This window comes from Hevea brasiliensis, chromosome 1, assembly GCF_030052815.1.
Source record: "Hevea brasiliensis isolate MT/VB/25A 57/8 chromosome 1, ASM3005281v1, whole genome shotgun sequence".
Taxonomy (NCBI): domain Eukaryota; kingdom Viridiplantae; phylum Streptophyta; class Magnoliopsida; order Malpighiales; family Euphorbiaceae; genus Hevea; species Hevea brasiliensis.
In genome coordinates this window covers 106937500-107081678 of record NC_079493.1, presented here as the reverse complement: position 1 = coordinate 107081678, position 144179 = coordinate 106937500, and the positions used below count along the sequence as shown (strand labels likewise).

General features: G+C 35.2%; 3 protein-coding genes and 1 non-coding gene across 4 annotated transcripts; 2 read left to right on the top strand and 2 right to left on the bottom strand.

Annotated features, from left to right (window-relative positions):
* The first annotated feature begins 71829 nt into the window (after positions 1-71829).
* LOC110648998 (E3 ubiquitin-protein ligase UPL3) lies at positions 71830-83677 on the top strand. The gene is made up of 17 exons (XM_021803398.2): positions 71830-73030; positions 73243-73353; positions 73463-73579; positions 73667-73837; positions 73918-74079; positions 74383-74631; positions 74713-74834; positions 74921-76349; positions 77376-77486; positions 79026-80597; positions 80687-80911; positions 81003-81107; positions 81813-81893; positions 81983-82051; positions 82150-82278; positions 82915-83037; positions 83154-83677. The coding sequence occupies exons 1-17, from the start codon at positions 72146-72148 to the stop codon at positions 83217-83219; spliced, it is 5727 nt and encodes a 1908-aa protein (XP_021659090.2). The 5' UTR covers positions 71830-72145; the 3' UTR covers positions 83220-83677.
* A 2404-nt stretch (positions 83678-86081) lies between these two features.
* LOC110649008 (beta-galactosidase 11) lies at positions 86082-91191 on the bottom strand. Its single transcript, XM_021803407.2, has 19 exons — positions 90988-91191; positions 90795-90890; positions 90587-90699; positions 90429-90495; positions 90247-90339; positions 90011-90154; positions 89811-89905; positions 89601-89706; positions 89308-89392; positions 89103-89221; positions 88853-89020; positions 88581-88756; positions 88389-88498; positions 87549-87658; positions 87358-87465; positions 87184-87288; positions 86937-87082; positions 86500-86845; positions 86082-86396 (listed from the first exon to the last, which is right to left on the bottom strand). Exons 1-19 carry the CDS (start codon positions 91189-91191, stop codon positions 86271-86273), a joined length of 2517 nt encoding a protein of 838 aa, XP_021659099.2. The 3' UTR covers positions 86082-86270.
* A 13229-nt stretch (positions 91192-104420) lies between these two features.
* On the bottom strand, positions 104421-109216 carry LOC110658859 (beta-galactosidase 13-like). Its single transcript, XM_021816624.2, has 19 exons — positions 108809-109216; positions 108616-108711; positions 108400-108512; positions 108244-108310; positions 108049-108141; positions 107819-107962; positions 107577-107671; positions 107289-107394; positions 107113-107197; positions 106905-107023; positions 106638-106805; positions 106379-106554; positions 106168-106277; positions 105927-106036; positions 105728-105835; positions 105498-105605; positions 105271-105416; positions 104827-105172; positions 104421-104713 (listed from the first exon to the last, which is right to left on the bottom strand). The coding sequence occupies exons 1-19, from the start codon at positions 108986-108988 to the stop codon at positions 104597-104599; spliced, it is 2487 nt and encodes an 828-aa protein (XP_021672316.1). The 5' UTR covers positions 108989-109216; the 3' UTR covers positions 104421-104596.
* Positions 109217-133118: 23902 nt separating this feature from the next.
* LOC131169739 (small nucleolar RNA R71) lies at positions 133119-133225 on the top strand. Its single transcript, XR_009140650.1, has one exon. It is a non-coding gene; the product is annotated as a small nucleolar RNA R71 (small nucleolar RNA).
* Positions 133226-144179: the final 10954 nt, after the last annotated feature.

Here is a 144179-nt window from a genome sequence, read left to right as displayed (position 1 = left end):
TTAAAATAAAAAGAAGCTCAAAATCATGAAGAAAATGATTAATAAAATGTTAGAAAGAGTTAATATCATAAGATGTAATTAGCCTTCAACTAAACAATAAGTTAGTAATTATTTATTTCTTATAAGCACAATAACTAGGAAATTTTTACTTTATTTGCATATTATATTTTTTTTTATTATTGGCACCACTAAGCTTTATGCTTAGCGCGTCACTTTTGCAATGCGTAGGTAATGAAGATTTGGACAGAGAGCCCAGTAGACCACAAACTGGGTGAGGCCATTCATAGTTCTGTATAATATTCGTGTCACCTCACAGACTACAGTGCATTGGTAGGACACTAGGTCCTATTTTAGTATTTTATACTATTTATATTATTTGTAATCAAACTTTTATTTTTTATTTTCTCATGTATAAATTGAAACTTATGTAATATAATTTGGTATGTGTAGGGGGGGCGTGAGGTGAAATATCATCCATTAGAATTATATAAAATATACCAGGTAATGCCCAGGAAAGATGGTGGAGTCACAATGGTCTCACTTAAATACCAGCTCCTTAGACAGCATTTCCTAGACATGCACTTCATACAATCCTAATAGAATTAAAACACTGGTAAGTACCGTCTTCCCATAACACTACCACCGTGCTAAGAATTTATGCGACGAAGGCATAGATAGATAGGAGTCGCCACTCGGGTAAAAACCGGGACATATTCAGTGTTTCTTTCGACGGTCATGGATGGCAACTTACTCCTTGCAGAGTTTCCACAACCGTCATTACCATAGCCCAATGTCTAGGTTCGGGATAGTGGGTACATAAGGGGAAGGTGTTAGGCACCCCTTACACCTGGTATAACCTTATTAATTCGAGTGCCAGTCTTCTACTAATGTTTCTAAAAGTCTTGCTTATTATTCCTTTATTAAACTTTATCCTAAAAAATACAATTCTAATCCTACACAAGAAAGTAATTCACAAAATAGTTGTTGTTTACACACAATTTTAATGCATTAGTAATTCCTATCTATGGGGTTGCTAATTATTTAAATAATATTTATCAAATGACTAAAATTAATTTATTATTGAGAATTTAATTTACAAACAAATTCAATTTCAAATAACCCTACGTTTCTATTTAACCTAGTTAATTAATTTTTACCAAGTTACCCTAAGGATAATTGAACTAAGTTAATTATGTACATGTATAATTTATTCTAATATCACATAAGGCCCAAATAATCACAACCTAATAAAGATTTCTAACATGCAAATTTATTTTACAATTATCAGTATTAAATTAAATTGATTTTACATGCCAATGTTAATTTAATTTACAAATAAGATTAATTTTAATTTACAAAGTATTTATTTAAATTAATTACATGTAAAAGTCGGTTAAATTAAAAACAAAGTTAATTTTAATTTACCAAATAAAAATTCTATTATTACTATAATTTCATGCCAATGGTTATTCGAGGAGTTTAGGACCGCTTACCTATTGGTAAATGTAGTTGCCATTGGGGCAAGCTACCCTTAAAAAAGGGTCTTCTCTTTTAGTATGGCAATGATATCCCTGGCTTACTCCCGTTTAGCTCCACATAAGCTCCATGCAAATGCCTTCTTTGATATTTACCTTAAAGCTACTTACCAATTTTGTTTGTAATAAAAAATAAAGAAACTTTAAGAAATATCGCTAGGAAGAAAGAAGAACTAAAAGAATTTTCGCTATTCTTCTCTTTCATTTTTTTTCCTTTTTTTATATTTTTTTTTGTCTTCTCCTCCACCTCCTTTCCTTTTTCTTTTTTTCCTCCCCCTTTTATTTTTTATCAGTGGGGTATTTATAGGGTTTTGTGAGAGATGTGTGATAGGGTTTGGAGTTCTAAGGTGATAAAGTTCAGAAAACTTAAACAATTAGGATTGCAAAATTTGGGTGAGACTGAGATATGGATGAGATGTTTCAACCAATAGAAAGAGAGGGGAAGGGGAAGGCACCAATAGAAAGTGAGGAAGAGGTGTGGTAGGATTTAAAGTCCTAGTGTGATAAGGTTCAGATAACTTAAACAACTGGGATTGAGGAATTTGGGTGAGACTGGGATATGGGTGAGGTATTCCAACCAATAGGAAGAGAGGGAAAGGGGCTGGCACCAATAGGGAGTGAGGAAGAGAGTGGGGCTAATGGGGGGGAGAGAGTTTGTGTAGGAGAGGGATAGAGAAAAAGATATTTTTTTATTTTAATTTTCAAAAAATAAATTAAATGGGTCCTATTCAAAATTCCTAACTAGGCTTTTTTAGATCTACGGTGCCCAATTAAACTCAATTAGGTTCATTTAAGAACTACTCATATTAAATTTAAACAAAACAAAATTTTATTTAAATTAAATTAATTTCCCAAAAAGCATATTATTATTTTTTTTCAAGATCAGGCAATGGAATTAATAATTCAGTTCCATGCCTTTAATTATATCTTACAGTTATATAATTTTTTATCATTGGATTTCCTACGGCCTCAATGCACATACTCATCATAAAATAAGGGTCTACAGTTTGCCCCCCACTTTGACGAAAGTTGAAATCAATGCGAAAGCATTGCTCAAGTTTCGTCAAAGTGAAACTCAATCTTCTAATATCTATGAAACATTGGCTATACAGATCGAGTACATCTTGCTCGGTCAACATACTCTATGTTATGAGACTAGCTACGGTCTCATAACCGTGATAGTTGTGTCATGTGAAAATTGAGTGCATCTTGCTTTGTCGATACACTCTGTGTTATGAGACTAGCTACGGTCTCATAACAGTGATAATTTTGTCATGTGAAAATCGAATGCATCTTGCTCTGTCGATACACTCTATATCATGAGACTAGCTATGGTCTTATGATAATGGCAACTCTGTGATTTGAAATGTTGTGGATTCGTATTTAGGACCGCAGTCCTAAACTACCTACGTATCCTCCTCACTATCTTGAGGAAGAATCAGACCCACTCATAGTTCGACACTTAAAACTGTGGTGATACATGTTCTTCTACGTTTTACACACCTACAGGTGACATGTTGATACGTGTTCTTTTACGCCTTACATAACCATGCCATGTGCCCTAAACAACGTTTAAGGACTTACCAAAAAACATCTGTCATGAGATGTTGTGGGTTCGTATTTAAGACCGCGATCCTAAACTACCTATGTATCCCCCTCGCTATCCTAAGGAAGAATCAGACCTTCTCGTAGTTCGACACTTGAAACTGTAGTGATGTATGTTCTTCTATGCCTTACACACCTACAGGTGACATGTTGATGCGTGTTCTTCTACGCCTTACACAACTATATCGTGTGCCCTAAACAACGTCTAAGGACTTCCCAAAATAATCTGTCATGAAATGTTGTGGGTTCGTATTTAGGACCGCAGTCCTAAACTACCCACGTATCCCCCTCGCTATCCTGAAGAAGAATCAGACCTCCTCGTAGTTCGATACTTGAAACTGTGGTGATGTATGTTCTTTTACTACTTACACACCTACAGGTAACATGTTGATACATGTTCTTCTACGCTTTACACAACTATGTCGTGTGCCCTAAACAACGTCTAAGGACTTACCAAAAAAATCTGTCATGAAATGTTGTGGGTTCGTATTTAGGACTGCAGTCTTAAACTACCTACGTATCCCCCTTGCTATCCTGAAGAAGAATCAGACCCCCTTGTAGTTCGATACTTGAAACTGTGGTAATGCATATTATTCTATGCCTTACACACCTACAGGTAATATGTTGATGTATGTTTTTCTATGCCTTACACAACTATGTCATGTGCCCTAAACAACGTTTAAGGACTTACCAAAAAAATATCTAATTCATTATTTGAAAAAATTAGGATGACTAGGTCTCAAAATTCTCTTTGATTTTTGTGCTTCCTGTATGTTGTTTTCTATCATGGGAATGTAAATTTTATTGGAGATTCTATAAAAAACATAGTCCTCTGAGGGACCTCTTTTGCAAAAACTTTCTTTTAGCTTCAAAATTTTTTAGGAAAATCGTTCACTAAAAAGACTTTCTTAAGGTCACAATACAATTTCCCTCTGATTTTTCTTTTTCTTCTCTCCCCCATGCTTCATTATTTTATAGCTATTTCAAAACCTTGTTCTGCCTTGACTTCTTTCTCTTCCATAAACTCAATTCTTTGTGCCCTAACTTTTGCCTGAAATGCTCTTTCGAGTTTTTATTTCAGCGGGCTTGCTCTAACTTTTGCCTAAGCGGCCCTTTCAGGTTTTCCAATTAGCAAGCTCTCTTTTTTTCTTTTCTTTTTCTTGTTCTTTTTTCCCTTTTTTTTTTTTTTGAAATTAGACAATCACCAGGGAATTCATATCAAGCACCTATTCTACCATGCTCACAAAACAATAGGTTAAATTAAAACAATGCAGTTCAATTACTTAATATTTTGATGTATCCCTCAAGACACAAACATTCACAATCATAATTAAATAAAACATATTCCTAGTTAATGCAATAAAAGTTTCTTTATTTATTCAGGTACACCATTACTCCCTCTTACATTTAATTTTACCAAATTTTCAACCTTCCAAAGTTAAAAATAAGCTTTATAACCTGCCGAATGGGTTTTTCAGGTTTTCCATCTAGATCTTCTCTCATCTCTCCTTTTGCCTAGACCGCCTTTTATAGGTTTTCAATCTAGCATTTTTTTTTTACCCTTACTTTTGCCTAGACCGCCTTTTATAGGTTTTTAGCCTAGCGGGCCTATCTCACACAAAGTACCGTTTGAGCCTATCTAAGTTGACTGGTTCTTCAAATTCATTCCCATCCAGGTCTGATATTCTTACAACACCTTCTAGCAAGATCTTTTTTACTATGTATAGACCATCCCAGTTTGGCTTAAAACTTTTCTCTTGGATCAAAAGGGATGGGCCGAGTTTGTTTCACAGCCATGTCTCCTTCTTTGATCTTTCTTGGCTTCACCTTCTTATTAAAGGCCCTGGCTATCTTCCTCTGATAAGCCTGCATATGATACAAGGCTCGCATCCTCTTCTCATCAATCAAAAATAATTCTTCATATATTTTCTAGGCCCATTCATTTTCCTGGATCTTAGCTTCTAGTATCACCCTCAAGGATTTGACCTCTTACTAATGGATAACATTGCTTTAGTCCCATCTACTAAAGAGAATGGGTTGCCCCCATGGATGTCCTTGCAGTACTACGATAACCTTAAAGAACATAAGGAATTTTTCAAGCCAATCCTTATATGTTTTGAATATTTTTTTCCCAAGTAGAACCTTTCCATTCATATGGGGATCACACATTCCTGCATGTACTTCTTTCATTATTTGCTCAGCCTATTTTTCTATCACACATAAGAGTTTGTAGAATTGTCCTCCAGCTAAAGTAAGTTGAGTGGCTAATCTATGAATTATTGCTCTATCTCTTTTATTGGCTGATTGCTAGTATTCTTCCATTTTCAGAGACATTCTTATGTCTTCATACCATTTTCTTTCTCCCTCTAGGTCCACATGTGCTACTACTAATCCTTTATAGTATGAAATTTTACTCCTCATTAGGATAACTAGCTAAATCAACTTTTGATCATTCTTTTCCTTTGGGGACACTAGCTTGGCTTGGGAATCGGCCATCTAATTTTAAGCTCGAGGCATGTGCTTCTTGGTACTTCGTTAACAAGGCTATAAATTTATCTCTTTCTTCTTGGGTTAAATCTTCAGCTAACTTAATGTCTTTAGGATTATTTGGTGTGCCCAAATTAATAAAGATCGATTTTGATGCATTAATAGAATCTGATTTTAAATGATTATGAATGCCATGCATATGCCTATTAGAATAAACATCAAATAAGTAAGCAAAAGGACAAGTCATATTAGTAATTTTTGCCTCGAAATCTTCATCAAGTACATCAGAAATAGAAACATCAGTATCACTACTGTGAGCATTACAAAAGACAAATTCAAACTTAGGAGTGTAACTTTAGGTTCTTGGCTTCCATGTAGTCTTTAGATCAATGGTGCTGATTTTCTGCTCTAATTCTTTCACATGTGGTAACCCCTTTCAAGAACTTAGGTGGCTTTAGCTCTTCTTTCTCTTCTGTTGGCTTATAGCCTAAACCATGACTCATAATCTGCCCTTTCATCTCAAGAAAAGTCACCAGACCATCTATACATTCTCCTAGGCCTATGATAAGAAAAAACTTCATCCCTTTCTTCATAGTAGCCATTTTTAGATCCATCTAGTTTTTATAGATCCCAATAACTTGAAAATCAGACACTAGTGGAACTGAACCATCTAGTTGTAATGCAACTACCTCCTCATCAAAATTGGTCCAAACATCTAAAGGACCCTCATCATAGCTAGAATTATGACAAATGTCAACAACCATTATAGACTGAGGTTAATTGGGCTTTTGGATGGGTTGGATAAAGTCAATGATTCTGTTAGGATTTTGGGGTGATGGAGATCATGTAGAGACCTGGTGTAGGTGGAAATTTTGGTTAGGCATGGGGCTAGTGTGGTTTTTTTGGTTAACTTTCTAAGTCAATTATCATTTTGGCATCAATTAGGTCTTAGATATCATGCTTAAGTTGAAAGCATCAGTCGGTGTCATGATTGTGGGCTTGGTAGAACCGACAACATTGGTTAATATCATAGCTAGGTAGGAGTAGATTTGGTAGTGATCTGGGTGCTAAGAGCTGTAGGAGGTCTTAAGCTTTGAGACACTCCAAAACTTCGAATAAGGGTTGGCTGAATTGGAAAAATCTCCTTGGGGTGAGAGACACAATTTGAACCTTAATAACTTTAATGCTACTTAATTGGCCTACCTCGGGGCCTCTTTCTAAAGTTGACCACGATTTTCTCTTCCAGCTCAAACATCTTGGCGTTTAATATTTCATCAAGCATGGCCATAGCTTCTTCCATCTTAAGTAGTGTAGGCAAAATCCTTACTAGTCTCTTCCCTTCCCTAACCCAAGTGACCTGATTGGAAGTCTCTTTGGTGTGTTTTGAGGCTATGTTTGCTCAAAAAAATAGGATTTAAGGGTTAACCTAAGTATGCGATGTACATGAATGCAATGCATGAATGGACCATTTTTTTTCTTTTTTTTTTTTTTTTGCCTTTACTTTTACAAAATCAAAACCGAACCGTACCAATAGAACCAAAACCAGACCATATAAACTGAACTAAAATCAAACCAAAGACTGAATCAAAACAAAAAAAAAAAATCTCTAGAACTGAATCTTCGCCCCCTTATACCTTCAACTCTCACATGCAGGGTAAGAAAAATTCTATCCTAGGCTATGGTACACTGGACACACTAATATGGGGTGGTCCAGGACAATCCTTCCCTCATAAATAAAGGATTTATATCCTTAAAGTTTAACCATATGTAAGCATCCTCTTGCTTAACATGGGTTTTGAAATGGACTTAGACCTATACACACATTGGGTTTATGCATAGACCTAGGTTCATCTCAACTACCACTAGAATTTATGGTTTAAACAGTAAGGTTATAAATCCAGTACAACAAAAATTAACGAGGTACCTAGGGTTGAAATCTATGGCTCATGGGCTTCATTGGGTAGGAAAAGGGTCACTCATGCAAGAGCTTGTCCATTAAGCACAACGGCCGGAGCTATGGCTCTTTTATATACTCAAAGGTATGGGCATGGGGTGCTAGCATTCACCAATTCGTCATAGCTCTAGTAGAACCATGGTCTCCTTGGTTAGTACTAACGGGGCTAAAAGGGTAAGGGTGATCCATGTGATAGTGTAATGCAATGCAAAAAGTTTAACAGAGGAATAATATTAGACTAATAGAAACATGTTGGAGTAACTATCCATTTAGTCCCTAGTGGAGTCGCCAAACTGTACGGAGGGAGGGGGGGCGTGAGGTGAAATATCACCCATTAGAATTATATAAAATACACCAGGTAATGCCCAGGAAAGATGGTGGAGTCACAATGGTTTCATTTAAGTACCACCTCCTTAGACAGCATTTCCTAGACATACACTTCATACAATCCTAATAGAATCAAATCACTGGTAAGTACCGTCTTCCAATAATACTACCACGGTACTAAGGATTTATGCCACGAAGGCATAGATAGACAGGAGTCGCCACCTGGATAATAACCGGGACACATTCAGTGTTTCTTTCGAGGGTCGTGGATGGCAACTTACTCCTTGCAGAGTTTCCACAACCGTCATTACCATAGCCCAATGTCTAGGTTCAGGATAGTGGGTACATAAGGGGAAGGTGTTAGGCACCCCTTACGCCTGGTCTAACCTCATTAATTCGAGTGCCATTCCTCTACTAATGTTTCTAAAAGTCTTGTTTATTATTCCTTTATTAAACTTCATCCTAAAAAATGCAATTCTAATCCTATACACGCAAGTAATTCACAAAAGGGTTGTTGTTTACACACAATTTTCATGCACAGGTAATTCTTCTCTATGGGGTTGCTAATTATTTAAATGATATTTACCATATGACTAAAATTAATTTATTATTGAGAATTTAATTTACAAATAAATTCAATTTCAAATAACCCTATATTTCTATTTAACCTAATTAATTAATTTTTACCAAGTTACCCTAAGGATAATTGAACTAAGTTAATTATGTACATGTATAATTTATTCTAATATCACATAAGGCCTAAACAATCACAACCTAATAAAGATTTCTAACATACAAATTTATTTTACAATTACCAAGTATTAAATTAAATTTATTTTACATGCCAATGTTAGTTTAATTTACAAATAAGATTAATTTTAATTTACAAAGTATTTATTTAAATTAATTACATGTAAAAGTCGGTTAAATTAAAAACAAAGTTAATTTTAATTTACCAAATAAAAATTCTATTATTACTACAATTTCATGCCAATGGTTATTCGAGGAGTTTAGGACTACTTACCTATTGGTAAATGCAATTGTCATTGGGGCAAGCTACCCTTAAAAAAGGGTCTTCTTTTCTAGTATGACAATGATATCCCTGGCTTACTCCCGCTTAGCTCCACATATGCTCCACGCAAATGCCCTCTTTGGTACTTACCTTAGGGCTACTTACCAATTTTATTTGTAATAAAAAATAAAGAAACTTTAAGAAATATCGCTAGGAAGAAAGAAGAACTAAAAGAATTTTGGCTATTCTTCTCTTTAATTTTTTTTCCTTTTTTTATATTTTTTTTTTGTCTTCTCCTCCACCTCCTTTCCTTTTTCTTTTTTTCCTCCCCTTTTTATTTTTTATCAGTGGGGTATTTATAGGGTTTTGGGAGAGAGGTGTGATAGGGTTTGGAGTTTTAAGGTGATAAAGTTCAGATAACGTAAAAAATTAGGATTGCAGAATTTAGGTGAGACTGAGATATGGATGAGGTGCTTCAACCAATAGGAAGACAGGGGAAGGGGAAGACACCAATAGAAAGTGAAGAAGAGGTGTTGTAGAGTTTGAAGTCCTAGTGTGATAAGGTTCAGATAACTTAAACAACTAGGATTGAGGAATTTGGGTGAGACTGAGATATGGGTGAGGTGTTCCAACCAATAGGAAGGGAGGAAAAGGGGGTGGCACCAATAGGGAGTAAGGAAGAGAATGGGGCTAATGGGGGAGAGAGAGTTTGTATAGGAGAGGGATAGAGAAAAAGATATTTTCTTATTTTAATTTTCAAAAAATAAATTAAATGGGTCCTATTTAAAATTCCTAACTAGGCTTGTTTAGACCCATGGCGCCCAATTAAACTCAATTAGGTTCATTTAAGAACTACCCATATTAAATTTAAACAAAACAAAATTTTATTTAAATTAAATTAATTTCCCAAAAAGCATATTATTATTTTTTTTAAGATCATGCAACGGAATTAATAATTCAGTTCCATGCCTTCAATTATATCTTACAATCATACAATTTTTAATCATTGGGTTTCCCAAGGCCTCAATGCACATACTCATCACAAAATAAGGGTTTACATTATGAATGTCAGTATTTGTAAATTTGCGTTTATAAATGAAATGTACATGATTATGATGTTAAATGAATGAATGACAAATGGAAGAATTATTGAGAAATTGTTGAAAATTGATGTGATAATTGGGAGTTGTGGAATAGAATGACTATTGAAAGTGTTTTTCACAGGTTCCGAAGAACTGTTTTCTCCATTTTTAGCCGGTACTCTGCCAGATTTTCTATAAAATTTTTGAAACCTCAAATGAATTTAAAATTTCAATAAATGACTTAAATGAGTTAAATTTCACAAATTGCACTTCATAACCATGAAGAAATAATTAAGGATAAAAATAATTGAGATAATATATGGTATTCCGGTATACTGTGTGGCATATCTTGCTCAGCAACACTATAGACAGGTAAGGAGTGTCACATTTAGTGGTATCAGAGTATGGTTTAGTGCATTTCTGGGTCTAGATAGAGTCCATACTATGCATTGCATTTGTAAGAGTCGAGGTGACACTAATGCAGATTTGTTCGATTTTCTTATTTTGATTAGGATATGGACCCCACGTCACAGAGAGTAATAAATGAGGAAGTGGAGAGTTGTGCTCCACTTGCAGCTGAGACTGGGGGCCAGGGAGAACCTGCTCCAGCAGCACCAGCAGAGCCTGCACAGCCTCCACAAGCCATGTTTCAGAAAATGGCCAAGTTTTTCAGACAAATGGCAGGGGTAATGCCACCACCACCACCACCTCCACAGTAGAAATCCCATCTAGAGAAACTAAGAAAATTTGGAGCAGTGGATTTCTTTGGTAAGAGAGAAGATGATTCTGTTGTAGCTGAGAACTGGTTGGACAGAATAGGAAGAGTTTTAAAACACTCCACTGCACCCCAGAGCAAAACCTAGAAGCTGTTGTATCTCTACTGCAAGACGATGCATATCATTGGTGGGATATAATGTCCAGTGAAGTGCAGTCAGAACAAATAACCTGGGACTTCTTCCTCTCAGAGTTCAGAAAGAAGTGTGTAGGTAGTGTATATTTGGAAGACAGAAGAAAAGAGTTTAGTAACCTAAGGCAGAGGCAGCTATCAGTAGCAGAGTATGAGAAGGAGTTTGTCAGACTAAGCCACTACGGAAGAGAGATAGTCCCTACAGAAGCAGAGAGTTGTAGAAGGTTTGAAGAGGGGCTAAATGACAACATTAAAATAATGATCACTGCCTTGGGGATTACGGACTTCACAAAATTAGTTGAAGCCGCACTGAAAGTGGAAAGGGTTAAAGTAAGTGAACAGAATAGAAAAGATAGGCAGCATAAGAGGGAATTTGGACCAGGGTAGTCAAGTATACCAACTGATAGTAAGAAGTTTAAGGGTTTTGGTTCACAAGATCAGACACAGGGCCAGAGAGGCCAGATTGGGATATCTATAGCTAGCTCCCCAGGCACAGTAACATGGGGATTAGCCCCAGTGCCTGAATGTATGCATTGTGGTAGGAGACACAGAGGGGAGTGTCGACTGCTAACTGGAGAGTGTTTCAAGTGTGGGGCTAAGGATCATTTCATAAGAGATTGCCCTCAGAGGAGTGGTTCAACAGCTCCAATACAAGTTGATAGACCTGCTCCTATAGTTCAAAGGGGTAAAAGATCAGGTAGAGCAGAGACGGCTGACATTTCACAGAAGATTGTTTCTGAGACAGTCAAAAGGCCCGAAGTTAGGGTGGCACCACGGGTATATGCTATGGAAGCTCAGGAGGAACCGAACCTAAACATTGATGAGGCGAAACAAGGAAGTGAAGAAGCAAGGAGGTAGCAACTCCACGATTACTTAAGTCAGATAAATTTCGAGGACGAAATTTAAATTAGAGGGAAAGAGTTTTAACACCCTCACTATAGCAATTTCGTATATTCTAGTGTTCAGGTGACCGGTGTCTATCCGGATAGCTAGAACGTCTGGAAAAACATTTAGACTAAAGTGAGGAATCATAATTAACTCAAATATTAATAAGAAAAATTTTAGAAATAAAATACAACCAAGTTAAACGTGCCAATGTCCTAGCAATGGGTAACCTAGAAGGAAGTTGCAGTCTTCGCAGCTAGAAGCCCTAAACCCAGGAGAAAATTCATAAAATAATTTTTGGGACTCCATAGAAGAGTCATTGAGGTTTTATGGCATTATAATGCCAAGAAAAGGCTTAGAAAAATTTTTCGATCAGTACAGACAATTTTGGCTCAATAAGCCAAATGGAGGGCATTTTGGTTATTTCGTCTTCAGAGATGATTTTTGACCGACTTGTCCAATTAAGTAAATAATTATTATGACATAAAATATGAATAAATATTATTAAAAATTTAATTGAAAATGAGTAGAAGTGAAAAAAAAAAGAAAAATGAAATATAAGTAGAGTAATGACATCATGCAAGAGGTAATTAAAATTGCTAACCAATGGGAAATTGACAAGTCTCTTAAAAGGGATAAAAACTAAATAAAAATGAGACAAAAATGAAAAAATGAAAAAGAAATCTGCTTCATCTTCCCCAATCAGCCGAAACCAAGAGAGAGAGAGAGAGAAAAGAAAATTTCACCATTTTTACACTACTCCAAGTTTTACTTCCCACCTTAAATCACCATAAATCCCTAACTTGACTTCACTAAATTTGATCCTCACACCTTAGAACACCTCTAGGCAGCAAAAAGAAGAGAAGAAAAGGAAAATTTGGAAACTTGGAAGAGTGATCAATTGAGGTTAGTGTCTAATTCCTTTTCTCTTTTCTTCAAATTTCTTGTTAGAATGATAATTTGAGCTAGGATATGTGATATTTCATCAAAAAAAATAAACATGTTAAAGTGTTACCCTATTTTCGGCAGCCATGGATTTGTTATGGTTTTGATGATTTCTTTGGATTAAATGAGTGAATAGGCTGCCCTTGATATGATTGTATCACTTAAAACATTAATTTATGAGTTCAGTGCAAGAATTTGAAACTTTGGAACTTTAGGGCTAGGGTTTGAAACTCAAATATGGGGGTAAATGCAATTGAATACAAAATGATATTGTAATGGTCATCTAGTGACCATTTGGTGTAGTTTGAAAATGGAGTGATTGGTGACATTAACTAATGTAAAGAATTAGACTGCCTTAAGTGTGCATTCTAGACTCTTTGAGTCCAGTGTGCTCTTGGGGTTATAACTCAAGCTAGGTAACTCCAATTGGTGCAAGGCCAAATGGAGGTGAAACTAAATACATAATGCCACAACTTTGGTGAAGAAACCCTACCCAGAAAACCAACCTAAGTGGTCCTAAAAATTGACCTAATCCGGGTGACCAATATGCTATCTCTAGAAAATGACCAAATGAACAGTGTTCATTCATTTGGTCATAACTCAGTGTAGAAAGGTCCAATTGACCTGAATTTTATACCGATAAAAAGCTGAAACATAGCCCTACAACTTTCATGAAGAAAAAAAACCAAATTTAGACCATAACATGTCCAAAAACTCACTGCAATCAATGTATAAAAACTGCCAATATCCAAAAATTGCCCAGAAATTTTGGGTAAAGGCAATCCGACTAGTTATGGTGCAATAGCCATAACTTGAGCTAGAGAACTCCAAATGGGGTGATTCAAAAATTGAAATATAACTAGACACAATAAAGAACAACTTTGATTAATAATACTTGGCCAAATTTTCACTGTAAAATGGCTTAATGGAACAGTGAACTCTAACACCCAAAAACTGAAATTTTTGATTTATTCTCCATTGATTAGAAGCAATGATTGGCAACTAATGCCAACACTTTAGGAAACCAAAATATGGTAAATCTATGTGATTAAAACTCATATAACTATTATATATGAGAAAGTCAATATTTTAACTTAAATGACCAAATGAATAGTAACCTTACATATTAAGTATAAACATTCAAGAAATAACTTTGTAATATGCCCTAGTAGGCCTAATGTGATTGGTTTGGATAGGTTGGCATGCCAATAAGGTTCTGATAGCAGTACTGTGTATGGCTTCATGTCATTCTGTGATATGATAGCCTATGGCTATACTAATTGTGATGTTATACTTAGCTTTATGCCTTATTGCTTTTATGGCTTATTAGCCATTCTATTTGCACACCGAGAGACACATTGTGACTGATGTTGTGACGGCCCAAGGTCCCTGGTACCCAGTGCTAGTTTACCCATTTATCCAGTTCGATCAATTCGTGTAAGTTACTTGGGCATGGAAAAGTATAAATGAAATTAAATTGATTATTAAAGGAAGTAAGGAGATTAAATATTAAGATAGAGAACAAGAATTATTACAATAAAAAGAGGCTCAAAATAATCAAGAAAACGATTAATAAAATGCTAGAAAGAGTTAATATCATAAGATGTAATTAGCCTTCGACTAAACAATAAGTTAGTAATTATTTATTTCTTATAAGCACAATAACTAGGAAATTTTTACTTTTATTTGCATATTATATTTTCTTTTATTATTGGCACCACTAAGTTTTATGCTTAGCGCGTCGCTTTTGCAACGTGTAGGTACTGAAGATTTGGACAGAGAGCCCAGTAGACCAAAGACTGGGTGAGGCCGTTTATAGTTCTGCATAGTGTCTGTGTCACCTTACAGGCTACAGTGCATTGGTAGGACACCAGGTCCCATTTTGATATTTTATACTGTTTGTACTGTTTGTAATCAAACTTTTATTTTTTATTTTCTCATGTATAAATTAAAACCTATGTAATATAATTTGGTATGAATATCAGTGTTTGTAAATTTGTGTTTATAAATGAAATGTACATGATTATGATGTTAAATGAATGAGTGACAAATGGAAGAATTATTGAGAAATTATTGAAAATTGATGTGATAATTGGGAGTTGTGGAATAGAATGACTATTGGAAGTGTTTTTCACAGGTTTCGAAGAACTGTTTTCTCCATTTTTAGCCGGTACTCTGTCGGATTTTTTATAAAATTTTCGAAACCTCAAATAAATTTAAAATTTCAATAAATGAGTTAAATTTCACAAATTGCAATTCATAACCATGAAGAAATAAATTAAGGAAGGATAAAAATAATTGAGATAAAATATGTTGTTCCGGTACACTGTGTGGCATATCTTGCTCAGCTACACTGTAGACGGATAAAGGGTGTCACAAAATCAGTTAAATTGCCTATCGCTTAATATTACTAAAGCTAGATTCCCCGGCAACGGCGTCAAAAACTTGTTTGCTGATTTTTCAACCCTGCAAGTGCACAGATCGCTAACAATAAAGTAGTGAGTGAAGTATCGTCCCACGAGGAATTTAGTTAGCAAGTACCAAGCTACACAACAATTTTGACTGTTTAGGCTACCAGATATGTATGAAGAATGAATTAAATCTATTTTGGGATGCTGAAAATAACTTTAAATAAAACTATCTATTGAAGCAATTCCAAAATTAAGATTTTACACTGTAATCTTATTATGGATTTTAATCTTGTCTATTCATTGGATTGAGGATCGTCACTTTGATGAAAATTAATCCTAAGATATCCTAGGTCCTCTCTTAAGGCACCTAAGGTGTGTTTCGATTAGAGCTAAACCCTATTTTCATTGGTGATTAGTCCTAAAAAAAAAACCCTTTAAGATCTTTGATTAATTATGGAACTCCACAAAGGCCATCAGCCTATCTCTAGGTTAGATTTCCTAGGTTCAAAATCCTGATTTTCTAATATTAATCTTCATCTTTCAGTCCTTCAATTAATATCTATAATCAATACTAAGTGGGTACCAATACATAGTATGCATTAAGATCACAAGAAATTAAACCAAAGAACAAAACTCAGATCCAATAAATAAAACTCAATATTCATTCATAATAATAATTACGAGTGTTACTCTGCCAATCCAGAGTAAAGAAATTACTCACTCATGGTGAGTTTAACAAACATAATAGAAATAAAATAAAAGAACATGAAATATTCGCTTAAAGAAATAGAACAAAAGAACCGAAGAGAATCTGCAACTTTGATCTTGTGAAACTTCAGTTGAGGGTTCCTCCTTGATACTGATGCACTATACTTTTAGACGGTTGTATGAAAATAGTGAAGGTGATATTGTCTAGCCTCTCTTTTCTGCATTCTACTGCTCTTATTTATATACAATGTTTAGGGTTAGGTTTTTCAGAATCCTAGCAACAGTAGAAGTTTCTCTTTTTTGTAAAAAATTAGAGCTGGAGCCAAATCAGGAAACTGGCTGTCGCGTGATACACGGCCCGTGTGCCACTGCACGGCCCAGGGCCGTGTTGTTTACTGGAGCTTGAGTTGTTGCATCTTATATCGGGACAGGACTTTACACGGGCCTGATTACACGGCCTGTGTACTTTTGTACTTCGAGGAAATCTTCAAGACTGGCCCGGCAGAGACTTACACAGGTCTTCATAATTTACACGGGTCTTCATAATTTACATGGGTCATGGTACACGGCCAGTGTACTTTGTTTCTTCCTTGGTTCTTTGGCTTTCTCCTGGCAGTAGGTTACACGGGTCTGTGGCTTTGCCTACATGACCCGTGTAAGGTGTATCAGCAACATTTCTCAATCTTTTGGCCTTTCCAAGCTCTCTACTGTTCTCCTATACCTTGGAACTTCTTCAAAACACCTGGAAACATACAGAAAACATAAAATTCAGAGCCTGGCAATGGAATTTACAAAAGTTGATGAAATTGATGATTATGCATGAGATTACATATCTAAATGCTACGAAATATTATACAAATATACTTAAAAATATCTATATAATACAAGTGTATCATATATATCACTATTTAAAAATTTCTATTTTTTTATTATCATTTAAAGAAATTATTTGAAGGAAATTTTCTGTTAAACCCTAAAATTTTATATGATTAAGGAAAGCTTTCTATTAAATCAAGATGGTCCATTATTATTTTTTAATATTTTAAAATGGTTTGAGGCAAACTTGCTGTTAAATAAAAATTATATATTAATATATTTAATTTTTGAATGGTTTAAGGCAAACTTGTCATTAAACCAAAATCATATTAATATATTTAAATTTTAATTAATTTAAGGCAAACTTGTCATTAAATCCAAAATTATATACTTTAAGTTAAATTAATTAATTTTTTTAATAATTTAAGACAATCTTATTATTAAACAAAAAATTATATATTTTTTAAATTATTAAAAAATTTTAATGATTTAAAACAAACTTGCCATTAAACAAAAAAAAAAAAATTCACTTTTATAAATGTTTTAAGGAAAACTTGTTTTTAAACCTAAAATTGTATATTTTAATTTAATTCTAAAATAGTTTAAGACAAATTTGTCATTGAATAAAAAATTATATGTAATTTTTAAATGGTTGTATATTTTAGGGAAAAGTACACTTTAGCATCCTGTGATTTGCACGTTTTATTAATAGGAGCCTGAGATTTATTTTTTTGCACTTAAAGGCCTGTGTTATTACGCTATTAGCACTTAAAGAAAAAATTACTAAACGATTTCAATATATACTAACGTGACAAGTTTCCCTGTACTTTTAAGTTAGGATGGCAAGTGGGCTCAACCTATTTAGATGTATATACCAGTTTGCTTGCTGGTTTTCTCACAATAGAGGGGTAAATATCAACATATTTTGTTTACTCTCATTCTTTCTGACTTGGCATTGGATGGATAACATGATTATATACAGCTAAATATATGAAATCTACTTGCCATGCTAGCTTAAAAGTATAGGAAGATTTTTCATGTTCGCATATATTGACATCATGTAGCAATTTTGTCCTGAAGTGCTAACAGCGTAATAACACAGGCCCTTAAGTGCAAAAAAATAAACCTCGGGCCCTTATTAATAAAATGCGCAAACCACGGGGTACTAAAGTGTACTTTTTCCTATATTTTAATTTAATTCTAAAATGATTTAAGGCAAATTTGCCATTAAACCAAATTATTCTCATCAACAAGATTCATTAAAGAAACTAAACCATCATCTAATTTAGGAGAGAAGAAAATAAATTGTTATTTCCACGTTAAAAAAAAAAATACTTTACCTTTTTAATCATATCCTTTCAAAATCAAGCAAAATTACAAGAAAAGTACCCATATTGTAACACCCCTATTTGTATAGTCTGGTATATTTTACTATTCCAGTGACCGGTGTCGATCTGAAAAATTAAGAGGATTAGAATCACATCTAAGACAACTAGATAAGCCCTGAAAACAAATAATTAGTGATTGTCAATTAGTTAAGTATAAATAAGAAAAACAGAACACAAAAAGTTAAATGAGCCGAGAGTCACAGCGATGGGTGACCTTCTCGGGAAGGACTGCGAGGTCGATTTAAACTCGAATTTCAAACCGTAAAATGTGACGTCGCGGTCCTTAGGACTATTACGAACACAGTGGAAAAGAGAAAATCATGAAAAATAATTGTTAAGTCGGTCAAATAATTAGGTCAGGGATCCGGAAGAAATATTGAATTATTTGCAAATTGGATTGAACTGGCGAGGGGCAATTTGGTCAATTGACCCCTAGAGCTGACTCCTAACCTAACTGTCAAATAAAATCGAAGAAAAGAAAATTTTGGGATCAAGAATTAAATTAAAGAACTAATGGAAAAATAAATGCAAAAGAAAAAGAAAAAGAAAAAAAAAGGAAAAAGAAAAAGTTAAAAAAGTGAAAAGGTTTATTACAACATGCATGACATTATGCATGTTGCAATAAACTTAACAATTAAAAATTTGAAATTTATTTGGATAATTGTGAATTAAAATAGATTAAAAACACAAAAAAAAAGCAAAAAAACAAAAGTCTTCATCTTCTCTTCTTGTTGCCGTCCCTCATCCCTCTCTCTTCTCTCTCAAAATCCACCATTGAAGCTTGATTTCAAGCTTCATAAACCTTAAAAATCTCCCATAAATTCCCTAATTTTGTTGATTAAACCTTGTTTGGGCAACTAGAAAAGAAGATTGATCAAGAAAATTTGAAAGAAAAGTGAAGGATTTGGGTGGTTGAATTTCAAAGAGAAAGGTTGGTAAGCTAAACTTTGTATTTATAGTTTAATTATGGTGTTTATAGTTGAATAAACTTAGAAATTATGAAAAATGGAAAAGAAAACAATTGTTGGAGGACTATATGTGAATTTCGGCCAGCCTATGTAGGAGAATGATTTGCATGAGTTTGATTGAATTAAACATGTTAGAAAGCTTGAATGAGTTGAGAAAGTATGTTTATATGTTTTGATTTATTAAAATGTAACAAAATTAGTGAGTTAGGGTTTTAGACCTAGGGTTTGGGAGACAAAACTTTGAGAATTGGTCAAATGGTGTATTTGATCTTGTTTAAGCTGAAAAATGGTCATATGTGACCAATTGTGGTATGTTGGAAGTGTTGGAATCAAATGGAGATTCGGATTGGATATGGTCATTATGCAGGCAGCATGACCAAGGTCCCTTTCTAGGACGAAAACTGAAAATTTACCAAACCAATTGGTGTGAGGCCAATTGGGAATGAAACTAGATACAAAATGGCACATTTTTCATTCGGGAATCATGCCCAAAAAGTGACCATAGCATAGTGAACAAATTGGCCAAATTTGGAATTGAGTATTCTGCCCTGTACAAAAATGACCAAATAAACAATATTTGTTCATTTGGCCATATCTTGGGCTAGGCAGGTCCAAATGACCTGAAAGTTTACCAATAGAAAGTTGAGACATAGCCCTACAACTATCATGAAGAACACAAACCCAAATTATACCCTTAACTAAGTCATTTAGCCACCCAAAGTTAGTGACCAAAAACTGCCAGGACCAGTTTTGGTGCCCAGAAAATCTGGGTTAGGCCAATCCAGCCAGCCATGTTCAAATGGCTATAACTTGAGCTACAAAACTCCAAATGGAGTGATTCAAAAAGGGAAATAAAGTAAAGACAATAAGGAACAATTTCTATGAAGAAAACTTAGCCAAATTCTAACAGCAACATGACCAATGGAACAGTAAAAAATATGATACCAAAACTGAAAATTTGCAATTTTGCCTAAAAGACTTAAGTTTTGAGAAAACAACCAAAACCAACAAAATTGGTGTCCAAAATGTGGTATGTGAGTATAGTTGGATTTTCCATACCTTTAAGCATAAGAAAGTCAATATTTTGACTTGAATAGTAACCCCAACATGAAAATTTTTAAGAATGTAAGTTTAAGCATATTGGGGCTAGAATTTAACATATATAAATTAATTATTGGAATTATTGTGAAGAAAAGATACTGAGACACTATAAATTTCGTGTTTCAGCTGAAAAAGACTCAAAAGTTCTAAGGGACTGAGTCAAGGCCTAGAGGCAACTCACATCAGGTTTGTGCACAATAAACCTTATTTAAGCATTTTATCATTGAAAAATTGATTTAGTACGCATTATGAAATTTCTGTGTTAATTATGAGTTTAAGAATTTTTGTGTTGCTACTTTGTGAATGAAAAAGTGACTTTGGAAATTTAGTGTGATTTACATGAAATATTTGAACAAATTGCTTTAAATTGATTTCGGATTCACACTTAGCATGACAATGCCTTATTATTCCTCCTCCATTTATGGGGTTGAGATCGATTATTTTTCTCCCTCTCTGGTTTACCAGTTAAGGTTGTAAATCGGATGAGTACTCATTAGCTAGCTAGCCACCTCCCTCATTGATTTCGATTAGTGGGGTTGTAGATTGCTTCGTCGTGGTGTACAACGTGGCATTGATCGGAAATTTTGTGTCATGGCTTAAGTTGTGTATGAATTGGCAACACTATGTTTATTAAATTGTTTGACCAAAATTATGCTATAATGAGTTTTGATAATTTGCGAAATATTTAAATTGTGATTTATCAATGAATGTTATATATACTGCATTTCAAATTTTTATTGTGCACCACTGAGTATTTTTATACTCAACGATAGCTTATTTTGCTGTCGCAGATAAGGGCAAGGAAAAAGCAGCAGGGTGAGCTGCTGAATTGACAAGGACTTCACTGATTTTTTTGTACGGGTATTTGTTTATACCCTTGTTGTTATTTGATATAAATATTGTAATTTCATATGAATTAATGTAAAGTTGAGCAATTATACAGTAAATTGTAATAATGATATTTTAAATTTTCCTTTTGTAAATTAAGATCTGTATTTATAAATTAAGTATTATATGCAATGTGAATGAGTTTATGAAGTATTTTGAGATGAAAACTTTGGTTGAATTGTGGACTTAAATTGAATTGTGTTGACTTGAGTCCTTTTGGTGGTTGGGAGTTGTGGAAACAATTATTGGAAGTGTTTTTACAGGTTTTTGAAGAATTGTCTTCTCCAAATACAGATGGCACTCTGCCGAAATTTTTCCAAACTTTACGGACAAATAAAAATGGACAAAAAATTTTTACTAGTTTTGAAATTTCAATTAAATGATTTTAATTCCTGCCAAAACACTCACCACTTCCAAAATGTAAGAAAATGGTTTTAAAATCTCTTGTAATATATTTAATGAGTTATTGGTAGGTGAAGTTCAGTAGTTCATTAGGTATTCTACGGGATCATATTATGCTTTACAGAGGGATAAGGTGTGACATATATTTTGAATTAGGACCTCACTAAATCAACCACAACATATTTCCTCAACATATAAAATATCAACATACTCATTCAACAAGCAAAACGCCACCCTTAACATTAGCAGTAACTCAAAATAATAATAATAATAATAATAATAATAATAATAATAATAATAATAATAATAATAATAATAATAATAATAATAATAATAATAATAATAATAATAATAATAATAATAATAATAATAATAATAATAATAATAATAATAATAATTCATTTATATAGATATAACAATTCTATTTAAGGAATAAAAACATGAACCAAAAGCCCCAATTAAGAAATCGATCAAGAAGGGCAGATTTCTAGAAACCCAAACTAGAACAAATGAAATATAGATCATTACTCAAACCCAGCAATCAACAAATCATACAATCTATATTAAATTCATAAATAACAAAGTTATTCCTCCTACTTAAAGAACCAACAATACCCATTTCACCAAATATCATTTTTAATTAGCAAAATCTACAAATAAAAGACATTCAATCCACCAAAAAAAAAAAGCCTAATATTACCTACACTGTCACGAATGGCTAAGACTAAAGTAGAGGTACTGTGTGGGTTCTACAGACATTGAAACTGTTTTTTTTTTTTTTTTTTTTGATATGACCAAATCAATAAAACCTAAAATAATATGTAAGAAATTAATAGAATGAGTAATATGATATGGAATCTCATCATACCATTCTCACAACAAAGCTCAACCATGAAACAAAAGTAAAAGGGCAAGAAATATTATATAACCAAAGAAATATTCAATTACGAAATACAACCAAATACCCAACAACTATAGTAATAAATTTCAATCACATACTTTGCACATTATAACATGACAATCAATGACAGAATGTTGTTTGGATTAACATTAAAGTTCAAAACAAAATTTTACCTATAACAACATTCAAAAGCCTTCTGAGATTTAATCGAGCCTCTATGTGTGAAAGCAGAATAGCATGGATTAATTAGAGTTAGGCATGAACTGAGACGTGGGGGGAGTCGAATGTTGAGCTGCGATTATGACCTGTCATGGAATGAGTGGCGTCTGAGAACCGTTGGCTAAGATGGGTCTATTGTAATATGGTTCTTCTTCCTGTCTGTGATGAATTGCTGACAAAGAGAAAACCTTTAAGTGCACAAAGGCATATAGGGAATAAAATTTGTCCAAATGGTGATACTGTGTGTTTTAGGATATACAAAGATCAATTATATGAATATTATGGAACTGGATATAATGGAAGGACGTGTTGATTTTTAAGAGAGGGAGCTAGGTATAATGGAAGGAAGAGGAAGATGGTGAAACGACAAGCAAGGAATGTCGTTTCCTTCAAAATGTTTTGAGAGAAACTTAAGCAGATGATTTTTTTTTCCTCCCCAAAAAGGTTTCCCTCAATGAATAGTAGCATAGTATATATAGTGGGTTAAAGCTCTAAAAAGAAGGGTTCAAATTTAAGGGGAAAAAAAAGGAAGGTTAAGATTTAATTAGTACAAATTTATTTTTTCTACTTTTAATCTAAGGGTCCAAAATTAAAGAAATAAAAGACTAAGGGCTTAGATCAAATTGAGGACTATTGTCTATTTATTTTGATCCAAGGGTTAAGAATTATTCATTCCAAAATTAAATTAAAGGTTGAGATTAAAAAGTACTAAAATTTTCTTCTTCTTTTTTTTACTTTAAATAATTTTAATCCAAAGGTGGGAATTAAATCTCCAAAAAAAATTAGGGGCCAGGATTAATTGGGATATTTTTGTTTTTATTACTTTTTAATCTTAAGGTCTAGATTTATTCTTACAAAAATAAAGAGCAAGATTAAAAGGTACAAAATACTTTAACTAATTTCTAATCTAATGGTCTAAAATTAAACTTTAATGAAATGGATGGCTTTGATTAAATTGTATAAACTTTTGTCATTGTCGCAAGGTATTTTGCGATCGCCTGGATGAACCCTCACCAAAGTGGGAAAGAGTGAGGAGTCGCCACTTTAATTTTGAGGGAAATTAAAGAAAACCACTCGTGAAAATAAATTAAAATGAAACTACTTCAAAAACAGAGATTCTAGGTTCGGGGTCCGTAAACGGGTGGGGAAGGTGTTAAGCACCCCACCTCGTCCCTCAATGAGGGTGAGCAGATTTAACTTTAAGCTCTTTATAAATTAAAATCGATAGTTAGGAGGTTCGAACGGAGATGTTAATCCTCTTGGTAAAAGTGAATATTTGATTTTTCACCAATTCGGGTTACCCAGATATACAAATAAATGAGACGACCCTTAGTGAGTTACTGTTGCGTATCAGTTTTGTTTAAGGGGTTATTTTGCATATTTGTTAGAATTCGGTTTAAGAATCGGATAAGAACTCTCCTCCGATCTCTTTTTAGATTAAAATTTTGATTGGAGATCGGATAAGAACTCTCCTCCGATCTCTTATAGATATTTATGAGAATTTTTGATTGAGAATCGGATAAGAACTCTCCTCCGATCTCTTTTAAATATTTATTAAAATTTTGATTAAGAATCGGATAAGAACTCTCCTCCGGTCTCTTTTAAATATTTATTAAAATTTTGGTTGAGAATCGGATAAGAACTCTCCTCCGGTCTCTTTTAAATATTTATTAAAATTTTTGGTTGAGAATCGGATAAGAACTCTCCTCCGATCTCTTTTAAATATTTATTAAAATTTTAGTTGAGAATCGGATAAGAACTCTCCCCGGACCTCTTGAAATTTAATTACGATCGTATCGCGCAAGGACCCTACCTTGAGCTAAGGCTTTTGGCATCCGAGGACATTGGGGACCCAGATTAGGCCCTTTTTTAAAACTCATCGGTACCTTGTGACTAGATAGGGAATACCAGACTGAATTTTTACCGATCTCTTATGTGATCGGCCTACCAGCACCCTTAGACAAGCAACATCCGCTCTCTTTTATTTGCTAGTCTGAAATTCAATTTTACTCTGACTCTCCACCTTACCCAGTCATCCTCTAGAGCTAGTCTAGTGGTTTGACTTCATGACTCTCTGATTTATTATCCTAACGTTTATTTAAAAAAAAAAAAAAAAACTCTTAGGTTATGATACTGCTACCAACACTTTATCAAACTACCTATTCGTTACCCGTAACTCGAACACCCGCATTGGGAGATAAATAAAGACCAAGAATAAATAAATGACATGAACTGTTGTATCAAAAGATAAACTCATGAGAATAACCACCTACGTGGGACCTTCTGACACAAGACAAACTTTAACGAAAATTACGAGCATAAATAAAAAGAAAATAAAGACGAACACTGGATAAGGCAACGGTTCAAACACTCACCTAAAGGAAGTTGAACCTATTGAACTAACTATGGAGTCACGAATGTTGCAGAGTTTCGGGCTAACAATCTGGGGACTAATTCTTGCCTTGAAATGACGAATGCCTAGTTAGCATATAATCAAACCGGAATGATAATGAATGAGATTGAACTCAGAAAATAAAAGTGGATATAAAGGTGGTGAAACAGAGCTGAAACTTAAGAAAGGGTATCACAGAGCAATGAACAAACTGAAAATCAGGAGTTCCAGTGTCCAACACTTCTTCAAAGAAAATACTTGAGAAAACTAGTTTCTAAAATCTTTCTAGCTTAAAAATAGCAGAGTAGCGAAATTGAATTAATTTTCAGAGCCTTTCCACTATAATTACCACCCTTTTCTTTGTGTTCCTCCTTTTCAACAGTTTTCATGCAGGTATTTATAGGGAACAAATGTCCCTAATGAAGGGTCAGGATTCCCTTTGAGGGAAATGGAAGGTTTGGATTTTAAAGGACACGATCTAATGGTTGGGAATTTAAGAGAATCAAAACGAACGACCGAAATCCTTTTCTGCATATTTGTCCTTTCTCCTTTCTAATCTGACGGCTCAGAATTTTCTTGTCAAGGGCGATCCGAAGGCTGAGAATAAAGAGAGCCGGTCTTGTCTTCTTGTTCTTTGATCCAAGGGCTCTGGACTTGTCCTTACAAGTAAGATCAACGGTAGAGATTGGGATGTACAGTACTGTCATGACATACTCTGGCACCTGTCAGTAATGTGGGCGATTCTGCAAATGAGGCGCGCGGTGGAGATCTCGTCTGCAACGCTTTAACTATCTCGGCTCTGATTATGACGACAGTTATTGGAAGTTGTCTTATTCTCCTTGCTTTTCGATCTCCTCTTCATTCCGATCTTTCTAATACGATCCTTTTCCGATTTCTCATGCCGAGCCCCCTTCTTCTGATCTCTCCCATTCCAGTCTTCTCCTTTATCTAGTTTGGTTCAGTCAAAGAATTTATTCCTTCGATTTCCAAGACGTCCGCTTCGTTTTCTGCTAGCAATAAATGCTCAGACCTTCTCTATATATACCCCCGACGGGAAATCCTCCCGCATTTCATTTTCCCCTCTTTCCTTTTCACATTTTCCTGTTCTAACCGCTCCGGCAATAATCCCGGCCATGATAATTGCTTTTGATCTTTTTCCGATTGTCCTCTTTATTCCTCGACTGAAAATTTACGATCCCGGTGATCGGAGAATTATGATAACCTCATTTGATGACAGTGAGAGAACTGGACTAATTTGCCGACCTACATCGAGGACCTCGATCGTGTCGATCTCGAATCGTTCGATCGACATAGTCGGCGAACTGATTCCGGGCAAGAAGACTGCTAATATTCCCCTTAATATCGGTGACTGCCCCTTGAAGTTCATTTGGCTCCTCACCACATTAGGTGTCCCGACTACAGCTCAGTTCTGGTTGATGACAGTGGAGATGACTCTCCATCCTCATGAGAGTCATAATCACCCCATCTGAGCTGTACATCTATCCGCTGTCTATGGCCGGACAAATCTTTTGATTCAGCCACGAGACTAGGCTTTGACATAGGCCTTTATTAGATAGGATGTTCCACTGATCTCTAAAGATCACCCCTATGATGTAATCAGATCTTAAATGTAATCCGATCTCTAGAGATCGCCCAAATGATGTAATCTGACTTTTAATGTAATCCGATCTCTAGAGATCACCCAAATGATGTAATCGGACCTTTTCGGAAATAAAATTTTATTTTGACAACTATCATTTTTATTATTATTGCATTGATTATTTTTCGATCTCTGATGTGTTTATCCGATCCGTTCTCGATCAATGTTCTTAACCGATCCGCACTTCCAAACATCCGCCTTAATTCACCGATCTCTAACTAGCCGATCTCTTTTATTATAGAATTTCTGGAATATTCATGAAACGTGTCAGAAAAAGTTGGCGAATCCTGCGAACCGATGCGCCGCTTGGGACACCGTGAGCATTAAATGCTCAGACGGGTATAAATAGGGGACGGGTCAGCCAGTTGCTTCCTTATGTCATTTTCAGCCTCTCACGAGCGATTCCAAAATCATCTCGTTTTTTCAAGTTCTTCCGACACCGATCACACTCCGGTAAAGGTTTTGATCTTTCTTTTAGTTTAAATTTCCTTTTTTCTTTGAAAATGAGCGGCGCTAAGGGTCAGAGAGCGGCAAGCCCCCCTTCCGTTCAGGTCTCGTGGTCGTCAGATGAGGTAGAGGTAGTCAGAACAAGCGGGCGATCTAAACCCCCTAGGACCTCCATTCCAGCCCGCGGTCCAGCAGCATCCTCGAGGCAAACACATTCTTCAGGGAGAGAAAACCTTCCCATGGACGAGCTGCCATCAATCCTTCAAGAAACCGATTTGCAGTCGTTCAGCCAAGAGTATAACATTCAGCCCGATTCATACGAACTTATTAAGTGTCACGGCGATCTTCGAGCCGATCACTTCTTTGAAGAGAATGATATGATCATGGTATACGAAGAGCAACTAAAAGCCGGGCTGTGATTCCCTCTTGATGACTTCTTCAAGGAAGTTCTAAAATTTCACCAAGTGTGCATAGCCCAAGTTCACCCGAACTCATGGCGGATCCTAGTGGCCTTCAGAGGCCTTTGCCGAGCCAAAGGACTCAGTCCAATGACGAAGGTATTCGCTGAGCTACATAGGCTAACTCGCTAAAAGGACGATGAGTACTGGTTCTTTCAGGTGAAGCCACATTGCGGGCTCTTTACCGATCTGCCCTCCTCCCTGAAGAATTGGAAGAATCGCTTCTTTATTCTGAGGAACAAAATTCCGAACGGCTTTGAGGATTTCCCATGTAGCTGGCTACACCAGGGCCCCTTACTTCCGAAGCGCATCACCCTGAATAGGGAAGAGGGCCTAATGGTGATGGAACTAAAAGATCAGGCGGCCAGACAGAAATTCTCTTGTTTAGATACAGTGATAGCCAAACTGCATCATTGGACTATGCAGCTGGTCACCGGCCAAGAACGCGAGCTTCAGCTCTCTGACCTCAGCTTCAGTACTTTCTATATCTCTGATCTTTAGGCCTTAGCGATCTCACTGACCTTTTCTTTGTGCAAGTATGGCGAGCGGCAAGGCTTGCAAGGAGAGCAGGAAGCAGAAAAGAGAGGTCTCCCGGAAAGTGCAGGAGATGAAGCGGGCCGAGCTGCTTCAGACGCCTAGGCATGATCCTGGGGAAATGCAAAGAGGCTCGTCTCAACCCTCAGGACAGTCGATCCCCAACATAGAAGTGGTCCGGTTTCCTCCTCGTCAAGAAGAGCCGCCACCACCCCCTCCAGTTGCTTCGAGTGCGGAAGGGGGTCCTCCCCAACCACCTGTGAGGACCCTTTCCCGCGGCGCCCAAATCCTGATCCACTCACTGGAGAAGAACCGCACGGTTCGAGAGAACTCGGGTTTTGCTAAGGTCTTGGGGTCCTCCATTTGCCTTTGGGAGGATCGAGATAGGCTAACCCCGAACAGCCTCGACGATATCCAGACACAAACTATGAGCCTGAGCGTGGAGAGTCTGGTGAACCAACATATTATCTGGGAGAAGGCTCACCGCTTGAGGCAGAATGTCGAGAAGGTGGGTCAGGAAGATGCTTCCCTCCGATCTCAACTTTTGTCCGTCTAAAACTACATATCTAAAATTGAGGGGCGGATGAAATTCTAAGAGGATAAGCTAGCCGAGTAGGCTCATGTTCTTGAAGAGGTTCGGGTGCTCCGAGCTGCTGAAGTCGCTCGCCTCACTGAGGAGCTTAAGGCAAAAGAAGAAGAGGCAGTGACAAGGGAGGCCGGTGCTTATGTGAACGCTCATGGGGATCTCTTGGCCGAGCTCAGGAAGCATTATCCCGAGGAGGACTTCTCCTGGATGGTGGATCTGGCTCCCCAGGACGAGGAGGATAGCGAGGAGGAGGCCAAAGGTGATAGAGGGGGTGACCAAAATGTAGAACAGGCTAGGGGTGATCCTCCAGCCGAATGACTTGTATAAATTTTAATTTGAAATGAAATGAAGTTCCCCTTTTTGTTCAATGATTGGACGCGATCGAAAAGTATCTAAGTTGCATAAGCACTTGATTGTCTGAACATATTAGAACAACAACTAAAAGTGATTATTAATCTAAGTGTAAGAGGTCAGAAAACACTATAAGCATGAGATCGGCTGAGAACAAACGCTAAACGGGACTTGATTAAAATTGGAAATTTGATTTGAACACTTAAGATCGGAATCATCATTAAATCGGATTAGAACCTTAACTTGATTATTCCCAAACTTTTAAAAGGGAGATCGGCAATAAGACCGGTGGCATGAAGGCCTAATGTTGGTTCAATCTCATTTGACAAGAGAGATCGGAAATGTAATTGACTGGTCAGGGGACTTGACAATTGGTTTGAGAGATCGGTGAGGCTTTAAATGATATGGGGACTTAGTATTGATTCGATTCCTTTTGAGGAGAGATCAGAAATGTGATTGGCTGGCAAAGGGAGACTCAGTGCTGGGGATCGGTTTCAAAGTTTATTGATTTCGGGGATCGGCCAAAATATGGTGTCGACAGTCATCTTTACTTTTTTATCGAAAGGTCTAATTTTGGTCTTGTAAGAAAAAAACAGATGGCTTTGATTAAATATACAAAATCACTTTAACTAATTTTAATCTAAGGGTGAAATTAAATCCTAAGAAAAATTAAATATTAGGATTAAAAAGTATCAAATTTGTTTTATTCTCCAAAATCTAATGGCTAAAAAACAAAATTAAAATGAAAATTGAGGGTGGGGATTAATTGAAATAATTTTGCTCTTTTCTTAAAATTTCCAAAAATAGAATTCTAAATCTAATGGTTTAAACTAATTCTTCATAAAATTGATGATCAAGATTAAATTAAAAATTAGAGTGAAACAAAAAAAAAAGATGCGAGAATAAAATCAAATAATCGAGATTAAGTAATTTAGAAAATTAAAATCAAAATTAAAACTAAAGTCAAAATATGTAATTAAATTGAAAATTGAATTATTAATAAAGTAAGGAGTGAAAATAACAACTCAATTAGTAAAATTGCATTTTTTGTACATATATATTTTTTAATAATTTTTTTAAAAAAGTTTTTATTAGTCCAGACAAAATATGGTGTCTACTCTATCTGAAATTATTGAAACTAGTTATAGGAAATAGAGTTGTTACATGTTTGCATTTTTTGGTTCATGGCTTTTGTTTACCATTATGTTATTTTGCAAATAGAATTGATACTACCAGCCTAAAATCTAAGTTAATTAGTCAAAATTGTATCCAGCATGGCAGTCAGAAAGTCATAATTATATCCAGCATGGCAGTAAAAAATTAGGACATATTTAAATGGTTAAGAAGTTAAAACCGAACAAAATAAAACTGAACAAAACAAGACCGAACAAAAACCTTCGTTCACCCAACAGGGCAAATGAAAGTTATACCAAGCAGTACAAATACCAAGCAAAGCCTGGATCTCATGGACTGAGCAATAATCACGCTAGCAATCAAGCAAAAAGTAGATTTCATATTGGCAATCCCAAAAATTTAGCCAGAATTATCTCCATAAATGGAGCAATGGCTATTTCCCTAAAAAGGCCTATAAATACCAACCAAGAGAACAGATACAGGTACGTATACTCACTCTACAATTCTTTTCAACTAGTTTTTAAACATTCTCTAAAAACTCTCTTAATCAAAATCTCTGACTTGAATATCTGCGTAGCTTGCCAAGTAGGCCATCCACCTCACCTTTTCTCTTATTGTAGGTCTACGTGGCATCAGGACCAGGACCCAAGGATTTCCAGTAGCATTAGTGGTGCTGTCTGTGGAAAACTCAGATTACCGGCTGAAAAACCTACATCTGATATCATTCCTCTTCTTTTCAATACTTTTTTTGGCTCCCAGTAGTCTCTAATTCTTGGTCCTAATTGTTTCTATGATATTTGTGTTTTTCTTTCTTAAATGGCTGCAGATTTAAGGACCCCAAACAAAGGCATAATTTCCATTGCCCCCACACTAGGAGGAGACCCACTGGCGACATCCATGGTCCCAAATGTGGCCACGCCCACCATCCCATCTGATGCATAAGTCCCACCACATAACATCCTCATCCCGAATCAATAAAACCCTTTTTAAGGGATGACACTAGATCAAATGTACCAGTGCATTCAGGAGAAGTAGGCCTAAATTGTTTTCCTTAAAGGGTTAATCCCAAGGACTATTGCCCCACTAGGGACACCTACCTTAGAAGCAAGAAGGATCATAGAAGCAGATTAATCTAGAGCAAAGGAAAATAAATACAGAATCACCTAGTCAACAAACAATAACTCGAGAAGAAAAAATGAATGGGTCATAGCGAGCGAACAAGAGGAACAGTCTGATGAGTCGCCACGAACATAGATAAATTAGGGTTTGGTGAAAGTAGTGTAGAAGTACCAAAAATAGGTAAAGGAAGAAAACTTCAGCATGGGAGATAAAATCTCCACTGTCTGGGCCAATACTAGCTGAATAGCTCCAGTTAAAACTTCAATTGCCTATCCTGGATAAGTATGATGGGACAACAGACCTGAGGAGTCACGTGGTGAACTTTCAAACAACAATGATGCTCCAAAATGTGAATGACTACCACCTGTGCTGAGTATTTCCAACAGCGCTAGCACAAAGATGGTAAAAACACCTCAAACCTGGATCGATCCAAAACTTCCACTAGCTCGCCACTAAATTCAAGAATAAGTTCATTTCTTCCAACATTCTAAAAAGTCATCCTTTGATCTTCAGAAAATAAAACAATATGAGGGTGAATCATTGAAAGATGATATTACCCGTTTCAACACTAAAGCAATACAAATTGAGAACCTAAATCATGAAACAACATGTGAGGCTTTAAAAAAGGGGACAAGAAATGTAAAATTTTCAGACTTGCTCATTAAAAATCTAGTAATAAACTATTACCAATTAATGCAGAAAGCCCAAAAATACATCAAGTTGGACGACGAACGAAAAGCTCCAAAGGAAGAAAGGAAGGTTGGGCAAAACAATGAAAAGAGGCAAAATAAGAAAAACTATAGTTCATATCAAACTTACCATTCAGACAGAAATATAGAATGAAACAAAATAAGGTGCCATAATTATATACCTCTGAATGAACCTAAATCCAGAGTGCACATGTGGATACAGAAAAATGATAAAAAGGTCAAATGGCTAAAAAAAACTTAACCATGATACTGCAGGTAAGAGAGATAAGGGAAAATTTTATAGATTTCACAAGGACCATAGGCATATAATCAATGAATGCAAATAACTCAAAGATGAAATAGAATGGCTAATCAAAGATGATCAGCTCAAAAAATTTACCAAAAATGGTCCGGATGAGAGAAGAACAACCGCTTCTAGAAATAATGAAGTTATACCTAAAAAGGACAAAAGTCTTATCGAAGTGATCAATGTGAGCACTGGCGCGCGAAACATAGGAATGACGGGTAACAAGAGGCCAGTCGAACTAAGGGGCACTAGAGGCCGAGCTATCTTCTCCATTAACAAAAATGAATTAAGCGAGGAAATAATCACCATAGGTCCGAAAGACAATGCGGTAAACCAACCACATACTGACCCTTTGGTTGTGTTTGTGCAGATAAATAGGTATACAATTCGATGAGTGCTAATTGACATAGGCAGCTCAATAAATCTCCTAGCAAAAGAAGTCATGGAGAAACTTGAACACATAGTAGAAAACCTAACCAAAGTCATGTACTCTCTGGTCAACCTAGGTAACAAAACAATCTCAGTACTCGGAACTATAAAGCTAGTTATGGTTCTGAGTGACAAAAGATACAAGTTGGAAATCTATATAGAGTTTGCAGTAATTGAAATTCCTTTGTCATACAACATTATCCTTAGTTGACTGATTTTGAATGATAACGTTATAGTAATCAGAATGCAATGGTTGTGTATGAAGCTACTAGCTCTTAGAGGGATAGCAGTAATCTGAGGAAGCCAAAAATCGACAAGAGAATACTAAAAAAATAATAGAAGTAGTTGCAGAAGTGACTTTGCCAATTGAGTTACTTAAAAAGTCAAAAAGTTAAATTTCACCCAAACCAGTTGATTCAATAACAGAAGAAGAACTAGAGGAGGGAAAGAAAATACGCCTTGGGACAGCTCTCAGTAGAGAAAACAGATAAGCAATCATCTAAATGCTAAAAACTATAATAGCTGTAGCATTTAATGTGCTAGACAAAGTATGAATTAAGTTGAATTCGGACAAGTGCACATTCAGAGTAAAAGCAAGGAAGTTCCTCGATTTCGTGATTTCTGAATAAGGGATTGAGGCGAATCCATAGAAAATTTGAGCAATCCTCAACATGCAACCTCCAAGCAACATCAAAGAAGTACAACAATTGAACGAACAAATCACAGCACTCGGTAGATTCATAAGCTGCTCAGCTAAGAAGTGTTTGCATTCTTCCAAGCCCTAACAAGAAACAACTTCAAATGGATTGACGAATGCCAGGTAGCTTTCTAACAAATTAATCAGTTTTTATCCTCACCTCCATTACTTAATTCACCAAAATCGAATGAGGTTCTTTATCTTTATCATGCAGTTAATAAGGAGACCATCAATTTGGTCCTTGTATGAGAAGAAGAAGGTGAGCAAAGACCAATATATTACACTAGTCAAGTACTAAAAGGGTCAAAGCTTAATTACCCAATCTTGGAAAAGCTCGCCTATGTAGTCCTAACAACTGCAACAAAATTAAAGCCATACTTCGAAGCACACAGTGTGTAAGTCCATACAAATTACCCACTATGAAAGATCTTACATAAACCAGAGACATCCAGACGATTAGCATTATGGTCAATTAGCTTAGGAGCATACGATATCATATACGTGCCAAGAATAACACTAAAGGCACAGGTTCTCGTAGATTTTGTGGCTGAGCTAACTCCGATTCCCAAAAAAGAAGATCAAATTAGAGAAAAATGGCACGTATGGTCAGACAGAGTATCAAGCTTCTCTGACACAGGAATAAGAGTAACACTAGAAGGACCGCACAAAAATAAAGTTAAAGTACACAGCAAAATTAGCATTCTGAGCAACAAACAATGTGGCTTACTATGAAGCCATCCTCATGGCCCTCCGAATCATCAAAGAGGTAAAAGCCTAAAAGATTAACCTTTATTGCGACTCACAACTCGTCGTTAATCAATTATAGGGAAACTTCCAAGTATGAGACCAGAACTTGGGAAGATACAAATTATGTATCCAAGAAATGCTAGCACAAATCAAGACAAAAGGAGGAGAAGTAAATATCCTCCAAATTTCGAGGAAACAAAATCAAGAAGATGATAGTTTAGCTAAAGCAGTGACAACAAGTGAGTAGCATTTCTCATAATCGATCCCTTTGGAAGAAATAGCAATGCCTATTGTGGACAGAGAAGAAGAAGCTTTCCCAATTTAAGTTGGAGAAACATGGATAACGGCAATCTTTTGCTACCTCGACCAAGGCACACTTTTAGAAGATCAACTTGAAGCTAAAAATATAGTACAAAGATTAGCAAGATATAGCATACTCGATAGATGATTGTACAGACGGTCTTATCTCTAACCATGGCTAAAATGTATTAGACGATTTGTTAGTTCTGTTTGAGATCCACAAAGGTTTGTGCGGCACCCACAAAGGAGCAAGAACAATTGCTAAGAAAGCATTCAAGCAAGGATTCTTTTGGCCCACTGCAATACAAGATGCCAAAGAGTTAGTTTAGAAATATCAAAAATGCCAAGCACATAGTAGTATTCCTTGACTGCCAGCAGAGAAACTTTCAGCCATTAGTAGCCCTTAGCCCTTTTATCAATGGGGCATAGACATACTCAGACAATTTCTCAAGGCATTTGGATCCTGCAAATACATTATCATTGTTATCGATCACTTTACCAAATGACTAAAACCTGAAGCATTATAGCATGTAACAATAGATCGAGCAATCATCTTTGTCAGAGAAAATATATTTTGTAGGTTTGGAGTTCCCAAAGTCATCATAACAGAAAATGGCACACAGTTAGCCAATGAAAAGATTAAAAGCCTATGAACAGAGTAGGGAATTGACCTCCGCTTTACCTCAACTTACCACTAGCAGATGAACGGATTGACCAAAGTCATTAACTAAACAATTCTCATTGGACTTAAAAGGCGATTAGGCAATGCAAAAGGAGTATGGCCCAACCATCTACTAAATGTTTTATGGGCCTATCGAACTAAACCAAGATTGGTAACAGGAGAAACACCATTTTCACTTGCATATGGCTCAGAAGTAGTAATACCAGCAGAAGTCAATGTTCCATCAAACCAAATAAAACACCATGAGGAAGCTTTGTAAGAGGAAGATCTAAGATTTAATCTCAATACAGCAGAAGAACTGAGAGAAATAGCCTTCATCTTGATGGCTCAGTACAGGTAAAAAATGATCAATATGCATAACAGAAAGGTCAAAAATCAAGCATTCATGGTTAGAGACTTTGTTCTTAAATGAGATGACGTCATAAGAGGACTAGTTAAAGCAGGAAAGTTAGAATACAATTGCATAGGACCTTATGTAATTTCAAAAGTTATACAACCAGGAACTTACAAGCTAGCTGAGACAAATGGGAAAATACTACCTTCGGACGTGGAATATCTGTAATCTTCATAAGTACTATCAATAAAAGATTTTTTTTTTTAACTTTTAAGTTCTAAGGGTGCTTAGCCCATCCACGGCAATAGTTTACCAGGCTAAATAAATCTAAAGGTGCTTAGCCCATCCACGATGCTATTCTACCAGGCTAAATAAATCTAAGGGTGCCTAGCCCATCCACGGCGATAGTCCGCCAAGCTAAATAAATATAAAGGCACTTTGCTTCATCCACTATGTTAAATAAACTAAGGAGCATCTATCTATAAAGTCCAAAACTAAGGAGTATCTATGTATGGCTCAAACCGCCAGACAATGATGATTTCCAGAAGTAACCTAGCAACAAAGCACTTATTAAACAAATCAAGGAGGTAACCATAATTTATTTTTCCAAAGGAAATTCAATTCATTCATCATCTTTTTTGGTTATTTATGGTCCAAACAAGTTAATGAAATATTATTATTAAGAAATCGAATCGCTTTTACTCACAAAATTTCTTATCAAATTTTTAATTATTGGTAAAACTCGCTTGGCCGACAAATTCGAACTTTTAATACTACAGATAAACACAAAAGTGTGAATAAAAGGAACTACATTTTCATTCATAAAATATTTTATAAGGTTCTATAAGCAGAGAGGTTCACATCATCACCTTCACTCCCTTGCCCATCATTTCTCCTTCTCCCCTTCCCCACCTCTAAGGTTTTCTACCCAGGAAAAATCATCTCTTCGGTAGTGCATTTGCAACTCAATGACCATGTTATTCTGCGATTTAACATAGATTTCAACTATATAGTCATCAATTGCAGCCTGCTTCCCCTCCAATAGAGCTCAATCGATCGAAAGCGTATACTTCTTGGCAAACCAGTTGGCCAGTTTCAAATTGTCGACCACAAATTCATTGGCCAAAGCTTACTTGATCGATTGTTTGTGCAACAGAGGGGTGGAGGAGCAGCATCAGTCTATTCAAGCTTTAGATGGGAAGTCAAAGCTAAAATAGTGGAAGGTTGAGAAGAGGGCAGGTCAACTCTTACCTTTTTTGAGTCTGAAGTCAAAGCATCTTCTACCGGACAAGCAACCTTCTTTTCTTACAGACCAGTTGCTCAATTTTTCACCCCAACGGCCCATATCTGCAAAATGAAAAGAATTTCAACAAGTAAAAATAAACTAAATGAAAAACCAAAAGTATTTACCCTCGAGCGGTAAATTATTATAATGTTCGACCGCCACAGGAACCCCGGTCACGTAAGAAGACTCCCACCATCTGGCCTGAGATTCAAGCATCGCTTTTATTGAAATTTTATCTGACAGAACTATGGCTTTTATTTCCCTAACAACTGTCTTTTTCCTCAACATCAAATCTTATTTTCCTCGTTCTTTTATCTGCCAGACAATTTGAAGACGTCTGGATCCCACCCTAGTGCTCATCAATAGTATCTTCGATAAAGAAAAATCTATCTTTCCATTTCTTCAATGAAGACGGAAGACCAACAATGTAACACCCTCACTTTAGGTAGGCTGTACATTCTACTGTTCTGGTAACTAACATTTGTCCAGACAGCCAAAATGTCTGGAACTATATTTCAACTAGAGTGAGGAGTCATAAAAAACCTAAATAAAGACTAAGAAAAATTAAGGAAAAAAAAAGAATGATGGAGCTATTTTGGCTGAGTTGCAAGTGAAGCCAAACCTGCTACAGCAGATACAAAATGGCTAGAAGGTAGATGAGAAGTTAATAACTATTATGGGCAAAATTACAGAAGGGAAGGAGACTAAATTTGAGTTGAAAGAAGATGGGTGTTTGTACTACAAAGGAATAATGTGTGTACCAGATAATGGGGAATTGAAGACAAGCATTCTGAAAGAGACACATCATAGTGTCTATGCTATGCACCCAGGAAGTACCAAGATGTACCATGATTTGAAGCCTCATTATTGGTGGTCTGGTATGAAGAAGGACATAGCTGACTATGTAACTATATGCTTGACATGTAAGCAAGTCAAGGCAGAACACCAAGTTCCATCAGGGTTGTTATAGCCTATAAGCATACCTGAGTGGAAATGGGATCGGGTCACTATGGATTTTGTTAGTGGCCTACCTTTCACCCAGACGAAACATGAAGCAGTATAGGTGATATTATATAGATTAACTAAATTAGCACATTTTCTGCCAGTTAGAACTGACTATCCATTGAAGAAGCTAGCAAAGTTGTATATCAGTGAGATAGTTAGACTGCATGGAATCCCAATTTCCATTATATCTTATTGAGACCCGAGGTTCACATCCAGATTTTGAAAGAAGTTGCTAGAAGCCTTGGGCACACAACTCCATTTTAGCACGGCTTTTCATCCTCAAACAGATGGACAATCGGAATAAGTGATTTAGGTAAAACTTTAAAACTTATTGAATTATTACAAATATTAAGAATTGAAATGATAGTAATAACATGAAATATTTGATAGGTCCTTGAGGATATGCTAAGGAGTTGTGTCATTGAGTTTGAGAGAAGTTGGAATAGATACCTCCCACTGGCAGAATTTGCTTACAATAATAGCTACCAGAGTAGCATTCAGATGGCTCCTTATGAGGCACTATATGGGAGAAGGTGTAGAACACCAATATGTTAGACTGAGCTAGGTGAAGATAAGCTTATGGGACCAGACCTGGTGAAACAAACTGAAGAAAAGGTGAAGTTGATAAAAGCTAACTTGAAAGTTGCCTCAGATAGACAAAAGTCTTATGGCGATAAGGTGTTTCTCAAAGTATCACCATGGAAGAAGGTGTTAAGGTTTGGAAGAAAGGATAAGTTAAGCCTTAGGTTCATTCACCCATATGAAGTCATTGAACATGTGGGTCCAGTGGCCTACAAGCTAACTTTACCATTAGAGCTGGACAAGATCCATAATGTGTTTCACATATCCATGTTGAGAAGATACCGATCAGACCCTGGCTCGGGAAGTAAAAGAACTGTGGAATAAGCAGATCCCACTGGTGAATGTGCTTTGGAGGCACCACAATACCGAAAAGGCAACTTGGGAAAGTGAAGAGACGATGAGGCAATAGTTCCCTCAACTATTTGCATTAGGTAAATTTCGAGGACGAAATTTTTGTTAGAGGGGAAGAGCTGTAACACCCTCACTTTAGGTAATCTATACATTCTACTGTTCCAGTAACTAACGTCTGTCTGGAACTATATTTCAACTAGAGTGAGGAGTAATAAATAACCTAAATAACAACTAAGAAAAATTAAGGAGAAAAAAAGAAATAAGATAAATTAAGGCGCTCTAGCACCGAATGTGACATGCCTTGCTCGGCTACACTATAAACGGGTAAGGGGTGTCACAAACAAACAATCCCATCCCTTTTTAGGCATATGTTGAGAATCCCTATTATATCTTTAAAATATCTTTCTATAGTTAGATTATTTCAAAAGCATGTATATCCCCAATTTTTCTCCTGTAATCATTCTCTTGTATTTTCACTATTCTGCTGTAATTTCTCTTCAATAATTTCTCTCTTTCTAGTTTTGTTTCTTTCTATTCTTTTTCCTAATTCATAGGGATTTAGTTGATTTCTTTGTAATTATAAATGTACCAATTACCTATGTTGAAAATATGAAAGATTTCACTTTCATATGGTATCAGAGCCTAGTTATCTTTGGTAGTATTCTGTTCAGTGTTTATTGCTGACTTTATTGTTGGCCTTTAATGCCAAATTTCAGTATTCATCACTGTTATCACTGCTGGCCTTTGATCAGCCTTCGTTGCCTATCAAAATTCTTTGTCTTTTTTTTTTATTTTCTTGAATTTACCACTGTATTAGTTTCATCCAATCTTAATTTTTCACAGAGATGTCAGAAATATCTGAGAATGTAGTCACCAATCAAACTGCATCATCACTTGAGTCTTCCTCAAATGGAGAACTTCAAAGTATGAGCCTAACTTATTGACTTGATGGAAAAAATTATCTTCAATGGTCACAGATTGTGAAAACATTTCTCAAGGGAAAAGGGAAGTTGAGCCATCTAGATGGAACTGGTCTGAGTGCTTGCGATTCCAACTTTGATGCATGGGATGGAAAAGATTCAATGATAATGTCCTGGCTATGGAACTTAATGCAACCTAAGATTAGTAGGAATCTAATATTCCTTCCTACTGCCTAAGAAATTTGAGAGATAGTCCACAAAACGTGTTCAAAAGTGCAAGATGCAGCACTAATTTATGAAATCAAAACCAAGATTTCTACTACTAAAAAAAGTACCCTCTTGATTATTGAATATTACAATTTGATGAATGGTTTATGGCTGGAACTGGATCATTACCAAGATATTAAGATGAAATGCAATGGTGATACTAGGACTCTTCTAAATATTTTAGAAAGAGACCGTGTATTTGAGTTTCTTGCAGGACTAAATGTTGAATTTGATCAAGTACAGATTCAGATTCGTAGTAAGGAGAAGCTGCCACATTTGAGTGAGGTATTTTCAATAGTGTGTGGAGAAGAAAGCCACAAAATAGTGATGCTAGAATCCCAAGCCATGGTTTTAAAGAAAATTATAGATAGAGGAAACAAGTTTAATAGTTTGGGACAAGGACTGGGTGACAAAAGTGATAAAAAACAAGGCAAGCAATCTACTCGTGATGATTTAAGGTGTACTTACTGTAAGAAACCTCACCATACTAAGGAGAATCATTTTAAGCTATATGGGAAGGCATAAGTTCTTAACAGGAACGAAGGATTTAAAGGGAATTAACAAGGTAGCTCGACGAATTTCACAAACTAAGAAGGACCTACACAGAATCTCGATGGTAATGAATTCAAAAAGTTCAACAAAGAAGAGAATGAAAAGATAAAGAATTTCATTGGAACACTCAATAAGTCATCTAATTCTTGCTCCCTAGCTCAATCTGGTAGGTGCTTCATCTTGAAAACTTTTAGTGCCTCTAACTGAAATCCATCTAACTCCTGGATCATTGATTCAGGTGTAACATCCTCATTTTAGCTAGTAAAATGCAGTCTCACTGATTAGGTGACGATGTCGTCCGGACAGCTAGAACGTTCGGAAAAATATTTAAACTAAAGTGAGGAATTAAAATTTAACTCAAATAATTAATAAGAAAAAAATTTAGGAAAAATTATAAAATAATTTTTGGGACTCCAGAGAAGGGTCATTGAGGTTCTTATGGCATTAGAATGTCAAGAAAATACTTAGAAAAATTTTTCAATCAGTAAAAACAATTTTGGCTCGTTAAGCCAAACGGAGGGCATTTTGGTCATTTCGTCTTCAGAGATGATTTTTGGGTCAACTTGTCCAGTTAAATAAATAATTTATATAACATAAAATATGATTAAATGTTGTTAAAAATTTAATTGAAATTAATTGGACAAGAAAAGGATGGAAAAATGAAAGAAATTGAAATTATGACATCATAAGGATGTCATTAAAAGTCTCCAACCCAATCAAGTGTTGACACATGTCACCAAGGTATATAAAAGAGACTAAATGGGCAGAAATTGAAGAAGAAAGATCAGAACTCCTCTCTCTTCTTCTCCTTGACGTAAAACCTCCACCATTGCCCTCCATAACCAAGCTTTACCCAAGCTTGATTTCTTGGGTTTCTATCCATTAAAACTTAAATTTCTCAACACAAAAAACTTGATCTTACACCTTGATGATTCTTTTGGGAGCAAAAAGAAGAGAAAAATAAGAGCTTTAGCAAGTGGGAAAATCTCACTCCTTTGAGGTTAGTGACCCAACCATGAATTTTTCTTTAAATTCATGTTAAGAACTTTGAATATGTGAAAATTGCAAAGAAAAATTTGTTGAATACCATTGGGATGGAAACCCTAGATTTTTGGTAGCCATGATTAGGGTTTGATTGTGTTGAATTTAATGAAATTAAAAGACTATCATGGCTGCCCATAATATGTATTTACTAAGTGGATTAAAGAAATGCAATGAAAATGCATGAAGGGTAATGTGTGAGTTAGGGTTTGGGGTGGGAAAAATGGGATTTTGACCATGTGATGATGAAAATAGGTTTTAATGGTCAATTAATGACCATTTAGTTCTGTTTAAATTAAAAATGAAGTGTGTTGAGTGATGGGATTGGGTTTGGTGTGGTTGCCATAAAAATGACCTGCAGAATGGAGTGACCTGCAGAATTGGACTTGAGTCCAGCAGGTTTGGGCAGCCATAACTTGAATTGTAGAGGTTCAATTGGTGCAAGGCCAATTGGACATGAAACTAGACACATAATGGCACAACTTTGGTGAAGAAACCATGCCCATAAAACCAAACCAAGTAGACCAAAAGCTTACCTTAATCCGGGTGACCTGCAGTCTGTTTCTGCAGAATGACCAAATAAATAGTGATTGTTCATTTGGCCATAACTCAATGTAGAAAGGTCCAATTGACCTGAACTTTTACCAGCAACAAGATGAGATATAGACCAACAACTTTCATGAGGGATCCTAACCCAAATTATGACCAGAACCTATCCAACAAGTGAGTTTCAATCACTGTTTAGTACACTGTAGATATGGTCAGTTCAGAAAAATTTCAATCTGGCCAGTTGTGGTTTTTGGACCATAACTTGAGCTACAAAACTCCAAATGGAGTGATTCAAAAAAGGAAATTCAACTAGACAAAATAAGGAACAACTTTCTTGTTGATCATTTTGCCAAATTCGCACTGCAAAATTGACCAATGGAACAGTAAAAATAAGGTATGAAAATTGAAAATTTTGCTCAATCAATATTAAGCTTAGAAATGGTTTTGGCAACCAAAACCAACAAGTTTAAAATGCAAAATGTGGTGTGTTGGTGATATTGGAACCAATGCACCTATTGCCTATGCAAAAGTCAACATTTTGGTTGACTAATGAAGTGAATAGTAACACCAAAACTTGAAATTCAAAAATTGTGAAACTTAAAAGCGTAAAATGCCCTAGTATACCTAACAAGATTGGTTTGGATAGCTTGGCATGCTAATAGGGTTCTGTTAGCAGTACTGCATATGGTTTCATGCCATTCTGTGTTTCATGGCTCCTATGTCATTCTGTGACATAATAGCCTTTGGCTATGTTATTTGAGTTGATATATTTGAGTTTTAACCCTGATAATTATTACAGCTTATTAGCTGTTCTATTGAACACCAGGAGACACAGTCTGACCGATAGTGTGATGGTCCGAGATACTTACTACCCAGTGCCAGTTTACCCATTTATCCAGGCCAGTCAACTAGTATGGGTTACTCGGGCAATGATAATAAACCTTATCAAATTTTAAGTGAATAATACTACAAATAATACTAGAAATTAAGTCTACCCAAAAATGAAATCATACATTCTGCATAATTATTTTATTCTATTTTATTTTATTTTATATTGTCACCACTAAGCATAATTGCTTAGCGCGTTGCTTTTGGCACGCGCAGGTACTGGAGACCTAGCTGGGGAGCCCAGCAGACATCAGACGGGGTGAGTCTTCAGAGCTGTATGAGGAGTCCAGAGTCACCTCACATCTGCACTGCATATGGTAGGACATTAGGACTATAGGTGGCCCTTTTGTATTTTGCATTTTGTATTAGTTTGGATTGTAACTATAAACTCCTGTAATTATGTATTAATGTAAACATATGAAATTTCATATTATTGAGATTTTCTGCATTATGTATATTGATAAATGAAATGTTGAGAATTAATTATGAATATGCTGCAAGTGATGAAGTGAACATAAAAGTTTTGAAAATAGTATTGTGATTTGAGATTGAGATTTTGAGATTGACTTGAATGTGTATAATGGAGTTTGGATTTGGAAATTATTTTGAAAGTGTTTTTAAACAGGTTCAGAAGAACTATTTTTTTTCCAATTTACAGCCGGCGCCGGCTTTTCTATAAAATTTGGAAATAAATTCAGAATTATCAAAATTGAAAATAAATGAATTATAAAGGGATAAATTGTAATAAAAACATAAATTGGTGCTCCGGCACACTGGGTGACATAACTTGCTCGGTTACATTGTAGATGGGTAAGGGGTGTCACATCAAGAGCCACAGATCACATAACACCTATCCCTAACAAATTTGAGTCTTATAAATCTAGTCTTGGAAATTAGAAAATAACCATTGCTAATGGCTCTTCCTGTAACACCCCTATTTGTATAGCCTAGTATATTTCACTGTTCCAGTGATCAGAGTCGGTCCGGACAATTAAGGAGATTAGAACCACACTTAAGACAACTAGAGAAGCCATAAATACAAATAATTAGTAATGTCCAATTATTTAAGTATAAACAAGAAAAACAGAACATAAGAAGTTAAACGAGCCGAGGGTCAGAGCAATGGGTGACCTTCTCGGGAAGGACTGCGAAGTCGTTTTAAACTCAAATTTCGAACTGTAAAATGTGACGCCACGGTCCTTAGGACCCTTATAAACATAGTGGAAAAGAGAAAATCACGAAAAAGAACTGTTAAGCCAGTCAAATAATTAGGTTAGGGAGCCGAAAGAAATATTGGATTATTTGCAAACCGGGATGAATCGACGATGGGCAATTTGGTCAATTGACCCCGAGAGCTGACTCCTAACCTAACTGTCAAATAAAATCGAAGAAAAAAAAATTTCAGAATCGAGAATTAAATTAAAGAACTAATAGAAAAATAAATAGAAAAAAAAAAAGAAAAGAAAATGGAAAAGTCAAAAGGTGATGACATCATGCATGACATCATGCATGATGCCATAAAAAAATAAGAATTTGTGAATTTAATTAATTGGATTTTTGGGTCTTCCTAAGAGATAAATATCCAAAATAAAGAAAAAAAAAACATTTTTTACTTCTTCTTTTTCTTCTTTTCCCATCACCCCTTTTCTGTCTCAATTCTCTCATTTCCTTTCCACCATTAACACCCATCTCAAGCTTTCAAAGCTTGATTTTATTTTATATACTCCCTAACTCCTTTAAGTAAATCTTGTTCTTGGATCTTGACAAGCATATTGACAACAAAAAGAAGAGGAAAGAAAGAAGATTTGAAGAGGAAGAAATTCAACAAAAAAAAGGTTAGTAATGAACTCTAAATTATTTCTTCAAATTTCATGTAAATATGCTTAAAGTAACTTAGAAATAAACTTAAAATGGAAAGAAAACTTGTTGAGGGATTATATAGAATTTTGGACAGCTAAGGTTTGGTTGGATAAAGTATAAATTTGTTTGAGCTAAACATGTTAGGAAGCTTAATTAAGTTAAGGGAGCATGTTTATAAGTGTTTAATTAGCTAAATGCAACAAATGACATGAATTAGGGTTTTGAACATTAGGGTTTAGAGACCAAAAATGTGAAGAAGTGCTAAATGATGTCTTTGACATAGTTTAAGGAGAGAAATGGTCATTTTTGACCTAATTAAGTGTGTTAGAAGTGTTTGAATCAAAGCCAAATTCGGATTGGGTATGCACCATGACCAAAAGTCAACTTTGAGGGACCAAAAATGGAATTTTACAAGTCCAATTGGTATGAGACCAATTGGGAATAAAAATAGGCACTAAATGACACAATTTTCATTTAGGAAGCATGCCCAAAAAGTGACTAAAACCTAGTGAACAAATTAACTAAAGTTGAGAAATCAAAGTCTGCCTCTGCACAAACTGACCAAATTAAACTTGAGCTAGGCAGGTCAAAATGACTTGAAATTTTACCAGTGGTTAGATGAGATATAGACCTAAAACTTTCATGAAGAACACAAACTCAAATTATGTCATTAACTAAGTTATTTGGCTACCCCAAGTTGGTGACTCAAATCTGCCAGCACCAAAAAATTACCCAGAATTCTGGGTTGTGCCCAATCCGGCAGCCATGGTTCAAATGGCCATAACTTAAGCTAAAAAAATCCAATTGGGGTGATTCAAAAAGGAGAATAAACTTAAGACATTAGGAAACATCTTCTTTGAAGAAAGTTTTGCCAAATTCCAACAGTAAACTAACCAATGAAACAGTACAATTAGGGACACCAAAACTTAAAATTTGGCAATTTTGCCTAAAAGACCTAAGTTTTGAGAAAATGACCAAAAACAACAAGTTTAGTGACCAAAATGTGGTATGTAGGTGAAGTTGGAATTCTCATACCTATTAAGCCTTAGAAAGTCAACAATTTGACTTAAATAGTGTAGTGAATAATAACCCGAAACACAAAATTTCAAGAACGTCGAGTTTAGCACGTTAAAGCTAAGTAAAAGTGAAGTTAAATTTATTTTTGGATTTATGCTAAGTTATGGTACTGAAACACTATGAAATTGTGTGTTTCAGTGAAAAAGAATACCAGGACAGAACCCGAGGAGTCGAGTCAAGGCCAACAGGCGACTCGTCTAAGGTTTGTGCATAACGTATACTTTTTATAATCATCTTTTGCATACTGTTTTAAATAATGTGAAATATTGAGATTTCTCTTTAGCCTCTGGCTATTGAGATTCTATTTGTTTCGAATGGCATGATCTAACTGTGGGTTTTATGAAATGTGTTTTGATACTTTAAAATGAACTTGGTTTGCATTAAAATCTCATAATTCATGTTTTGTGTTTAATGCTCATGTTTAGTCAAAATTTTGAATAAATGTGATTTATATTTTGCATAAAGATTATTTTAGTATGTTGTGCACCACTGAGTCTTAGTACTCAGCGATAGCTTCTATTCATCACGAATCTGAGAGACTAGAGGAGCAGCAGTGGTGATTGCTAAGGATTAAAGATCATTCAGCTTGAAGTTATCGGGTATAATTTATACCCTAACTCTAAATATTTCTTTTGATGTATATATTGCACATAAATGTATGGACATGTAAAAATGGGTCTTGAGCAGTTTGTATAAAATTTGTATAAAGTTGTAATATATATTGTAGTTTGAAATTCTCTTAATGTAAATTTTGTAATGATGTATCTAAATTGTTTTATCTCTAATGAAATATGAATGGAACTATTTTATTTAATTTGAATGAAATGGATTGCTAATATTTTGATGATCATTGGATAGTGGATTTGAAATTTGAAAGTTGATAAATGTGTTGAGAAATTGATTGAGATTGAGTATGAAATTGAAGCAGTTGTTGAGAAAAAAATTTAGAAGTGCTTTTTACAAGTATTTGAAGAACTGTTTTCTCAAAATATAGAGAGAACTCTGTCAAAATTTTTATAAAATTTGTGTAAAAATAAAATGAGCCAAAAATATTAACTAGTTTTAATTTTAACTAAATGTTTTAAGTACTTATTAGAAAATGCTCACCACTTGTCAAAAGTAAGAAAATTGTTTTAAAATCCCTTGTAGGGTACTTAATGAGTTATTGGTAGGTGAAATTCGGTAGTTCATTAGGTATTGTACGAGATCATGTTATGCCTTACAGAGGGGTAAGGTGTGACACTTCCATTATTATTGCTGGTCAAGGCAATATCAAACTCACACCTTCCATTTCCTTGCAAATTGTGTTACATGTTCCAAGGCTATCCACAAATCTTATTTCCATTTACCAACTCACAAAAAATTTGAATTGCTGCATTAACTTTTTTGATGCACACTGTATTTTTCAGGATAAAGTTTTGGTGAAGATAATTGGATCTACTAGGTAGGAGAATGGACTCTACTACCTTGAAGAAATGAACAACGCAGTGGACCAAGGACCTCTGTTAAGCTTTTCTTGCTTATCCTAAGGTGCTTCCCAAAACACTACTGAAATTTGGCTCTAGCATTTTTGTCTTGGGGACCCACCTTTCTGTTTACTTAGTAGCATGTTTCCTTCGCTTTTTAAAATAGTGGAAGTTAATAAATTTCATTGTGACATTTGTGAGTTTGCTAAACACCACTGTGTCTCTCTTCCATTGAATAATACAAGATCTCTTTAACCATTTTCTTTAATACACACAGATGTCTAGGGTCCTTCTAGAACTCCTAATGTCACTAGAGCTAAATGGTTTGTCTCTTTTATTAATGATTGCACCAGGACTACTTGGTTATATCTTATGAGAGCAAAATCAAAAGTAAGCCAAATTTTACCTTAAGCCAAATTCTACCTACCTTCCATAGAATGATTAAAACTCAATTTAAGGTATCTATAAAAAGGATTAGATTAGATAATGCCAAGGATTATTTTAACCAAACACTTGCCACTTTTTTTCCAATAAGAAGGGATCATCCATGAATCTTCATGTGTTAATACACCCCAATAAAATGGGGTAGCTGAGCAGAAAAATAGACACCTCTTAAATGTTATTCGCACACTTCTCTTTCAATCAAATGTTTCAAAATTTTTCTGGGGAGAAGCAACCTTAACTGCAACCTACCTCATTAACAGCATGCCCTCTAAGATTCTTGGGGATAAGAGTCCAATTTAAGCCTTAGATTTTTACCCTGAGTTAAATGTTTTCAATTGTTTATCACCTCAAGTATTTGGTTGTCTCTTATGTCCATGTCCATAAATCACATAGAAACAAATTAGATCCCAGAGCCCTCAAATGTCTTTTTATAGGACACTCCAATACCTAAAACGGATACAAGTGTTGTCATCCCTCCTTTCAAAGAATTTTTGTCTCCATGGATGTTATTTTTCATGAAATAGAATTTTTCTTTCCAATCCAACTTTCCTATCTTTAGGGGGAGAGTGGTAGAGAAGATAAGGAAGAATTGAATTTTTTTAGAGCTGCAGTTATCATTCCTGCCACTTATTTTAGGTCAATCTTCTCCTAATACTGCCTTAATTGAACCTAAAATGAGTCCAGCTAATTCAAGTCAAACCTCTCCCAAATCAGCCCACTTTAAACTAGAAATAACTTCACCTAATTCAACTTGGTCCTCTCCTAATTCAACCAAATTTGTACCTAAACCAAGTCCTTCCAAAGCTATCTAATTTGAACCTAAAAAAGTCTTCCAATTCTGTCCAGCCAAAATTAGATAACACCATCCAAAATAGTGCATAGCCCCTACTAGGTCCAAGTCCACTTAAACTACTGCGTTATTTAAGGAAGAAGAGGTCAACCTCAGAACCAATGCAGGTACATGACTCTAAACCAAAATCAGGTACTGATTTTTATCTTACTTCTCCTTGTGATCAAACTAATTTTGAGGACCTAGATTTACTAATTGCTTTGCAAAAAGGGACTAGAAAATGTAAAAAATAGCCACTATATCCCATCTCCCAATTTGTATCTTTTTAGAAAATTTCTCGATAACATAAAAGCTTTCTTACCACTATAAATTCCATTTCTATTCCTAGAACAGTTCAAGAGGCGTTAAAAAATGAGAAATGGGTGCAAGCTATGAAAGAAGAAATTAGTGCCCTACAAAAGAATGAAACATATGAGGTAATGAATAGGCCAAAAGAGAAAAAGCAGTGGGGTGCAAATGGGTCTATACTTTGAAATATAAGGCTGATGGGTCATTGGAGAGGTATAAAGCTAGGTTAGTAATCAAAGGATATACTCAAACTTATGGGGTAGATTACCTAGAAACTTTTGCACCAGTAGCCAAAATGAATACAGTACGAGTACTTTTATCTCTTGCTGCTCTGTTTGATTGGACTTTACAATAGTTTGATGTAAAAAAATGCTTTTTTGCATGGGGATTTAAAGAAAGAGGTTTTTATGGAACCACTTCCTATGTTTAATGGGAGTATTAGAGTAGATAAGTTGTATAATTTAAAAAAGGCTCTTTATAGATTAAAACAGTCTCCTAGAGCATGGTTTGGAAGGTTTGCAAAAGCTATGTTAAAGATGAAATATGAGCAGAGTCAGGGTGATCATACATTATTCATCAAATACTCAAAAGAAGGCAAAGTTATAACCCTTTTGGTATATGTTGATGACATCATCATCACTGGGAATGATCCAATAGAGAGGGAGTATCATAAAGACCATTTGGCTAGGGAATTTGAGATAAAAGAGCTTGAGAAATTGAAATATTTTTTAGGCATTGAAGTTGCATATTCAAAGACAGGAATTTTCCTATCTCAAAGGAAATATGTCCTCGATCTTCTTAAAGAAACAAGGACACTTAGTTGTAGGGCAGTTAGTACTCCAATTGACTCAAATCATAGGATTGGAGCAAAAGAAGGAGGTAGTGTCATTGATAAAGGGAGATATCAGTGATTTATTGAGAGATTAATTTATCTCTCTTATACAAGACCGGATATAGCATATGCTGTGAGTGTGGTGAGTCAATTTATGCATAACCCATGAGAAGAGCATTTACAAGCTATCCATAGAATCTTATTTTATTTGAAAGCTACTCCAGGTAGAGGAATTTTATTTAAAAAGGGAAAAGAGATGACTTTAAAGGCCTATATGGATGCAGATTATGCGGGGTCATTGGTTGATAGAAGATCAACATCAGGTTATTGCACATTCTTAAGAGGAAATTTAGTAACATGGAGAAGTAAAAACAAAATTTTGTGGCTAGATCTAGCACTGAAGCAGAATTTAGAGCAATGGCTCATGGGGTTTGTGAATTATTATGGCTGAAGATTATTCTTGATGATCTCAAGATTAAGAGAGAGGGGACTATGAAGCTTTATTGTGACAATCAATCAGCAATTAGCATTGCTCATAACCCAGTTCAGCATAATTGAACTAAACATGTGGAGATAGACAAACATTTCATAAAGGAGAAGCTCAAAAATGGTCTCATTAGCACTCCTTCTATGCCAACAGAGAAACAACTAGCTGATACTTTAATAAAAGGGCTACCCATGGTAAAATTTCAAAATATCACAAGCAAGTTGGGAATGGAAGATATTTATTCACCAACTTGAGGGGAAGTGTTGAGAATCCCTATTATATCTCTAAAATATCTTTCTATAGTTAGATTATTTCAAAAGCATGTATATCCCTAATTTTTCTTCTGTATTTTCTCTATTTTGCTGTAATTTCTCTCTTATAATTTCTCTCTTTCTAGTTTTGTTTCTTTTTATTCTTTTTCCTAATTCATAGGGATTTAGTTGACTTCTTTGTAACTAGAAATGTGCCAATTACGTATGTTGAAAATATGAAAGATTTCACTTTCATAGCATGAAAATGCCAATACTCCTCATTCTCCTAGACATTCAGTTGGAAAACGGTTGAAAAAACCCGAGCAGATGCATGTAACCTTTTCCTTCGGCACAATACTCAAAATTAAAAAGAAGCCTCCATAAATTTGGATGCATTTGTAGTACATATAGTTGATAATACTTCAAAACTTCAATGTTCAATGGATCGAAAGGCAATTGCAGGCCGAATTTCAACTGGTCCTCGTACTCCACCACACGGAATGAATGAAGAAAGGTACTGTCAGCTTTCCCTTTATCACTTCAGTATCTATCCTATATGATTTCAAAAAATCCAGAAGATCCCACCTGGACAAAGAGGGAATTGTCTCAGAAACACCCCTCAAAACATTCACGCTGGAGGAACTCCCCTTCTACATTCCAAAGTGGATCAGCAGCAATCGAACCCACAACCTCCGAAGACCCCATAACTTCTACCAGATGTTCATTAGAGAACAGCTCACAAGTACTTGGGTCTTGACTAAAGACGATGACAGGTGATTGGGGAGTGGCACTCAAACCACCGTTTTCACTCAAATCACTCATTTTTTATGGTAAAATAGGAAGAAAAAGGAATAAGTTAAAAACTAAAATAATGCCTTCACCGAAGTAGTCAAAGCACTAAAAACAAAAAGGAAACACCGCTGGAAAATCACAAAGAAAGAGATAAAAGAAGGAAGGAAGCGAAAAATGCCTTTTTAAAGAGAAGAAAAGAGGGTAATAAATGCCTTCAAAGTACAAACCATCACCTGCTACCTTTTCACTTATTGAGGAAAATTTAACTAAAGACAGCTCACATCAAAAAGACCGCCCATGGAATGCCTGACAAATGTCTCCAAAAGATATAACACAATAGTTAAAAAAGAGTCGCATGCAAACAATCATGTTACACTCCGACCGAACAAATAAACAAAGCACACATAAATGTATGCAAGACCATAGGGGGGGACTAATGATACTACCAGCCCAAAATTTAAGTCAATTAATCAAAATTGTGTCCAGTGTGGTAATTAGAAAGTCAGAATTATATCTAGCATGGAAGCCAAAAATTCAAACAATATTTAGATGGTTAAGAAGTCAAAACCGAACAAAACAAGATTGAACAAAAAAAGATCGAACAAAAACCTTCATTTGCCTAATAAGGCAAACGAAAGTTATATGAGTAGTAACCATACCAAGCAGCAACCATGCCGAGCAAAGACCGAATCTTATGGACCGAGTAATAATCACATCAACAATCAAGCAAAAGGCAGATTTCATACTGACAATCTTGAAAATTTAGCTAGAATTACCTCTATAAATGGAGCAATGGCTATTTCCCTAAAAAGCCTATAAATACCAATCAAGAGACTGAAGATAAGTATGCATACTCAGCATGCAATTCTTTTCAACTTACTCTCTAAACATTCTCTGAAAACTCTCTTAGTCAAAATCTCTGACTTGAGCATCAGAGTGGCCTGTCAAGTAGGCCATCCACCTCATATTTTCTCTTATTGCAGGTCTATGTGGCATCAAGACTAGGACCCGAGGACTTCTAGTAGCATCAAGAATGCATGCAACTATGTAGTATTTTAGAGCAAATGTAATGAATTTGATGCATGCAAGGTCTTATTGGTTGGATTAGTGTTGTAAGAACTAAAAATTAGTGAAATGAAGATGAACCTTTTGACAAAATTGTTGTTATGTGTAATTGTCTTATAAGCATTGCAAAATGAATACAAACACACACATAAACCTGTCAATCTCAAAACAACTAATATAAAAGAGATGTATCATAAAGAGTCTAAAGTTGAACTAAATTTCCATATTTATTATTACATATTGCAAAATGTTATCATTGTTCATCCATAACCATAAATGGTTATCTTGTGATACCAAAACAAAAAAGTGCCCTTGTGCATTATATAATTCCTGGAGGAACTTGACTAACACTTGATCCTCATGTTTCATATGGAGCTTGCATGCTCAAATCAAAACCAAAACATAAAATGGGGGCTTATAAAGTTAAAACTACTAATTAATGTACTAGCATACTAAAAACACTAATTACATTTGTAATTACAAAATCCATAAAAATGCAGAATCTTCAATCTCAATCTACAACATCTTCAGTCCTCTTAAACTTCTTTATGAGCTTGCCAATATCAAACTCCCTTCACTTTTCAAGCCGCCTCCTTGTAATAGCCTGCTTGCCTTTCCATTTGATGCATGCCGAATGCACCAATTAAAAATACTATACCTAAACTACTTATATATAGGGTAAGTAAAGGTCAATCCCATAAGGAATGAGTAAATGCAAACAAGAAAATAGATATTAGAGACATAAAAAAAAAAAGAATTTAAAACACACATACAATAAATACCTAAACTATCAAACTAAATATGCAAAGTGAAATAAAAAAAGGGGTTTTGATTTGTAATAACTAAACTACTGAAGCTAAAACTAAGAAAGCTAGAATATAAATATAAAATTAATGACACTTATGAAGATAATAAACAACCAGATTGCAACAAATTCAGTATAGAGGGTGTATCCATCATGTAACATATATCAATTATTGACTAAATGCAAACTTATTCAATTGAATAAATTGGTTATAGAAGTTAACAACTTACTTATTTTCCTTACAGATTAGATTAATCAGGAAGTGCTCTACAATTAATCCCTTACCATCACGCTCAATCTAAGACTAGAGCAGCTTATACTTAAGTTTAGTGGTAGCATTAATCATTAGAATGACACATCCTAATTCAAGGTAACAAACTCATTCAGTATGATTCATTTAACCTAGACACTCATCTTTATGTGCTACTTGTAGGCAGATTATTCAAACTATTATGTACTTAAATCATCTTAACTTAGCAACATGTTTTCATGCACAATTAATTAATTAACCACCTTGACTAACCATGCATTCAATATTCATAAAATAAACTAAAAGATAAGTGATACTCAATATAAAAAAAATCTATTAATATATTAAACTCAAATCAAAATCTCAAGATAACATGTTCCATGCCTTCAACTATCTCTCTACTGAATTACAAAACTACTCACAAATAACTAAGAACATTAAACATAAATAACGTAATAAAAGAAGAGAGAAAAACATGGTACCCCTTATCAATGAATTTGATCAACTTGAATTTAATGTTGATGATGATGCCACACACTCCAAAGGATGTAGAAGCACTCCACAAGGCAAAAGGAAGAAGAAATCACATTAATAACTAGATCAAGGAATCGATACATTTGAATGCACAAAGAGGGAATTTGGCCACTATGAGTAGAAGGAAATTGATGAGCCCCAGATCTGTATTTTGAACCCTTTTATAGAAAAAAAAAATAGATTAACTAAGACTTCATATCTAATTTGGAAGTCCTAATTGTAGTCTGACTTAATTCTCTCTTAAGAATCCTAGTTAAAATAGGAAAACAAGTTAAAAAAATAACTCTCCTTATATAGATCTATCACTTACACAACCTAGGGGACCCACACACCTCTATTTTATTTATTTTGGGCCTTTAATTAAATAATTAAATCCACCAATTAATGCTATAACTCCTAGTCCCCACAACTCAACATAAAGAGCCCAAACACACTCAATATGCAACCCTCAATGTAATCTGGCCCAATTACATTCATTTTTCATATATCACCTTAAAATATGGCAATTAAGATCTTTCTAAGCCCATAAGGTTAGATTCAAATTCTAAATAGTGGATCACATATAAGCTCCATTAAGGCTTTCCAAAGAAACTCAACATGAGTTGATGTCCAAATCTGTTCATTTTTCACTATTAGTCTTCAAATACCATGAATAAGATTCCTCTTTTATCATTGGCTAAGTCATCATTAAAATTACACCTTTATATGCCTTAAAATGCTTGATATGTGTTTTACTTCTTTTTGTGCTCAATTCACCTCTTTATGCTTCATAAGCTCTTCCATGCTCTTGTAAACACCTAATCACATAAAAAAAAGTATTAACAAGCTAGTTAAACAAGAAACAAACTCAAAAGACTAAGCACACAATAATAAAGATATGACATTTTAAGCAACTATCACCATTGAATAGACTAATTTTTCTCTTAATACCAGTTTCTCTATTGCTAGGCTGTGGAGGTTATGGACTTTGTGGTTTGCAACTTAAGTTTCCATCATTAACAACTTTTCATTGATCAAGGATGGCTATATATTCATGAAAATAATAAATAAGGCAAGCATAAATTAACAAAGTTAAACAATAAATTAATTTTGCAATTAATTATCACCATGTGGGTTATTTGTCTTGTACTTTCATCAATAAGAATTCCCATTTTAATAATGCCTTTGCTCCTTGGATTCCTGTGACATTTTCCACCTAAAAGCTTTGCTGAAATTTTATTTTCCTTTGCACATTTATAAACTAAAGCATATAAGTAACATTCAATCAATTATGAGCATATTTTAATTTTGAAATTTTAAAAAATAAAACATTACATTTGAAGTTTGTGCAATAGGCTAACTATTATGAACTCTTTATGGTTATGTACTGGTCCTTGATTGAGGAGTGTTGCTCGTTGCTTTAGGTTGAGTCATTGCTCTCTTAGTTGGCAATTTTGCTCTACTTGTTTGTTTGGAATTCAGAATGGGCTCTTCAATTGGTACGTCCACATTACTAATAAACTCATGATTCAAGTCTAATGAAAACTAGTTAGAACTTGCTTTTATTGTCTGATCATTAAGGGGTCTATTATGATAAGTCTTCCTATTGTGATCTAGACCTCTGTAGATAATATAAGTCATCTTTGAGTTTTTTTTAATAGCTTTCCAATTCTAGGAAGCTTTTTTTCCTCATCTTTGCTTCTCATCCTTTTCTTTTTAGGTTTACCAGGCTATCTTTTATATTCTAGTGGCTCAACTTCTTCATATTCATCACACCCCTAAAATTTCTTACCTCTAACAGTTTTGTCCCAAGGTATTTTGCAGTCGCCTTGACGAAGCTCTTCACCAAAGTGGGAAAAGTGAGGAGTCGCCACCCTAATTTTGAGGAAAATTAAGGAAAACCATTTTGTGAAAATAAATTAAAAGGAAACCACTTCAAAAGAGAAAAAGATATTCTAGGTTCGGGGTCCGTATACGGGCGGGGAAGGTGTTAGGCACCCCGCCTCGTCCCTCAACGAGGGTAAACAGATTTAATGTTATGCTCTTCATAAATTAAAAAGATAATTAGAGGGTTGGGATAGGGATGATGTTAATCCTTTGTGCGTAATAAAGGAGTATTTGATATGTCACTTATTTTGGGTTGCCCAAGAACACGAGTTCGTGAGATGGCCCTTTAGTGAATAGGTGTCGAGTAGAGTTATCTTGTATATTGGAGTTGTGTTATTTTAATTTGGATTTTGTTAAGAGAGCTTGAATAAGAAGTTTCTACCGATCTCTAGATATGTTTTTTTTAAAGTTTTAAGCAGGAGATTTCGGATAAGAACTCTCCTCCGAACTCCGCGTACATTATTAAGATTTCAGCAAAAATCGGGTAAGAACTCTCTCCCGATCTCTTAAAGTATTCGGTTTAAAGTTTTAAGTAAAGGGTCTCGGATAAGAACTCTCCTCCGATCTCTGTGTTTTATTTAAATTTTGAATGAGAATCAGGTAAGAACTCTCTCCCGATCTCTTAAAGTATTCAGTTTAAAGTTTTAAGTAAAGGGTCTCGGATAAGAACTCTCCTCCGATCTCAGTGTTTTATTTAAATTTTGAATGAGAATCAGGTAAGAACTCTCCCCTGATCTCTTAAAGTATTCGGTTTAAAGTTTTAAATAAAGGATCTCGAATAAGAACTCTCATCCGATCTCCATGTTTTATTTAAATTTTGAATGAGAATCAGGTAAGAACTCTCTCCCGATCTCTTAAAGTGTTCGGTTTAAAGTTTTAAATAAAGGATCTCGGATAAGAACTCTCCTCCGATCTCCATGTTTTATTTAAATGAGAATCAGGTAAAAACTCTCCCCCGATCTCTTAGAGTGTATGTTATGATCGCATACCGTAAGGACCTTAGACTAAGGATTCTGGTGCCTAAAGGCGCCAGAAACCCGCACAATGCTTTTCTTAACCCACTGATGCCTTATAACTAGAGGATGGATACAAGATTGAACTTTTCGCCGATCTCTTATGCGATCGCCTTGTCAGAACTCTTTGGCTGGTGATATCCGATCTCTTTTGGTTACTAGTCTGGGATCCGATCTCATCTCGATTCCCACTCTATTATGCTACCTCCTGAGCTGGTTTAGTAGCCTGACCTTATAAATTTTTCCTCTGATCTACTATTCAACCTTTTATTATTTTTACTTGTTCGAAAAACTTCACATTAAGATACTTCTACCAATATTTTTTAAGTTACCTATAAGTTGCCCACAACCAGAACACCTATTTTCGAAAGAAATGAAAACTAAGAAGAAATAAATAAAGTTTACGAATGAATAGAAGAAGTAAGCTCAAGAAATAACTATTGACCTGAATAATCTACGTTGGGATTTTTAGTGCAACTGAACTTAATGGAAATTTCGAGCATAAAAGCAGAGAAAATAAAACACGAGCATTCGGTAAAGTGACAGTCTAGACGCTTACCTGTGGGAGGTTGAGGCTATTGAACTAACTCTGGGACCACAAATATTGTAGAACTGCAAGCTGATGGTCCAGGGATTAATGTTTACTTCGAAATAACGAGAACCAGGTCAGAATGCAGTTGAGTCGAAGCGACGGTAACCGGGTCGGAATGAGATCAAGCTTGGAGAATAATAGGCTGGTATTAGGGTGATGAAGACGAAAGTGAACAAAAAAAAATGGTATCGCAGAGTAATGAACAAACTGAAAATGAAGAATTTCAAGGTCCAAAACTCCTTCAATGGAGATACTTAAGAAAACTAGTTTCTGAAGTTTCTTGATTTTATGCAAGCTTAGAATGGCAAAGTAGCAAGACTGAAATAAATTTCAGAGCCTTTACACTATAATCACCACCACCTTTTCGTCCGTCCCTTCTACAGTATTACATGCAGGTATTTATAGGGAATGGGTGCTTCTAATGAAGGGTCAGGATCTCTCCTGGGGAGAGGAAAAGTCTGGATTCAAAGGACATAATTCGATGTCTGAGAATTAAAGAAAATCAAAATGGATGGCTAGGATCTTATTTAGAATATCCGTCCTTTCTCTTCTTAATCCAACAGCTCAGGATCTTGCTTTACAAGATGGATCCGAGGGTTGGGAATGAAAAGCATCGAACCTGTCGTCTGCTTTTGATCCAAGGGCTCCGGGTTCATCCTTACAAGTATAATCAACGGTGGAGATTGAGATGTATAGAACTACCATAATTGTTTTGGCGTCTGTCAGCAATGTGGGCGATTCTGCAAATGAGGCATACGGTGAAGATTTGATCACGCTTGTAACACTTTAACTAACTCGGCTCTGATTATGAAGAGAGTTATTAGAAGTCATTTTATCCTCTTTGTGCTTTCCGATCTCTATTCCTTCTAATCACTCTATTATGACCCTTTTCCGATCTCTATTCCTTCCGATCTCTCTATTATGACCCTTTTCTGGTCCTTCTCATATCGGGTCCCTCATCGCTTCCTGATCTCTCCCATTCTAGAATTTTCCTCTTCATCCAACCTGCCTTGGTCAACGCAATTAATTCTTCGATTACCAATGCATCCGCTTCGGTTTCTGTATGTAATAAATGCTCAAGCACTATATATATGCACTCGCGAAAAAGCCCCTTCACACTTCACTTCTCCTTCAGTCTCTCTATTTCTCTGATTCTAGCTTCTCCGGTTATGATTCTGACTATGGTGACTGCTTTTGATCTTTTTTTGACTGTTTTCTTTGCCCCTTGCCTGAAGATTTATGATCTCGGCGATCGGAGAATCATGAGAACAATATCTGATGACAGTGAGGGAACCAGACTAATTTATCGATCAAGATAAAAAATGACAATCATGCTGATCTCGAATCGGTCCACCAGTATAATTGGTGGGCCGATCTCGAGCAAGAGTACTGCTAATTTCAATCTTACTGTCGGTGACCGCCTCTTGAAGTTCATTTGGCTCCTCATCACATCGGGCGTCCCAACTGTAGCTCGGTTCTGGTCGATGACATCGACGATGACTCCACTCACTATCATGAGAGTCATAGTCACCCCATCTGAGCTGCACATCTATCCGATACCTATGATTGGCTTTCTAATCAAACACATTTTTTGATTCAGCCACAAGACTAGGCTTTGACATAGGTCCTCACTAGGTAAGATGTAGTGTTGATCTTTAGAGATCGCCCAAATGATGTAATCTGATCTTTAAAGGTTCTCTTAATGATGTAATCCGATCTCTTGAAATCGCCCAAATGATGTAATCTGACCTTTTGAAAATGAAATGAAATTTTATTTGAAGCTTATTATTTAATTATTGCATCAATTATTTTTTCGATTTTTGATGTGCATATCCGATCTTATCTCCAACTAAATCATCATTAGCCGATCTGTGGCTTTGAAAATTTGCCCAATCCGATAACCCTAGCTAACCGATCTCATTTTATTCGATTTTATTCTTAAGTTTCTAACACCTTCCCGCGACGTGTCAGGAAAGTGGGCCAATTTCGCTAACCGATGCGCTGCTTGGGACTTCGTGAGCATTATTTGCTCAGACGGGTATAAATAGGGGGAGGGTCAATCAGTTGCTCCCTAATGTCACTTTCAGTACTTTGCTAACAATTTCAAAATTCTCTCGTTTCTTCAAGCATTTCCGGCATCGATCACATTCCGGTAAGTGTAATGGCCCAGCCCACTAGTGATATTATCCGCTTTGGGCTGAAGCCCTCACGATTTTAAAACGCGTCAATAGGGATTACGAACCAATAACTTATAAACCCAGCATTTCTCCCGTGTTTTGCCGATGTGGGATTTGCCTAGGGTGTTACAATCCACCCTCCTTATGGGACTCAGCGTCCTCATTGAGGTTTGCCCCACCATCGCTCAAGGTTGCACGCGGAGCGGCTCTGATACCACAAATGTAACGGCCCGGCCCACTAGTGATATTGTCCGCTCTAGGCCGAAGCCCTCACGGTTTTAAAACGCGTCAATAGGGATTACGAACCAACAACTTATAAACCCAGCATTTCTCCCGTGTTTTGCCGATGTGGGATTTGCCTAGGGTGTTACAATAAGGACTTTGATTCCTTTCTTAGTTAAACTTCTTTTATTTTCTTGAAAATGAGCGACACCGAGGGTCAGAGAGCTGCAAGCCCGCCTTCTGTCCATGTTTCGTGGACCTCGAAAGAGGGCGACATAATTAGATTAGGTGGTCAAGCCAGCAAGGCCCTCGTTCCGGTAACTTGTCTGGCTGCCAGATCGAGCCAAGGGGCATCTTCCAGAAGAGAAAACCTGCCAGTGGACGAATTGCCTTCAGTTCTGAGGGAAAACCGATCTTCAATCTATAAGTCAGGAGTACAATCTGCGGATCGACTCCTTTGAACTGATCAAATGCCATGGCGATCATTGGGCCAACCACTTCTTTCATAAGAGCGATCTCATCATGGTGTATGAAGAGCAACTGAAGGCCAGGCTCCATTTACCTTTGGACGAATTTTACAAGGCCATCCTAAAATTCCACCACGTCTCGGTAGCTCAAGTGCATCCGAACTCCTGGCGGACTCTAATAGCTTTTCGGGGCCTCTACCGAGCTAAGGGACTGGAACCCACGGCTAAAGTCTTTGCCAAACTACATAGGCTCGCCTGAAGGAAGGATGATGAGTTCTGGTTCTTTCAAGCTAAGCCTAACTGTTCTCTCTTTACCGATCTCCCTTCTTTATTGAAGAATTGGAAGAACCGGTTCTTTATTTTGAGGAGCAAAATTCGGAACGGCTTTGAGGGTATCCCACGGAGTTGGCAACACCTGGTCACTCCGATCCCAAAAAAGATCGCCTTAAATAAGGACGAAGACGCCATGGTGAAAGAGTTAAAGTCTCAGGCGTCCACTCAGAAATTCTCTTGCTTAGACTCGATGATGGCCGAACTGAAGTATTGGATGATGCAGCTGATCACTGACGAAGAATACGAGCTTTAACTCTCTGACCTCGGCCTTGATACTACCCATATCTCTAGTCTCTGAATCTTAGCGAACTCACTGACTTCTTCTTTGTGTAGGTATGGCGAGCAGCGATGCTTCCAAGGAAAGCCGCAAGCGAAAGAGGGAGGTCTCCAGAAAAGTGAGGGCAATGAAGGGGGCCACCATTACTGATGCTCAGACCCCTCATCGTGAATCAGTAGAGGTGCCAAGCTCTCCTCCTCGATCTCAGGAGCAACTGATCCCTGAGGTAGAGGTCATCGCTCCTGCTCCTCAGCAAATTGAGCTTCCACCTCCCCCTCCTCCTCCGATCTCTTCCAATGTAGAAGGGGAGTCTTTTGGTCCTACGGTCAGGACACTTTCCCAGGGCGCTCAGCTTCTGATCCAATCGTTGGAAAGGAACCGCTCTACAAGGGGGAATCTCAGCCTAGCCAAAGTCATGGTAGCTTCCATCTGCTTCTAAGAAGATCGGAACTAGTTGGCAGAGGAGAGCATGGATGATATTTTAGCTCAGACAATGAGCTTGGACTTAGAGGCCATTGCAAATCAGCACGTACTCAGAGAGAAAGCCCACGCTTTAAAGAAGGAGATCCTTAAGGCGTGTGACACCCCGTACCCGTGTACAGTATACCCGGATAAGTAATGCCACACGATGTACCGGCACACTCTAATATACCCTAATTAATTTTCATCATAATTTTGAATATAACTTGTAAAATATAACTCATTTAAGTCATTTATTGAAATCATAATTTATTTGAGGTTCCGTAAATTTTTAAAGAAAATCCGGCAGAGTACGGCTAAAAATGGAGAAAACAGTTCTTCGGAACCTGTGAAAAACATTTCCAATAAACAAATTCATTCATTCTCAACTCCAATATCATCACGAAACTCAATATCAAGATCTCAACATTTCAATTTCAATTCTCAATCATCCATCACATGTGATGATCACATATAAATTATAAATAACCATTTACTTTTCCATTCACAAATACAATTTTCATAATTTACATAAACCTCAATATACATTACACAAGTTTAATTACATATGAGAAAATCAAAATTAAGTTACAAAATGTCAAAATGACACCTAGTGTCCTACCAATGCACTGCAGAAGTTGAGGTGACAAGGACACTGTGCAGAACTGCAGGATGGACTCACCCAGTCTGTGGTCTACTGGGCTCACGATATGTATCTCCAGAACCTACGCGTGGCAAAAGCAACGCGCTAAGCAATAATGCTTAGTGGTGCAATAATAAAATAATAAGAAATAACAGAAAATAAATATGTATTGCATGTGCATGTTTTGTTTGTCATGTATTTGTATATCCATTCATTTATTTCTTTTACTTTGCCCATTTTCCTTCATTTGGTTGCCCAAGTAACCTACACTAGATGACTGGACTGGATAAACGGGTAAACTGGCACTGGATATCAAGTACCTCGGGCCGTCACACCATCGGTCACATATGCATCTCCAGGTGTGTGCAAAATGTACCTAACAAGCTGTGATAACATCAGGCACAAGGCCAAAGCTCAATACAAGGTCAGAATGACTAAAAGCCATAAAATCACAGAATGGCATATTGCCATGTGCAGTACTACTAACTGAACCCTATTGGCATGCCAAACTATCCAAACCAATCTTGTTAGGTATACTAGGGCATTTGAAACTTTTAAATTCTTCAATTTGTGAATTTCAAATTTTTAGCGTCACTATTCATCTTATTGGTCAACAAAAATGTTGACTTTTAGAATAAAAATATGTACATTGACTTTGGCACTCCCAACATACCACATTTGGCATTCCAAACTTGTTGGCATTAAGCATTTATACCATTTCAAAGTTTAAACCAACACAAGCAGAATTTTCAGTTTTTGTGAGTCAACTTCACTGTTCCATTGGACACTGTTGCTGTGGAAATTTGAAGAAATGTAAAACATGAAAGTTGTTCCTTATTTTGTCTAGTTGAATTTCATTTTTTGAATCAGTCCATTTGGAGTTTTGAAACTTCAGATATGGTCCAAAAATCACAGCTGGCCGGATTACCATTCTGCAGAAATTACCATATCTACAGTAACATGAACAGTGACTGCCACTGCCATTTGGGTTAGGTTCTGGCCATAATTTGGGGTAGGTTCCTTCATGAAAGTTGTTTGTCTATGTCTTAACTTGTTGCTGTAAAAATTTCAGGTCAATTGACCAAATCTACAGTTATGGCCAAATGAACACTGTTCATTTGGTCAATTCTGCAGAATCAGTTTCAGGGTATCCGGATTGGGGCCAAGTTTTAGTCCTCTTGCTTTGGTCTTTTGGGCATGGTTTCTTCAGCAAAAATGTGCCATTATAAGCCTAGTTTCATGTCCAATTGGCCAAACACCAATTGGACTAACACAGCCAAAGTTATGGCTGTGTAATTGGACTGAAATTTCAGTCCATTTGTCATTCCCTAGGGCTCACACCTTGACTTTGCCATACCATTTTTCAGTCCAAATTGTGGTCAACATACCTCAAATGGTCACTTATTGACCATTAGAGTGTTCTTTAACAGTTTGATAAGCCAAGTTAATTTTTCATTCCTCAAAACCCTAATGTCCAATGCAATTTACCCATAAACCTCAATTAGCACACTAGTTCAACATCTATGTAGATATATAGCTTAAACATAATCTCCAATTCATGCTAAGTCCATTAAAACCATCAAAACACTCCCTTATTGTTCCTTCCTTAGGGCTGCCGAAATTCAAGGCATGCATAAGCATAAATTTCATTCATTTAAGTGACAAATTCTTGCTCACTTTAAGGCTTTAACATGGAATAAAGGAGATTTAAGTATATATGTGCACTAACCTTGAATAGGGCAGATTTTTCCCAACTCAAAACTTCACTTTTCTTCCTTTTCTTAGCTACCAAAAGCTTTGTCTAGGTGTGGGATTAATTTTTGATGAAGGGACTTATGGGTTTTAGGGTGAGGAAGCATGGAAATTTGAAGCTTTCAAGAACCAAAAATGGAGGAGCATGGTGAAGGGATTTCGGCTGCAATGGGAAAGGAGGGATGGCTGCTGCATTTTTTTGTTATTTTGGTCTTCTTTTAACCTCTTTTATTTGTTAGTCAAATAGTTGCTTAATGGTGATTGGTTGGTAATTTTAAATGACATCATACTATGTCATTATTTGCATTATTTTGCATTTTCTTTTCTTTTCTTTCACTACTCATTTCCAATTTCATTTTTAGTAATGTTTCTTCATATTTTATATCATATTAATTATTTACTCAACTGGACAAGTCGGCCAAAAATCACCTCTGAAGGCGAAATGACCAAAATGCCCTCCGTTTGGCTGAACGGGTCAAAATTGGCTGTACCGATTGAAAAATTTTCCTAAATATTTTCTTGGCATTCTAATGCCATAGGAACCTCAATGACCCTTCTCTTGAGTCCCAAAAATTATTTTATAATTTTTTCCCCGGGTCTAGGGCTCCTCGTTGCGAGAACCGCAACTTCCCTCTGGTTACCCCTCGCTAGGGCACCGGCTCGTTTAACTTGGTTGTATTTTATTTCTAAAATTTTTACTAAATTTTTCTTATTAATATTTGAGTTAATTATGGTTCCTGACTTTAGTTTAAATACTTTTCCGGACGTTCTAGCTGTCCGGACCGACACCGGTCACCGAAACAGTAGAATGTACGGAGTTGGTACAGGGAGGGTGTTACAAGGCGGTCCAAGACGCCTCAGCTGCACAAGCTCAGCTCTCCTCTGCTAACGACTACATCGCCAGAATGGAAGAGTGGATGAAGCATTATGAGGAGAGGATAGCGGAGGTGGAACGAAAACTTGAAGATTCCCGAGCTGGTCGATCTGCCGATCTCGCTCGTTATGCTGAAGACCTTTAGGTGAAGGAGGAAGAGCTTCAAGCCAAGGATGAGGAGAGCACTACAAAGGAGGCTGGGGCTTATGTGAACGCCCATAATGACCTTCTGGCCGAGCTGAGGAAGCAGCATCCTGAAGAGGACTTCTCCTGGATGAATGAGCTCACCCCAGAGGCCGAAGATGGGAGCGACGAGGATCCAGAGAGAGAGAGAGAATGAGAGAAATGGTGATGTACTTAGAGAACAGGCTGGGGGAGACCCTCCAGCCGAATAACTTGTAAATTTTTATTATGAAATGAAGTATAGCTCTTTCTTTTTGTTCAGTTGCTTGATGAGATCGAAAAGCGTCCCAATTGCATGAGTACTTGATTGTTTGAATGTATTAGAACATCAAACTTAAAAGCAACTATTATCCTAAGTATAAGAGGTCAGAAAAACATCGTAAGCATGAGATCGAACTAAGCCATGACCAAACATTGGGTGGAAATTTAGAACATTAAAATTGGAAAGACTCGATTCAAATTCTTAAGATCGGAATCATCATTAAATCGGACAGAAACCTTAACTTTATTTTAAGGAATATCTGGGACATACAAGTGAGGAACGCGAATCTAGCATTAGCTAAATGACTTTCCACAATATTTGTAAAGAGAGACCGGGAGGCAAGACTGGAGGGTACGGAGACCTGAAATTGGTTCGAACCCCTCTGATAAGAGATCGAAAAACAATTAACTAAGTGTGGGATTGGTTTATTTCATGATCGAGCAATCGATGTGTTTGGAAAAGTCATTTGTGATTGAAGGACGTCGACTGGGAGTCAATTTTAAAGTCCCTTGACCTCGGTGATCGACCAAAATATGGTGTCGACAAGTTTGAATGGCATACTTGTAGCTGTTGAGATAAGTGTCCCTATGGTGCCACCTAGACATGAAGTTAAGAGGTTCTTTCTTATCATGGAATAGAGCACATATTATATGTGGGCATGGTATACTAGTTAGATCCCACACCTTGTATGTGCATACTTGTTTCTCTAAAAACACTGTTTGTGTATCCTTGTCATGAATGATTTCATAGCCATCATCCCTATTGAATACCACTCTATATTGACTTAACATCTTCAAATGGGATTGGAATTTCTCCATATTATCAGGGCTCCATTCATGGATCCACTTGTTCACATTATTCATATTTTCCACAATTTTGTTCATAACTTGCAGCCTCAGTTGTTCAAGCATTGAGATTATGGGCTTATCTCTAGCATCCCTAATCCAAGAATTAAAGGTTTTAGCTACATTGTTATTTACCATATTAAACTTGCATCTGTTACTGTAATTTTCCTTGACCCATTCTTGAGGAGGATAATGTAGTAGATCTTCAATAGCCTTCTTTTTATGTTGAGTAAGCCTTTTCAAGTTATCCTTGAACTCTTCCTCATAAGTGCTATAAGCACAAGCAAAAAAAATTTTCTTTAATTCGCCACGCCTCCACTTTTTGCTCCAATTGGCATAAACATGTTTGAAACACATTTTATGCTTAGTAATTGGAAGAACTTTTTTGATTGCTTGTGTCACGACCTGATTCCACAAGCTAGACCGGTATTAGGATTTGGGTCAGCATAAGGCCCCCGAAACCCATAGTAAGCCTACATAACTATAACCTAACAACCAAAACTAAAATGAAGGGCCCAACTCAAGAAAATAAACAGATAAAGTTCTGCCATAAAATGGATAATCCAACAGGGAGAAAAACTCACCTGACATGTAATATAGTAAAATGCATAATTTGGGGAGCTCAGCTCACCCTCACAACCAATAATCATATCCAACGTCACAATGCGAGCTTAACTCACCCTAAGTCTAATATTCCACATATATAATAAGTTTAACAAGTTAGTTTTACATCATAAGGGTAAATTAATATAGTCACTGCAGAGTTCTAGATATAACAAAAATAAATACACTTAATACATCAATTGTTTAAGTTTTCTTGCAAGAAAGAAAGCAGGTTAACTTCAAAATAGCATCCACCTGTCACTTGGGAAAAATAATTGAACAGAGGTGAGTGTTTGACTCAAAGAGTTAGATATTGATTATATATATAATTTCTATAACTATCTAAATTTAATGCAATCCTAAGTATGAAATACACACTGAGCACTTATATTAAGCAAATCACTCAATTTTCGCACAAGAAGATGATTTGGAGCTACATACGCACCCAGCATAACATTTCCATACATACTATGGGAGTTGATCCTCTATCCAGCTCTCTTATTCAGAGACCTGCCAGCGAGCTCAACTCAAGCTAGACTTTCACTTAAATCCATGTGTGGGGGCCAGTGAAATCAACTCAAAGTCATGCTTTACCAAGACTTTCTACATCCATAAAAACCGGGTTTCAGCTAGACTAGCTCAAGCCATGACTACCCGTCCAATCTATATATATCCAAATTATCCCCAAGGCCGCAAAACACAAGTATTTATCAACAAATAAATATGTAACAATAAGAGTGCTCATAATTTATTTAACTAAGAATATAAATATATTTATAAAATGCATGAGTATACCGAAAATATATAAATATCCTAATCGTCAAATAAATTTCAAACTTTAACCATATGTTTAAGACATCTAAATACAACATCAATACTATATATATATATATATATATATATATATATATATATATATATATATATATATATATATATATATATATATATATATATATTCTAAATTATCCCCAGGACTGCAAACACAAGTAATTATTAATAAATAAATATGCAACAATAAGAGTGCCCCTAATTTATTTAACTAAGAATGTAAATATATTTATAAAATGTAAGAGCATGCAAAAAATATATAAATATGCTAATTGTCAAATAAATTTCAAATTTTAACTATATGTTTAAGACATCCAAATACAACATCAATACTATTTTTAGCATTAAATTATCTCTACATCATGAGATATTAACATATTTATCCAAACCTTTAAATTCTGAATTTTTTAAAAATAATTCCAAAATAATTTATCTCATAAACCACAAATCCAAAATTCACCAAATTTTAGCACAATAGCCCCAAGATCCCAAAGATCATCTCCACCAAATTTCATAATTTTCTAAGATCCTAACTATTTATTTTTCTCAAATTTCAGTAGCCAAAATTTAGAATTCCAAATGCAGACAGATTATGTTCAACAATTTATTTCTCCAAATCTAACTATTGAAAAGTTATCAAATTTTAACCATAACTTCTACATATATAGACCTCAAATATATCCAAAAATCAACGATAAAAGATGCACCAAACTCACCTGGACGGAAGACAAAGTTGCTACCCCTGCTCAAACCTTATTTTTGCTCCTATTCATCTTCTTTCTTTCTTTCTCTCTCTAATTTCTTACTTTTTAGACCACTCTCCCTCTTTTCTCCTCGTGAGAGAAACCCCAAAAATCTAGCCATTCTCTCCCTTCTCCTTCTTTTCTTGTTTGTTTTTCCTTCTTCTTCCTTCTTTCCTTTTCTTTCTCTTTCCTTAATTCTTCTTTTACTTTCCCTTCTTTTCTTTTTTTTCTTTATTCGCTGCTGAAGAAGAAATCATCATGTGACCATATACTAGCTATACTTTTTTTTTAAAAGTTATATTTTAGTCTTTTAACTGTGTTGAGCACTAAAGAAGTCGTATATGTCTAAGATAAGAGTCGTAGATATGAGAATATTAAGGTGGACGAGTGGCCATACTAGAGTAGATAAACTCCGTAACTAGAGTATTAGAGAAAAGGTAGGAGTGGTACCAATTGAGGATAAGTTGAGAGAAGGTATATTGAAGTGGTTTTGTCATGTGAAGTGTAGACATACGAAGGCTCCAATTAGACAAGTAGAGCACGTTAGGTTAGAAGATAGAAAGAAAAGAAGGGGTAGACCTAAACTGACTTGGAGGAGAGTAGTACAACATGACCTAGAAGTATTACACATTTTCGAGGATTTAACCCAAAATCGTTTAGAGTGGAGAAAGAGAATCTATATAGCAAACCCCAAATTTTTAGGATAAAGGCTTAGTTGACTTGAGTTGAGTATATTTTAGTCTTTTAACTCTCCAAAAGTCTATTTTCCACCTAAAACTTCTATAACTTTACTTTTAACTCCAATTTAAATTTAACTCTTTTTTTTCCCAAAACTTTTATTAATTATATTCTTATTTCCAATAACAACTATATTTATATTTCTTCAAAAATTGAGGTGTTATAGCTTTAATTAAACCCTGTATAAAATGATTACACTTGTTAATAACATATATATATATAATTAAAAAAAGAAATAAATAATAACTTATTAAATAAATAATAAGAAATAAATAATACCTTTGCACATCTGAAGATATAGCCAATGCACTTCCATCTCTCAATCCTAACTCCAAAACTAGCCAATGCAAAAACCACTTCCAGTTTTCTTTGTTCTTAGCAAACACACTGCCCATGCTATGGAGAACATGTGGTTGCTTCCATCTTTTCAAACTGCACATAGAATCTGCCGTTTGCAAATCCCTTTAAGAAAAGCCCCATCCACCTCTATTATAGGTCTACAACCACCTAACTAGCCTTTTTTTACAAGCATCAAAACACATAAACATTCGATAAAAAAACTCTTTTACCTTGCCTAAAATCCCCCATAATTAGCTCCACCTTACAAGTTGACCTTGGATTGGATTTCTCAATCTCAGCTGCATATGCTTTTATTTGTCCATACTCCATCTTGTAGCTTCCAGCCGTTTCCCTCAGTAACAACCTCTTAGCTGTCTTACATTTAAAATATGGACATGAATTCTCAAGTCTTCCTTGGCAAAGTCTTTAAGTTCTTTAACTTTTGTTTCAGGATTGGTATAAATTCTCCTCTTAAAGTAATTAACAAGAAACTAAGTAGTAACCTTAGGTTCTTAAAACCCTTATAGCATTTATAAGTAGTTTTAAATGTCTTTACAATAAAGGGTTAGTCTTTTTCAGTCCTACTAGCATAAATGACAAAGGGGCACTTTGCTTAATACCTAACCCTAACCCTATCAGGCTCATTTTTTGCAAATATTATTTTAACCCCCCTAGCTATCGAGTATTTAGTAATAGCCTTCCTAAACTCTTTAGCATTAACAAATTCCATACCAAGACAAAAAAAATAGGGTTATCTACATTCTTATCAAACCTTTTTCTCCTACCCTTCCTCATTATAAAGTAATCTTCACTTTCATCAGATATACCATCCTTGAATTCATAAGACCCAGGGTTATTGGAAGACATATACTCACTTTTATTACTCTCATTACCATCATTCTCATCACTAGAGCTTTTGTTTTCAAACTTTTATCCATCATAAAAAATTCCTCACCATGTGAGGAAGAACTTGAGCTATTTGAACTATTGACAGACTCATTCAATCCTTCCCCCATCCCTAACCTCAACTCTCACCTCAACATTTAAAGCATCAATCTCATCCACCATTGCATCCCCATCTGTCATAGGTTGCTTACACCTTCTAAATGATACCCTCTTACCATAATCATATTCCTTAAAAATTTTAACATTTACACTGCCCTATGTGTCAAACATATTTTCAAAGTCAAATATTTCATCTACCCTTTCTGCCCCAACCCCATCACCTTGAAATTTATTATTACTAACATTAACTTGATCCAAACTAGGTCTAAGGCCCAAATTACTTACAATACTTGTCAACATAAGGAAATCATCACTTAGTCTTGCAAATTAACACAGTGCTCTGAATAAAGATGAATTTCTTTTGTCTTTCCTGATTAGACTGTGATCTTACTTAATGCTCTATCATCAACCAATAAAATTAACCATTCTCTTATTGACTTAAAAGGTTCAACCATCCAAATCTTGGTAACATTGGTATATTTCAACACATCACAGAATGTATCCTTTATGTCCAAAAAATTCAAGTAATCAAGGTCAAAATTTGGGGTTACATGTATATCCCTACCCCCACCGCCCCTATAAAGTAGCTCCCCATTCTTGTTTATAACTTAGCCCTTTGGTGAAATACAACATCAACTAAAATTTCATCTATCCCAAGTTACAAACACAGCACGATTGCAATATAGGACATACACGAAAAATAACAAAGCACAATATATTAAAATCCATATTAGCAAATAAAGAAAGTCAAACAAATCACTAAAAGTAGTAAATGTTTCACAAAAAAAAAACATTCATGGGGATTATAACAATAAAGAAAACCCCATACATTATTCAAGACTATACAAGTAGCATTTAAAATCCTTAAAATGCACATGGCAAATATTATATGAACCACAAGTATGCACAACCACAAATAGTACATACAAAGCATTTCCACTTATCCTACTCAAAACAGTGACACTAACCTTTAGATTTGCTTACCCTAACTGAAGTATCACTATTGCGATGTCCAAATGCAACTCTTTCATTGACTCCTTTCTCAAATACATAGCGAATGTAAGGAGTAATAGCAGAAGATTTTAGTCAATTTCTCTCAAAAATTTTTCTCAAAGGTTAAGGCATTTAGAGATTTTAACTTGATTTGGGGATTTAAGGTTTCAGCTTAGTAGGGTCTACTTGATAGAGAAAACAGAGGGTAATGTCGGTTAATTTTGGAGTTATTTAGCCATCTTAAAAATATTAAGGGCCTAATTGACCCCAAATTTAGTTTAAGGACTCAATTGACTATTGAGCTATATTTTAAGGGCCTTTTAAGAAGAAATATTTTATTCATTCTTTACAATTTTTGAGCTGAAATTTAAAAAAAAAATTAGAGCAATGCTTCTTTAGTTTGTTTGCAAATTAAAAAAAAAAAACTCATTGAAAATAATTGTAAATTTAATATTATAACAAGAATTTATTTATTTATTGAAATATTTTCTTATTCTATTCAAATACTATCACCTGTTTGCTTTGAATCGAGACTTGCAATCCAAAGCCGATCAATATATTAATGGAAATAAAATTTAAGAAGGAAATAAAATTTAAGAAGCAAATCATTACCAAAACTTAAAAAAAGAATGTAAATTTTGATATAGTTTTTTTTTTAATATAAATTACTCGAATGAAAAATACTTTCCATGCAAACAAAATCTTACATTACGAGGACCATAAGAAAAATAATTCACCGTCATCCACAAGGTCGCATATAAAAAGTCCACACTCTTTCCACTTCCGTTTATCATTCTCTCTTAGGGTTTCTTTTCTTCCTCACGAGTCCCTAATTCCCCAAATTTACCCATACAATTTACTCAATTCTCCCTCTGTAATTATTTACTTGTATATAATTTCTAGGGTTTTGAATTGATTCGTTGGTTGGATTGCTTGATTTCGACCGGAACGAATGTTGCATTCTCCTCAATTTTCAGTGATTTTTTAAATTTTCTTGCTTTCAGATGCCGAGGATTACTACCCGATCCGGTGCCGCGTGAATCGCGACCACGGATTTAATCGGGGAGGCCTAGTTTTTGTATGGAAACGCGGAGCCGGAAGCGGGCGGAGGCCTCCTCAACAGCCCCTTCATCTTCCTCCTCCGGTCCCACCACCCGCTCCCGGAAACGCTCTCGACTTACTGCCGCCACCACTACTTCCTCTTCCACCTCCACCGCTGCTACTGCCACCGCTCCTTCAATCGCCGTCGCCACTGCCCGCACTCGTTCCACTCGCCCCACTCGCGCTCATCCTGCACCCATGGACTCTACCACCCCTGTCGAATCATCATCCCGTTCCCGTCGTAACAAAAATGAATCTTCCGACAAAGGCAAGGAGAAAGAGCATGAGGTAAGGGTTCGAGACAATAGGGATGTCAGAGATAGAGAGAGGGACAGCTCGGGGTTAAATATGGAATCCGGAAATAACAATCCCAATGACGATGATGATAACGATAGTGAAGGTGGTGGAATCGGAACTTTCCACCAGAATTTAACCTCAGCAAGTAGTGCTCTTCAAGGCCTATTGCGCAAGCTTGGGGCAGGACTTGATGATCTGCTGCCTTCATCTGGGATGCCATCTGCTTCATCCTCACATCAATCCGGGAGGTTGAAGAAGATTTTATCAGGATTGCGAGCAGATGGTGAGGAAGGGAAGCAGGTTGAGGCTTTAACTCAGCTTTGTGAGATGCTCTCAATTGGAACTGAGGAGTCATTGAGTACTTTCTCGGTGGATTCATTTGTGCCAGTGCTCGTTGGGTTGCTGAACCATGAGAGTAATCCGGATATTATGCTGCTTGCTGCTAGGGCAATCACTCATTTATGTGATGTGTTGCCTTCATCTTGTGCAGCAGTTGTGCATTATGGTGCTGTTCAATGCTTTGTTGCTAGGTTGCTTACTATTGAATACATGGACTTGGCTGAACAGGTTTGTTTGTTGGTTTGAATGTCAAAAATCTAATCTTAACTCGCTGCCTCGTTGCAGTTTTGCTTGTAGAAGATAATTCATTGTATTTTTTTTTTGTACAAAATGCATTCATTATGTATGTGGAGATTTTGTCACTTGTTCTTGTTACAGTTGACTGAATTAGCTATTTCTTGGGTTCTTATTGAAATTTATGGTTGTTATGAGGGTAACAGTCCTTACAAGCGCTCAAAAAGATATCTCAGGAGCACCCGACTGCTTGTCTGCGAGCTGGTGCTCTTATGGCGGTGCTTTCTTATTTGGATTTCTTCTCGACTGGAGTCCAGGTAACTGATTTATAGTTAATTTTCTAGAGTTAAGTTGACAGTGTATGCTGAGGGACTTCAACATTGTGGAGCATTCTGAATATTGAATTTCTTTTTTATTTCATATCAGCGGGTGGCATTATCTACTGCTGCAAATATGTGCAAGAAACTCCCATCAGATGCTGCTGACTTTGTGATGGAAGCGGTTCCTTTGTTGACAAATCTTCTTCAGTACCATGATGCGAAGGTAAAATTGCTGTTTGCTCCCACTTAGGGCCCTCAAATTTCTTCTGGTTTTGTCTTCAGTCAATGCAATTTTGTAATATGATTGTAGGTATTGGAGCATGCTTCTGTTTGTTTGACTCGGATTGCCGAAACATTTGCTTCGTCTCCAGACAAATTGGATGAACTATGTAATCATCGACTGGTCACACAAGCTGCCTCTCTTATTTCCACTAGTAATTCTGGAGGTGGACAGGCATCACTAAGCCCACCTACATACACGGTAAAAATGTTGTTTACTTTGAATTTTAATGCTAGTGTCTTTTAAGGCTGGTAGTCTGACTACTGATTTGAGTCATACAGGGCTTAATCCGACTGCTATCCACGTTTGCAAGTGGGTCCCCTCTAGGAGCCAAAACTTTACTTCTCCTTGGAATCAGTGGCATTCTTAAAGATATCTTATCAGGTTCTGGCGTTTCTGCTAACTCATCAGTTCCTCCAGCTCTAAGTAGACCAGCAGAGCAGGTGCTCTCTGCTTCTTCTGCTAGTTTTTATCTTAAAATTGTGAAAGACTGCATTAGTTTAAGCAACTTGCCTGGAAGTTGTGATATGTTCGGACCATTGATGTATCTGTATTCCTAGTTAGTTGATCAAGCTATGAATACTGCTGTTCTTTTATTTCTGATATTAACTCCTTTAGAACTCAAAATTTGAACTTTGCCAGCTGATGCAGACATTTTTTTGATAAAGCATATTGTTGGGCTGTTTAACAGCCTTAATCAAATCCTTGCATGCACTTCTTATTCTGATTATTATTTCACTGCTTAGATTTTTGAGATTGTCAACCTAGCAAATGAGCTTCTTCCGCCACTTCCACAAGGAACAATATCCCTCCCTGCTAGCTCCAATATGTTTGTGAAAGGACCTGTTGTGAAGAAGTCACCTTCAAGCAGTTCTGGGAAACAAGATGACCTAAATGGAAATCTTCCTGAGGTTTCAGCGCGAGAAAAATTATTAAAGGATCAGCCGGAGCTTTTGCAGCAATTTGGAATGGATCTACTTCCTGTGTTGATTCAGGTTAGTTTTGTTAGACTAGAAGTAGTTCAGGTTCTTTCTTTGTTCAGTTGATATTAATAGCATTGAATGCTTGCCAAGCAGATATATGGTTCTAGTGTCAACAGCCCTGTTCGCCACAAATGTCTTTCTGTTATTGGAAAGTTGATGTATTTTTCCAGTGCAGAGATGATTCAGTCTTTATTGAGTGTCACAAACATTTCCAGGTATTTATTCTTGTCCATGCATGATCTTTTGTTATTTGCACATTGAACTTAATATGATTATTTATGTGTATCATCTGTTCCCATAGTTTCTTAGCTGGTGTATTAGCATGGAAAGATCCTCATGTCTTGGTTCCTGCCCTCCAAATTGCTGAAATTCTTATGGAAAAGCTTCCTGGAACTTTCTCGAAGATGTTTGTTAGAGAGGGTGTGGTACATGCTGTAGATCAACTTATCTTATCTGGAAATCCTAATACCACTCCTACCCAAGTATCTTCTGCTGAGAAGGACAATGATTATGTATCTGGAACATCATCTCGTTCTAGACGTTACAAACGTCGCAGTGGTAACTTAAATTCTGAAGGAAATACATCAGAAGAATCCAAGAATTTTATTCCAACAATTGCTGGATCGCCTCCAAGTTCTATTGAGGTCCCAATGGTTAATACTAATCTTCGCTTGGCTGTCAGTGCTTGTGCAAAGACTTTCAAAGACAAGTATTTTCCATCAGATCCCGGGGCTTCTGAGATTGGAGTTACTGATGATCTTTTGGAGTTAAAAAATCTTTGCATGAAGTTGAATGTTGGTGTTGATGACCAAAAGACTAAAGCAAAAGGAAAATCTAAGGCTTCTGGGTCCCTTGTTGTTGACAGTTCTGCTAATAAAGAAGAGTATTTGATTGGTGTGATATCTGACATGTTGACAGAACTAAGCAAAGGGGATGGTGTATCCACTTTTGAGTTTATTGGAAGTGGGGTTGTAGCAGCGCTGCTGAATTATTTTTCTTGTGGTTACTTTTCCAGGGAGAGAATTTCAGATGGTAATCTGTCCAAGCTTCGTCAACAGGCACTTATAAGATTTAAGTTATTTGTTGCACTTGCCCTTCCTTCGAGTCTTGATGAAGGGAGTTCAGCTCCTTTGACTGTCTTGGTTCAAAAGCTTCAAAATGCATTGTCATCTCTAGAACGTTTTCCTGTTGTTCTGAGCCATTCATCTAGGTCATCTGGTGGAAGCGCACGTCTTTCTTCTGGATTAAGTGCACTGTCCCAACCTTTTAAGTTGCGTCTCTGTCGAGCCCAAGGAGAAAAATCTCTCCGTGATTACTCTTCCAATGTAGTTCTTATTGATCCATTAGCAAATTTAGCAGCTGTTGAAGACTTCCTTTGGCCTCGAGTTCAGCGATGTGAATCTGGTCAAAAGCCCTTGGCATCTGTGGGAAATTCTGAATCTGGAACCACCCCTACTGGAGCTGGTGGATCATCTCCATCTATATCCACTCCATCAACCACTTTTCGTCATTCTTCAAGATCCAGATCATCTGTTAATATAGGAGATGTGGCTAGAAAGGAACCATTGCAGGTGAAAAGCACCAGCTCATCAAAGGGAAAGGGAAAAGCTGTTCTGAAGACTGCCCAGGAAGAGGCAAAGGGTCCCCAAACCAGAAATGCTGCCCGTAGAAGAGCAGCCCTTGATAAAGATGCACAAATGAAATCAGTAAACGGGGATTCTAGTTCTGAGGTACGATATTTTGTTGTTTGAGTATCAGAGTATGAAAATGTCTTATTCATTCTCATAACGGTAACCATATGGTTCAAGATTAGACGAAATTTCGTTTACTAAAAGGAAAGGGGAATATACATAGCAAGGCATAATAGATGTTATTTATTGTTGCAAAAGTGCGTGTTTCATTCTGTATCTGTGTGTTTGTTTTTATGTAGCTTGTTATTTACAAATTCTAGTTGTAAGACATAAATATAATATTAAGGCTGCACATTTTAGGTTCTTCATGTTTGGAATTCTCGTTTTTAGGAAACACAGAATAACATAAGTATCTTCTCTGGTCTTTAGGATCCAAATTTTGTGGTCGGTTGCCCATCCATGAATTGTTAGTATTCTGATGTTTGTCTTCACCAATTGAGATGCTACAACTTGTAGATGGTATACGCTGACATAGATGTGCAAGGCTCAAGTGAGAGTTCATTAAGGATTTCACTGGTTCTGTTAGAAATCTAGTGACAGATATCTTAGATCTGTGATATTATAGGTGTGTTACTTTTTTGGATGAAGTGTGGTATTCTCTTTTATGAGGCACTTCTTATTTTTATTTTTATTTTTTTAAATTTTTATAGGGTTGTATCAATGATTGGAGTAGATCTAATATTACTAGGCTGTGCAGGCAAGTGGTAATTCATCTGAGCCAAAAAAATGCAATAAAAAAGAAGCACCAGCTAAAATAATTAGTTTGGAAAGAACTTGAATTTTGCATTAAGTTGTAAGTATCAAGGTGAGTAAATGTTAGGTGTGTTTGAAGTTTATTTCTCTCCTTGTTGTAGAACGGGTGCTTGTATGTGTGTGATTTATTTTGTGGGTGGATAGGTGTACATCGAGTTGATTCAACCTTCAATTTACTACTATTTCAATTTTTCATTTTTTGTCATGGAGACATGTTGATATATTGATACTAGCTCATGTTTCCTTCTACCCTTCCTTTTAATGTTTTGGAGGAGTTGCTTTTCTAATAATTTTCTTTCGATTCTTTGGTAGGATGAGGAATTGGATATATCTCCTGTTGAGATTGATGATGCACTGGTGATTGAAGATGATGACATCTCTGATGATGACGATGATGATGATGATGACGATGATCATGAAGATGTAATTTCTCTGAATTCTTGTCACCATTGGTGATTATATAGTTCTTTTTCTTTGCTTCTTCTCGACTCATTAGGCTTTTCAAAACTAGAAAACTGTTTATGCTGTGTTGATGGCTCACTATCAAATTGCATCTTTCTCACATTGATAATGTGTGCAAAATACTAGTTGGATGAAAAGGACAAAAATATATGATGTTACAAAAATGCCCTTCATAGCTGGATTTTAGTTGTTAAAGTAGAGATGAGCACTGTTCGGTTTGAACTGAAATTTTGAATCAAAATGCCTCAATTTGGAAATTTGGTCTGGTTTATTTGATAATTTGGTTCAGTTTGGGTTGCTACTCATTGTCCTTGGCTCCTTGCAAAACAACCCCCCTTCTCTCTTCCCACACACCTCCCTCCCTCTTTCTATTGTCTTATTCATAACCCAAAGCCTAGTTTTTTTCTTTCCCTTTTTTCTCCATCAAATCCTAAAGTTGCTGACCACAAATCGAAGCCATCCTCTGCTGTTCATGCTTAATTCAATTCAAAATGCTAAGAAGCCCCAACAATTATTCTTCCAAATTGAAACCATTGACCAGTCAAGAACTCATTGGAGTTGATACCACTGGAATGACCAGTGTTGTGGAAGATGGTTTGATTAGTGGAAAAGAAGATCAAGAGTTGTTGTGTGGCTGATATTGTTTGGGTGATAGTGGAAGTTGCTTGATTCTCTGTCTCAAATGCACACACACCACACCCCCACACCCCCTCCCCCCCAACCCCTCCCCGTTGTAGCCCCTCTCGCCTTTCAATGTGGTTGCTGTTGCTTGAAGTAAATTTTAGGGTTTTAGTTGAGATCGGATTTGGTTGGATTGGAGTTGCATTTTACAGGATTCATTTTTCATGTTCTGCTTTTGATTAAAATTTTCTCCTACTTGTGGGTGTTGTTTTTTTGATTTGCTTCATTTGTTTGCATGTATGTTTATTTTGTTTTATGGCATTGTAATTTAAAAAAAAAAAATTGTTTCTGTTTTTTTGTCTGAACTGTGAAGCAATGGATGACAGTTGACAGCAGCACAGGCAGGGAGGAGTCTGAATTACCGAACCAAGCCAAATCAACTATTTCGGTTTGGTTCAGTTTGATTCGGTTCCTTTATTAAATTAATTTGGTTTGATTTGGTTTTTATATTTCTGATAATTCATCCTTTTTTTTGTTTGGAGCCAGACTGATCGAATGCACACCCCTATTTACACACACATACATACACTGAATTTGGATTTCGTTTGCTCTTCTTCTTCTTCTGCTTCTTCTTCTTCTTCTTTATTTTTTTTTCTAATGTGGCATATCATAAACTATTCATGTAAAGGAATAGATTGTGGAAAAATAATTTGAAAATTGACTGACAGATATTATTGTATGTGAAGTAATGATTTTAATAGTTGTACTTTTTAATATATTCATGTTATTTTTCACCCAATCATATTTTGGTTTCTTAATGAAGTTAGTGCCATCACTGTTATAACTGACTAGCCAGTTATATGTTCATTTCTTTCCCAGGTGCTGAGAGATGATTCTCTACCTGTTTGCATTCCTGAAAAAGTACATGATGTGAAGTTGGGTGATGCACCTGAGGATAGCAGTGGTGCTCCAGCAGCAAATGATGGCCAAACTAATCCTCCTTCTGGTTCTAGCAGCAGAGTAGCTGCTGTTAGGGGCTCAGATTCTACTGATTTTAGGGGTGGTAGCTCTTATGCCTCAAGGGGTGCTATGTCATTTGCTGCTGCTGCTATGGCTGGTCTTGGAACGGCCAATGGCAGAGGTATCAGGGGAGGCAGAGATCGACAAGGACGACCACTATTTGGTAGTTGCAATGATCCTCCAAAATTGATCTTTACTGCTGGTGGGAAACAGCTAAATAGGCATTTGACAATCTATCAGGCCATCCAACGACAACTTGTGCTGGATGAGGATGATGATGAAAGGTATGCTGGCAGTGATTTCATCTCTAGTGATGGTAGCAGGCTTTGGAGTGATATATATACAATTACATACCAGAGGGCAGATGGCCAAACTGACAGGGTTTCTATTGGGGGTTCTAGTTCTACCACAACATCAAGGTCTGCAAAAAATGGTTCTTGTAATTTGAACTCTGACGGCAAGTTGCAGCAGATGTCACTTTTAGATAGCATTGTGCAAGGAGAGCTTCCTTGTGATTTGGAGAAATCTAATCCTACTTACAATATATTGGCATTGCTTCGTGTGCTAGAGGGTTTGAACCAGCTGGCACCACGTCTGAGAGCCCAGTTAGTTTCGGACAATTTTGCTGAAGGGAAAATCTCAAGTTTGGATGGGCTGAATGCTACTGGTGGTAGGGTTTTCGCCGAAGAATTTATTAACAGCAAGCTCACCCCTAAATTAGCTCGTCAAATTCAGGATGCCCTTGCGTTATGCAGTGGGAGTCTTCCTTCGTGGTGCTACCAGTTGACAAAAGCATGCCCATTCTTGTTCCCTTTTGAGACCCGTCGACAGTACTTCTATTCAACTGCTTTTGGATTGTCTCGTGCATTGAATCGTCTTCAGCAGCAACAGGGTGCTGACGGTCATGGATCAGCAAATGAAAGGGAGGTGAGGGTTGGAAGATTACAACGTCAGAAAGTTCGCGTTTCTCGCAACCGTATTTTGGATTCTGCTGCAAAAGTAATGGAGATGTATTCTAGTCAGAAGGCTGTACTTGAAGTAGAATATTTTGGTGAAGTTGGTACAGGTTTAGGTCCTACCTTGGAGTTTTACACACTTTTGAGTCATGATTTACAGAAAGCTGCACTTGGAATGTGGAGGTCAAATTCATCATCTGAGAAACCAACTATGGAAATTGATGAAGATTGTAACAAAAATGGGAAATTTAATAATGGTTCTGGGTCTCCGGGAGATGCAGATGTTGTCCAAGCACTGCTTGGTCTGTTTCCTCGTCCTTTTCCTCCTAATAATGATGCTTCTGAGGGTAGCCAGTTTTATAAGGTTGTTGAGTATTTCCGGTTGGTTGGACGGGTAATGGCCAAAGCTCTTCAAGATGGACGCCTCTTGGACCTACCACTTTCAACAGCTTTTTATAAGCTTGTGCTTGGTCAGGTATACAAATTGCACTGGACACATTTCTTTCATTTTAGTTTAAGTATTGATTTTTTGTTCAAAACACTTATTATGTTATTTTACTGTAGGAGCTTGATCTGTATGACATTCTTTCATTCGATATGGAATTTGGGAAGGTTTTGCAAGAATTGCATACCCTTGTTTGCAGGAAACATTACATAGAATCTTCAGGAACTGACAATTGTGATGCTATTGCTAGTTTGCGTTTTCGTGGGGCTGTAATTGAAGATCTCTGCTTGGATTTTACCCTTCCTGGTTATCCTGACTACATTTTGAAGCCCGGAGATGAAACTGTACATGACCTTAGTTTATCTTTTTCTTAAAATTTGATGTTTTTCTTGCTATTGTCGCCTTCTTACAAGAACTTCCTATTATCAACTTCAGGTTGATATAAATAACTTGGAAGAGTACATATCTTTAGTGGTTGATGCAACAGTGAAGACTGGGATTATGCGACAGGTGGAAGCATTTAAAGCTGGGTTTAATCAGGTAAAATACATTATGTATAATTTTAAATAAACTCATATTTTGAGTTTTATGTAGTCTCTATTTTATTAGGGTTCAACTATATATATGCATAGGGCTGTGCATTATTCGGTTATAATTGAATAATTGAACTGAATGGATGAAAAAAATTGATGGTAAAGGCAAATTCAGTTTTTAGTTCATTAGCGTTTTAAGAAAAAATTGATTTTCGGTTATTGGTTAGTTTACCATTAATTTGGTAACCAAATTAATCGAACAGACCAAATGTTTATTAATTATTATATAAATTATACTTTTATTAATAATATATAATTTATAATTATTCTTTTACTAAAAGTATATCATATTTAATATTTTTGATAAATAAAAAGATTATAAATATAATTTTTATTAATATTGTATTAATTAATAAATAAATTTATATATAATAATTTTTTTGGTTAGTTCAGTTATAACAGATAATTGACGAATATTTTGGTTTTAGTTAGGTTGGGTTTTCTCTTAATTTCAGTTCAGTTATTATTTAGAGGAGGTTAAAAATTTTGGTTAGTGAGAATTTCTGTTCAGTTTGTTTAATTGACTGCACATCCCTATATATGCATTTGTCTATGTATCTCTCAGTGCTGGAATATGGTATTATACTATGATTTCTGGTTATCACGTTTTTATTTTCCTGTATTTGCTTCATAATTTTGTGTAACAAATTAGGTGTTTGACATCTCATCCTTACAAATATTTTCTCCACAAGAGTTGGATTATTTGCTTTGTGGGCGTCGGGAGTTGTGGGAGGTAATTTACTTTTCTATTTCTTTGAATTTTGCAATACATGACTAGATCCTGTACTATAGTTGTTCTGAAGGATTTTTTTACTTATGCAGCCTGAGACCCTTGTTGATCATATAAAATTTGATCATGGATACACAGCCAAGAGTCCTGCAATCATTAATGTATGAATTCTTGCATTGATTTGGTGGGAATTTTTTTATATAAATTTTGTTGTATGAACTCGCTCGTTTGATTTGGTTTGTTTTTATGATTTGTATAGTTGCTGGAGATTATGGGAGAATTCACACCTGAGCAGCAGCGTGCCTTTTGCCAGTTCGTTACAGGCGCACCAAGGTTACCACCTGGTGGTCTAGCAGTACTCAATCCAAAGTTAACCATTGTGAGAAAGGTATAGTACGTTTGTCAAGATTCAGATGGCCTTATCTGAATCAAATGCTTATGACTTCATGTTGCATTTTTAGTTCAACAGAGGTGTTTATGGAACTGTTAATGTTCAATGTATAGCATGCTAAACTGGTGCAAAATGCATAATTTTCTGATTTTAGACTTTTTAGTATGACTTTTACCCCATTTTATTTATTTATTTATTATTTTTTTAAATTTTATTCTGTCTATCAATCCTTAAGGTCTTGGAATGCCTCCATGGTTTTTGTGGTCTGCAGTGTGGGTTTTCCTGCCCCTTCTTTTTACTCGTCTTTCATATGAGCTAATATGAACTGTGGCATAAGCTGAGTTATTTAGTTGTTTATTAATATTTTATTGTTTTGTTTATCACCTCCAAATTTAGAAAGGCTAGTGGGTTTTTGGTCCTAAATTTTGTTTGTGTTGATTTTATTTGGGGGGTTGGCTGGGGCTTTTGTTTCTTCCTTTTGATCTGTCTCTTCACTTCTGATGGTGTATATACAAAGTAGCTAAACCTTTATAATTTTTGGGTCCTCTAATAAAATTTTTAGGTAGATTGCCCTTTTTTCTGCATTCCTGGAGTTTTTATATGGTTACATTACCATTGTATGCCTGCATGCAGCATTCTTCGTCTGCAGGGAATGTGGCAGCAAATGGAACTGGGCCTTCAGAATCAGCAGATGATGACTTGCCTAGTGTCATGACCTGTGCTAATTACCTGAAGCTTCCTCCATACTCTACCAAGGTACCATATTGGGTGAACATGTAGATTAAACTTGTTTTTTGATCATCTTTTTTTGTTTTTATTTAATTTATCTGGGTAATGAATCTTCTGGTGCTGATAAATTGTGCTTTAAACAGGAAATAATGTACAAGAAACTGCTATATGCAATCAGTGAAGGGCAGGGATCCTTTGATTTGTCTTGAGTTTTGACTAACTGGTTGAGTGGTGTATATTGTATCACAAGAATCTTCAGGATCATTGCTTTTTTTACTGGATAAATTTGATATAGAAAGTAGCACCTGTCCTGCTCAATAATGGCTTCTTTTTGGTGGCCCTTTAAACTAATGGTGTCCTCAAGGTCAGTTCCTAAAATTTTTAAGGAATTCTCATCTGGGCGAATTTTGTTTAGGGCCTGATGGAATTTGTGCTTGGCTGGGTCTTTCTGTTGGCCTTGAAATTTAAAGTTTATATTCAATTTAAAGAAATTGAAATTATTGTCCATAGTTTATCAAATGCCTTGGTTCCTTAAAAGTCTCAAACTAAAATTTTGTTCAGGTTGGTTTGCCTTATTTTCATGCTGTAAAGAGGGAACATGTGGAGGTCTTGTTCAGCTTCTAATGCTTGTAAATAAATAGAAATTTCATTTTTTTCCCCCTCCAAATTTAGTAAATATACATGTATGCCATGAGATGAAAAGAGTGGGAAAATGAAGCATTTGAATATTAGTCACCCTTTTCTCCTCTTTTCTTTCCTTTCATCCCTTTTTTAAGATCTTTTTTACGTTGTTTATTGCTGGTGGTCTTTTTAAATGTCTTTTCCTTGATGGTTTCTACTTACGCTTTTGCTTTTGGTTGTAATGGTAAAGAATGGGATGTTATGCATCATCTAAGGAAAAATTGCTTCAATTTGATGTTAACATTTTCAATGGTAAGTGGGAATGGGATTAACGGAACCATGGAAGTGGTCGAAGAGTGATTTTGTCGAGTGAATGCGAACAAATAATGTGTTTTGCCGTACAAAAGTAGCGTGAAGTAATTCAGGGTTATACCGTAACCTTGCTAGGTATGACCTGAACAAGACCCGTATCTATAGATGACCATGAGTTGTGGTTATTTTGGGTTGCATGTTTTTTTTTTTTTTGGTAGATTTTGGAGTTATTTTCAATTGTATCTAGTTGATATATATTAAGGATTTCGGAATTATTTTCAATTTTATCGGGTTGATTTACGCAATGGATTTTGGGTTTGTTGTGAGATTTGTGTCAATTTTTGATTAATTTAATTTTCTGGAAAAAATTGTGTTGAGTGGTTATGGATTAGATTATATTAATTTTTGACATCTTAAATTGTATTCAATGTGGTTTGAACTATGGTTGAGGGTATGGTTACTCTACGGTTTTTTGGTTTAGAATTGAAAAATTATGGTTTTTTAATTATCATTCTACCATTGTCTTTCAAACTATTAAATTGATGATTTAATTTTTATTTTTTTATTTTATTTTTATATAATATATAAAGTTTAAATTAATTTTAATATTATATATTTGTAAGGCATATTTAGTGATTAATTAAAAAATATAGTATATATTTTTAATTATTATTATTATAATAATATTATTATTTATAAATTAATATTTTATTTAAATAAATATTTTTAAATTATTTATATATTTATATCTAAATATATTTATATTTATATTTATATTATTTATATATATTTTTAAATATTTTATTTATATCTAATTAACTAAGATAATGTTGTTAAATCATGGTGTATCATATTATTTTTTTAAATATGTTAATAATAAAAATTATATAATAATGTATGATACATGAATGCATTAAATTGCATTCAATCTAAACAATGAGGTGAGGCTTTACATAAGACTAAACAACGTACCTAATTGCATAAAAAAAATTATGACCTAATAATTTCATTATTCTATTAACTGAATAGCTTGAATTAATGGTATTCGGTTATGATATGCCCTTTAAAATGAGTTTTTGCCTTATTCGTTGGCATTCAATCTCCATTCTAATGTAGAAGCACTTTAGGTTTCCCTTTATCATCAAAGCTAGGGAAATACGTAGTATGAAAAATTAATTGAAATTTCAATGGTAATCCCAATATCCTTACTCAAAGTTAACGATATAATTAATGAATTTCAATGGTAATCCCAATATCCTTACTCAAAGTTAGCGATATAATCAAAGTTAGCGATATAATTAATGATTTTCAAGCCGCCGCGGAAAATATTTTTTAGGCATGTCGCCTCAAAATAAGAAACTGTTAAGAAACTGTATTATATTGGATATCGAATATCGAATAAAAATATTATCAATGATAAATAGAAATAGATAAAAATATAAATAAATAGTGGATTTCATCATGATATCCATTGCTTTATTTTTTCTATCAATAATTAAGAGATTATTTTTTGATACCAACAATTAAGAATTATTTTCTCTTGCTGCATCAAAAATTAAATCACAAGCATATGATAAAAAACAAGCTGTCCTAATAACATTTGTAATATAAATTTTCTAAATATTTCTAAGGTTTGGAGTATTAAAAAATGGGTTGAATAAAAAATATTTTTCTAATTGAAGAAAAAATAAAATCATTTTAGAAGGAAATGACTTCTTTTTTTTTTTTTAACGGTTTCATTTAATTTTATGAACTTTGATAATCTTATATGTAAACATATCCTATTAATTTAATATTATAATTAAATAATAAAAAAATTCATACTTCTTTAAAAAATAACTTATATACAAAATATTTTATTTTTGCAAAACAAGTTGAAGAGATCTCATTTGAAATTTGCGCTTTGAGGGGATTTTGAAGCATTGATGAATTATGTTTCATCGACCAAAAATCTCAATTATTATTTCATGAGACTTGAGAATCAAACCATTGGCTATTTCTTTACTTTTTGAGGGGATTATTATTATTATTATTATTATTATTATTATTATTATTATTATTATTATTTGATTGAAGCTACGTATCTGAGTTGAACTGCTCTGGAAGGCATTCTTAAATGTTTCACTCCTTTCCATTTTCTCATAAAGCAAATATGAGTTTTACTTCTGTTATTTTCTTCTGTACCAAAAGTAAATTCCAACAATGGAAAGAAAGCTCAAAGCAACAAAAAATTTTAAACATCTACTCTAGTGAAGTTCAAGTTCTATACGTCTACTTGGTCTTTCTACAATTCAACCTACAAAAACATCAGACCTATCTTTTAATCTCTAATGCTTGCCGCACTTTACTTGAACTGCTAATGCTTGTCTGATATCTTCACACTCATCACCTTGCTTCGTGCCAAAAAGTTTTTTGTCAATGGGAACACTACATCTGGTCTTTCCCAAGCAATGCTGCTCAAATCCAATACAAAAATAAACAGATTAGATGTCTTTCAACATGTATCTAAAGCTATATTATTGATGAAGAATTAAGGTTTAACTAGTAAGAAATTACCTGTTCAACAACCTTCTTTGAATTAGAAGAACTGCATTTTCCAAGAACATATCCTCCACAAACACCCTCAGGATTGCCAAAACTTGCAAAATCCACCGCAATAATCTTTTTGTGATTAGGACACATTAACTGAGCTGCTGGTTGCACATTATCCACTACAGGTAAGATGTTGCCATTTTTCCTTCTCCAGGACCTCACAGAGGCAGGTTCATTCTCTGCTATATGACTACATATCGTATCTCTATTAACAGTAAGGATCTGGATTTTTTCAGGGTTTGCTCTTTCCTCTTCCAGTATAACCATTAGATTATTACTTGATCTCAGGTATGCTCTTGGGATGTGGTACCTGATTCAAAAGCAGGAATCAGGGAAGACACTCCAATAAAAAAAAAAAAAAAAAAAAAATCTTTCATGAGATTACCAGTGATATTACTTACTCGGATTGGGAAGGCTTTCCAAGAGGGGAGAGGTAAGACATCCAGTAGCGTCCAATGTTATTGCCATTGATCCAAAGCATGCCTTTTCCCATACCAGTCATGGTAACAGCAACAGGATCGTCTCCTTCAGGAGCATCAAAGTATGCCTGCAATATCAAATTATAAATCGGAATTTGAAATCCAAGAAGTAATGGTCTATGGTTCTTTATTGATTCTCATATACATATGATCCATCTTCAGATGTTACCTTGTACCATGTTAAAGCAGGTCCTTCTTTATCTACTTTTGTCCATTTTACCTTCTTTGATCCTTCCTCAGTGTAGACTTTATTCTTCTCTCCAGCTAAGCCAACCTTTAATAATTCACTCAATGTTAGCCTTTGCTACTCAATACTCCTAAAACTTTTTATTTTTATCATTACCTGATGGCCCCATCCATTGAATGTCAAATCAAGTGTTCCTGTGTTCAATCCTAGGATGGAAACTCCACGAGGTCCTGCATACCTGTGCTCCATATAGGCTCCACTATCCTTCAATAATAAAACGGAGCTCCTTAGTGGCTATGAACAGGGAAAATATATTTATTTGATATTTTAAGTTATAGTCTTCTTACTGGAAGTCCCATTAGAGAACCCAAAAGAGCGATGGTGTTATTCCCAGGCTTCAAGTTCACTGGCTTCTGAAGGATAAAGCTCTTCTCTACATTGCTTCCATGTGCAGATCCTAAGAAGTAAAAGCCATTATCACAATAGAATTAGTTGGAAGAACATAGAAGAGAGAACTTTACATTTCTCTATCTGTCCGTCTAAAATTAATCATACGAAATCTGTTGGAGCATGTTTAGTAAACTGTAATGGGGTATTATGCACACTACTACAAAATGGATCTAAAGCAACAGTTGAAAAAATGCTGTCATATATGCTTAAACCGTAGCCATAACTTAATGGCAACAGTTTAAGAAACATTACATTTACCTTCATTGCTGTAGTACATATAAAGCAGCAGTTTGATTATGTTTTTGCAACGATAAAAACCATTGCTTTGAACAAGTGTAAATCATTGTTATTGTAACAGTTTTAGTAGCAATTTTGTTGAATTTTTGACGTAATTCACCAATTAGTTTGCAATCATTTTGAACCATTACAAAATTTTTGCCATATATATATATAAAGGCAACAGTTTTATAACTGTTGCAAAGGAACCGTTACAGTAGTGATGGGTTATAATCGAAGTTCATTTCACTATGGTTTATATAAAAGGAAAATAAAGGGAAGATCAAGGTTGGTCTCTTCATTCTCTTCAAGGGTGTGGGAAACAGGGCGTGTCAGATTGGAGTCCCTCTATCCACACCAATATGCTGAGAAGTTTTAACATGATGGTGAGAAGTGGAGAATTGACCTCTCTATGGATAATATAATATTGAACTCTCTATGCAAAATAGTAACAAGTCTACCTGCAAATTCACCATTGATAAAAGCAAGCATTGCATGGCCAAGACTTGCAACTCGTAAGACTGGACGAATATCTTTTCGCTTTGGTAAGTCATGCTCATTAAATTCTATGCTGTAATCAGAATCACAAAAAATACATTCAGAACTTGGAACAAGTAGAAGCAGAGAGCTCCAATGGATTCCTGGAAACTTACATTGTGGTGTACCAACCATAGTCAGTTCTATCTTGAGTCAAACCATAGAGTTCCAATGGATTCTTGGATGTTTCTTTAAGTTTGCTTGGAACAACTTCTTTGTACATCTCCCATTTAAGCTTCTTGTTTGCAACTTCTGATCTCACATAGTTCCTCACATTATGTTGTGATACAATCTGATTTATATAAATTCAAAATGAAATCAAGCATTAATTCCTCAGCAAACCGATGTCAATGGAGATGACTTAAGTAAAGAATGGTAGAGGAATTACAGTCATGGTATTATAGACCACGGTGTTGCAATCGGGAAGGATGCTAATGGAGTGTTCAGGTAGGTAATATTCCTTACCCCTGAACTTGACAATGCGCTGCATTCTAGTGTTGTTGTTGGCCAAGAAAGCCGCACAAATGCCTTTGCTAGGTTTCTCATAGATGCGAGCCTGCACAGAAGAATTTTCGAGTATCAATTCATACTTAGAAAGGTTTTGTTTATTCATTTGTTCCCCACATTTGAATGCTTACCTCTAGATCCTTACCCAAATCTAGAGTACTAGGAACACCCCAAAGCAGAGCCTTCTTGCACAATCTTAGAGCACCATGCAAGTCCTTGAGATGGCCCCACTTGGGTTCCCTCAGCAAACCTGAAATAATCAACCGAATCCATCACGAATTAAGCATTTGTTTCAGTCTTTTTCTAATTTTAGAGATGGTCATTATATATTCTTACCATATTCATCAAGAGGGGCTTCATCATAGTATCGAGTTGTTACAAAAGGAGAGGTCGATCTGCCAAAGTTTGTTCCACCATGGTACTGCAAACGCATATAAACATGGTAATGGAAGCTACATATATGAAGGCCGTAAGGGAAAATTCTTGCTTGTACTGGATGGACAGGCAACAACAGACGCATATAGGATGGTTTCTACAAAGTGTGAATGTGATGCATGTACACATAGAGGATGGTTTATGCACCTCATCTGCAGAAAAATTGTTGTTTTTCGTTATTAAGTTCTTCTTACCATGTAATAATTGGCTAGGGTTCCATTCTTTGAGAACCAGCGAGCAACTGAGCGTGCAAGATCTTCTGCAGCTCTTTGAGATGGTGGGTCTCCAAATACTCTATACCTGTAATCATAGAATATCAATGTATTGTCATGGTTTTAGCATTGCTTCACAAGCAAAAAACACATCTTTATATATATTAGGTGTAAGATAAAGGATATACTCACTGAGCAGTCCAGTTCTCAGTCCATAGAGAAGGCTTGTTTGGTCTATTGGGACCTGTGAAAGTATCGCCACAGTTCCTTCCATTGCAGGTATTGATCTGCATATTAAACCAACTTAAATAACGTGCAAAAATTTTCTACAGTATTTTGCCTCCACTAAGATTAAGAGTACTAATTCATCAGACCTCTCAAATGAATCTTACCACTGGATCAGGGGCATCCCTTTGCTTGCACATAATCCATGGGACTCCTGTTTTTTGATCCACGGCCATGGTTCCTGCCCAGTGAACATATCTAGTTCCTGATTCTTTAAATGCCGGTTCTACAGTATTGTACTCGTTTTCAATCTTCAGTGCATAAAATATAGAAATAAAAATTGGATAGAGCATTGATTATGTGAACATGGGAAGGTTAAATAAGAAATTAATTCCAATTTCACCTGGGACAAGATGATGGGTCCTCCTTGTGATGCAAATAAATTATTTTCTTTCATCTTATGGATAATCATCTGAACAAATTTTTTCATGTAGTACTGCAAACAGGGAGGTCTAATTTAGCAACAGTATCTTCTTGAATTAATAGAAAAGCTCTGCAACTTCAAGATAAGTAAATTTTGGTCACCTTAAATGGTGGGTTATCAGTACGGAATGTGATGTTTCGGATCTCTCTCAACCAATATGGGAATCCTCTGAAGTTGACATTGGAAAAGAACCAATAAGGGGGTGATCAAATAAAAAATTTTGTAATGGAAGAGCATGAGATGGCAGATAGAATTATACCCATGATTCCATTCAGCCTCGATGAATGGTCCAACCCTGAGAGTTGCATACATACCATGCTTGCCAATCATCTTGATGAACTTCACCAAGTCATATTGCCCTTGAAAATGGTACTGCAAAAATTGGGAAAAATCACAACCTCGAACAAGAGAAAAAATTCAAATCCAACATTTTTGGTGATTTCATGAATATTGAGTATAGACATTACATGGCCTTGCACTGGTTCATGGACATTCCAAAAAACATAAGTCTGAATTACGTTGAGACCTCCACTTCTGGCTTTCTGGAGGATGTCAGACCACATCTGAACCATTTCAACACATGAACATATTAGTTCGATTTGTTCCAATAATAACTAAAAAGAAAAAAGAAAACCCATAAAGAAACACTGATTGTATTACATCAGGATGACTTCGAGTGTAATGTATTGATCCTGAAAGGAGAATATCTCTTTTCCCATTTATGATCAAGGACCTTCCATCGTAACTCACACCAAGCTTATCACCTTTCTGATGACTCTCAACTTTGGAGGAAGAAGAAGAAGCTAAAAAGAAGAAAAGGGTTGTGAATGTGATCGCAAGAAAGCGCCTGAGAATCATTTCCATTTTTTTACCTTTCTTGGACAAGAACAAAGAACACGAATGGAAAAAGAGAAGTTTATAAAGCAGAAAATTAAATCAGATATCAAGCCGAAATTGGAGCATAAATCAGCTGTTATAGATGATTTTTCATTTTAGATATGGTCAAGAGCATTGGGTTTGAATCCACTTGGTATATTTTTCTCGCCATCTTACTGGTAGAAAACAAAGAAAGGAATGAGTTAGAGGCTCGAATCAGAAGCAGACCCGCTTGACTCGGTTGTTCACCTTGTAACTGCAACAACAGCTCGACAATGGCGGGTAGCTAAGAAAACTAAATTCCTGCTCCCTGGTCTTAGGGCATTTTTTTTCACTGTTTGAGAATTTTTAAAATTAAGGGAGTTAAAAGAAAACAGGAAACTAAACAATACATCTTCTTCTGTGTATTTTTCTTTAATAAGAGAAAACGTGTTTATCTAAAATTGTTTTAATTGTTTCTCAAAATCATCTGATAAACATAAAATATATTTCAAAAAATCACATATCTTAATCTACATGATACTTTCTAAAAGAACATGGAATGTTTATTTATATATTTAATTTTTACAAGAACTTATTGCAAAAAAATGTTTAGATTTGATAAATATTTGTAACTAACATAAAAGGGTTATATTATATTTTCATAGGATTTTTTTTTTAATTAGATAATCAAGAATAATTTTTAGAATATATTCTCATTGGATTTTTTCTCTTCATAATAGGATAATAGTGATATTCGAAGATAAATTACCTGGTAAGAGCCTCTATTAATTAGGTAATTTGAAATACCAATTACATGATTTTATTTAGAGGTCTGGCCATAATAAATTTTGAGTAAGATTCAGATTGACTTGCAAGTTGTAAGTGATTTCAGATTAAAATATTAAATTATTTTAAAAATAATAATAATTTTTTAATTTTTTAAAATCAATTAAAATTTAAGTTAATTAAGTCAACCGACATATTTCTATTTTATTTGAGTTATACAAATGGTCGGGTCAACCTTAAAGTTTTTAGGTAATTTGAGTTTGAATTTTGTGTAATTCTAAATGGGTTGTGTATAGTTTTGAATTAGGTGGGTTTAGTTTGGATATATATATATATATATATATATATATATATATATATATATATATATATATCATCCACAACCTTTATTTTGAAATTTTAATCATTTTCCATTTTTTTAATATTTTAATGATTGTAATGACATTAACTATGGAGATAATTTTCCCTTAACTATATTATTGATTTTTGGTCAGCAAAGATTTTGACAAATCAATTTGTAATTATCAACACACTTTTCATCAAGTGCAAATTAAACAGAAAATTAAAAAAAAAAAGTTATATCCATTGCAATAAAGCACAAGATTCAACTCTCATTGGTCATTTTATCACTTAAATAAATAAACGCAGAAACTATTTCTACACTCACTATAATAAAATTCCTTTTCTTTCTCTAACTTTAAAGCCCTATACTTCTCTCTTAATGCCAGCGGCCGAAGCTAGCTAGTAGCGGCAGATCTTCTCTTGCCGCTTTAGTGGCTAAAAAGGCCATTATCAGACTCACACTCCTCTTACCTTTCTTTAAACAATTACAATAATTAAAGTGGCTGCTGCTATGCAATTAACAACAAAACAACAAAAACTCCTTTGCGAGCTTGGCTTGTGGCTCAATCGACGGGGAATCACACGATGAGCATAAATAGATGGTAGAGGGGTTCGAGTCAGGGGTAACACTGATTAGTTGACAATTACAAGGGTGGGCTAAAGAATTTAAGAAAGTTGCTAGAGAAAAGTTTATGGGTAATGGAAATTTGCTGGATAAAAGTTTATGGGCAATGGGGTTTTTGTATTTTTTTTTTTAATTTTAATTAATTGTATAAAATAAAAAAATTAATATTTTATTATTTTTCTTAAATCCACATTATTATATTAGAAAAGATTACTTTCGGTTTCTTGTAGTCGGCGTGTATTTCACTTTTCTTCTTTTTTATCAGATGATGGACTTAAATGAACTTCAATAGAAAGTTCAAAGCTTATTGGGGCAAAATGTTCGAATTGAGCGTATTTGAAATTTGATGAAAAGTTGAGTGATTTATTTGGATTTATTTTCAAGTTTTTATTGTCCCAATTAAAAAAAAATAATTAACAAGATTATATTCTAATAATTTAAAAGATTAGTTTTTATGGTTCAATTAAATTAAAAAATTAGGAGTTCATATTTTTAAAATTATCTTTTAAATAATAAAAAATTAAATTTTAAAAAAGATTTAAGTTGTGAAAAAAAAAAAAAAACGAACCAACGCTGGACTTAGAGACCCCCAAAAAAATTTTGCTTTTAATTTGAAGTAGTTTAAATGTAGGCATGTCTTTGAAACTTTATGCACTCTCACATTTAGTGTCAAAAAATTTATAGCAAAATTGTAAAAGGTTGATTTTTTTATTAGTGTAATTAAATAAAAAATTATATGAGTCTATATTTTAATATTTCCTTTTAAGCAATAAAAAATGAATTTCAAGAAATTGAAATTTTTTATTTGCCTAACGAAATTGAAAAATTAGTAGTTAATATTTTTTAAATTTCCTTTTAAGTAATAAAAAATAAAATTTAAAAAGAATTAAATAGTAAATGAGTTATATAAGACATCTAAATTTAAATGTTACATTCTTTATTGACCCTCTATATATGTCTCTATATATTGTGTCCGTCGTTGATTGATACTTTTTATTGGCTTAAATAAATAAAATAATTAATGGATCAATATTCTAATAATTTAAAAGGTTATTTTTTAATAATAATTTTATTCATCCAATTAAAATTTAATTGGTCAATATTTTAATAATTTAAAAGGTTTTTTTTTTATCGTCCCAACTAAAATTTTCAATTATTGGCTTGTATTTTTTAAATTTTCTTTTATGTGATAAAAATCTTTTAAAAAGAGTCAAATTATGAGTAAGATACATAAGATACTAATCAATAATTTTCTTTTATGTTGCATACACTGCCGGTACTCATTTACAATGAATGTGGTTGATCAATGATCGATCCTTTTTAGCATATCAATAATTTTTCTTAGAGCTATAGGCTATATTGACCTAATGATAAAACATAGTCCTATTTGATCACATCTCAAGATTACTTGTCAATTATTATTTCAACTTTTGGAGTTTTACAAGCATTCAAACGGATTCTATGAACAACAATGAGTGGGTGATGCATGTTGTGCCAAGTTGATTAACTCAATCTTACCTATTTTGAACATATTAAAATACATAAGACCTGTATAAGGAGGTTGGAAGATGTGGTTCAACAGTTTGAGGAAGTAACTAGATTAGTGGTGGTTGATCAAATCAGTTGGACATTGATTATATATCGATCCAGTCCCTCTAAATTGAAGGCAATCAAGAAAAAAAAAAGGTCTATAGAGAGTTTATGAGATAAGAATAAAAATTAAAGCATGTGTCATCAGTAATCATCTAAAAAATTGAAGGCTTTTCTAGATTTTCTCTTTGACTATCATTATATTGTAAAAAATGTATACTCTTATGATTGCCTTGTTGAAATTATAGCAAAGAGGAAAACTACAAAGGTTATCTAGTCATGGTCGTTGAGGGAACAACAGGATATGAACAATATTATTTTCTATTTCACCTTTCTTAGAAATATTGTGCACCTTACTCATGGCCATTACTTAAAGAAATCCTTACAAAACAATTGATTTTAGAATTTTAGCAGTTGTAACACCCCCGTTGTATAGCCTGGTATATTTCACTGTTCCGGTAACCGGTGTCGGTCCGGACAAATAAAGAGATTAGAGTCACACCTAAGACAACTTGAGAAGCCATAAACATAAATAATTAGTAATGTTTAATTAGTTAACTACAAATAAGAAAAACAGAACATAAGAGGTTAAACGAGCCGAGAGTCACAGCGATGAGTGACCTCCTCGGGAATGACTGCGAAGTCATTTTAAACTCAAATTTCGAACCGTAAAAAGTGACGCTGCGGTCCTTAGGACCCTTATGAACACAGTGGAAAAGAGAAAATCATGAAAAAGAATCATAAGTCGGTCAAATAATTAGGTCGTGAGCGGAAGAAATATTGGATTATTTGCAAACCGATGAACCGGCGAGGGGCAATTTGGTCAATTGACCACGAGCTGACTCCTGACCTAACTGTCAAATAAAATCAGAGAAAAGAAAATTTTGGAATCGAGAATTAAATTAAAGAACTAATAGAAAAATAAAAAAAAAAAGAGAAAAGGAAAGAGGTTGGAAAAGTCAAAAGTTATGACATCATGCATGATGTCATAACTAAATTAATAAATTGAATTAATTAATTTGGATTTAGGGGTCTTCCATAAGCAAAGAAAAAAACGTGTAAAAGGAAAACAAAGGAAAAAAATTTAGGGTTTTCTTCTTCTTCACCTCTCTCTTTGCCATCCCATTTTCCCCAAAATCCTCCATGAATGGTTCTTCATTTAAGCTTACTTTAAGCTTGAATTTCTTCATCCAATCAACATCACTCCCCTAGAAACTTCATTAGACCTTGCAATCTCAACCTAGGAACAAGAAAGAAAGAGGAAAGGAAGAGAGAAAGTGAAGAATTGACATTTAAAGTTAAGGTTAGTATGTTAAACTTCTTATTTCTTCACTTAAATGCATGATTAATGGTTGAAATGAACTTAGGATTAAGGAAATGAAATAAAAATATGGGGGAAGGACAAACTAGAATTTCAGCCAGCCATGGATGTGGGAGAGGTTGATGTATTTTGAATGAATTAAATGTGTTAGTAAGCTTGCATGAGAATGGTAGTAAGTTGGAAATGCATAAATGGGAGTAAATGCAACATTTTAGTGTAGTTAGGGTTTGAATATTAGGGTTTGTAAACCAAAAATTTGGAGAAATGCATAAATGATATTTTTGACCAATTGTGGACTGAAAAATGGTCAATAATGACCAAATGAATTGTGTGGGAATGGTGGAAAATTTAGCTAAATTCGTAGGTTAATGGTCATGCTGCTGGCAGCATGACCAAACCTACTTTGAAGGACCAAAACTCAAATTTTACAAGCCTAATGGATATGCCACCAATTGGAGATGAAAATAGACATAAAAGAGCACAATTTTCATTAAGGAACCATTGCCAAAAACTGACCAAAACTTGGTGAAACAATTGACCAAAGTGAGTTGATAGCAGGCTGCCACTGCACTAAACTGACCAAATGAATAGTAACTGTTCATTTGGTCATAACTCGAGCTAGGTAGGTCAAATTGACCTGAAATTTTACCAGCAATTAGATATGATATAGACCTAAAACTTTCATGAAGAACACCAACCCAAATTAGGCCATTAACTCATTCAAATCATTGAGCAAAATTAAAATTTCTGTACTGAAATTCTGCAGATTTTTAGTTGAGCAGCAAAGTTTGGATAGCTATAACTCTCTCTAGAAAACTCGGATTTAGGCGACTCTTGAACCGATGGAAACCTAAGACATAGTAAAACATTTCATATGAAGAAAGTGAGACCAAATTATGAACTTAACTTGATCAAATAATTGACCAAAGTTGGACCAAAAACCTGCCAGCACCTAAATTGCAGTATGAACAGTGCACGTGAACAGTAAACTTATTTTGGCCATAACTTGAGCTACAAAACTCCGATTGAGGTGATCCAAAAATGAGAATACACTTAAGACAATAAGGAACATTTTCTATGAAGGAAGTTTTGTCAAATTCCAACAGTAGATCGACCAATGGAATAGTGCAACTTCGGAAAACCAAAACCGAAAATTGGCAATTTTGCCAAAATGACCTAAGCTTTAAACAAATGACCAAAACCAACAAGTTTGGTGACCAAAATGTGGTATGTGGGTGAAGTTGGAGTTCCCATACCTATTAAGCCTTAGAAAGTCAATAATTTGACTTGAATAGTGCAGTGAATAGTAACCCGAAACACAAAATTTCGAGAACGTCGAATTTAACACGTTAGAGTTAGGTAAATGTGAAGCTAAGTTTATTTTGAATTTATTTTAAGTTCTAGTACTGAAACATTGTAAAATTGTGTGTTTCAGTTGAAAAGAATATCGGGAAGGAACCCGAGGAACCGAGTCGAGGCTAAAGGACGACTCGTTTGAGGTTTGTGCACAATATTACTATGCTTTAAAAAAATTCATTGATTAAATGAATGAAATATGCATTTTATTGTCGCTTTGAATTGTTGAAAGTATTGTGACCTTACTTATGATGTTTTGATTCAAATTGTGAAATTTATTGTGTATATTTGAAATGAAAATGTTTAGCAAATTGTTAAGATAAGTTTTAAAACCACAGTATCATGACTATATGTTTGAACACCTCACTAGCACGACTTGTGGGGGTAATTAGTTTCGAATTTTGATTCCTTCTCTGGAGAAGTGTTGAGGTGTGCCAGTAGAAGAGGATGTGAATGGATATCCATATATTTGAGCTAGCTAGCCTTGTGACATGATTTCTCTTTAGCCTCTGGCTATCGAGATTCATGTGATTTCTCTTAGCCTCTGGCTATTGAGATTCTATTGGGTTCGAATGGCATGATTTAACTGTGGGTTTTATGAAATGTGTTTTGATACTTTGAAATAAACTTGGTTTACATGTAAAATCTTACAATGCATGATTGTATTTAATTTTCATGTTTAGTCAAATTTTTGAATGAATGTGCTTTAAGTTTTGCATAAAGATTATTTTAGTATATTGTGCACCATCGAGTCTTAGTACTCAATGATAGCTTTATTCTTGCCGCCGCAGACAGTAAATTAGAGGAAGCAGATCGAGTCACTGAGGTGTGTGAAGTCATCACTTGAAGTCTTGGTATAATTTATACCCTAATCAGAAATATTTCTTTTGATGTATATATTGCACATAAATGTATGGACATGTACATGGGTCTTGAGCAGCTTGTACAAAGTTTGTATAAAAATTGTAATAAATTTTAGTTTGGACTTCCTGAATGTAAATTTTAGTATGATGAATATATAAATTGTTTATCTTGAATGGACTATGAATAAATGATATTGATGGACAGTATTTTGAAGAAATTATTGAACTTGTGAATTTGAGAAATTGTTTGAGATTGAGTTTGAAATTGAAGTAGTGGTTGAGAAAAACTTTTAGAAGTGCTTTTTACAGGTATTCGAAGAACGGTTTTCTCAAAATACAGAGTAAACTCTGTCAAAATTTTTATAAAATTTGCGGAAAACTAAAATGGCCAAAAATATTAATTAGTTTTAATTTCAACTAAATGTTTTAAATACTTATTTGAAATGCTCACCACTTGTCAAAGATAAGAAAATTGTTTTAAAATCCCTTGTAGGGTACTTAATGAGTTATCGGTAGGTGAAGTTCGGTAGTTCATTAGGTATTCTACGGGATCATGTTATGCCTTACAGAGGGGTAAGGTGTGACAACAGTTGATAGGATTGGCAATGAAAGTGACTAAAAAAGTTTTTTTGGTTATTAAGAATGCAATTTTAAGCACTATAACTATCATGTATTTGAAAAATATAAAATGATTTTTTATAGTGTTACTTCTTTGATAGAAATTCTGCTCACCCTTGATGGTTTTCTTAGTGGCATATATGATATCAAATTTTGACAACAGCATCAACCACTTGGCTAGTTTTCCCACTTCGAGGTATTCGAATGAAGCCGTTCAGAACACTACAATCACTTGGTATGGCTAAATGTAGTGTCACAACTTCTTAGTAGCCCATATAATTGCTAGACAAGTTTTCTCAACTAGGGCATACTTTTCTTCAAAGTAGCTTCTTACTTGAAGTAGATAGCCCGTTCTAAGTTATATATTTCTTGTGCTAGCATTGCCCCCAACGCAACATTTTTCGCTAATAAATACGAGGTCAAAGGTGCTCTTGGTACTGGTGGTGATAAGACCGATGGATTAGATAGGTACTACTTAACTTATCAAAGGCTTCTTGACACTGCTTATTACATATCACAGGCTAGTTTTTCCTAAATAGCTTGAAAATGGGCTCACAAGTGGTGGTGAGTTTGGCTATAAATATGCATAAGTTAGCATTTATAAGCTTCTTGATCTTTTGTGCTATTTTATCTTCCCATTCTACTTTGAGTCGATGCTTCTTTTGCTTGACAGGCTTCATGTTTGGATCAGTAGCAATTTTGTGTTGAATTATATCTCAGTTAATACTAGGCATGTTTGTAGGACTAGGCAAAAGCTTCTATATACTTTGTTAAAAAGGCTATGAACTATGAACTTATCCTTTTCTTCTTGAGTTAAATTCGCAGTTAGTCTTATTTTTTTTTAGGATTTTATAGTATACCCAAGTTAATAGATATCAAATTTACTACATTTACTAAAATGTATTTTTTATGATCATGAATTCTATGCACATGTCTATCAGGATAAACATCAAATAATTAAGCAAAACGAGAATTCATATTATTAATCTTATCTTTAAAATTGGCATTAGTACATCAAAAATAAAAACATCTGACTCAATATTATTCATAGAACAAAAAATAGACTCAAACTATGGGGTATGGCTCCAAGTACTCGGCTTCCAAATGGTTTTTAGGCTGATGGCTCCTATCCCTTCTTCAATCTTAGTAACCTTCAATAGCTCTTGATCACTGGTCTAAGTAAGGGCTCATTCTTTAACAAACTTGATCTCTTCGGGTGAATCATCCCCTTCTTCCTCTTTGGGCTCATATACTAGCCCAAATCTAGTAAGTGGGCCATTTATGTCGGGGAAGGTCTCAAAGCCCTTAGCAAGTTTTTCCAGGTCCATTCCAAGGAAAAACCTCATTCCATTCATCATGTTAGCTACCTTTGGATCCATCCAATCTTCATAAATTTTAGCAACCTGAAAGCCAATCATAGAAGGGATAGAGTTCTCCATATATATGGTAGCTACTTCACCATCCTTTTCAGCATTGATCATGATCACTCCATCTTCATAGGGGACTTTGATCTTCTGGTGAAGTGTTAAGGGAACTCCACCTAGTGAGTGAAACTAAACTCTTCCCATTAGTAAGGAAAATGTAATAGAAATATCCAACACTGTGAACTTAAATTTAGCTTGACCTAACATTAATGATAGTTTTAAATATCCTAACCACTTTTTTCTTGGAGTCATTGTAAGCTCAAATTATCATGTCAAAATCAATCAACTCAGATGAAGAAATCTCTAGCTTGGACTAGACCTTTAATGGCATACGTTGATGGCTGACCCATCATTAATCATGACACGAGGAACCTTTCACACTTTCACTTCAATTGTTATGAACAAAGGCTTATTGTGATTCTTACCCTCTAGCAGTAGGTCTTGGTTAGCAAAAGTCATTTACCCCTTATCTTGAATTAAAAACACCTTAGTACTTCTTTAGAAATGGCATCAATTGAGACCTAAAGAACATTGAGCGCCTTGATGAGTGCACTCTTATGCTTTTCTGAGGCAATGAGAAGTTCCCAATTTGACACACTAGCTTGAGTCCTCTTTAATTGCTTAAGTACTACATCATCTTCATCCTTAACCACCTCAGCTTACTTTTCTTTCCCTTTATCTAACTTGGACTGCACTGCTTGGTAGTGCTTTCCACTTCTAGTCTCATGGTTCACATTTTCAGCCTCATCATCATTCAAATCAGCCTAAATATCGAATGAAGCTTCATCATCACTTAAACTTTCCCATATGTTTAGAGTCATGATAGCCTTCAGTTCCTCCACTTTCTTCGTGGGTTTGATCTAGTCTAGGATATGAGTTGGTGATTTGGAAGTGTTTATCATGTAAAGGCCAGGTCATGGGACATTATGGTTGGGCAAAGGGTTGATTCAGGTCTTTTCAGGATCTGTTATCTTCTTTCAACTATTAGGTCCAAGATTTCATGCCTTAGACGATAATACTTATTAGTTTCATGGCCAAGTCTTTAATGGAATTAGAAGTAATGGTTAGCATTGTAGTTCAGTGTTAGTGGGACAAAATCAGTAAAAAAGATGTGGGCAACGACTCTATCCCTTGTAGAGGTCCACTACCCTTCTTTTACCATTAGGCCAGTGGCCTAGGTTTGGGATAATAGATACGAAAAAGGAAAGATATTAGGCACCCTTTCTGCCAGGACTTACTTTAAAACGAAGGCTAGCATCCACTTACATTTCTTATAATGTGTCTTGTTATTTCCTTATTAAGGTTCTTGGACATACAATATACATATCTAGGTTACACACACATATTGTTCATTTAATCACACAACAACCATATCTCATGCATCTTATAGTCCTAAAACATGCCTTGTTGCTATATTAGGAATTTTTGCCATCGTTACTATGTTACTCTGTTTAACATATTTCTAAGTTATTTACATGCTTTATATGCATCACATGTCTTCAATATGCATCACTTCTTTTAAATTTACCTAGTTTCCCTAAATTAGTTACTAAGTTAATTACATTCATAAGTTAGATAGTAATAAAATAAACATCCAAAGAAAGGAGGAGAAAAGATTACAGTCCCTTTATAACATACAACTAAATAATAGAGGGAGGAGAAAATATTACAATGCATTAGTTTCTATTACAAGACTTGTTTAGCTTAAAATCCCCATGTAAGAGGCCATGATGTCTCCTTTGATAAGTCTTGGTGCACCTTGAGTTTCCATTTTAGTTCTTGGATCTACTTGCCTTTTTGGCATTCACTTGCCTTATTTGGAAGAGAGTCCCACTTACCATATTTGGTACATTTACCATTTTCATTTACTTACCATGTTGGTAAACTTACCATATTAAAAATTACTAAAAATGATAAACACAATTAAGGAAATAAAGAGAACAAATAAGGTAAGCGAAAAAAAAAAAAAGGAAAATCAACATAGGCCTAGGTCATCATTCAGCTAGGGTTATGGGTCAACTATAGGCACCACCTCTTCTCATCTAAGCCATGATCAAAACATTCCAAAAAATTCACAAAACAATTAAACAAGTTGGTATTTGATCAAGTAAGGTGAAAAATTAAATAGACAAATTAGATGAAACCAATTTACCTTTTCTCTGTGCAAAGGCAGCAATGAAGAAAATTATACAAAAAATGGTAAACATATATAAAAATTGATGAAATTTTATATGAACGTTCCTAAAATATCATATGACAACTTAGAGAAAAGTACCAAACAAAAAAACCAATTGAAAAAATAAAATTAAAATTTAAAGTCACTGCTTATCTAATGTACCTAGATTATGTTCACTTATTTTGTAAAACATTTGTATACAAAACTATATAGAATTTGAAGAAACTCAAAACAAAATAAAAATAAAGGACATCTTGAACTAAATTTTAGATAAAAGAATCACCTAAAAAGGTGAATATTTCATCTAGTTATGCCCTTACAAAGTTTGGATATATGCAGAATCATGTTTAATTAGATGTAAAACTTTGAAAATTCATAACTCACAAACTGTAAACTAGATCAAGATGAGACATACATAAAATTTCCATATTGGTATAAAATCTGGGAAAAAAAATTTTTGGGATGATAAAATTTGTTTAATTATGACTTTTAAGCCAAGCAATAGCAATTCATCCTAGAATCTTACATAGAATGTGTGAACTTGACCTCAAACTATGTTCAAATTTAATGACATATGTGACTCAAAGAAACTTAAAAGTATCTAAAAGAGATGTAAATTAGATGTTCTGCATTTTTTATTTCATGTCTTTTACATGTTCTTACCTTTGGGAATTAAAATGGAAAAAGAATAGTAGTAGTAGTAGTAGAAGAAGAAGAGTTGGTGTGTGGGAGAAAGCTTGGGTGAGAGTGTGGCCTATGGTGTGGTAGAGTATTCTCGGCTGCCCTAGGTGCTAGGAAAGTGCTTGTTTAGGTTTTAGGAGAGATATTTATAGACATTTTACTGCACTATGTGCTAGGAAAGTGCTTGTTTAAGCTTTAGGAGAGATATTTATAGACGTTTTTCTAATTAGGAAGATCAAATTATAGCCTAATTAGGAAGAAACTTGACTTTTTGACCAAGCTTCCTAATTAGGCGATTTAACTTCCTAAAAGGTAATATACTTTCATTTCTCTTTCTCTAATTTGACTAAGGGAGATATGCTTCCCGCTTTTATTCTTTCTTTTATTATTTTTAGTAATTTTCTTCCTAAACAGGTTTATTTTATTCCAAAATGCAAGATTTAGTTTAAGTGCACCCTCCAACCTACCCCTTGGCCAAATTAGCTTGAAGCAAGGTCCTAGTGGGTCTTACTTTAGTTGGCTTTTCCTTTTGAGCTTTATTTAGTCCTACTCAGTCCAATGATGCTCTGGGTTGGGTCCAATTGAAGTACAGGAGATTCATGTCTTACTTAAAGGCTTGCTATACTCCCTAAATTATTTTTATCTTTTAATTGTTATCTATTTTTTTCGTTATCTTCTATTAACCCATCTTATCTTTATTTTTCATATGTAGAACACCTCATTAAGCGTCTACACCCATATTCTAATAATTTAAATAGTTTTTTCTGTCTAACTTAATTAAAAAATTAATAGCCCATATTTTTTCAATTTCCTTTTTAAGTAATAAAAAAAAGGAATTTCAAGAATAATCAAATTGTGAATGAGCTACACAAGACACTTGCGTCTAAATGATATATTTGTCATTGGTCCTATATCTCATTGATTTTTTTTTATTGGCGAAATTAAACAAAACATTTAAAGAGCCAATAATCTAATAATTTTAAAGCTTATTTTTTATTGGCCCAACTATGCCATTAATTTTTAAATTCTCTTTTAAATAATAAAAAAATTGTAAAATAGTCAAATTATGAGCTAGATACACAAGACACTGAAGTCTAAATGCTGCATATGTTATTGGCCCCTAGGTATATTTGGCAGTAAATGATTGAATTGTTGCTTATCTAATAATGTGAACACTTAGCTTTCTTCTCCCTTCATTAGTTAAGTTATCCTCCGTTCCCATTTTAACAAAAAATTTGTTAGCAGACCATCATATTCCAAAAAATTTAAGATGACAAGGAATGGTATTAAGCACTAAGAATCATAAAAAAATTGGAAGGTAAAACTAGAATTACAATCAAAAGGAAAAAAAAAAATTGACAGAGAATTGAAAGACCACCAAAAAAATTATATGAAGAAACTACAACAACATGAGAAAAAGAGCTCCATTTTTAATTTTAATAAGAGAATTGAATAAGTAATGGCGAATACAATTCATGATTTTGAAGTCTTGTAGAGACAAATTTAAGCGCTATCAATTATGTACTCTACTAGTTCCTTCAAAACACCCTAAAGTTCCATCTCCTTCGTTCAGAACCAAGATCACAAACACCCTTGTACATATAATCTATCTGATGGTCTCTAATTCTTCTAGCCGCACTTCACCTGGACGGCGAGTGTCTTTTTAATATCTGGGCAAGCATCATTATTCTTGTCGAAGAGCTCTCTTTCAATTGGAATGTCACATGAAGTTTTTCCAGCGCAGTGCTGCTCAAATTCATGTACAAATCTATCAGGTTCTTGTGTCACAGTAAAAAAATAAACAAATAAAAAAAAAGAACGAAAATAAAATACAAGACCAGGTAAGCAGTGGGAATTACCTGCTCGACAACCTGCTTGGAAAGAGGAGATGTGCAGTTTCCAAGAGCAAACCCTCCACAAGCACCGTAAGGATCACCGAAGCTTGCAAACTCCACTTCGATAATCTTCTTGTGGTTTGGACACTTGAGGTGAGCTGCTGGTCGAACATCATCAACTACAGTTTTAAACTTGTCATCTTTCCTTGCCCATGATTTTACATTTGGTAGATGATACTCTGTTATGTAACTACAGATTGTATCTCTATTCACAAGTAGAATCTCAATCTTTTCAGGGTTGGCAGGCTCCTCTTCAAGCACTATTATGAGGTTATCCTTTGGCTTTAAATAAGACCTCGGAATATGGTACCTGCAGATTTTAGAAGTGCAGGTCCAAGAAACTTTAGTTCATTTTTATGCCTTGAAGATCTTTTTTACAAAGTTTAATTTATCAGTGATTTTACTCACTCAGATTGAGTAGGCTGCCCAAGAGGGGAGACGTAAGTCATCCAGTAACGGCCAATACTCTTACCATTGATCCAAACCATACCCTTTTTCATACCAGTCATACGGACAGCAACAGGGTTGTCCCCTTCAGGAGCATCAAAAGAAGCCTGCCAACAGCAGGCCTATTTGAGTACCAGTAGACGATTCTTAGCCAAGTAAAATCAATTATATGATTGCCCTGCAATTACCTTGTACCATGACATAGGAGGACCTTCTCCTTCTGGAACTTCTTTCCATGTTACCTTCTTTGATCCTTCCTCAGTGTACCATTGACCCCTCTCTCCAGCCATGCCAACCTGCAAGGTGCGCACTTTTTACTTAGATTATCCATTCACTACTATTATACCATTAAGATGGAAATTTAATGTCTTCAATAAACCTAATTGTTGTATAGTTATGCATGAGTAGCTTATTGTACCTCATGACCCCAACCATTTGATGACAAATCCAGAGTTCCAGTATTCAAACCCAGGATCGTTACACCTCGAGGCCCAGCAAACCTATGCTCCATGTAGGCTCCACTATCCTTAATTCATAAACAGAAACTCAACTGTCACTTTCAACTGCAAAATTCATCATTAAATCCAAAAAATGTGCTTCTTTTGATAACTCCTTACAGGCAGTCCAACTAGAGAGCCCAAAAGCGTAATTGTGTTAACCCCAGGCTTCAATTGCACAGGTTTCTGCAGGACAAAGCTCTTCTCAATTTGGCTTCCGTGAGCCGATCCTGAACACAATTAGCATAATTAGCTACACACTGGAATGCTCTCGCAAATTGTGGTATAAAAATCTTGTATCGGTAACTAAATGCAATAGTAAATTTATTATACAGCAAGATGTGAATGTGGACGTGCTTACCTACAAATTCACCATTTACAAAACCAACCATTGCATGGCCAAGACTTGCAACCCTTAGAACTGGGAGGATATCCTTTCGCACAGACAAGTCCCGGGGATTCAATACTATGCTGGAATGAGAATAACACTAACAAATTAGATTTCTCAATCACTTCTACAGGAGATAGAAAGAATTTAATGGTATTAGTTGGTACTTCAGAACTGCACTTACACTGTGGTGTACCAAGCATAGTCAGTGACATCTTTGGTCAAGCCATAGAGCTCCATTGGGATCTTGGACGATGCTTTAAGTTGGGTTGGTATGACTTCTGATGTCATTTCCCATTTCATTTTCTTGTTTTCTGTGTTGGGTTTTACAAAATTCCTTACATTGTGTTGTGACACAACCTGTTTCACATAACTAAGACTTAGTCCTTCAATTATAATTCAATCCAAGGAAATTGGAAAGCAAATACGTGATTAAAATATACCGTCATAGTGTTATAAACCACGGTCTTGCAATCAGGGAGGACGCTAATGGAACGTGGAGGCAGGTGGAATTCCCGACCCCTGAACTTAACAGTGTGTCCATCTCTTGTGTCATTGTTTGTCAAGAAAGCAGCACAGAGTTTCGCTCCGGGTTGCTCATAAAACCGAGCCTGCACAGAGAAACAGCTTCAGCACAAGAAACCAATCTGCACTTCTCATTATATGAATGGGATTCTTTTTAAGAAAAGAAAATTCGGTTTGATAGTTACCTCTAGATCATTACTCAATTTTTCAACACCAGGTGTGCCCCAAAGCAAAGCCTTCCTTGCTAGTCTTAAAGCCCTGTGCAAGTCCTTGAGGTGACCATATTTTGGTTGCCTGTGTAAACCTGAAGCAAAAGAAAGGAAGACCAGTTAATTTTTAAATGACCCTAGTTCCTTTTCCTTGTATTAAATGAGATTTCCATATCAATTCTACCATATTCATCAAGAGGTGATTCATCATAGTATCGAGTTGTTACGAATGAAGCAGCAGTTCTGTCTAAATTCGTTCCGCCATGGAACTGCAGAGATGAAATGATTAGTACATTTCACAAAATGATTGGTACTGCATAGAATAATTGGATGATGCCAGAGATTTGAGCATTGTCCTACCATATAGTAGTTGACTAGGGAACCATTCTTGGAGAACCATCGTGCCACTGAAAATGCAATATCTTCGGCTGCTCTTTGAGAAGGTGGGTCTCCAAATACTCTAAATCTGTAATCAAATGACATTTATGCCATGAATAAAATACATTCTTAGAGATTGTTTGGTCCAGACTTCTAATGCTCAGGAATGGTCCAATTAGAGAAGGGGGAAAGAATACCCCTTGTTGTATAATTCAAGCCTGCTGAATCTTCCAATTGAGAAAAATGAAAATTATGAAAGTATATGCTTACTGAGCAGTCCAGTTCTCAGTCCACAGAGAAGGCTTGTTGGCATGGTTGGGGCCTGTGAATGTATCTCCGCAGTGCCTTCCATTGCAAGTGTTGATCTGCACAATAAAGCTTGTGACAATAAAGCTTGCGCATTAAGTTATAAAATCATAAATCAAGTGTTCTTGCATGCTTTGTTTCTTCCAGTTTCACCAGTTAGTTTTCTGGGTCGCCTCAGATTAATAAGGAAGACTAATTAAGCTTACCACTGGACCAGGAGCATCTTTCTGCTTGCACATGACCCATGGTACTCCTACTTGCAGGCCCAGAGCAAAATTCCCTGCCCACTGAACATATTTATCCCCCAATTCTCTATATGCAAGTTGGACAGTATTGTACTCATTTTCAATCTGCATTACAAAATATACGAATAGTTTTTATCAGTAACAAGAAAAAGAAACGTGGGATAGGATTATCAAATGGAGTGGAACCAAACCTGAGCCAAGACGATGGGGCCTCCCTGTGAAGCAAATAACTTCTCTTCTTTCATTTTATCGATGATCATCCTGACGAATTTCTCCATGTGATTCTGCAAAATGCTTTTAATTTTTGATCAGATGATTTTCTGAACTCTTGCAGGAAATTAATAATTAAAAAAATAAATCCTTCTTCTGTTGGGTTATATTATTACCATGAACTGTTCATTGTAAGAACGGAATATGATGCCTGGAACCTCTCTTAACCAATATGGAAGTCCACTACAAGTTCACATTGCAAAACAAGAAAATATAAGGGAACGATAACATATCAAAACTGCTAATTAAATCAAGAAGAGGAAGGATCATACCCGTGGTTCCATTCAGCCTGGATGAATGGCCCAAGCCTGAGAGTTGCATACATACCCTGCTCTCCAATTGTCTTGATGAATTTCACCACGTCAAATCGCCCTTCAAAATTGTACTACAAGCAGAAACGAGATCTAATACTATCCATCCTGTTTTCTAAAAACATGAAGGTAGAATTCATGATAATTTTGTTTGCAAGCACCATAAAATAACAATACCTGTCCCTGCACAGGCTCATGGATGTTCCAAAACACATAAGTTTGAATCACATTTAATCCTCCACGCTTGGCCTTTGCGATCAGTTCCGGCCACATCTGAACCCAATTCAAAACAAAGATATTAGTTTATTTTTTCATTAAAATCCCAGCACCCACTATCGAAAATATGCATAAAAAGTTGCATATGCATTACTTCTGGGGTGCTACGAGGGTAATGGATGGAACCAGAGAAGAGAAGCTCTCTTTTTCCATTGATAATCAAGGATCTTCCATCATAAGTCACTTCTAAAGACTTGCCTCCATCTGCAATCGCTGAAGAAATGAACAAAGAAATAATGGCCGTAACGAAAAGGCCATGTTTAGCTATGGTCATCTTTGCCTCTCTTCAACAAGAAATCACAAACGCTATGGTCAAAAGAGAAGCATGCATCAAAAAAGAAAAAAGTTTATGTTCTGCTGGATCAAACCAAATAGATGAAGATGTATCGTTGAGCCAAAAATGGGCTCTCTCTCTCCTGTTTTGCTTGAAAGGAGGAGGTACCCAGCAGCTGAAAGTACAAGTTTTCATGTGTAATCATATAAGAGAAGAGAGCGGTAAATTTACGGTCTTAGAGCAAAACTCGGAAATTGTGTGCTGTGCACATTGCTGGTTGAGCTATTCCTTTTCATCATTGTCGCTTTATTTTCTCTGCTTGCTATTCTTGGGGAGTAGGGTATTGGAAAGAGAGAGACTTTGGCTTGAATTGGCTTGCTGCCACTCAACTGAAACTGTAAACTAGAACTTCAAAACTGGCGGGTAAGTTGAGAATTATAGATTCTTTTCTTTGCTGTAAGCTATATTACAACGCTACTCTAGTTAATTATTCCAATCCTTAATTTTACTCTGAATTGCTTCAATTTGTCATAAATCATATTAATGACTCATAATCCTACCATGATTCGGAGAAAACTTTTCTTAATTAGGGCGGGAAAAATACCTATGGAAGATCATTTTTATATTAGGTAGAACTGCAATTACAGTGTTATTATTCTTAAATTGATATGTATTTCTATTTAGATTAGGATCGAGGGACTAACAATATTATTATTTGGCTTTTATACATGAAGGAAAGGCATCGACTCAAGGTGAAGAAAAAATATAGAATTTAAAAAAAAAGAAAATAGAATTCGAAATTTTTATTCATTGGTAACCGGGCTATTTCACGTATATTTGAAGTTGAAGACGCCTTTGTGATGCATATTGTAATTAAATTGATAATGTTGCAAGTTGCATAAGTGTATAATCTATAAAGAAACAAAGCAAACATAATATCAATATGTACATCGTTCATCCACTGAATAAATATAATGCTACATCCATGATCTTGCACTTTTTTTTCATTATCTTCAAATAAAATCAATAATTACAAGTGAGAACCTTCACATCAAGTTGCTTAAGTACATTAGTTAGTCTCTTTATTCTCTTTTAGACATAAGACAATATATTTACTTATTTATCTATATAATATATAAATGTGTGAATGTAGAGAGGGAACATTAGCTTTGCCAGATTGCCCATCATTATTTATACTATTTGCAAATATATTTTTTAATATTTAATTTAATTTTAAATTTTATATAAATTTAAAATTCTTAAGATTTAAAATTTAATTGTCTATATAATTTTAGAGTTTATATAAATATAAAATTCTTAGTCATATTTATATTTAAAGTCTACTTAATTAAATTTTTATTATAACATAATTTTAAATAAAATTTTATAAAAATACCTTCACAATTTATATTATTTATAAAAATAGGAAGATATTTTATTTATATAAATAACTTTTTTATTGAATCTTAATAAATTTTTATCTCTATCTTATAATTATTTATGTAAATTTATTTTAATACAATTACATTTGAAGTTACGTAGAAGAACAAGAAAAGAAATTAATTTTTGTTAGCCAACATATGAATTCTTTTATTAATATTTTTGAAATTTTCATTAATTTAATTTCTTATAAATTCATTAAAAAAATATTTCATATAAAATAAATTTATATTTTTCTTAATTATAAATATATTTCTACAATTTTTAATTATTACATTAATATATAAATTAGTCCTAATTAAAATCAAATTTATAAATCTTATGCAAATACTACTAATCATATATATATATATATTAAAATCAAATTTATAAATCTTATGCAATTACTACTAATCATATATATATATATATTTCAAAAACAACAACAGACCAAAAAATTTATGTTCATTGATTTATAAAAAATTATTTAATTAATATGTAATATATGTTAAAATTATAGGAATGTATAAATTTTAAATAATATATAATTACATACAAAGGATAAAAAATAAATTATATATATGAAAAAAATAAAATTTAAAATATTTAATTAGTATTTAATATATATTAAAATTATATGAATGTAAAATTTTTAAATAATATATAATTACATACAAAGCATAAAAAAAAATTATATACATAGAAAAAATTTAAATAGATAAACATATATTATTTAAAAAATTAATAATTAATAATCGAATATGTTCGGTTTGAATTTAATTATAAAATTAGTATAATTAATGGGATGACTATAATTTATAATACTGATTTTTTTTATTTTAAAATGATATATTATTAAAAGTTTAAAAATGTTAGTATATGTATATATAAAAAAATAATATATTTTTTAAAATTTTTAATACTATATATCATCCTAACTTGGTAAATAGTGAATACGAATAAAAAAAATTAGAAATTATATTTTGAATATAGAATTATTATTTTAATTTAATAAATTTATATTTAAATATAAACATAAATTGATAATTTGATTAAAAAAGTCATAATTTTCATATGAACGTAGGTATTATATTATTTAATAGAATTTTTAGTTATTTGGATTCAACAACTTTTTTTTATTGAAATCTGATGTTTACTCCTAAAAAAATAATTATAAAAAATTTAATAAAAAATACGTTATAAGTTAGTTTGATAAAATATTTTACTATAATACATTTTTAACTGTAATCATTTCAATTTACAATAATACTATATTAACATCAATTTTTTTTTATTCTATTAGCATCAATTTTTTTAATTTTTTACATAAAAAGTACATTTCAATTATTAATTTATTATTTATAAATAATTTATTAGTATTAATATAATTTTCAATTTTATTTTTAAAGTTTTTTTCTATATCATAAAAAAATGAAATTATGTAAAATATTATATATCAAATAAAAATTAATAATATTGATACTTATTGATATGGATGTGCATAGATAATTTTGTCAAACAAAATAAAAAAATCAAATTGAAAATAAATAGAAATGGAAAAAATTAACATTACGAAATTATACTAAATTGAATTATTTTACTATTATGTGTATAATCTCTTAAATAGCATCAAAAAAAATTTAAATTTTTCACATTAATTATATATATTTTATAAAAATTATAAAATGGTAAAAATTAATTAATTTTGATAAACTCAATGCTTATGAACTAACAAAATAATAAATAGTTAAATTTAGATATTTATAAAGCACTTACAATTATAAAATTATATCATAATAATAATTTTTTTTTTTCATTATAAATTTCACCTCTATAATTTTTTATTTTCATTGATATACTTTTATTTTCATTAACTTAATCTGAAAATGATTAGTGTATACATAATATAAATATCAAGAAAAATAAAAAATTATTATATTATTATAATGATAATTAATATATTATAATAATATTATATCATATAAAAAATTAATAAAAAATAATATATAAAAATATTAAATTACGAGTGCATACAATGAATACATAAAACATGTAATGCACGTTTTCAATCTTATTTTCAATACTCATAATTTATTAGTATTAATATAATTTTCAATCTTATTTTTAAAGTTTTTTTCTATATCATAAAAAAAATGAAATTATGTAAAATATCATATATCAAATAAAAATTAATAATATTGATACTTATTGATATGGATGTGCACAGATAATTTTGTCAAACAAAATAAAAAAATCAAATTGAAAATGTAACGATCGGGCTCCAACCACTAGAAGAATTGTCCGCTTTGGAGAACTTCCCAGGAGGTCACCCATACTAGGATTTCTCTCAAGTGAGCACGCTTAACCCTGGAGTTCTTCCAACTCTCCAGGCCATTCCACCAAAAGGGGCCTCTAGTGATTAGTTCCCCCATTTTATATATCATTACCTTTTGAACCCAAGACCATCTCCGTGCTTTGCCGATGTGGGATTTGCCTAAGGGACCTTTCTCCCCCCCTTTCGGGACTCAGCGTCCTCGCTGAGGTTTGCCTCACCATCACCCAAGAGGAGTAACACCCCTATTTGTATAGCCTGGTATATTTCACCATTCCGGTGACCGGTGTCGGTCCGGCCAATTAAGGGGATTAGAACCACATCTAAGACAACTAGATAAGCCATAAATACAAATAATTAGTAATTGTCAATTAGTTAAGTATGAATAAGAAAAACAGAACATAAGAAGTTAAATGAGCCGAGAGTCATTTAACTTCTTCCAACTCTCCAGGCCATTCCACCAAAAGGGGCCTCTAGTGATTAGTTCCCCCATTTTATATATCATTACCTTTTGAACCCAAGACCATCTCCGTGCTTTGCTGATGTGGGATTTGCCTAAGGGACCTTTCTCCCCCCCTTTCGGGACTCAGCGTCCTCGCTGAGGTTTGCCTCACCATCGCCCAAGAGGAGTAACACCCCTATTTGTATAGCTTGGTATATTTCACTATTCCGGTGACCGGTGTCGGTCCGGACAATTAAGGGGATTAGAACCACATCTAAGACAACTAGATAAGCCATAAATACAAATAATTAGTAATTGTCAATTAGTTAAGTATGAATAAGAAAAACAGAACATAAGAAGTTAAATGAGCCGAGAGTCACAGCGATGGGTGACCTTCTTGGGAAGGATTGCGAAGTTGATTTAAACTCGAATTTCGAACAGTAAAATGTGACACTGCGGTCCTTAGGACTATTGCGAACACAGTGGAAAAGAGAAAATCACGAAAAAGAATTGTTAAGCAGGTCAAATAATTAGGTCAGGGAGCCGAAAGAAATATTGAATTATTTGCAAACCAGGTTGAACCGGCGAGGGGCAATTTGGTCAATTGACCCCGAAAGCTGACTCCTGACCTAACTGTCAAATAAAATCGGAGAAAAGAAAATTTCAGAATCGAGAATTAAATTAAAGAACTAATGAAAAAATAAATAGAAAAATAAAAAGAAAATTGAAAAAGTGAAAAGAGATGACATCATGCATGACATCATGCATGATGCCATAAATACTATAATTAAAAATTTATTTAATTTGATTTATGGTCTTCCATAAGACTAAATTCATAAAAGAAAAAGAAAAGAAAAAAAAAAAAACAAAAAGAGTTATCTTCAACCTTGCCGTCCTCTCTCTCTCTCACCCTCTCCCTCACAAAAAACTCCATTAAAGCTCATTTTGAGCTTGAAGAAACCCTAATTCCCACCATAGAAACCCTACTATCCATCATTAAATCTTGTAACTAGATCTTGATAAGGAGATTTATAACAAAAAGAAAAAGAAAAAAGAAGTTTGGAGAGGTAGAAAAATTCTGCATAAGGTTAGTAAACTAAACTTGATTTGTTAGTTGATTTAATTGTGTTTATAGTTGAATAAACTTAGAAATTCATTTAAAATGAAAAGAAAACATCTTAGGGGGACTAAAGGGAAATTCCGCCAGCATGTGTAGGGGTATGATTTGCATGGGTTTGATTGAATTAGAGGTGAATATGAACATTAAGGAGTTGAATGATTATGGTTATATGCTTTGAATTAGCTAAATACAACAAATTGGTGAACTAGGGTTTTGGACACCTAGGGTTTAGGAGGCAAAAATGTGAGAATTGGTCAAATGGTGTATTTGACCTTATTTGAGATGAAAAATGGTCATTTGTAACCAATTGAGATGTATTAGAAATGTTAGAAGTGAGTTTAAATTCGGATTGGAAATGATCAAGCTGTAGGCAGCAGGACCAAGGTCCCTTTGAGGGACCAAAACTAAAAATTTACAAGTCTAATTGGTATGAGACCAATTGAGAATGAAAATAGACACAAAATGACACAATTTTAATTTAGGAATTATGCCTAAAAAGTGAACAAAACCTAGTGAACAAATTGACCAAATCTGGATTTTTGCAGTCTGACCTGTACAAAAATGACCAAATGAACAGTATCTGTTCATTTGGCCATAACTTGGGCTAGGCAGGTATAAATGACCTAAAATTTTACCAGTAGACAGCTGAGATATAGACCTAAAACTTTCATGAAGAACACAAACCAAAATTATGCCCTTAACCAAGTCATTTGGCTATCCAAAGTTGGTGACCTAAAACTGCCAGAACCAGTTTGGTGCCCAGAAATCTGGGTTAAGTCCAATCCGGCAGCCATGATTCAAATGGCTATAACTTGAGCTAAAAAAAACTCCAAATGGAGTGATTCAAAAAGGAGAAAAATTTAAGACAATAAGGAACATTTTCTATGAAGAAAGTTTTTCCAAATTCTAACAGAAAAATGACCAATGGAACAATGCAACTTAAGACACAAAAACTGAAAATTTGCAAATTTGCCTAAAAGACTTGGAATTTGAGTAAACAATCAAAACCAACAAATTTAGTAACCAAAATATGGTATGTAGGTGAAGTTGGAATTCCCATACCTATTAAGCCTTAGAAAGTCAACAAATTGACTTGAATAGTAACCCCAAAACACAAATTTTAAAGAACCTCAAGTTTAGCACATTAGAGCTAGGTAAAAGTGAATTTAAATTTATTTTTGGATTTCTGATGAGTTATGATACTGAAACACTGTGAAACTGTGTGTTTTAGTTGGAAAGAACACTGAGAAAGAACCCGAGGAATCGAGTTAAGGCCAAGAGACTACTCGATTAAGGTTGTGCACAACGTAGAATTTCTGTAAATTTTCTTCTGCATATTGTTTTGAATAATTTGAAATATTGAATTGTGACATCATTATGATGAAATATTTATTATGTTTTTTATTTTAATTATTGAAAGTTATTTTTGTATATTTGAAATGGCAATGTTTAGTAAATTGTTAAGATAAGTTTTGAAACCACAGTGTCATGACCATATATTTGAACACATCAATAACATGACTAGTTGAGGGTAATCAGTTTCAAATTTTGATTTCTTCTCTGGCTGAAATGTTGAGGTGTGTGCCAGTAGAAGAAGAAATTGAATGGATATCCATATATTTGAGCTAGCTAGCCTTGTGATGTGACTTCTCCTTAGCCTCTGGCTATTGAGATTATATTTGTTTCGAATGGCATGATATAACTGTGGGTTTTATGAAATTGGTTTTGATACTTCGAAATAAAATTGTTTGGATTAAAATCTCATAATTCATGTTTTGTATTTAATTATCATGTTCAGTCTAATTTTTGAATAAATATGATTTAAATTCTGCATAAAGATTATTTTAGTATGTTGTGCACCACTGAGTCCTAGTACTCAGCGTGGCTGTTATTGCTGTCGCAGATATAGAGACTAGAGGAGCAGCAGATTGAGCTGCTAAGGATTGAGTAGCTACTTGCCCTGAAGCTATCGGGTATAATTTATACCCTGACTATAAAAATTTATTTTGATGTATGTAATGTTGTAAAGGTATGGACATGTAAAACTGGTCTTGAGCAGTTTGTACAAAGTTTGTAATAAATTTTAGTTTGAATTTCTCTTAATGTAAATTTTTATAATGATGTATATAAATTGTTTTATCTTTAATGAAATATGAATGGAAGTATTTTGTTTTAAATTGAATGAAATTCGTTAATGGTATTTTGATGATTGTTGAATATTGAAAATTGTGGAGTTGAATTTTTGGAGATTGATAAATGATGTTGAAATTGATTGTGAATTTGAAGAAGTGGTTGAGATAAATAATTGAAAGTGCTTTTTACAGGAATTTGAAGAACTGTTTTCTCAAAATATAGACGGCACTCTGCCGAAATTTTTATAAAATTTGCGGAAAAATAAAATGGGCAAAAAATTTTAACTAGTTTTCAACTTTAAATAAATGATTTTCATACCTATTAGAAAATGCTCACCACTTATAAAAGTAAGAAAATTGTTTTAAAATCCCTTGTAGGATACTTAATGAGTTATCGGTAGGTGAAGTTCGGTAGTTCATTAGACATTTTACGAGATTATGTTATGCATTACAGAGGGGTAAGGTGTGACAGAAAATAAATAGAAATGGAAAAAATTAACATTATACGAAATTACACAAAATTGAATTATTTTACTATTATGTGTAAAATCTCTTAAATAGCGTCAGAAAAAGTTTAGATTTTTCACATTAATTATATATATATTTTATAAAAATTATAAAATGGTAAAAATTAATTAATTTTGATAAACTCAACGCTTATGAACTAACAAAATAACAAATAGTTAAATTTAGATATTTATAAAAGACTTACAATTATAAAATTATATCATAATAATAATTTTTTTCATTATCAATTTCACCTCTATAATTTCTTATTTTTATTGATATACTTTTATTTTTATTAACTTAATCCGAAAATGATTAGTGCATACATAATATAAATATCAAGAAAAATAAAAAATTATTATATTATTATAATGATAATTAATATATTATAATAATATTATATAGTATAAAAAATTAATAAAAAATAATATATAAAAATATTAAATTACGAGTGCATACAACGAATACATAAAACGTGTAACGCACATTTAAAAGAAAAAAAAACTAGTTATGTTAAGGAGAGGGGAGAATGAAAGCGACAAACTAATGTATTTATGTATTTTTTATGATTAATTTGATGTGAAACTTCTCTTGTATGGAACAGGGTTGATGGGCAGTTAGCTTTTAGCTTGTAATTATACTCATAATAGTTGCTATATTAAATATATTGAGTTATATTTAGAGGAGAATAAGAGAGAATAACTAACTATTTATTATGATTAATTTGATGTGAGAATGAGAGAGACTAACTAATGCATTTAGTAAATTGTAACAGCACAATTTTTTTTTCTTAAATTCTATTTTCTTAAATTCAAAATATTATTTTTAATAAGCTATTTTAATTGAATGTTATTTTAATAAAATTACTATTATTTAGAAATTAAAATTACGTTATGTATTTAATTATAAACATTTCTAAAAATTTATTTAAACGTGTTATTATTATTATTATTATTATTATTATTATTATTATTATTAAAAAAGGGAGAGAAAAGAATTAAAAATTTTCCAAAAAAAAATCTAGACAACCTATATATTCAAATTCATTTCAAAAAATTTATAAAAAAAAAAAGAATCTAAAATCGCAGCAGGTTCTCCTCCGCCCCCCAACCTAACCAACCCCCCCCCCCCCCTCGTTTTTTGGTCTCTCTCCCTCACTTCTCTCCCTCCCCTCACTTTCCCCATCTCTACTGATAACAAGGGACACCAGTTAGCACCTCCTCCGGCCTCAAGCAACGTCATTGAGCCACTAGCCAGCCGACAATAGCACCAGAAGAGGCAACAATAAGGGAAGAGAGAGAAAAATGTGTGTGCAGGTGGCCAAATTCCAGGCACGATTCCAGCTTCATCCAACATCCGATCAAGGTAATTCAGGTGACATTGGAAAGCTTATTCCGAGAGCTTTCTTTTGATTCTCATTTTTGCAACATTTGGTGGTCGGATTAGTGAGATATAGAGGAGAGAAGTTTCAGGTTTTTTAAGATTTTCAGCTAGATTTCTGGTGATCCGACCGTTGGATCGAAAATCCGAGACTGCCGGCGCGCTCTATTTGGTGAGAGCTTCGCGGCAATATAAATTTCAAAATATTTTGACACAGAAATTCTGATGGGTCCTACGGACTTCGCATTATTTTTTTAAGCCTTAAATGAGTTTATTTAATTTTGTAAAAATTTTATTCTAACCTCTAGTGTTATGAGCTTCGCGTAGATACCTTTGTTTCACAAAAATTTGACCGATGCTCAGATCTGCATTTCAGACCCCGTAGACAGGCTATTGGAGCAGTTTTAGAATCGGGTCAAAAACATGGTCCTCCCCACCATTTCAGACTCCCTGAGTGCGTTGTGTCAGAATCAACATAGGTAAACCCAAACCCTAAGTTTCCTTAATTGCCTAGTACTGGGTTTAGAATAAAAATCCGTAAAATATTCATTGGTAGTTATAAAATTATGATTCCTTTTGTAATAGCTTATTAGCAATGTTAAGGATCGCGGGGCAAAATTTTAGACTTTTTAGAGCTCGTTTAAGTGATTTTTACAAAATTTCAGTTTTAGAGACTAAAATGTAATTTTTTGATTTTGTGAGTTTTGCCTGGTTTGTAGGACCCAGGAGGGGCCATATGATGATGTTGAGATATGGATATAGGATTTGCGATTTAGAAGAGTTATTTAGATCACTCTACAGGTTGGATAAGTCCTAGGTATAGGAAGAACTCTACTGGATTTTTAGCAGAACTTAGGCTGTCCTTTGACTCTTTAAAGTTTTATTTAAGTAAATATTGATAAATTTGTGATATAATATTTAGGTGAGCTGGGTCGGGCTTCCTCCTTCACCCAGCTGCCACAGTGACTTGTAAAGTACTGTGAGTAGATATTAATTTTACTTATAATTTCAATATTATTATGCATTTAAGGCATGTTCATGCATCACTTATAAATATATGTACATAGTTATTTGCTAGGCATGCCTTGTATTGCATTTGTATTTGATGACATTGATGTAGTTATTGCTTTGTGGCAATCTGAAGTCGCGTGTGTGAGTTAGTGTATATGTGATGTGTATATGAATATGGGTAGGACGGGTAGACATGGGTGGAGCTTAACTCGTTGGGACCCTATCCTTATTATGGATAAGTCAGGGAAGGCATGGCTCGAGTTGATCTCGCTGGCCTCCATATTTGGATATTAAAAGAAAGTCTGGCTTTGAGTTGATCTCGCTAGTAGAGGTTGGAACTAAGAGAGCTGTATAGGGGATCAGCTCCCATATATATATGTGTGAGCATGGGTTTAACACACAGGTGTGTGAGTGCTCCAGATTGCCTTTGGTGTGATTATGACTTGACTTGTTTGAATTGTGTGAAGATGTTGCATTTCATTCTTAGGGATGTACTAGACTTAGATAGTTATAGAAATTGTATGTAAAATCAATATTTTACTTTATGAGTCGAATGCTCACTCTTGTTCACCCTATTTTTCCAGGCTATAGGAGTTCTTTTTCAGAATAACCTGCTTTCTTTCTCGTAGGTTTATTATTAGTTATTTATTTATTATTTTTTTTTCAAAATTGTAATCTAGAACTCCGCATGTATTTGCAGTAGTAGCAATCTTGTCAGGTGCTATGTAAATTTAAGTTTTGGAGTTTTTAATAAATGCAAAATTTTTATGATATTTAAATTATTTGCAAATGGTGGTATCAGGGTTGAGCTGGGCTCCCCTAACTTGAGTATCTGATGGTTATCGGGTTAGTTTGGCTCAAATAAAAGTATAACATTTTATTTTGATTTTATTTTCATGTTGGGCCTAAGATTTTGGCCCTAATTATGGATTTGGGGAACGGTAAGGCTTACTACGGGCCCTGGGAGCTTTATGCCAGCCTAGGTTCTAATACCGGTTCTGCCTATGAGATTGGGTCGTGATAAAGTTGGTATTAAAGCCTAGGCTCTAGATTTATGGGAAAGAGTATAATTGGGAGTATAAAAGGAGTCTTGTTAGAAGGTCACATGCAAAGTATAGGATCCTATTTCATCTTCTTCTGTAACTCCTTATTTCTAGCTTTTGCATTATACCTCAGGTAGTATAAGAGTGTTTCAGTTAGTGTCCTGATTTTCGTAGGGTACATTGTGATGTGAAATAGAGTTAGCAAACATGTTGAGGTCTGCCATAGGAATACGTACTCCAAAGAATGCTGTGTTTTTGTCAGCATGGGGCTAATAATGTACCTATCTAGTACAAGGTACTAATATTTAAAGGTGAGTTATGACAACATAGCTGCTCTAGATGGAAGCGAGCGTACCACTGCTAACAGTCATCAGTGGATAGCCCAGTCGGAGTAAGTGTATAGTATTACTGCATTCAAGAGAGATAAGAGGATCGAGAAATCGGGTATGTGGGATGTACAGTAGTAACTATAAAATATTCTCGATGTTTGTGCCATAAGCTGCAAATTACAGTACCGACATGAGATTATTATGTAGAGTAGCGTGCTTCCCCGTGATGCACCATAATTAGGGTGTTTGTAAACAACCTCTATTTTGGTATAGTTATGTCAAGACAGAGTTCTATTTCTGCAAAGGAGTTAGGAAAATTCCTAGTTAGAGTTTAAGACCCTAGAGATAGAACATCAAAGGTTACAGTTGGCTGATAACTAGAGTCAGTGACTCAGTTATCCTACTTTGAGTGTAGAGTTATAACATAAGTGTCGACACCATATTTTGGCCAATCCCAGAAATCAATAGACCTTGAAATTGACCCCCAGCACCGAGCCTCCTTGTCATTTAATTCATTTCCGATCTCTTTTCCTTGGGATCAAACCAAAGTCAAGTCTCTTTGCCAACTAATCACATTTCCTATCACTCTTTATAAGAAATCAAAACCAGTACCAGATCTCCTTCCTTACCGATCTCTCAAATACCAAGTTTCCTGGCCAGTTAATCACACATCCGATCTCTTGTCAAATGAAATTGAACCAACATTAGGTCTTCATGCCATCTGATCGCCCTTTTCATAAATATTGTAGATAGTTGTTCAATAAAGTTAAGGTTTTAATCCGACTTAATGGTGCTTCTGATCTTAAGTGTTCAGATCAGGTTTCCAATTTTAATAATCTAAAGTTTCGTTCAGTGTTTGTTCTCGGTTTAGGCCGATCTCATGTTTACAATGTCTTACCGATCTCTCATACATAGATTAATAATTGCTTTCAAGTTATTCTAATATGTTCAGACAATCAGGCGCTTATGCAACTTAGATACTTTCCGATCTCATCTAGTCATTGAACAAAAAAAGGAACTTCATTTCATTTCAAATTGAAAATATATACAAGTCATTCGTCTGGAGGATCACCCCCAGCCTATTCTATATTTTGTTCACCCCCTCTATCACCTTCAGCCTCCTCCTCGCTATCCTCTTCGTCTTGGGGAGCCAGGTCCACCATCCAGGAAAAGTCCTTCTCGGGATAACGCTTCCTGAGCTTGGCCAAGAGATCCCCATGGGCGTTCACATAAGCGCCGGCCTCCCGTGTCACTACCTCTTCTTCTTTTGCTTTGAGTTCCTCAGTGAGGCGAGCGACGTCAGCGGCTCGGCTAGTTTATCCTCGTAGAATTTCATTCGCCCCTCAATTTCAGCTATGTAGTTTTGGGCGAATGAAAGTTGTGATCGGAGGGAAGTGGCTTCCTGACCCACCTTCTCGATCTCTTGCCTCAAGCGGTGAGCCTTCTCCCAGACAATGTGTTGGTTCACCAAACTCTCCACACTCAGGCTCATAGTCTGGGTCAGGATATCATTGAGACTGTTTGGGGTTAGCCTATCCCGATCCTTGATACGGTGATTTCCGCAAGTGCACGGGTCACAGTAGTATAGTTTTAAAAAATGATATCGATCCCACAGGGAATTGTGCTTAAATTGGAAATAAAAGTATAAGCTAATTAGAATGACAAAAATTAAAAGATATTAAAAATAAAATCTAAAAATTAAAATTAAGACAAAAATTAAAGATGTAAAATGAAATTTGGAATTAAAATTGGTATTTAAGGAATTAATGCTAAATCAAACAATTAACTAAAATTAATTAGACTAGATTACCAAAAATTAATTTGAAATTTCTATTTATGAAATTAAGAAGAATTAAATCTAAAAAAAAAAATAAAGTAATTCTAGATATTGGATTTAAATTGAAATTGCTATTTATGAGATTTGGAGGATTTAAATCTAAATTCAATGAAAATTAAATTGATTCTAGAGATTGGATTTTCAATATTGTTTGCATGTGATTTTTCCCTAATTTAGCCAAACACATGAGAATTGCAATTTTGAGGGAAATCAATTCTTAAATTTTTGAAACCTTTTTCAAGCATCTCAAAATTGGTTTTCATTAAATCAAACCCTGTTTTCACGGTATTTCAAATCTAACAAAAACCCAATTAATGCTCTAATTGATTTTTGGAAAGTTCCCCTTAATCTTCTTAGCTTATTTCTAACACCAAGAAAATAAAGTTTATTGCAAGATTATCCATCCCCAATATTCACTTTTCAGTCCATCTATTAAGGATTAAAACTTAACTTAATGAGGGCCCATTCATCAAGCAAGGAAATAAGCACACAAGCAATAAATCAAAATATAACAATCTTCATTTAAATGGCTAAATCAGTTCAAAACCACAAAACAAATCAATATTTACAAACCCATCTCTAGAATCTCAATCAACTACTCGCAAATCATTGTTTAAAGACAAACCCAAATGAAGAAATGAAGAAATAATGGAAATGTAAGCTAAAAGGGGTAGAAAAACCCAGCAAATTGCAGAAGGATCTCTGCAGAAAAGTGCAGAAACGTGATCCTTGCTGCTGCTGGAAGAAGATGCAGAAGATGCTCCTCCCTTTCCCTCTTTCTATCTTTCTAAAAATGCCTCCCTTGCTCTCTCTCTCAAGAAAGTGATAAAGGGCACTTTATATAGGCGAGGGGACTGTTCTAGAATGGGTAAAAGGGGGAAGGATCCAGAGAAAGTGAGGTAAAAAGGCTGGAGTAACGGAAATGCCACGTCAACAATTTTCGATAAAAGCGACATAAGCCGAGTCAGTTGTGTCGCGGGTTGTGTCGCTCTCGGCGTGAATATCTGACGATCGACACAACCTGCGACATAAGCTAATTCGGTTGTGCTGCAGGTTGTGTCGCTCTCGGCCATTTTTTTACTCAACTTCAAAATTTTTGCAATTCGATTTTAATCTCCTCCAAATGGCTACTCTGATCAAAATACATCAAATTTCTCCAAATTTATCCTACAAAACAAATGAATTCCAAAAATTAAACTAAGAAAAGTGAAAATTGCAAAATTGACTAAATATATACTAATATCTAAAATAATAGCTATGAATAAGGGTAAATTATATGCAAAAATTACTCCTAAATGATGATCTAAAATGCATGCATCAAATTCCCCCATACTCAAACTCTTGCTTGTCCTCAAGCAAAATTTCATTAAAACTCATTTGGAAGGGAATAGAATCAGTCTTTGAAAACACAAAATTCACTAATCCAAACTACCAACTTACCTCTAGCCACCAACATTCCAAATTCCCACCAGCAAAAGTACAAAGAATGAAGCAAGCACTCTCAACTATTACAGAATAGCTAAGAATTAACCAATCAACCCAAGCAACAAATACCAATCAGCTACAAGAGTCAATTGTGCCAAAACAAACCTAAATGAAATAGATAGCCAATGTGTCTCAAATAGATGGTGAGTAATGTATGGAAGATTTTATTGCCAAACCCATATGCAAGCATAAAAGATCTAACTCTACTAATGTAACAAGCATTTTTCAAAGAATCATTAGGTCTTTTTAAGGGTTGTAATGGGGTCAAATAGGGTAAGATTGTGGTTATCAAAGAAAGGGAATAAGGTAAACAAAATATGAGAATAATATTAACCATGAAACTCAAAGTGCATCCATTTTTTTTTTTTTTTTATCAAGTCAAGAGGAAAGAAATTCACAATGAATCTCAAGTGCTTATCACAATGATTATACAAAGGGACTACTTTTTATGCTTATTTATTTTATTTTATTTTGATTTTGTATGTGTCCCTATTTTATGTCACACCCAAAATTACCTTTGGGATATTTTGGTGACCTTTTCAACTTTTCACAATTACTCTAGCACTTTTCAAGATGTTTCAATCCTCCGAGATTTTTTTATTTTATTTTTATTTTTATTTTTATATTATCATTTTTTTATGCACTTAATTGCTAAAATACTATTCTCATAGATAGGTGGTAGTGTTTAGGTTTAATGGCTAGGTAAATGATTTGGGTTCCAAAGAAATTAGGGAATTAAGGTTCAAGGGGGTTTGCAAGGGTTAAAATGAAATTAAGGTAGGTTAAGGCTAAATGTGAGGTTTAAAATATGAAGAAATGCCTAAATCATATTCTTATCAAATGCAAGTTAAAAATTTCGCTTTGAAAGATCTAAGATGCTTGTTCTAGGAATGGTGAGACGACAATGATCATTTTCTTTCTTAAAAGCTTATCCAGACACTCAAAACTCAAAATAATTAATCAGAATCTGTATACCTAGATGAATGTATTAATTTTCAGCTATTAAGTAAGAGAAAGAATAATGCTTAAGACTTTGTACCCAGCTGGAACTTTCATTCCACTAACCATCTAAAGGCAAGTTGGATTGCTTGAATAAGTGGCTTATGGAATTCAAAGACTGGTTTAAAAATTCAAAAATTTTAAATGAGTGAATGATATGCATGAGTGTAAATGTATAGTCAACCTAATTGCAACTAAGTATGCGTAACTAAGTATATGAGGCTATATGCAAGTGTATATAAGTGAATATGTACAAGTATGAAGTAATGAATGAGTATGCAAATGAAAAGGAAAAATAATTTTTGCAAAAAATTTACCCTCTCCCCCATACTCAGAATGAACATTGTCCTCAATGTTAAAAGATTGCAAGGAATGGGATAATTTGGCTATATGTGCATAAAGAATTATTACCATGTTGCATAAGCGAGAGCACAACTTGTGTTGACAGTGACACAAGCTGAGATGAGAATTATTACCTCATTGAAGTGCAGCCAATTTAATTAGATAAAATTTGGACAGCTGCTGCACTCATTGCAAAAGAAACAGTGCAATGGAATCCATTAAATCGATTAATCTCAAAAATTTGGAATAGGGAAGTTAAGCGCAGGTAATATAATTATCAAGTGTAAATTCTGAAGGAGCATATTAAAGCAAGTGAGCAATGTACTAAAAACATAAAAGAAAAATGTATGTTATGAGGAACTAAAAAAACTGAATAAGTAAATGGTTAAAATAAAAACAACACAAGCAAAATATTAACAAGTTCAAAATACTAATTAACGAAATTAAAGACATGAAATGTAAATGGAGAATAAAAGCTGGTCAGTCAGGTATGGGAAGTCCTTTGCCCTTGCCATCTTGTGGTGGTGGTGCTTGTGGTGGTCTTTGTGGAGAGAGAATGTTCAAAATCAGTGCTTGGTTTGTTTCGATCTTCTCCAGCCTAGCTCGCATGACTTTCAATTCATCTTGCATTTCAGCACTTCGATCCAAATATATGTCAGCTAAATCTCGTAGTGTCTGAAAATTGACATCCGTCATTTGCCGAAAAGAATAGATCTCATCACTGAGATTCTCCATGAATGTCAAAAGAGTTGCTATGGATGGTCCAGAAGCTGTTGATGAAGCAGGTTGAGCGGTTGGTGGAGCTCGGCGTGAAGGTTGTGTAGGAGGCTGCACAAATGGTCGCTCAGATGCTGAGGAGGAACTAATGGCAGTGGGAGAACCAGGTGGTTTGTCTGTTAGTGAAGGAATCTCATACTGCTTGGTAGCTTCATTTTTGATACAAAATTTTTGGTTGGCTAGATGAGGTCCATCCAAAAATAACAAACCAGTTGGAAGAGCAGGACACTTGTGCATTTGAGGATTAAACCCAAAATAATGTGCAATAGGTGTGACTAAGCCTCCAAAGACAATACTACCAGTACCCCTAGTGGTCTGGCGAATCACATGGCGGCAGAAATAATAACCAGGGGAAGCCTTTTTGCCGGTTTTTGCACACCACAAAAAGAATAGATCATACTGTGACATTGTGCCAACATTGGATCCTCTGCCTAAAATTGTATTTGCAATTAGGCGCTGAAGCAATCTCAAGGCATGATTTTCAATTTTGGAGGCCTTACTGTGTCCTGGTTTGAAGTTACCTGCTGAAGGTGCAATGCGCTTCCAAAATTCACATGCATTATAGTCCCATTGGTTAGTAGGTATTTTGAACAGACCATCAGGTGGAAAGCCAAATATATGGTGAAAATTATCCATAGACAGCACCCTATCTTGACCAAGGCATCTAAAATGGATCGTCAAGTCATTGTCCAAAGCAATTTTATGCTCATTAGTGGACAGGGAGGCCAGAAATTCCTGCACTAAAATGGGGTAGACCAGTTCCTGTTTATGTGCAAATCGCACCCAACCTAAAGCATCTAACAGAGACTGCATTTCATCATAAATCTTCAAGGTTTTAAGTGTAGACACATCCAAATACCTTGTTTGAATCATTTGTCGGGCTGCAACCCTTGCCTTATTTTTCTTCATTTCGGCAGTAGGTAGTGTCCAATGTGTAGCAGTAGGCAAAGAGGAAGGGAATGCAAGGTTACCTCTAGATGTACCGGGGCGTTTGTGCAGATTTGGAATGCCACGTCGTGCTCGCAGCGCGGCAATGGAGGCGGGCTTGGGGGTTGTTGTGCGGCTGGTTCGGGTTGTTTCCGCTTGACGCCGGCCGTCGATTTGTGAGGTTTGATACTTTTCGCCTTTTTCTTTTTGAGTGTGGCGATCGGAGCATTAGCAGAATGGGCCGGCGATGGGTCGGCGTGCATGGGTGGGGTGGTTTGGGGGTTGTTGTGTGGGGAGTGGGGAGGCGAGTTTTCGAATGATAATGGAGAGTCGGTCATGGCGAAATGGAGGGTCGTGATCGGGGAAAGAGAAATATGGGAAGAGTTGCGGCAGGTGAAGGCGACGGGAAAAATGGAGGTTAGGGCAGGGAGGGTTGTGTCGGGGGCGATGTCGAGAGGAAGATGAAGGTAATGGGCTATCGGGTTAGGGTCTTTAGGTTTTGGGTTGTGGGCTTGGGTATAGGCTTTTGGGTTTTGTTTGGATTTTAGGTTTAATTTCGGGCTTGGGCTGGTGGGGTACGGTTTTTAGGGCTTTGGGTTTGCTGCTAGCCCATTCCGGTGAAGGGAGTTTTTATTCCAAAAGGGTGTCCAGCGAACACAAGCGGTGACACAAGCAAAACCCGGTTATGTAATCTGCTGCCCAATTTGACCAAATTTCATAGCACCTAAAAAAAATTGAAACAAATTAGATTTCAAATAATTAAACCTTCATAACATGAATTCTAATTGTCCAACTTGTTGTGTTCATCAAATACTCGCACAAAATAATTTTTTCAAAGCACCAATTCACACACCCATATTCAAATAATTTTCTTGTTAAACCAAGATGTTAAAATTTGGAAAAATTTTCTCTTAAAATTAACCAAAAGGGCAATGAATCCAGCAATATGAACCAGCAAATATTCAACAAAAGAGAGATGAAAATTATAAGTGAACAAATTAAAAACCTAAAATTTAAAGCTAAAAAATAAAATTTTTATTGCTCATTTGCTTGCAATGCATTGCATCCCATCTGCACAAGGAAATTAGAACAATGTTAGATTCTGAGTAAGGAGTATAGAAAAGCTTAAAACAAATATATAAAAGAAATAAAGAATTAATGGAAAATTATGAGTTATGTACAAAAATGCTAAGTTTAGGTCTTTAGTTTGACCATACTCACTCAAAATTTCATGGAGAATGAGAAAGATAGCAAGTTGCTATTTTCTCAATTGGCTCACCAACTGAATAGTGCCTCAATCTTTGTCCATTTACCTTGAAATTACCAGATTTTTCACCAGAAATTTCCACAGCACCATGAGATAAAACTTTCACAATTTTGAATGGACCGGACCACCTTGATTTTAATTTTCCTGGAAAAAATTTCAACCTTGAATTGAATAAGAGAACCAAATCTCCTTCTTTAAAGTCCTTTTTCTTGATATGCTTATCATGCCATTTTTTAGTTCTTTCTTTATAGATCCTAGCATTTTCATAAGCATCAAGTCTCAATTCTTCTAACTCATCAAGTTGCAAAAGTCTTTTGTGTCCAGCAGCTTGTAAATCAAAATTGATTGCTCTTATGGCCCAATAAGCTTTATGTTATAACTCTACGGGCAAATGGCATGATTTCCCAAAAACTAACCTATAAGGTGTAGTTCCTATGGGGGTTTTAAATGCTGTTCTATATGCCCAAAGAGTGTCATCTAATTTAAGGGACCAATCTTTTCTGGACTTATTGACAGTTTTCTCCAAGATTTGCTTGATTTCTCTATTTGTGATTTCTACTTGGCCATTTGTTTGAGGGTGATATGGTGTGGCAATCCTATGCTTTACCCCATATTTTCTCATCAATTTTTCAAATTGGTGGTTGCAAAAATGGCTACCACCATCACTAATTATGGCACGTGGGGCACCAAACCTGGTCAAAACAAATTTTTTCAGAAATTTAACCACAACTTTTGCATCATTGGTAGGTGTAGCAATAGCTTCTACCCATTTAGATACATAGTCCACCCCTACCAAGATATATTTATTTCCATAAGAAGATGGAAATGGCCCCATGAAATCAATTCCCCACACATCAAACAATTCAACTTCTAATATGGATTGTTGGGGCATCTCATCTCTTTTGGATATGTTGCCTACCCTTTGGCACCTATCACACTTGCTTACAAAGTCTCTCACATATTTAAACATATTAGGCCAATAGAAACCTGATGTCAAGACTTTTTCAACAGTTTTTGAGACACTAAAATGACCACCATATTCAGAGGAATGACAATGGTAAATAACATCATTTATTTCTTCCTCTGGTATACATCTTCTAATTATTCCATCATTGCATCTCCTAAACAAAAGAGGTTCTTCCCAAGAATAAAATTTAACATCATGCAAGAATCTTTTCTTTTGCTGCCAAGATAAATCAGGTGGCAAGACACCACAAGATAAGAAATTCACAATATCAGCAAACCATGGAAGTGCAGAATTCAACACATACAATTGCTCATTCATGAAAAACTCATCAATTGGCACAATTTCATCATCTTTATTTTCAGTTTTTATCCTAGAAAGGTGGTCAGCCACCACATTTTCAACACCCTTTTTATCTCTTATTTCCAAATCAAATTCTTGAAGTAATAAAATCCATCTAATCAACCTAGATTTAGCTTCTTTCTTGCTCATTAAGTACCTTATTGCTGCATGATCAGTGAAAACTATTACCTTTGAGTTGACCAAATAAGAACGGAATTTATTGAGTGCAAATACTACCGCAAGGAACTCCTTTTCAGTTGTGGCATAATTAACTTGAGCTTCATCAAGGGTTCGGCTTGCATAGTAAATGGCATAAGGTTTTCTATCTTTTCGCTGGCCAAGGACAGCTCCAACAGCAAACTCGCTTGCATCACACATGATTTCGAATGGCAAAGTCCAATCTGGGGGTTGCATGATAGGAGCTGTTGTTAAGGCCGTCTTCAACCTGCAAAAAGAAACCATACAATCTTGATTAAAATCAAATTTAACATCATGATTCAAAAGATTTGTTAAGGGTTTAGCAAGTTTAGAAAAATCCTGAATAAATCGCCGGTAAAACCCGGCATGTCCAAGAAAACTCCGCACTCCTTTGACAGTGGTTGGAGGTGGCATTTTTTCAATAATTTCTATTTTAGCTCTATCCACTTCAATTCCCCTATTGGAGATTAAATGCCCTAAAACGATTCCCTCTTGGACCATAAAGTGGCATTTCTCCCAATTCAACACCAAATCATTATCAGCACATCTCTGCAAGATTTTAGACAAATTAGTCAAGCATGAATCAAAATTAGTGCCGTATACTGAAAAGTCATCCATGAAGACCTCCATAATTTCTTCAATAAAATCAGAAAAAATGGCCATCATGCACCTTTGAAATGTGCCAGGCGCATTACACAATCCGAATGGCATCCTTCGATAGGCAAAGGTGCCATAGGGACAGGTAAAGGTAGTTTTTTCTTGGTCATCAGGATGTATTGGAATTTGAAAGAAACCAGAATATCCATCTAAGTAACAAAAGAATGAATGCTTGGCTAATCTCTCTAACATTTGATCCATAAAAGGAAGGGGAAAATGGTCTTTTCTTGTAGCATTGTTCAACTTCCTATAGTCTATGCACATTCTCCAACCTGTAACAGTTCTAGTGGGTATTAATTCATTATTCTCATTTTTAACAACTGTCACCCCACCTTTCTTTGGTACAACATGCACAGGACTAACCCATTCACTGTCAGAAATAGGGTAAATAATTCCAGCAGCTAGTAATTTTAGGATTTCCTTTTTCACAACATTCTTTATTGTAGGATTCAATCTTCTTTGATGTTCAATGGAAGGTTTACTATTTGGCTCAAGGAAAATCCTATGCATACAAACTGTTGGACTAATTCCCTTTATATCATCAATTGTATAACCCAAAACTCTTCTATATTCTCTCAAAACTCTCAACAATTTTTCTTTCTCAATATCAGTCAAAGATGCATTAATTATGACAGGATATGTTTCATTTGGTCCAAGAAAAGCATACCTGAGGTTGGAAGGAAGAGGTTTAAGATCTACCTTTGGGGCATCCTCTACCTTTAATGATGGTGGTTTGATCTCTAAATTTTGTACTCCTTCAAGTTGAAAAATTGTGGCTTCAGGATGTGGTGGAGAGCTCTCCAAGTGTTGTGCAAAAGCAGCTATGTTGTGATTATCATCATCAATGCTCCCACCATGGACTAAGCAATTTTCAAGTGGGTCTTGTGGATAGCTTTTTCTGAAATGCTCTTGAACAATTTCTTCAATAATGTCTACCCGCAAACAAGACTTAACTTCTTCATGTTTCCTTTTCATTGCAGGATTGATGTTGAATATCATTTGATCATCTCCCACTCTAAGTGTCAATTGCTCACCCTTCACATCAATTAATGCACCAGCTGTTGCCAAGAAGGGTCTTCCCAATAAGATAGGAACTTTTGTGTCTTCTTCCATATCCAAAATGACAAAGTCTACCGGAATGTAGAATTTCCCAACCTTGATAGGCACATTTTCAAGAATGCCTTCCGGATACTTAATTGAACAGTCAGCCAATGAAAGATACATGTTTGTGGGCTTCAACTCTCCCATATTCAACTTCTCATATATTGAAAGTGGCATTAGGCTGACACTAGCTCCAAGGTCACATAAGGCATTTGCCACACAATTATCACCAATATGACAAGGAATGGAAAACACACCCGGATCTTTGAGTTTGGGAGGTAACTTCTTCTGGATTATAGCACTGCATTGCTCTCCCAAGTTGATGGTGTCATAATCTTCTAGTCTTCTCTTGTTGGAAAGAATCTCCTTCAAAAACTTGGCATAACTTGGCATTTGGGATAGTGCCTCAGTGAATGGCACATTGATATACAACTTCTTTAGCACTTCAAGGAATTTGCCAAATTGTTTGTCTAGCTTGTGCTTGATGAATCTTTGAGGGTAGGGAAGGGTGGGTTTGTAAGGTTCAGGTGGGATGTATGGTTTCTCTCCCTCATCTTGCTCACTTTTGCTTTCTTCTTCTTTTTCATTTTTCTTGCTCTCAACTGAATTTTCTTCTTTTGTGCTCTCTTTTTCTTCTCTCTTGTTTTCACTCTCTTGACCAACTTTTTTACCACTTCTCAAGGTTACAACCTTACATTGTTCATGAGGGTTTTGTGGTTGGCTAGGTAGTTTCCCATAGGAATTGCTTCCTGATGAGCTTGCTTGTTGCGCCAATTGAGTCTCCAACATGCGGTTGTGGACTTGTAATTGATCCATGGTTTGTCTCATGTGTTGCATTTCTTCCTCCAATTTGCTATTCATCTTGCTTTGTTCAGCAAAAAATTTCTCCATCATGTTCTCCAAAGATGGCTTCGGTTCATGGGATGGAAGGGATTGTTGTGCTCTTGCTTGATATCCAGGTGGTGGCTTCCTTGTGGGCTGAAATTGAGGCCTATTTTGCTGCATAAACTACTGGTTATGAGCATAATTTGAGCTTTGGCCTTGTTGAGCAAAAGTTGCTTGTGGTCTCCATGTTGAGTTGTTCACATTAGAATAAGCATTTCCCATAGGTTTCTGTTGATAACCTCCTGCATAAGCAGCTTGTTCCTGCAAATAATCATCACCATAAGAAGAGTAATCAACTCCACAACTTTGGGTTCCATCTGTGAAGGCAACTTGTTGCACAGTTGTAGGAGTTGAGGTTGTTGCCTTTGTGCAAAAATCACTAAGAAGCTGAGTCAACTGATCAAATCTTGCATTCATGTAGCTAACTGAGTTAAGTTCATAGATCCCAGCTTTCTTTGGCTCAAGTGCTCTAGGATTTCCCCATAAATGGGTATTATGAGCAATCTTCTCTAATAGATCATAGCATTCTTCACTTGTCATTCTCATGAAATCTCCTCCTGCTTGTGAATCAATTGTGTTTCTTATGGCTGGAGTAACTCTGGTGTAGAAATTCTGAACAATCATCCATTTCGGTATTTCATGATGAGGACATTGCCTTTCAAGCTCCTTAAATCTCATCCAAGATTCATACAAAGTTTCATCATCTCTTGGTTTAAAAGCTACCATCAAATTCCTCAAATGAGTAGTTTTCCCGGGTGGGAAAAATTGAGATAGAAAAGCTTGAGATAGCTGCTCCCAAGTAGCTATAATAGCTTGTGGGAGTGAGTCATACCACTCCAATGCTGAATCCCGAAGAGAGAATGGAAATAAGGTGAGCCGAATAACTTCATCAGAAACTCCAGGTTGTCTTTGTGTACCACATATCATCAAAAATTTCTTCAAATGAGAATGAGGATTTTCAAGTGGGCTACCTCCAAATTGTGAATTCTGAACCATTTGAATGAGACCAGTTTTTAACTCAAATTGATTAGCTCCAATGATAGGTCTATTATCTCTCACATCAGTACATCTAGGAAAAGCATAGTCTAACATGGATCTTCTTTGAGGATCATTTTGATTAACCACAGCATTTTGCCCATTTTGCTCATTTCCTCCATTGTTTCCACCAATAGCTCCATTTTGATTCTCCATATTTTCTATTGTCTCCTCTTGCTCAAATATTTGTTGTTCTTCTTTTTCTGCTTCTTTTCTTCTCTTGTATTCCTTTTTGTTAGCTCGACAGAATTTTTCAATTTCAGGATTGAACAACAATTCAGTGTCGCTTGTGCTTTTCGATCGTCTCATAAACAAGAAAAGTACCTGAAAAACACAAGGAACAATAGTGAAAATAAAAGAAAATAAAAATTCTAATTAGCTTAAAACAATTAAAATCCAACTTAAAACAAACAATTCCCCGGCAACGGCGCCAAAAACTTGATACGGTGATTTCCGCAAGTGCACGGGTCACAGTAGTATAGTTTTAAAAAATGATATCGATCCCACAGGGAATTGTGCTTAAATTGGAAATAAAAGTATAAGCTAATTAGAATGACAAAAATTAAAAGATATTAAAAATAAAATCTAAAAATTAAAATTAAGACAAAAATTAAAGATGTAAAATGAAATTTGGAATTAAAATTGGTATTTAAGGAATTAATGCTAAATCAAACAATTAACTAAAATTAATTAGACTAGATTACCAAAAATTAATTTGAAATTTCTATTTATGAAATTAAGAAGAATTAAATCTAAAAAAAAATAAAGTAATTCTAGATATTGGATTTAAATTGAAATTGCTATTTATGAGATTTGGAGGATTTAAATCTAAATTCAATGAAAATTAAATTGATTCTAGAGATTGGATTTTCAATATTGTTTGCATGTGATTTTTCCCTAATTTAGCCAAACACATGAGAATTGCAATTTTGAGGGAAATCAATTCTTAAATTTTTGAAACCTTTTTCAAGCATCTCAAAATTGGTTTTCATTAAATCAAACCCTGTTTTCACGGTATTTCAAATCTAACAAAAACCCAATTAATGCTCTAATTGATTTTTGGAAAGTTCCCCTTAATCTTCTTAGCTTATTTCTAACACCAAGAAAATAAAGTTTATTGCAAGATTATCCATCCCCAATATTCACTTTTCAGTCCATCTATTAAGGATTAAAACTTAACTTAATGAGGGCCCATTCATCAAGCAAGGAAATAAGCACACAAGCAATAAATCAAAATATAACAATCTTCATTTAAATGGCTAAATCAGTTCAAAACCACAAAACAAATCAATATTTACAAACCCATCTCTAGAATCTCAATCAACTACTCGCAAATCATTGTTTAAAGACAAACCCAAATGAAGAAATGAAGAAATAATGGAAATGTAAGCTAAAAGGGGTAGAAAAACCCAGCAAATTGCAGAAGGATCTCTGCAGAAAAGTGCAGAAACGTGATCCTTGCTGCTGCTGGAAGAAGATGTAGAAGATGCTCCTCCCTTTCCCTCTTTCTATCTTTCTAAAAATGCCTCCCTTGTTCTCTCTCGAAAGAAAGTGATAAAGGGCACTTTATATAGGCGAGGGGACTGTTCTAGAATGGGTAAAAGGGGGAAGGATCCAGAGAAAGTGAGGTAAAAAGGCTGGAGTAACGGAAATGCCATGTCAACAATTTTCCAGTAAAAACGACATAAGCCGAGTCAGTTGTGTCGCGGGTTGTGTCGCTCTCGGCGTGAATATCTGACGATCGACACAACCTGCGACATAAGCTAATTCGGTTGTGCTGCAGGTTGTGTCGCTCTCGGCCATTTTTTTACTGAACTTCAAAATTTTTGCAATTCGATTTTAATCTCCTCCAAATGGCTACTCTGATCAAAATACATCAAATTTCTCCAAATTTATCCTACAAAACAAATGAATTCCAAAAATTAAACTAAGAAAAGTGAAAATTGCAAAATTGACTAAATATATACTAATATCTAAAATAATAGCTATGAATAAGGGTAAATTATGTGCAAAAATTACTCCTAAATGATGATCTAAAATGCATGCATCAATCCTCCCGAAGGCAGATGGAGGCCCCCAAAACCTTAGCCAAACCCGGATTCTCCCGAACAGTTCGGTTCTTCTCCAGGGAATGGATTAGTACTTGAGCACCGCGGGAGAGGGTCCTCGAGGTAGGTTGGGAAGGACCCCTTCCGCACTCGAAGAACTAGAGGGGGTGGTGGTGGCTCTTTTTGACGAGGAGGAGACCGAACCACTTCTATTTCAGGAACTGGCGGCCCTGAGGGCCGGGACGAGCCTTCCTGCATCTCTACTGAGTCATGCTTGGGCGTCTGAGAAGCCTCGACCCGTTTCATCTCCCCCACCTTTCTGGAGACCTCTCTCTTCCGCTTTTGGCTCTCTTTGGAAGCCTCGCTGCCAGCCATGCCTACACAAAGAATAAGTCAGTGAGTTCACTAAGGCCCAAAGGTCAGAGATATAGAAAGTACCGAGGTCGAGGTCAGAGAGCTGAAGCACGCGTTCTTCGCCGGTAATCAGCTACATTGTCCAATGATGCAGTTCAGCCATCACCGCGTCTAAACAAGAGAATTTCTAAGTGGCCGCCTGATCTTTCAACTCCATCACCATTATGCCCTCTTCCCTATTCAGGGTGATGCGCTTCGGAAGTAATGGGCCCTGATGCAGCCAGCTGCACGGGAAACCCTCAAAATCGCTCGGAACCTTGCTCCTCATAATAAAAAAGTGGTTCTTCCAATTCTTCAGTGAGGAAGGCAGGTCGGTAAAAAGCCCGCAATGCGGCTTTGCCTGAAAGAACCAGTATTCATTGTCCTTTCGACGAGTTAGCCTATGTAGCTCGGCGAACACCTTCGCTATAGGACTGAGTCCCTTAGCTCGGCAGAGACCTATGAAGGCTACCAGGATCCGCCATGAGTTCGGGTGAACTTGAGCTATGCAGACTTGGTGGAATTTCAGAACTTCCTTAAAGAAGTCATTAAGAGGGAACCGCAACCTGGCTTTTAATTGCTCTTCGTATACCATGATCATATCATTTTCTTCAAAGAAGTGATCAACTCGAAGATCGCCATGGCATCTGATAAGTTCATATGAATCAGGCCGAAGGTTATATTCTTAGCTAAACGACTGCAGATCAGTTTCTTGAAGGATTGACGGCAGCTCATCCACAGGAAGGCTTTCTCTCCCTAAAGAATGCGTTTGCCTCGAGGGTCCCACTTGACCACGAGATGGAACGAAGGATGTTGGAGGTTCAGATCTCTCGCTTGGTTCGACCACCTCAACTTCATCAGACGACCATGAAACATGAACAGAAGGGGGGCTCGTCGCTCTCTGACCCTCGGCACCGCTCATTTTCAAAAAAAAGAGAGAAATTTAACTAAAGAAAAGATCAAAATCCTTACCGGAGTGTGATCGATGTCAAAACAACTTGAAGAAACGAGAGAATTTTGGAATCACTCGCGAGGTGCTGAAAATGACATAAGGGAGCAACTGGCTGTCCCTTCCCCTATTTATACCCGTCTGAGCATTCAATGCTCACGGTATCCCAAGCGACGCATTGGTCAGTGAAATTCGCCAGCTTTTCTGACACGTCGCAAGAACATTCCAGAAACTCGTTAAATAAATAAGGGGAGATCGGTTAGTTAAAGATCGGCGAATTAAAGTAGATGTTCAGAATTATAGATCGATTAAGGGATGTTCAGTTAGGAATCGGATCGGATATGCACATTAGAGATTGGAAAGTAATTAATGCAATAATAATAAAATGATAATTATCAAAATAAGATCTCATTTTCAAAAGGTCGGATTACATCATTTGGGCAATCTCAAGAGATCGGATTACACAAAAGGTCGGATTACATCATTTGGGCGATCTTAAGAGATCAGATTACATTAAAGGTCAGATTACATCATTTGGGCGATCTCTGAAAATCGGCAGTAAATCCTATCTAGTAAAGGCCTATGTCAAAGCCTAGTCTCGTGGCTGAATCAAAAGATGTGTTTGATTAGGAGACCGGCCATCGACATCGAATAGATTTACAGCTCAGATGGGGGGACTATGACTCTCATGAGGATAAGAGAGGTCATCGTCAATGTTATCGCTCCGAACCGAGCCGCTGTCGGGATACCCAATGTGGTGAGAAGCCAAATGAACTTCGAAGGGCAGTCACCAATAATAGGAGGGAAATTAGCAGCCTTCTCGCTCGAAATTAGTTTGCCGATTATATCGGTCAACCGACTCGAGATTGACACGATCGATATTCTCGATCTGGATCGGTAAATTAGTCCGGTTCTCTCACTGTCATCAAATATGGCCATAGTGATTTTCTGATCACCGGGGTCAAAAATTTTCAGTCTGTGAATAAGGTGAACAACTGGAAAAAGATCAAAAGCAGCTATCATGGCCGGGATTATTGCCGGAGCAGCTAGAACAGGAAAGTAAGAAGCAGGAGGAGAAAATGAAATGCAGAAGAATGTCTCGTTGAAGGTATATATATAGAGAAGGTATGAGCATTTATTGCTAGCAGAAAGCGGATGCCTTGGAAATCGAAGGAATAAATGCTTTGACTGAACTAGCCTGGACAAAGGAGAAGACTATGGAGCAGGAAAGATCGGAAGAGGTGGGCCCGGCATGAGAGATCGAAAAAGGATCATATTAGAAAGATCAGAAGGGAGGGGAGATCGGAAAGCAAAGAGAATAAGACAACTTCCAATAATTGTCATCATAATCAGAGCCGAGGTAGTTAAAGCGTTGCAGACAAGATCAAATCTCCACCGCACACCTCATTTGCAGAATCGCCCACATTACTGACAGGTGCCAGAGTATGTCATGACAGTCCTGTACATCTCAATCTCCACCGTTGATCTTACTTGTAAGGACAAGCCCAGAGCCCTTGGATCAAAGAAGAAGGCGACAGGACCGGCGCTTTTTATTCCCAGCCCTCAGATCGCCCTTGACAAGAAAATTTTGAGCCGTCAGATTAGAAAAAGAGAAAGGACAAATATGCTGAAAAGGATCTCAGCCATTCATTCTGATTCTCTTTAATTCCCAAGCATCAGATCATGTCCTTTAAAATCCAAACCTTCCATCTCCCTCAAAGAAAATCCTGACCCTTCATTGGGAGCACCCGGTCCCTATAAATACCTGTATGAAAACTGTTGAAAAAAGAGGAGAAAATGAAGAAAAGGGTGGTGACTATAGTGGAAAGGCTCTGAAACTTAATTCAGTTTTGCTACTCTGCTATTTTTAAGCTTTCAAAAATAGGAAAAACTTGAGAAACCAGTTTTCTAAAGTATTTTCTTTGAAGAAGTATTGAATACTGAAACTCTCCATTTTCAGTTCGTTCATTACTTTGTGATACCCTCTCTTAGTTTCAGTTCTGCCTTCATTTCCACTTTCATTTTCCAAGCTCAACCTCATTCAAACTCGGTTGTTGTCATTTCGGTTTGACTGCATTTTAACTTGGTACCCTTCATTCCAAGGCGAACATTATTTCCCAGGATAGCAGCGCACGACTCTACGATATTTTGTGACTCCATAGTTAGTTCTATAGAATCGATTCCCTGCAGGTAAGTGTCTATATCGCTGCTTTATCAAGTGCTCGTTTTTATTTTATGTATTTTCTTTGTTTTCACGCTCATAATTTTTGTTAAATTTATGTTATGTTAAAAACCCCAGAGGGTGGTTATATTCCGGAGTTTCCTCTTTTTTCATCCGTACATATCATTTACCTTTTTCTTAAGCCTCTATTACCTTCGAATGAGGGTATTTTGTTTCCGAGTAAAGTATAGGTAGTTTGGTAAAACGTTGGTAGCATATCTTAACATGAGAATTTTCTTAAAATAATTAAAGTTTGGATAATAAATCAGAGGAAAAATTATGAAGTCAAACCACTAAACACGTTCTGGAGATAGCCTGGCATAGTGGGGGACCGAGGTAAGATCAGATCCCAGACTAGTAAGCGGAAGAGATCGAATGTTGCCTGTTAAAAGGTATTGGAAAGGTAATCACATTGGAGATCAGAAAAGAAATTTAGTCTGTATCCCCTACATAGTTGTGAGATACTAACGGATCAAGAGAAGCCCTGTTCGGGCTCTCAGCGTCTTCGGATGTTAAAGCCTCTAGTCTAAGGTCTTTATGATATATGATCGCAACTAAATTTCAGGAGGTTGGGAAAGAGTTCTTACCCGATCCCCACTTAAATAAAAAAAGATCGGAGGAGAGTTCTTATCCGATCTTCAATCAAAATTTTTAATAAATATTAAGAGAGATCGGAGGAGAGTTCTTATCCGATTCTCAACCAAAATTTTTAATAAATAGTAAAAGAGATCGAAGGAGAGTTCTTATCCGATTCTCAATTAAAAATTTTAATAAATAGATTGGAGGAGAGTTCTTATCCGATCTTCAATCAAAACTTTTAATAATAATTTAAAGAGATCGGAGGAGAGTTCTTATCTGATTCTCAACCAAAATCTTAATAAATATGTGGAGATCAGAGGAGAGTTCTTATCCGAGATCCATCATTCAAACTTTAAATAGAGTATCCCCAGAGATCAGAAAAGCCTTTACCCGGATTTTCTCAAATTCAAACTAAGACAGCCCAATACGCAAAGTAACCCCCTAAATAAAACTGATACGCAACACCAACTCACTAAGGGTTGTCTCATTTATTTATGTATCTGGGTAACCCGAATCAGTGAAAAATCAAATATTCCCTTTTATCAAAGGGATTAACATCTTCATCCTAACCCCCCCTAACTATCGATTTGAATAAAGAGAGTAAGGTTAAATCTGCTCACCCTCATTGAGGGATGAGGTGGGGTGCCTAACACATTCCCCACCCGTTTACGGACCCCGAACCTAAAATCTCTGTTTTTGAAGTGGTTTCATTTTAATTTATTTTCATAAATGGTTTTCTTTAATTTCCCTCAAAATTAAAGTGGCGACTTCTCACTCTTTTCCACTTCGGTGAGTGTTCGTCTAGGCGACTGCAAAATACCTTGCGACAATAAGTGTCACAAGACTAGAGGTTTTTAGTATGGTTGCAGTGTAATGATGACACCTACTTAGCGGGATCATCTGGTCTCCAGTATGAGATTGTTGGTAGTGTTGGCATTACAGTGGACGTATCGCCTAAAGTTTAATGAAGATAGCACCTCCTTCGTGTGATAGTGGAGCATAAGTACTACTATACTCCCTAAAGGAGACTGGAGGCTATGAATAATATTCGTAGCCTGCGAAATGGCACTTTAGGAAAGTTTACAATATAAAAAGAAAGAAGACAGCCTTATATAGTTGTGGTAATGTGGTAGAGGTAATACCTCTCTTGTAGCTAGTTATGCTATAGAGTATGGTAATGTCTTCTTAGGAGAGACAGAAGAATACCACTAATATAATGATCTGTAGAATGGTATCCCAGATGGGACTATAGAGTGTGGTATAGAGTAGTTGGCTCAAGTATCCTGAAGAAGGTATAAGTTTCATTGTAGGAACTACAAGTGATTGGCTCATGATGGATGAAAAGCCAGTGAATTGAATGACGAGTTATGGTACCCAGTACCATAAGTTTTGACTAATTGAGCGGATATGAGAAAAATAGAATCCTTGTAGATTTCCTCCTTGAGGTATTAGGGGGTAGTTTGTAGTTAAGTAGAGAAAAGGAAAATGACTGCAAGTCATCGAAAATAAGTCATAGAACATCAGTAGATAAAAGGAAATATAGAAATAAAAATTTGGATAGTTTATTTCAAATGTATCGGGAGAGAAATTCAAATAGCAGTGGAAGTGCAAACCAGAATGGTCGAAAGACTAATTTTGAGTAGTACAAAGGTTAAGATGACCTAGTAGAGATACTGAAAAGTACAGTTATCTAGCATAACTGTTAGGTCAAGAAGAAGAATGAAGCTAAGGAATAAAGTGATCAAGGTTCTATTTTGGGTAAGATAAAAGAGATAAATTAAACAGCAAACCGAATAGCCAAGAATAGGACAAGAATAGGAAGATTAAAGTGAGATATAAAGTATATAAAGTGCCATCCTGGGCAAGGTAAATAGGATGAACTAAAAAGCAATATTAGAGAGCCCAGAACAAGATTACATGAGTGAGGATAGTTGTTAAGATATAGAACCTGTAACATCCCCATTGCACGTGTTCTGTACGTTCTGTTGCTCCAGTGGTCAAATAACAGTCCAGACAAGTTAGGATGTCTGAAACTACACTTCGGTGATGGTGAACAGACATATAATGATGAAATAAATAAAAAGAAAATACAAGAAAAATCAAACAAAAATGAAAGAGAGAAAATGAAGCTAAGTTAAACGAGCCGGCACCGCAGCGATGGGTGACCGCACTGGGAAGGCCGTTGCCGACCCCAGGACTGCGGGGAACCCTCTGAATCTAATTTTGAGACATAAATAAAGGTTTATTGAAATGTAATTGACACTAGAAATATCAAAGAAAAATTAGTAAATTAGTACAAAGAAAAATGAAAAATTGAGAAACAGACAAAAATCGGTGTTACCGAAAAATCAAGAATATAACCCGAAGTGGGGTATTTTGGTCATTTGACACCTAGAGTTGCCTTTTGACCTCAATGTCCAATAAAAATAAATGATATTACACTTTATAAATGTCATGAAAAAATTAAATGATGGTACATTATGTAAATAGTGAAGGAAATTAGATAAATGTGCAATTTAGGAAAATTGGAATAATTAAACATTAAGTTAAAGTGAGTGCTCCACTAACTCAAGTCTTGGGACACTTAATTAAGTCATTTTGGACAGAAAATCAGTCCATCTTCTTCCTTCCAAATGACCAGCCGAGTTGATCCTCCCAAAACCTCCATGGAAGTCTACCATGGCCAAACTCCCTCCATCACCATGCACCATTGATCAAGCCATCCTTTCCTCTTGATTCCTTCATTAAAGCTTGCCTACTTACCTTGGGGAAGATATTGGCAATAAGAAAAACAAGATTTGGTGAAGTTTTGATAAGCTCCAAAAGTGGTAAGTGTCCAAAACCTCTCCCTTGCTTTAGTAAACCTTGTGTTTAGGTTGAGGTGAGTATTTTGGTTAAGAGAAATGAAGAAAATCTTGAGAAATGAAATGGTCCATTTTTGGCAGCCATGAATATATGTTGTAGTTGAATTTTTCTTACCTATAATGGATGGAAACTAAGGTTGAATAACTTAAATGGAGGAAGTAGTAAGTTAAAATCTAAGTATGCGCATGTAGTGCTTGAATTAAGGGTGTGAATGGAACCTTAATGCTTTGGGCAAACTGCCATGTTTGGCAGCCTATTAAACCATGAATTTGTGTGTGAACATGTAGTTATTAATGAAATATGCTAATGTTAAATTGTGTGCAGCAAGTGTAAGTGATATTGAAGTATGATTATGTTGAAGTGTATGTGTAATATTGACATTGAGATATGTTGAATTTTGGTGGAAGTGAATGTTGAACTTAATGGTGAATTGTGTACATTGAGCACTTGAATATTCTGCCCAAAATTGTTGCTGGAATTGTGTACAATATATATATATATGGAAGTGTTATTGATTGAATATTGAAGTAATGAGGAGGAGAAGGAATATCAAATTGGAAGTGTATGTGCTTTGTGCAGGTTGTGTATTGAAGGCAGTACCTAAATTAGGCTATAAGTGCCAAACTATGAACCCAATTGGTATGAGGCCAATGAGGGGTGAAACTAGACACCAAATAGGCCAACTTTCATGTTGAAATGTTGCCAAAATTCTACCTAGAAACTGACCTTAAAAATGACCAAATCCGGATTAGCAACCTTGCAACCCAGATTTTTGACCATATGAACAGTAGTCCTTGGGATGACCATAACTCACTCAAAACAGGTCCAATTGACCTGAAATTTTTACCATGGTTCGTTTAGACATAGATCTACAATTCTTATGGAGACACCTAAGCCCAGAAATGGCCAGAACCAAGTCAAATGGCTTGCACAAGTTCGGGTACAAAAACTGCCGAACCAAAAGTGACCTAAAAATTGACCAAATTTTGCACTAAAGGTGCAATTTGTCCAGCTTTAGTAAATTGACCATAACTTGGTCTATACAACTCAGAATGACCTGATATTTTTTCCAGCGTGCAATAAGACATAGAGCTACAATTTTGCTTCTTTGACTAGAAGCTAAAAACCAAGAGAAATAGGACTTTAAGCTAGACCAATCTAGCACACAAAAATTAAGAATTTGACATCTTACATACAATGATGCTTGAAGCATTTTGGCAATGAATGCCAACTTGTAAAAATGGTAAATTGCACTATATTGGCAGCATATTGAGATATAAATTGTGACATATTGATGCTAGAAACAACTTATCCATATTACCTAAAAAGGTTAACATATGCATTGACTTGTGAATTATATAATAGTTAGTAAACTCTAAAAATTGAAGAATTAAACAATTAATTTATAATGTGCCCTAGTTTTCCTAGTTGACTAGTATGGATAGGTTGGCATGCCAATAGGATTCTGACAGCTGTTCTGTAAATGGCTTCATACCATACTGTGTTTCTACGGCTTATTATGCCGCACTGTGACTTTAATAGCCTACGGCTATACATATTGTGTATTTATTCTTGGCTTATCACCAAATTGACTATATGGCTTCT

Excerpts from the sequence above, each read along its gene's own strand:
- LOC110648998 (XM_021803398.2), top strand. The coding sequence starts at position 72,146 with ATGGAAACGCGGAGCCGGAAGCGGGCGGAGGCCTCCTCAACAGCCCCT. Across the intron at positions 77,487-79,025 it reads ATGACGATGATCATGAAGAT|GTGCTGAGAGATGATTCTCT; the intron begins GTAATTTCTCTG and ends TTTCTTTCCCAG. Across the intron at positions 81,894-81,982 it reads GGCGTCGGGAGTTGTGGGAG|CCTGAGACCCTTGTTGATCA; the intron begins GTAATTTACTTT and ends TTACTTATGCAG.
- LOC110649008 (XM_021803407.2), bottom strand. The coding sequence starts at position 91,191 with ATGGAAATGATTCTCAGGCGCTTTCTTGCGATCACATTCACAACCCTT. Across the intron at positions 90,891-90,987 it reads ACACTCGAAGTCATCCTGAT|ATGTGGTCTGACATCCTCCA; the intron begins GTAATACAATCA and ends GAAATGGTTCAG. Across the intron at positions 86,846-86,936 it reads GGAAAGCCTTCCCAATCCGA|GTACCACATCCCAAGAGCAT; the intron begins GTAAGTAATATC and ends CTTTTGAATCAG.
- LOC110658859 (XM_021816624.2), bottom strand. The coding sequence starts at position 108,988 with ATGACCATAGCTAAACATGGCCTTTTCGTTACGGCCATTATTTCTTTG. Across the intron at positions 107,395-107,576 it reads ACTGAGAACTGGACTGCTCA|ATTTAGAGTATTTGGAGACC; the intron begins GTAAGCATATAC and ends ATTTGATTACAG. Across the intron at positions 105,417-105,497 it reads CTCCTATGTCATGGTACAAG|GCTTCTTTTGATGCTCCTGA; the intron begins GTAATTGCAGGG and ends TGCTGTTGGCAG.